Source organism: Phalacrocorax carbo, chromosome 17, assembly GCF_963921805.1.
Source record: "Phalacrocorax carbo chromosome 17, bPhaCar2.1, whole genome shotgun sequence".
NCBI classification, from domain to species: domain Eukaryota; kingdom Metazoa; phylum Chordata; class Aves; order Suliformes; family Phalacrocoracidae; genus Phalacrocorax; species Phalacrocorax carbo.
The window spans coordinates 4,268,995-4,410,855 of NC_087529.1; the positions used below are offsets into that span (position 1 = coordinate 4,268,995).

At 50.6% G+C, this 141,861-nt stretch overlaps 3 protein-coding genes and 1 long non-coding RNA gene across 12 annotated transcripts in view; 1 reads left to right on the forward strand and 3 right to left on the reverse strand.

Annotated features, from left to right (window-relative positions):
* Window positions 1-24,558: 24,558 nt before the first annotated feature.
* TBX4 (T-box transcription factor 4) lies at window positions 24,559-69,179 on the reverse strand. 5 transcript variants are annotated; one of them, XM_064467816.1, is made up of 10 exons: window positions 69,027-69,179; window positions 65,053-65,141; window positions 59,907-60,065; window positions 58,966-59,060; window positions 46,629-46,748; window positions 44,649-44,796; window positions 31,295-31,447; window positions 27,426-27,514; window positions 26,654-26,895; window positions 24,559-25,266 (listed from the first exon to the last, which is right to left on the reverse strand). In XM_064467816.1, the coding sequence occupies exons 2-10, from the start codon at window positions 65,062-65,064 to the stop codon at window positions 24,644-24,646; spliced, it is 1,641 nt and encodes a 546-aa protein (XP_064323886.1). In that variant the 5' UTR covers window positions 65,065-65,141; window positions 69,027-69,179; the 3' UTR covers window positions 24,559-24,643. The 5 variants fall into 5 exon arrangements, with proteins under 5 accessions (XP_064323886.1, XP_064323887.1, XP_064323888.1 ...); XM_064467817.1 differs by lacking the exons at window positions 65,053-65,141; window positions 69,027-69,179 and adding exons at window positions 60,441-60,578; window positions 61,343-61,610; XM_064467818.1 differs by lacking the exons at window positions 65,053-65,141; window positions 69,027-69,179 and adding an exon at window positions 62,860-62,966.
* A 20,827-nt stretch (window positions 69,180-90,006) lies between these two features.
* TBX2 (T-box transcription factor 2) lies at window positions 90,007-100,681 on the reverse strand. The gene is made up of 7 exons (XM_064468142.1): window positions 99,620-100,681; window positions 98,651-98,918; window positions 95,967-96,113; window positions 94,719-94,795; window positions 94,457-94,620; window positions 92,531-93,144; window positions 90,007-91,626 (listed from the first exon to the last, which is right to left on the reverse strand). Exons 1-7 carry the CDS (start codon window positions 99,982-99,984, stop codon window positions 91,180-91,182), a joined length of 2,082 nt encoding a protein of 693 aa, XP_064324212.1. The 5' UTR covers window positions 99,985-100,681; the 3' UTR covers window positions 90,007-91,179.
* Window positions 100,682-100,833: 152 nt separating this feature from the next.
* On the forward strand, window positions 100,834-102,668 carry LOC135316130 (uncharacterized). Its single transcript, XR_010375575.1, has 2 exons — window positions 100,834-101,351; window positions 102,440-102,668. It is a non-coding gene; the product is annotated as an uncharacterized LOC135316130 (long non-coding RNA).
* A 12,390-nt stretch (window positions 102,669-115,058) lies between these two features.
* The window catches only part of BCAS3 (BCAS3 microtubule associated cell migration factor), a 370,477-nt gene continuing 343,674 nt past the window's right edge, over window positions 115,059-141,861 (reverse strand). For 3 of the 5 annotated variants that reach the window (XM_064467925.1, XM_064467929.1, XM_064467923.1), the window contains 3 exons: window positions 139,040-139,207; window positions 131,976-132,041; window positions 115,059-115,940 (listed from right to left, as the gene is read on the reverse strand). In XM_064467925.1, coding sequence (XP_064323995.1) covers window positions 115,792-115,940; window positions 131,976-132,041; window positions 139,040-139,207 — 383 coding nt within the window. In that variant the 3' untranslated portion in view covers window positions 115,059-115,791. The remainder of the gene's footprint in view (window positions 115,941-131,975; window positions 132,042-139,039; window positions 139,208-141,861) is intronic. The other 2 variants (XM_064467926.1, XM_064467928.1) reach the window with 1 other exon arrangement.

Below are 141,861 nucleotides of genomic sequence, written 5' to 3' on the forward strand. Positions count from 1 at the left end.
AACATGGAAACATTGTAGGTACTTCCATTAAAGAGGCTGCAGGATTGAGCCAATCCTTTTTCCTTTATTTTTTTGTTGTTACGAAATATAAAATGGTATGTGTTATATTAGGTAAGACTTCTGTCAATACAAACTTTTATTTGTACTGATCTGTGTTTAAGTTGTTGCTGTGCTTTGCGCTAGAGTCAGGAACATCCGCCATGCTCTTCATTTTCCATTAATCTACGCTCCAGGTAGTCCCTCCCAGCGTGTACCCCAGGCTTCGCCTGTTCAGACAGCCCTATGTATGTGGTGCAGTAGTGTTGCACTGATATAAGAAAGTTATGTGCTGTATTTCTTAATCAGTTTCTTTTTGTATGGAAATAATTCATATATAAATATTCCTTTACTATAGTGGTTTGTACTGTATAGACTTATAGGATAATGTTGCTTGGCAAGCAAAATGATCCTTAATATGATCCAGAATTTACTTTCAGCCAATTTTTGTCTTCTAATGTCAGTTAGAAATCAAATCGTCCTGAAATCAACTAGAGATCAGGCAGGGAAGGAGCCTTGTGGAGGAAAAAATTTTGTCCCATAGGCACAATTTCAAATTCTAAAAGATGTGAAAACTTTGAATATCTTGACTTCAATTTGTAACATCTGTAACTTCAACCAGACATAAACAATAGTGAATGAATTATATTTTTTGTGTTTTCTCTAAATAACATTGTAAATATTAAAGCCACAAATTATACTTGAAAATGAGGCTGGACATTGAATATGATTACTCTGAAAGATGAAGTATTTCATACACAAAATCAAAGTGTGCTGCTTAACTGTTTCAAAGGAGGAATACTTTGTAAAAGTTAGTCAGAAACTTTGGCTTATGGATTTAAGGGCTACTTTTTGTGTAGGTGAAGAAAGAGAGCCAAGTTTTCGAGTATTTATTTTAACAATTATTCCTGGGCTTGTCATCTTTTCTGAGGAAAGGACCTCCCGTATTTTGGTTAAGCCATGTGTTCGTCGTGGGAATGTTGGGGTTTCTTCATTCAGCTGCAGTCAAGGTTTGAGCAGCTAATAACAAGTAGCTTAACAAAACCTCATTTTTTTTTTATTTGGCAGGTTGACATTGTCCGCCCAGCGAGGCTACTGCTAGGGTTAGAGTAATATTTTCAGTGAACACTCGTTCTGCAAAGCGATTTCAGTTTTGTGCAGTCTAACCACATACATGATCAAATGTACCCAGCTGACCACATCCTCTCCAGCCCTGGCAGCGAGGGACAGAACCCATCTTTTCATAGTCTAGACAGGGTGTAAGAAACAGATTTATCTTTGTCTGAGTGATTTTAGGATTTCTGCTCTTTCATCCAGATTGCCTATATACAGCACATTTGCTGACACTGGATCAGTTCTCTGCCTCTGTGGAATGCCCAGGTGAATGGGGTTTGCACAGTGGTGGAGGCTGGCCGTTGCGGGGAATGCTGACAGAGTGGACCTTCAAAATTCCCACTGCAGACCCAGAGCTGCAGCAGCTCCGTAACAGCTGCACTCCCCCTGCTTGGGGTTGTATTCGTACTCATGGCTTGCATCCCTCAATTTTCCCTGATGATTTCAAACTAGAACAAAATGGAGTTCCTGTGGCACATATTTTTTTTTAATGACCTTCCAACTTTCCACATCCTGCTCCCATGCCACAGCGGAAATATTCTAGCTTTTCTGCTGCTTGGGCTGTAGGGGTCTGAGTTGTTAAACCTTTTACATCTCAATGGCGAGAATTGTGTATCTTCTTTAAATCTAATAGTCTAATAGTTACTACTATTTAAGAAAAATCTCTTGACTTAAGTCACGTCAGAAGGAGATATGTGGACCCTCAAGGGTCTTGAGCATCACTGTACCCAAAAAGGGCTTGCGAGTTGCTATTTCTTCCAAAGAAAGTAAAACCAAGCAAACCCTTAACTCTTAACTTGGTTTTAAAATCTTACCACTCTAATTTTTCAGTCATGAGATTTCTGCCTGGAGTACTTTTCTTGGGTTATCTTTGTTTTACACCAAAACAAATATTTTTAAAAAATCCATTTTCCACTGAATTTCTTACCCAGAAAAGCAGCTAGGAGCTAATAAAAGGAGGAAGGCTGGTCCAAAGAAAGCACTGTGGCTGTTGTAGATTTGCAGAGCTGGTCTGGGGAGCAACAAGAGCTGCTGTCAATCTCCTTCCTTTTCCTGATTTGCTAGGCACAGCTGGAGAAGACCTGGGCATGTACCCATGCTGGGGCTCCATTCCAATAGCATCCAAATAGAGACATTAAACTAACATAAACATTAATTTATATTTAAAAATTAACCTAAGTAACTAACAAGAAACATATGAGACTAATCATAAAGAATAGCCTGATCTCCACAAAAAGAAAAATAAACTCTCTTGCCAAAGACTTTCCCCAGACGCATTGATACTTTCCTTCAGCTCACCAGGTTGCACCAGAACAGACTTTGTATTTTAAAAACTAATGTTAATTTTTAACTATGTATGTGCGTATGCGCTTGGCGCTCTCAAAATCTTACTGAAGTAAATAGCGCCAAGTATAATAGGTACCACTTGTTCAGAAAATACATGGAGGATCCTCTATTTCTGTGGGTGGCAGAAGTTTGTCTGCACATAACCTCCATTACTAGAATATTAAAAATATCCTCATCTCTCCCTTATCTATATACAAACATGAAAAGAGCCACTAAAATAATGAACTTAAAGGTATATAGCCTAGATATGTGGATATGCAGACTTTAGAATTGTAGGGTCATTAAGGTTGGAAAAGACCTCCAGGATCATCAACATGTGTAGGCGAAGTAGAGCAGCAACGTGCTTTGTACCATGTTTTAAAACAATATTGGCCGTAACTGATAAAAGGGGGGGAGGGGGGTGGTGTATTACCTTGTAATGATCTCCTAATCCGAGCTGAAGCCAGGGCATTTGTCTCACATACCAGCTGTATTTCCCGAATAAAACGCTAGAGCACATAACCACCACGGTGTTTCTTGTCTGTCCGGCAGACCGTAAGACAGTTTTGCGAATTCTACTGACGGGTGCAGCACGGAAAGCACAAGCTTGTATAAGCATTGACTTTCTTCTGAACCCTCAGCCCTTTGAAAACTTTTAATTACATAATTCTTGATGTATCTAGACATGTCTTTGTTAAGATTCATTCATATGCTGTCGTTCCATTGGCTTCCATCTGATCTGTGCCTTGTATTCAACTTCTTGTTTTGGTCAATAGTATTTCAGTCCTGTCTTAAATCGTTATGGCAGCTTTTTGTTTTTCAAGGAAGTTCTGTGGAGAACCACAGAGCTTTTCAAATCTGAGGCAAGCAGCCTGCTTGTGATTTGAAACAAAACAATGCCTTTTTTTTAGCTTTGATTTAATTTTCAAGCATTCTATAAATGCCTTTAGAATCTACCAAACTAAGCTAATGTGAATTTATTAATAATATCCTCAAGATGCAAGTAAAATTTGCTTATGTCTTTAAGCCGTTAGGCACTCTTAAAGACTGCAGCCAGTTAGTATGCCCCAGGCTCTGCTTCCCTCGATCCAGCATACCCTTTAGAACATTAATTTAATTGTGTTAAATTTCCTAGGGGTGTTAATGGAAGATGTTGGAAGTAAAGGTATGAATCCTGGTTCATAGTCACAAATGGTTTATTTCATCTCCAGATAGATTATTTTTAAGTAATGTGTAATTTGGTTTTCATTTCCTCTCCATTTTATTTAGAAGAAAAAGCTTTCTGCATTATTATTTGCTGTTGCAGTTCATCTGTGCATTAAGAGTAGCAAAAGTTAATATTATAGCATAGAAGGCTTGCATGCTACTTGGAAAGTTTAATACATCATCCTGTGTTTATTTGTCAGCTGTTTAGATTTCATTCACTTTGAGTCACAATCTTTTCTCTCCAACTTGTGTGTGAAGTATTAAATAAGTTCAAGATGTGTATATAAGTGAGTATGTGCATGTCTCCACTTCTATTCTGACAATCAAGGATTGACTCATTTCTTTCTTGGTTTTCCTGAAGAATGTGACTGCAAATCAAGATGCTTGGGATGGGAAAAGTAACCATATCCCCCCTAACTGGATTTGGAAATCTCAGGTTTAATACATGCAACACAGACAGATCAGATATAGAGCCACTGCATACCATTTAGATAGCTGTTTTGAACACTGTCATCTTAAATATTTCTGATGAAAAATGGCTCTGCCTTTTCACACTTCTCCCTCCTACTTTCCCTTTATATATACACACATACATGCTGTAAGACCAGTTAGAGCATTCTCGCGCAAGTAAAACTGCCCCGTCTTTTTTCAGATGAGGGTTATATCGTATCATGTTAGGTATAGTATTTATTTGTATGAGGTTTCAGCTTATGAAATTCTTTTTAGTCCCTTATCATCGTTGCCAATATTTTCTGATTATCACAATCACAGCGGGTCAATAACCTCTATGCTGATGTGAACTGACAGATTACCCTACATGTTACTCAGGGTTGCTCCTTTCTCTAGTCATGCATGGGCTGATCAGGAGCTCTGGCATCACCAAGTTTCCCAGGATGGTTTTTGATTGAGTTTCAGATTGAAAACAAGGCCCATATGCTCAGTCCCACAGTTCTTCCCGACCACAACACCTTGTCACCCCCTGGGAAGTGCCACTCGAGAGGAACGGTGTCAAAGAAAGCCTCCCATCTTTCAGCTGATGAAAGCTGCTGGCTGCCTGGAGCCAAGTCAGTGCAATAAGCTTCAGAAGACTGCAGGCTTCTGTACTTTGTGAATCACAGTTGTTGCTTTTCCCTGTAATCAGCTAGAAAAAATGTTTTGAAAGGCTCCAGAATGAACTGCAGAGTACGGCTCGGCCCATCTGCCCCCAAACCGTGTGGCTGAAACAGGATGAGATAAAGGAGGAATCCTACCGTCAAAATGGACTTGTTCAGGCAGTACAGCTGACAGGTGAGTACCACAGCTGTCAAATACTTACTTGCCACAACCAGTATATTTCTTCTCTTAATATTAGAAGTGTGTCAGAATTTCCATTATAAGCCACTTATTTTGTGGGTTTATAGCTTTGCCATAAAAATACACCTTGGGTTGAGTCTTGGCATACAGCCATTTGGCTGCTTCTAACACAATGTTAATTCAGAACATCCAGACAGTGGATTTAAACACCAGTATCTGAAAAGTCGTTGCTTCTTTTTCCCTTTTTTTTTTTCCCCCCCTCAAGCACCTTGTTTCCTGCAGGACTTGCAGAAATCAAAGGTGGCCCAGTGTAATTTCAACAAGAATCTGCAATGTCTGGAAGCCCTTTTTGGAAGGACTGAGACCTATGATAAGAAGGAAAAATCCGGGGACATTTACAATGTTCCCTGGCCAGATGGGAAGGCTGGATACAAACCTGCAGGACCCAACTGGCAAGATCACTGTCTTGTCCAGCAATCCGACTGCCATCACCCGGGTAACTTTCCAGAAGATAGTAGAAAGCAGGAGAGTTTTGGCCAGCCTGGAACTTCCTAGCACAGATGAAGATATGAACTAAAATATCAATTTTGGAAGGAAAACAAAGAACCTTAGGTCACATTTGAAGTCCGTAGCGTCACAAAATGATTGTCAGTTATATGTGGGAGGTGGGAAATTAGAAAGAAAAAATATTTGTAATTTGAAATTTACAGATACTCAGATGGGCTATTTCAGATCAGCTCAAAAAAAAAATATCAAACCCTCTACTTCTGAGCTATGGGCTTCAGGAGGAGCACATATGGTCTGTTCAAATCACAGCCCCGATGAATGACTGGAAAGATGGACAGAAACTGGGTCTCCTAGCAGCCAAATCCTGTAACTCAAGTACTGTTTATAAAATGAATGATGAAAAGGGGCAATCCTAATCTGATCCCCGGCCTTACTGTACAATTAGGAAAAGTGATAATCTTGGTTTGTAAAACAAGGAAAATTGGCAGCTGTGGAAAAATTAAAGGAAGTAGTTCAGTTAAATATTAGACTTATGAAAAAATTGGCCATAAAAACGGTTCTGAGGCTGGCCAGGACACAGCCTCAGAAATGTCTAGGGAAAGTTCTTCAATCAGTTCAGGAAATGTGAAGACATGAAGCTGAAAGTGCTGAGCTCCAAAAGAATGAGGATAAAGCTTATAGCTTTTCTCTAGATTTGGTCAGTTTACTTTTTGAATGTATATTAGGATCTGTGAAATGAATGGAATAAAGCACCCTTTCTCAAACCAAAGTTATTGGACTGGGTGGACTGAAAAAGAATAAATTGGCCTCGAGCAGGGAGAGTGACTGCTGGCAAACCTGATGCATCCAAAAGGTGGGAAAACTGATTTTGAAAATTTGTCCTGTTCTGAGCAAGAAATGTAACTAAAATGATGAGTAAGCTATGGAAGGAATGCCTCTATAAAATTCTAGCCAGTTATTACTGATTTTTATCCTTCTCAAAGTTGGAAATTCCACAGCCCTGGGATACCAGCTTGGTCCAGTTCACAAATCCCTGTTTTTACCAGTTACAGGGTCTTGGAAAGATGACTTTGGAGTGGCCATCTCCCATTCTGAGGCTGGTTCCTCTGATATCGCCGTAACCGCTCGGGTCCCAAATAGATGGAATTTTATCCTTATCTCCTGCTGCAATCCACAATCTTTCAAATTCTTTCTCAATGCCTTCCTGCCGAACGCCTGCTGTTATTGTCTCTTCCAAAGACTGCACAGTTCTGTGTAGTCTTTGAGCCTGTGCACTGGGAATCAAACCTGAGTAGTTACAGCTAGTAGCAGAGTACATGCTGAAGTATCGTCTCATAAATTAGATCTCCAGAAATTTTCTTTAATTACGTGGCCCAGGAGAAGCATCGCATTTGTAGATAACGGATTTGTAGTGAGCAGTACAGCAGTGAACTAGTTCGGCGGCTACTTGTTGCAGCATCCTTTTACCCAAGTAGAAGTAGAACAGTGGAAATCATACCTTAAGCACTTGCCGAAACCTTAGCTGCTAGATCTGAGGGAGAGGATTATTTTCTCTTGCACTAAAAAATTTAAATTCTAAATTTATCTAAATGCAGAGCTGCAGAATGTTCTCAAGTAATTTCCTCGCAGCGTGTGATGCTGCAGGTAGATATACTTGCTCTAGCTTTAACCCAGCTAGCCCAGGTAACCGTGACTTTGAAAATACAACAGCTCAGGGATCGATACAAGTCACAAAAGGTCCACTAAGTACCTCCAGGCTACACTGAGCTTGTGAGTCTCTACTGAAGTTAGTCGCCATTGCTGTTGGTGCTTGTGTTAGCAGGGATGAAGACACCACGGCTGTGCCACAATCGCAATATCAGTGTACTGTTTAGATTCCCTGAAAGTTTTTTCCACTTAAAAATCAGTTCCCTGGATCCAATAACTATACAGCCTGCACACAGTGGTCTACCACAGATTGATGCCGAGGGAAACCAACCCATTACTCCGCACCTCGCTATTTAGCAAAAGCAAAGCAGTAAGAAGTGCTACTGGGCATCAAGGAAATGAATCGGGATGGGATAAGTGAGCTTTCAACAATTTTTGGACCTCAGTCACAGTTCTGATTAAAGTCAAATGGTGGCCCGAGCAGATTCTGCAGAGCCCAGTAACAGGAAAAGGGGGAGGCAACAGCTTTCAGAGCAGGACAAGACCTGCTGCAATTTAAAAAGATGTCTTTTGGCTCAGCACCTGCTGGATTTTAGAGGATGGGGAGAAGGTATGGCACAGCATGCCTGTTTCAGATTATCTCTAGATGATATCTTGGTATGAAGTAAAGCATTGGACCAGGAACTGACGTACTTACAAATGGTCTGTAATATGGTAGAAGTCATCAACCTGAAATCAAATCCAAAGACAAGTGAATCATTGCAAGCAGAAGTAATTAATTATGAGAGCACAGCCAGCCAGGGAATGGTTTTCACAGACAAAAAGAACATGGAGGCAGGACGATCCTGACCAGCTCTCCAGACAATGGCAGCCAGGTAAAGGTTTCTGGGGTTTTTTTTTAAGGATTACTACTATTTCAGGTAGTTTATTTGTGGCTTTGTTAATATTGTAAAACCACTGTGTGAGTTCAGTGAGAAGGGCACAGTTTCAGTGGGTAGCAGAGTGTGATTTAACATTTTCAGTTTTTCAAAACAGCTCTTGTAACTGCTCCCATTTTCGCCTCCCCATGTTTCAAACACCTTTCAGGCTGGACACAGATGCTAGTGCTTATGGTCTGGGGCAGTATTGACAGAGGAAATCAAAGGATGTGAGAGGGTGGTGGCTTATTACAACAAAAAGTTTATGTTCTCAGGAGAGAAATTAATTTTCTGCTCAAAGAGCATTTGACAGTGGTTAAATCTACAGAACACCTTCACTGCCATTTCTCTGGGAAAGGATATATGGTTTGCACAAATCCTCAGCAGGCTGCAGGGACTGTGAAGGGTGCGTTGCCTCCTGATCACAGGAAGGAGGAAAGTCGTGCTTCTGTGGTGTGAAATAGGCTTGAGCACAGGTTTATCTAGAGAGCAACGCTGCAGATTTGTTACCGACGCTGCCCTATCCCAGAACACGGGAACAGGTCACCTGGGGAAACCCTGGTACAGGCCAAAGCCTAGTTGTCAAAAAGGCTCTCCTGAAAGTCTGGGTTCCATCGAGATAGGGAGTTGGAGCGGTGGGCGAAGCCATCGACTCCTGTTACGGGATTCCTGCTGTGGGCAGAATTCTTTTGTACGTTTTTTGTAAACAAAGATAATTGTATTGAAGAAACATGTGGCTCTATCATTCATTATTTTCTCCTGACATAAGTATGCTGCAATAAATTGAATTTTATTAATTTGTTAGTGTTTAAGGAGGCATGCTGCTACTAAATCCTCCATCTCTACTGTTAGATGAAGTAAAGAAAATCTGTACCATAGTGAAGGACTGATATCCTTCCTTTTATATCTATAAAATATCACCATGGTTTCTTGGGTCTATGCGTGTGAACTAAGTAACAGACTGATAATTTTCTTGCTACAATAAACCAAGTGCTATGAAATTTTGAGGGGTTTTTGCTATAGCAAACAATGATTCGGCTTTAAAGTTTTTGTGTCTAAAGCCGTGCTTTCCTGCAGATCTTGTTTTTCCATACCTGAACCGTCACGGAGCTGTCACGTTACATTTCTAGCATCTCATTGGCACATGCAGCAGCAGACCATGATACCAGGGTTACAGAAGCAAAGGCAAATAAGCGCATGGGTTTAAACAATCTATGTTACACAGATATCTCAAGTTCTAGACATTACAGGCAGCTGAAAGCTCAGAGGACAAAAGCCAGGAGAGTGCGTACTTATGAATAATCTGATTTCAGCACAGTTGTTTAATTTTAAAGCTATCTGAAACTTTCTTCAAGCAAAGGGAGGGAGCAAAGACTGGAAAATCAGTTGTGTAAAGATTTTCATCACTTTGTAAAACCTCTGTTGAATGAGCTTGCATCTAAATCAGCGGTACCGTTAGGTTACTGTGGCTTATCCAGTAATACTGACCTGTATCAGCAGGGCTACATTTCATGAAACATGAAGCAGGGGTGGTTTTTTCATGTGTCAGCTGTTGATATGTTTTTGATACAGCATGAGTGCCAGGTACATTTTAAAAACAGGAATGGGAAGGAGAGCATCAGGAAACTGGTTGTGAATGTGGGGAGCCCTCCTGCAGAAGCAAGCAGATTGCCGTTAAATAGCAGACGCAGCTGTTATTTGTGTCTGATATCGGGGCACCTGAATCGATGACCCCAGACACGTGTGTACCTGGGAGGTGCTTGGATTCTGAAGTAACTCAGGGTCTGAGCACCTAGGCAGGATTCAAAGTAATTTGTGCTTTAAAATTTGACCTGTTGGGGGCTGTAAGGAAGAAGGTTTGAGGTTGCTTGTCGTTTCTGATTTGTGTGACTTGGTCTCCGTTGCCATTTCACCTTTATTGTGCCTGCTCAGCTACTCAGTGTAACTGCTGCTCCTCAGAGGGCTCTGTCCTCCAGTGGGATCCTCGGGGCGGAATTGATAGGACCCAGGTAAGCGCGTGGAGCTCGCTCATGTACTTCCTGGGCTTGGTGCAGGGCACCCTGATGGGTGCCATGGTGAATGTCAGGTTTAGCTGAGTTCTTCTGGGTCCCTTTAAAGTCCATTAATCTTTGCAGAGCTGGGGCTTTAATGGCTAATGGTCCGTTCCAGCAAAGTGCTGAGCTCCCTCAATTCAAAACATCTTGCAGAATGAGGCCAAAGACTCTGACTTAGGAAGAGGTGTAAGGAGAGCTTTATTAGTATGGCACATATTTAACCCATAGGAAAACCCACAAATTTGGCTCATTTTAAGTGTATTTCACACTTTTTGACTATTTGAAATAACCACATTTGTAAAAACTTCTTTTAATGAATAGAGCTCTTTATGTACAAAGGCAAACTTTTTTTTCCCCTAAGTACCATACTTTTAAAATACTATTTCTTTTGTAGGTCTGGCTGCTTCCATCATCTGTTCATTATTGCTTACTGCTACAGAACCCTCAAGAACTGAAAACAGGCAATTTTGATTATACTTTATCTTGAAATATTTTTGCAGATCCATACCACAGATTCATCAGGACTAATAAGAGAGATAAGTAAAGGACTTTGTTATTTAATGCCAGTTCTGATAAAGCTGCTCTTCAGTGCAAGCAGAGAGGCAGCACAGTCTTTGTGTATGAGTGGTGGGAAAGAGCTACCTGGTTACAAATTCTGGCCCCATTGAAGTCAGTGGGGGTTCTGCCATTTGACTTCAACAAAGCAAGGGCTTCACCATATGTTTAAAAGAAATATTTCACTGGGACTGTTGTCAGAATGTTGGTAAACATTGAATTTTTAAATTTACCTCCCTTTTCACATTTGGATGTTCATTTACCTTACATGCGCTTCAGTGTAATTTGATATAAAAATTCTCAGCAATTTAATTTTATTTCAGGTTGGGTTTAAAGTGGTTCTTTTTTTTATTTCTTGTGCATTTAGGGACCTTCACATTGCAATGTCTGGGCTAAAAACATGGCAGGGGAGTGTTCGCATATTTTGTATTGCTGGGATTTAAACTCAATTAAAGAAAAACAGAAATGAAAACATTTGCATATGTTTATGTAATTAAAAAAGTCATATAAAGTTGGGCCCAAGCTAGTGAGCATATCCCTTTAATGAACACAAACCTTCACCTTTTTTTGCAAGCACACCATAAATGGAGAGGCATACATGTCATATCTACCATATCAATGTCATTTTAGAGTATGTAAAAACCCACTCTATTTGTCTTAGGAAATATCGAAAACTTTTATAGGGAATTCAGAAAATATTTTTTGGCTAGCATGAAAGGTAAAATCCTGCAGCACAAAGTACAGACATGGGCACAGAGACTGAACAGACGGGCTGCTGTAAAACAACCATTTAATAAGGCATTAAAATGCCATCGACTTGGACACATAAAAAAAAAGCTATGAAAACAAATGCCTTTCAAATAATTAGGATCTTATGCTTGAGACCAGTGTTGATCTCTACGCAGAGATTTTCCTGCTGAAATCAGACCAGTCTAAGTCTGATCGTCTAAGGAAGGAATTAGCAGCGTATAAATCGGCTGCTGCTTGAGATTTTTCTGTTTCTGCCATACATAACCATTCATATAAATGATCGCTTCAGCCTTTCTATCTCCTCCTTTCTGTTTCCTACAGTATTTTGGAATATGTTTGATTTAGTATGCCAGAATAATTTTTAATTGAACCTCAGATTTTTATCATGAGCGTGTGAAACTGTTGAATTAATAGCTTTTATCCACACCGTATGAGAGAATCTGAGCCAGGCTAACAGATGCAGCCAGAAATAGCAGCAGAACCCATTTCTGTTTTTGAAAATGTAGTGATTCTGCTTTCTCTTGAAGTAATACACTTGTATTGATTTTAAGATTTAACAATGGTTTGTAGTGGTAGCTGGTATGTGAAATGTATCAAACTGTTGTATAAATTTATCTTTTAATGTAATTAAAAAATTCTTCAAGAACATTTTTATCACCTATAACGTATACAAACACAAAAATAAGTATTATAATTGGCCATTCGTGTCTGTGTGTTTAAGCTGGGGTCACAACTGTCGTGATATTCCTCATTAGCACAGCTCAGAAAAGCTACACTATTCAAAAAGAGTGCGTTTGGAAGGGTGTGATAATGTAATTAACATGACAAAACAAAGTAATAGGGCAGTTGTCTAAGAGATGAGCATCAGATTCTCAACTTTAAGTTGGAATTTAATAGATCTGATTACAAAAGTAGTGTGAAATTAATATTGTTTTTCTTATATAATAAAATTACTGGTTTAATCTCCATTTTACTGAGTACTAACACAAATAGTCTTGGAGAAATTAACGTACGTCCCTTCTCTATTTCATCTTGTTTCCTGTTTTGTCATTAGTCAACAGTTAGCCCTTAAGGCACATACTTTTAAACTGTTAATCCAGCATGCAACTTACTTTCAGAACTGTAATTTCAGATCCTCTTCGTTTTTGTGTTTTTCACACATAGAACTGGGTCCCACGATAAGAGGCCTGTGTGTTACTTTCATAAACATCAGAATAGGAGATCTTTCTCTTGATATTGTGATTTCGTCTATTAATCAGTTTTATATGACTTTCTGCTAGCCTGGTTTTTCAAGGTGTGAAAATTTGCACGGCAGAACTATTTTATGGATTGCAACTGTAATTTCTGAATAAGATTCTAAATAACTAGTCTGGTTATAAAGCTTTGGGCAGAATTTTTAGGTTCCTGTGAATTGCCGTTAAACCTATGTTGCCATTTGGCTAGAAGTACATCCCAATTAGTGGCCCCTCTATCTAGCGGTAGCAGTATGTAAGTGATTTTTTTTTTTTTTTTTTTAAGTCAGTCGTAAATGATTAGTCCAAAAGAGTAGCATAAAACTTCGAACTAGTCCCCTGCAGGAGTCGGCTGGAGGAAATTAAAGGATCAACAACATAAGGGAAGCACTGAGGTAGGATTGTTCCAGGCTGCAGCCACAGGCTTTCACATGCACTCAGGAAATTGACTTCATCAAAAGCCGAGGATGCAGGCGAGAGGATGAGGAGGATAACGCAGGTGATGATTCTAAATCATAGCTCAGTATCACATCATTTTCTGAAGGAGAGGTTTCCTCCCCACCTTGAAAAAAGCAGGTTTTTCTATATAAAAATTAAATCTTCTCCTTATGAATTAATAAAAGTTCAGCACAAATCTGAGCTATAAATAACATATAACTTAATAAATAATGAAGACTCAGTTTGCCCAAAATAATACCAGTTGGATGGGGTTTTTGCACAAGTAAAAAAAGGACTCCCTGTACCTCTGCTGCTCATTTCAGAGTTACTGCTCTGTGCCCCGTGTGTGGATCTGTGTGTTTGTGTGAGAGCTGTAAAACCAATGGCTCAGGAGTGCTTGGGACTTACAGTCAGGCAAGGCATTTTCCTTAATGTCTTGAGGAAATTCATGCTGCAGAAATGTGGATCTTCCGGGCCTGAGATGAAGCTGAATCCTTTCTAGTGGAGCAGGAAAAAAATCACAAGAGGGGAAATGCATAAATCTACATCTGGAGCCAAGTATGCTGGGAAGGCATAAAGAGATGGGGGAGCAGGAGTGCCAGAGCAGGGCTGAGAGAGCGCAAAATTCCAAGGGGAAAAGTGGAAGAAAGAAAGAGGAATGTCCCAGGAATGAAGCTCTTATAATGGTCAAAACTTTTGTCGGAAGTAAAACACTGGAAGGCTACAATCCAAATAAGGAAATTAGAACAAAAATTAACAATATTCAGCTATTCAGATGTCAAAAGAAATAGCAGAGTTATTGGTGTTAGAGGTTATTGCCAGGAGGGAAAAACTCAGCATGTCTTGGGTAATTAAGCTTCATTGGAGAGCATGGATCCCTTCTCCAGGTAAGAAATGCTTTTATAACATGGCATCTTTTGCTATTGTAATTAAACACCACGGTCTATTCTGCATACGAAGTCTTAAACACTTTGGTCCTTTATCATGGGATTTTACTGGCCAGGCATGTGTGTTCTTATGGCAAAAAGCACTGACTGCTATAAAAAAAGAAACCCAAACATTTCTTTTTATTACTTGACTTGCTGTATTTTTATATATATTGAGCCAAATTCATCCCTTGTGTAGCTCAGTTGAAACCAATAAGGATAGATTTGGCCCATGTCTATATGAGAAAGGTGGTGACAATTAAAATATATTGTTTAATAATGAGAGCTATGGTAGTGAAGTGTCTTTGTGTCTATGAAATTATACACCACGACACCACATTGCCAGTATGGAGTGGGACTAGCAAAACATATAAGGCCAGTTTCTGATGGAAAGGCAAAAGCACTCTAACTTTTATTATGATGATTAAATATCACAAAGGCATTTGAACAAGACTAATTTAGGTAACATCTCCAGAAGTCTCATTTATAGCGTAGTATTTTACCATAGAGCAAGCCATTTAAAAATATTTCTTGAATGTTATTATATGCGACTACCAAAGACAGTATGGCTGGCTGTTATTACCAGTAAGTAAAAGAACAGTTTTTATTTCATTTATATTTTCGTGATTTTCAGTAATATTACAAAAAGAAATGTACCCTATTAAGTGGAATGTGTGGACAGACATTATTATCGCTTTATATCGGTAATTCCCAGTTGTTCCTCTGTGTGAGGCATTGTACCAACACATGAAAGACATAGTTGATGCCCTGAAGATCTGAAGGTCTTGCCTGTTTAGGCAGTAAGACACCACAGCTCGTTGCACAGCCAGCCAAGTCATCTGAGCAGCACCAGAACAAAGGCGATTTGTTGGGCTTGCTGGCATGGTGGGCCGTACGCAGCAACCCTTCTTTGCATCGCTGTTGATAAGTTATAGTGACTTTTATAAGCTGAAGCCTTACTGTACTGTCTACTGACTTTTATCCTTCTACCGGAGGGATTTGGGTAATGGCTATTCATAGCCAGTAACCATATCCCTGACTCCAAGCTCTCCATGCGTGCTGCCAAGAGGCCTGGCTCAGCTTTGCTCTGCGTCCTAATTGTCCCGAGTATTTGGTCAAACACTTTACTGGGCGCTGGGTCGCCTCCTTGCCAAGAGGGGAGGTGGGAGGGTGAGAGGAATAATGAGAATGATTCCCCTCAGGCCTGGAGGGCTAGGAAAAGTCTTTTACCCCGGGGGGCCCCTGCTCCTTCCCCTCTGCTCTGACCCTTTGCAGCTGCTGCGGGGCTACCTGTCAGTATGCTTTAGGAACTGGGGGTGGGAAAGGTCAGAGTAATAAGAGGACAGATATTTTGTTGACCCAAGAACTGAACAAGCTTTTGATGGCCCTGCCCAGGAGCATAAGGAAGACCGCAGCACCTAGCCTACTTAGCTAATGGACTCCAACAGGAAAAGTAGCTCTTATATGGGACTAAAGTTATCAAATATTACAGATGCAATGACTTGCTCAGTTCCTCTAATGCTACTGATCTTCTAAGGAGTCTGTGACCCCCCAAAAACGAGAGGGACAAAAACCACAGAAAAAAAACAAACAAAAAAGTCATTTTTGCTGTACTTATTGCTTATTCTGAACCTCTTTTATAGAAATCTGGCCTTTGGCACTGAACTCAGATAATATTTTATTAGAAGAAAGCATGATTCACTGGAATGGTGTGCTTTGGTATCTATGGAAAGGAAAACTGGGAAGGGTGCAAAAGAAGCTAGGCTGTGGAAAACCAATTCAAGGAACCACTGCCACACAAAGAATCTCAATCTGCAGCAAGAAACAACAGAAAGGAACAAAATATTTCCAAGGAAACATCTGAGCATAGTGTTGGAGCCAAGTAAGGAATTATTACTATATTAGCCTGTCAGGAAAGGGTCATACAGTATACGTGGTAGGAGAATACCGTGTCATTTTGAAATTTATAGGAATCTTTTTATTAGCATCAATGTGATGATCAGGCCTGGCCCATATACCTGTACAATTGAAACTTAACCAAAGAAGTAATAAGAGATCCCAGGAGGAAGGAGATGTTTAGTCTGTCTTAAATGGGATAAAAACTACTTTTCTCCTTTTTTGCACATTTTCAGAGTCCTATTTTTCAAACTATGAAAGGCATAGCTCTGTTATCCGTAGTTCTTCACATATTACGAGAACAGAAGTGGTTAAAACAAGTGAACTTGGAGGACAACCTAAACCTCTCTCCCTAACACTGAAATTGTTGACTTTACACTAAGTGATATCTTGCGGTACATAATCCACAGTTTCATCCAATACTGCCAAACTTGGCAATACATGAGTGCGGTAAACTCGGGTCCCCATCTCAGTTACATTGACTGTGATCCTCACCGTATGCACTGCATGTAACTGCGCTGGGGTCGCTTGCGTTAAGCACAAGCGCATGCATTCACCAGTGACAGACAGATCCTCAGCCAGCTCGTTTGCATGTTGCCAGTTGCTTTTGCCCTTTGGCAAGAAAAGGAGTTTTATATTTAATTATTTCCTTTCTCTCCTCTTTTTAGTTTTCCAGTTCACGTTTTCCTTGTATTTAGTTCCTAGCTATTGACTTCCCGCTTCCCTTTCTTTTGCTGTTTATAGGATGCAAATTGATTTTCACACCATCTATTTAACTACTTCTCGGAGGTGAGTGAGTATTATTTTCATGTTATGTATGAGAGGAGCAAAGCAAAAACTAAGTAGTTCACGAACAGCTGTAGACTGAGTCATTGCTGACTATACTGGCATTCAACAAATCCTGAATTTCACTGGAGTTCTTAGGCTGCAGTTGAAGCTGTTTTCTCCTTTGAACCACAACTAAGAGGAAGACAAGTAAATACAGATTTTTAGCTTCACATGTGCTGATTTGCATTAGTAGCTGGTCTAAATGAGGGCTTAATTGGGGCACCTTTGCATCTATAACTCAGCTTAGCATTTTCTAGGAGGAGAGTGAGCTGTGTCTATACTAGACAATAAAACACACAGTGAGCCAGCAGCAGCACAATCAGTCATACTGTGAACATGCTTTCGTGGGACGTGCAGGATCAGTCCTCATTTTCCCTAGGTTCTTAGAGCTTCAGGGTATTTCTGTTTCTAGGTTACTAACCAGTTCCTTCTACTAACTCAGGAGAGTTAATGACTCTGCTGCTCCACAGTTTCTGTATTGCACTGCGGAGGATGGTCAATGGATCCATCGAGACATCAGGATGGTCAATGGATCCATCGAGACATCAGGATGGTCAATGGATCCATCGAGACATCAGTATTCCAGCCCTCAGGTGCCTCACTCTCAATATCCTGTATATGTTGAAGTGCAAGATTTGCCCTCTTGCATTTTCAAGCACACCCCTCCAGCCTGCTTGCACTGACACCTTCCAGTCTTGAAGCGCCTGGGCAATGTTTATACAAAGAGTTAAAACCCCTTTCTCCTTACATGTTGCTGATGAAGAAATGTAGAAAAAGTGCAGGTCATCCAAACATTTATGTAACAGGCATGTGCTCAGTTCTAACGCTGAGTGTAAATCTAGTCCTTCTCTGTGATACTGGGCAGAAATCCCAGTGGAAGTTTTTCCTGCCTCTAACCTGTCTACTTGCCTTCATAATGATAAATGGTGGGAGGGAAAGGGTGAGGGAGGGGGGAAAACGATCTAAGCTTTGAACTGGTTATGTCTTAAGAAGGGTGGAAAGGAAGAGTGCAGATTCATTTAAAACAGGATGTTTACATGGCTAAAATCTTTGGTGTGTTCCTCCTCTTGGTCACCTTTTCTGTTCTCATAAGTAAGACTTAGACCAAATCCTTACCCAAAGATGTCTAATCAGGCAAGATGTTGTGGCTACTTTTATTTTTTGCTTTAAATTCAACTGATTACCTGTTCCTGCTTCCATTTTTGTCCTGCACGTAGTTGTTGGTAGCCGTCACCTTTGCTTTCAGTCTAGGTATCCATTGCATGCTGACTGTTTCATATTACTTCTGATGCACAAAGCAAGTTCATCACCTTTCCAGGATGTCTCGTGATTGATTCCTCATGTCCAGGGCAATCTGGTCTAAAGTTTCAGGCTAAAATGAGTGCTTGGATTTAGTGGGGTTAATCAATGGTTTGAGTTTTATTCTTCATATGCTTTTAGCTATCCAGTTCTGTATTACATTCAAAACTGATATTAAATACAACAGAGTGTATTAGATTCAAAATTTTATTCTTCTCTCAGCAACTGCTCGGATGCACTGGGCATGAGTAAACCGTAATTTGCAGAGTGTGGCTCTGTCATCCATCAAACTCAAATGCACTCTGCCTCATACCTAAACTGTACACTGCACAGCCAAGGCTGAAAGCTGGGCTTGCTGAAAAGATTAGAGCGCTGGTCTTGCTATACTGTAGTCTATAAAAATTTTCCTATTGATTTCAGCAGAAATAGGACTGAGCCTTATGATTTTGGCATGAAAATATGAAAATATTCTTTTCAACTCTGCTGAACGCTGAACTGCTGCACACATTGCTGTCTGCCTTACGTAAGATAGAGGCTGTGAGGGAGAAATAGTAGTTTTGCACATATTGTTCTCTGCACATGTTGTTCTCTAGTAAATACTTGTTAAAAGATGCATCCATTCCTGCTGGCAGTGCCTATGGCTTAGTACAGAAATGGCCCCGTTTCCTGCTATCCATGTAAACCTCCCAACTAGAAGCTACATTTGTCAAATTTTGTCTTTCAGAATTGTTAAAACCATTGGTGTCCAAGCAGACGGTGCTGACATTCCACACCGCTAAAAGAAAAGCTTCCTACAGTTTATAACTACAAACCCAGTGAAAATATTCGTCAAAACTGTAACAATGTATGACTTAAAGGCAAAAATTAGTATTCGCTGAAAACCAAGGAAAACAGCAACAAAAAAAACCACAACAGATGAAAGATGTTGGCATTTGCAGAATGGTCATTGAAACCTCGTACCCGTCAGTATTTTTCTGGGGAACGATATCCTTTTGACCTGTTGTAGCTATTCCTCCTGTTTTAATTCCAGGGGGTTTTGCTTTTCTTTTGTTAAACAAACAAAACTAACTAACTAACTAACTAACACAAATCAAAGTTATCCTGATTTTAGTTGAATTAGCGTTATCAGCACTTCACACTAATGAATATACTTTTTTATTTCCTTCTCTCAGGACCCCGTTCCAAAGGTAAACTCAGGCTCAGGAGGGCAATTTTCAGCCTGGAGGAGCTTTGCTGCACGAGCCGTGTAAATCCACCGTGACGTTTGAAGAGTCAGTCCCAGAAACAGGCAGGCAGGTGTCTTTGCTGGTTGTGACTGGAATAATGGTCCCTCTGACAGAAGGCAGGTACGCAGGCTTGCTTGGTAGCCGTAACCACCCAGCACCGTGGCACAAAGCTCCAAGGGTATTAACTTCCCTTGCAGTTACCCAAGGAGCTTCTCAACAGGGTTGAGCAGCCCATGCCAAGTTTAATGTTAAACTTCACTGTCGTTTAAATACAACACAGGCTGGTCTATACTGCACAGCACTGGTGCAAGGAGGGGCTGTGAATCCTAGCGTGAAGCTGCCACCTGAATACCAGTGCCTGCAGTGACAGTTTTATAGGCAGAGCCCAAGGGGCAGTTTCACTCATGACAGTGTTTTCACATTAAAGTACAGTTCACATTGGCAAGGCTTTTTGCTTTTGTTGTACCATTCCCAGTATTTTCTTCTCTTTCATGTTTAATATTGATCCTGTACTTTGTGGAAAGGAAATCAGTTCGAAACCTTATTCTCTCCACCAGCAAGTCACGGACTCACGATTTCTCTTCCAGCCTACTATCACAGCAATAAAACCCCTCAAATCGCATTGAATTTAGGCTGCCTCTTGTCACAGTCAAATGCATGACACCTCCTTGGAGCAGGTCTTTAAATTAAAATATTGTAAATTTTTTGCTGTTCAAACACTACTGCAGAAACGTGAGTGGCCAAGGAGAAAGGAGGGTTTTTTTCCTCCTGCTGGAATTTTTCACTATAACCATCCTCAGGGGAGTTCTCATCTTCAAAAGAAACGTTCTTTCTATACAAGCTGCAAAAAGAATTATTTAATGACATCATAAATTAATACAGAGAGGCAAAAATTTTCCAAAATGTGGAGAGACAGAAAAAAAAATTGGTGTTTGCCAAAAACACCCCACCTCTTCCAGACTTAGGCCTCTCTTGAGCCTGCGAGCTGCCAACGATACCAAATTGAATGGTGGGGCTTTTGGCATGACTTAAGTTTAGCTTGTTTAAATTCTGGCAAATATTCGTATTACTCACATACTCAGCAAACTGATGCAAATATTTGTTCTATTTAGAGTGAAGTCCAAACTCAGCGCTGGCATAAGTGCTGTTGGACTCGGTGGAACTAAGCTTGCTTGCGCCAATATTAAATTTGGACATCTACCTTAAAGAAAAACAGAATAAAAAAATCCCCATGCCTTTTAGGTACAGATTAGAATCCATCAATGGAAAACAGACCTCATGTGTATCCAAGTTTTCCTCGCTTGCTAATTTTTGCCTTAATCTGATTTGAAACGGACCTAGTTTTTCTGCACTTTGATTGCTGTTCCCTGTTACGATGCAACAAGCCATCTAACGAGAGCTAGAGCTGAAAAAGCCTCCGCACATGTGAAGTTCTGCACATTCTTGAGAAGTAAAAGCTGTTTAAACTGTAGTAAATCAAGCCCTGACGCAGTAAGCATACTTGATCTATTTTAATGCTGTGCAGGTTGTTGGGATTTTTTTTTAATGATGTCTGCAGTTTAGTGTTTCTGATTTGAAAAACAAATAGACCGTTAACTTCCTGCCTCCAAAATGGGCAGGTCCCAAATCCTCAAGAATACTTTGCTGTCGCTATGCTCTCTGTTTCTGAATGCCCACGGCTGGGCAGCGCGCTGCCAGGCAGGCATCACTGAGAACAACACTGCACAGCCGCGTGCTTGACGGCGGGTCACACACTCAGCAACTGCCAAACCTGCCCAGATGTGAAATGCAGAAGAAATGAAGTGGAAGCTGGGTGCCTCATCTGGCCAGCCCGGTGCCGCCCGCCTTGCCCATGAGCTCGCTTTTGGGATCAGATACATAAACCAGGTTAGAACTTTTTTGCAATGAAAAAACCCACCCCAAAACCAAAGAAGAACAGCACATTTCCATTTCCAAAGCACTTAGACAACACCCTCAGCGATGTGGTGTAAATTTGGTTGTCCTGTGCAGGGACAGGAGTTGGACTCGGTGATCCTTGTGGGTCCCTTCCAGCTCAGGACATTCTATGATTCTATGATTTCCATTCCATAAATTAACACGACCAGAACTCCCATGCTTCAGGGATGTGCTGGCTATGGATCTGTGCTCAGGTCGAAGGTGATTTGTAAGCTGATCACTATGTAATGCTATCTAAATGCTGTTGTCAATCTCATGTAGAAGGGGGTCCCACTAACTTAACTTTAGACGTTTAGAAATCAGGAATCTAGTCTAAGTGGCTGAGCTAGATTCCTCTGGAAAACGATCATCACTAGAGAATGATTCATCCCAGTTTAATCTAAATGTCTGATCTCTCTCCGTTGACTATAAAAGGAACCCAGATGACCAGGTTAGCATATATCCGAATTTTGCACTTTTATATGCAAACTCAGCCTTTTACAATCAGGTCCTGTACTTGCAAATATCACGGACTATTTTCATAACTAAAAGCTTGTTACTCGCCACAGGGGTTCGCAGGGCACTTGCTCAAGTCCAGTGGCTGGCTTGAGACCGAGCCTGGGCTGTGCCCTTTACAACAGCTGGCAGCAGTGCCTGCTGTGTGCTCCTAAGTTAAAACTCAGATTAATTACGTGTTCAGGTCTCCTCTACATCCCGTGTTAACTGAAAGCTGCTGGAACAATTCTTACAGGAGTTACTTTTAAAACTGCCTTAAATCAATAACTATTGCATTGATGAGCAGAAGTTTAATGAAAAATGGTTACGATAGAAGCAATGATTATTCATTCAAAAAGACATTGTTATTCTGTTAATCATATTTGTAAAACAGGCAAAAGATCCAGTTTGGCTTGTCACTTGGACTCTGGGCTGCTGACCCCATTAATTTTTAGGTTACAGTGGCAGCATTTGTCTCCTTTAGTGTTGATTCAGTGTCACTATGAGAAATGAACTGAGCATTTCAAAGAATGGTCAGTGACACCCTCAGACCTCTCCCCCCGCCTCCAACCTTTAATTCTTCACTCTTGCTGTTGTGATCTGTACACAGGTACAGGAACGTCATTTTGGTGCTCTTGTTGTCAGGCCAGTGGCTGCTTTTAACTTAGCCTAGTAGCGCTCGGGGTAGTCAGATCAATTCACGTGTCCCTTAAAAAAAAGAAACACACGCTACCACAAACAAACCAGAACCCCTTAGTCTTGCAGTGGGCAATTAAAGTTTGACGGTGTAGCTGTGAGATGGTAAAAAAAAGGTCAGGTGTGCGCCTTGCGAAAGCGTGAGATGGGTATACTCGGACAGTCGGAGACAGAAGAGAGACGAGGCATCCAGTAATTCACCACGGAACATTTTTATACTAATTATTGAAATGCACCCAGAGACAGCTTATAGTAGTAAAATGACTTTATGTTCTGATATGTAAAATAAAATGTCCATGCTATGTAACAAACATTTAAAAATTCCATACCACCTGTATCTAATGTGGTTTCTAATAAAGATTTCTGTAGTATATATGCTTTTTATCTAACCAATTCTTAGTTTTTACATCAAAGGTGTGTAATAAAAAAAAAAAATCTTAAATAGATGTCTTTCCAAAAAAAACCTTGCAACATTCATTTTTATTAAGTATTTCATTTGTAAAAAGCAAAGCTGAATTGGACACGTGGCCTGCATTTGTGATATATATATATTTTTTATATATATATATAAAATATATGTATATAAATAGCTATTCAGCATGCAAAATTGTAGTGATTTCCAAGATCTGATTACGCAATCCACACCAGTCACACACATAGTCTGCTGAATGGGTGTATGAGATTGTCCTGGTTGAATCATGACCTCCACTTCAGTGGCCTCAGGGTTGTCTCACTGCAAGCACCGCCCTCAGCCCCTCTTCATTGGAATGGATTCATCAGAACGCAGAAGTACCTCCCAACTTCCAAATTTGTATTTCAGCTTTTTGCCTTTGCCTGTTTGGGAAGCGGGGCAGGGGGGGAAACCCCGCTGTGCATGACTAAAGCTTAAATATTGTGCTCTTTAGTGGAACCAAACTCCTGGCACCACTTCTGTGTTGCCATCCCTTGGGACAGCTTCCCCCGGGAGCTCGGCGCGATGGACACGCTGCAGACCGGAGGAGGACGCGCCCCTGCTCACGAGCTTTTTGGGTGAAAGCAATGGGAGTTTCATTCCAGAAAGAGCACAGCTTGCTTTCCCACACGAGGCCGTCGCTGAGTGATCCCTCCTTCCCTCGTAGGGACCCTCTGGTAGGCAAAGCCAGCGCTGAAGGGGTCAGTTCAAGATACTTCCACAGTAAACAATAGTAGCAATGTATATACTGGTTACAGATTTTTACCTGTTCTACAAATATTTGTACACTGTAAAGCCTGACAGCTCATGGGAACTCATCCCACCCCACAATTAAGAAAATATTCTTCTATGCCTCTTTTATACTGAAAACAATTATTTCCGAGTTAGCTGCAAAAGAAAAAAACATAGCACAAAAGGCGCGTTTCAGCTGAATACGAAAGAAATCAAGGACCAGCAAATACAGAAATCGTTTCTGGAAAGTATTAGCGACTTTTAAGCTTAAACTTCATAAATATATTGCAATAAGCGAGTGTGATTCAATCAACGGATGGGAGTCTGAAGACACTGGGTCTGTTCCTAACACTGCAATTAATTTGCTGTTTGGCCTCGGGCATAACTCTTCACTTCTTAGTTTCCCACAGCCACGAACGATGGTATTGTGGGGGGAAGAAGAGACATTTGTGCATCGCTGCCTTCTCCTCTCCACGCCATGGCACAAACCCTGCGCTGTGCCGGGGAGGTACCGGAGCGGCACCGCAGCTCCCTGACCCCACCGCCGAGCCTCCCCGCCGGCCCCTGTGCTCCTACAGCTCCATCACTTCCAGAGGAAGAAGGAATTTCTACAGATGAAAAGAGCTAAAGAAGCGCTGCTACAGCAGTCCTTGAACTACGCAACCGAACAGATCGCTTTTTCCTTTGAGTTTTGGGATGTTGTGACTTCACGAACCAAGTACCATAGAAGTGAAGCCCATCTTTTTCCCAAATAGCCAAAATTTGCTCACGGATGTTTAATATTAGAAGCAAAAGACACTGACTAGCTACTTCACTTGTTAGTCATGAAGATGGTTCCTACTGGATCAGTAATGAAGACGCGAGAATTAATTTATTTGGGAGTCGGTAAGAGATTGATGAATCCAGCCCACCGAGACAGAAGATGTAATTCTGTGTGTCTGAAGATACAAGCTCTTCACCCACACAAATCCCTCTGGAAATGCACATTTGTCTCACCGAAGTGCAAGTTACCCACAGGTATCAACACTGATTGAACACTGTCCTGGAGCAGTAACGTTGGCTGTGGCATCGCTTGGCCGTCAGAGTCATCCGTCAGTCCAGTTCTCCACAGTCCCCATCCCTGAATGATACTGCAGCGACGACTCCCTCGACAAGGAAAAGCTTTGTGAGTACAGGAATTCGTTCGCCGCGTTTAGGTGCGGAGAGGGGGGTTTTCTCTCGCACACAGACGGGTGCACCCTTTCCCTCGGGAAAGATGAAGAAGGAACGCGCTCCCGAACCTGAGACTGGGACAGCTGGTTGTAGACACTGAAGTGGCTGTTACCTGGTGGCTGCGAGCCTTGACCCGTGATGGACGGGAGCCGCGGCATCATGGTGGTGGCAGTAAAATGCGCAGGGAAAGGCTGGTAAGGGACAGTTTCCATTGTCTGAACACTGTAGCTGGTGTAAGGTGCGACAGAAGTCCACATATTGCAGCTCAAGGGGGGAGGTGGGGGCGGCAAGTCGTCAACTGTTGAGACACCAGCAATTTCAGCCCCAGAACTAGAGTACATGCACGCTTCCCTCGGTGTCACCTCGCTGCAGTAGGAAGGGCTTAACATCTGCTGATCATACGGCGGCGGGGACCGAAAATAATGATCGTCTCCTACAGAAGAGGAGGCTTCCAGGTAGGAGCGTTTGCAGGGCAGGTCCAGGTGCCGAGCACTTTCTGCAAACAAGAAGAAATTCACGTTCAGGAGCAGCTCCCAGAGCGACGGCGTTTAACAGCAATCTGCTAAGGGCCTGGGGTGGGTTTATGGCGTCCCCCTAGAAGCCGAGCATGCAATCTGATTATTTCGCTAAACAACTGGTGCTCTTTTTCAGATTAATCCAGTCAAACCATTTTAGTTTGGAAAGACAATGTACAACATCAAAAAGACATTGTGTTGCAAATGTCAGGCTAATCCCCTCAGCCTCAAAGCCTTCTGGTGACGTTTATCAGGTTAAGTGAGTGACTTGGGCTACTATTCTCACATCAGAGATTACTTCACATTCATCCAGATAACAGAGGTCCCTGACGCTCTTGCAGTGTTACTCCTGACAAATTCAAGAAGTCTCTTAAAGGGTCTTATCGCAGCCTGCCTTCCTGTCATTACAAAAATGACTATACATTTCCCAGATATTCATGTCAAAAGCTGCAGAAATATTTCCAGATAAAGCAGCCCTTTCCCAGTCATCAGTCGTTCCCCTCAGCTTTACGCTGAGAAGCTGTAGCCCCTCTCCTATGGATTACGATGACCGTGGCTGTGTTTACCAGCAACTTTCTGCTAGTTGTTAGGAATATTCTCTGGCTGAATTAGTGAATTCTTCTGCAGATTAAACATCTGCTACAATGACACATTTGCCTTGCAGTCCTCATTATGGTGCTGTTAGAGTCCTCATTTGCCCATAATCAGAGGATTCTCACAGCTTAAATAAATTAGCGGCCAATGAGACATGCAAATAAAAGGATTTTTTTCTGTGCAAAGTTTTTCCATTTAACTTAAAACATGCCATGATATCATCTGGTGCTGGACTAAAACGAAGAGAATGTAGTTACAGCTCACTTAAACTTGAGAACTAGTGGATAAAAGGAAAGGGGTGCTCACACACAGCTACCACGGTCCCACTAATTTGCAGACATCTAGCGAATTGCTAATGGCTTCACCCTGGAAAAGTGCTGAATGTGTATATTTTCATTAATGCTAATGGAGGTGTCAGAACGTCTCAGGATAGATAAGGCCTCCTCCAAACAATTATCAGTTCAGCTGAGTCTAACAATGGATAATTTCCCAGCGTAGCTTCATGCCCTTTGAATTACGCATTCTGATTTTTTTTTTTTTGGCTCTGACTCAGAGTGTTAATTTGCCTTCTATGGGACAAAACCACTAACAATTGCCCAAAACCCCAGCTCTTGGGCCCTGACTCTCCAGAACACTTTGATCACATCAGTATCTTTGAAGATCAAGGCCTAAGAGACCGCTCCAAAATGAACTGGCATTAGTGACAAGTCTTTCAGTGCTCCTGCTCTTAGGTTTGTTTGCCATAATGTTTTTCTAGCTGTAAACTCGAGTTACCTCTTCTTTTTAGGCAATGATAGAAGAGCCCTGAATCTCTCTGTGCTGTGAAGGTGTTGAGTGGCAGATCTTGAGTATCTGAAGCTGCAAATTGCATGTGAGCACCGTTCTCATACTGATAGTGTTGAAGGGTCTGGTGATTCCCGTGAAGTGGGCTAACGTCTGGCTTTGTTGAAAGCTGGCCATGACTGGACACCAACCTCTGCCTCATGATGCTTTTGGAAATTACTGGATATTCTTTGCTAAAAGAAGGGAGAAAAATTATTACCAGTTAGACAGCAACCAGCATTAACAGAAAGACGAAATATTAGTTTTGCTTCCCATCTCTCCAATGACTCCAACGCCCTTTGACAATTACGATAAACTCATACTCATCACGTTCTGCTGGACGTGGGCGAGTATTGCGACAACACACGGAGGGGGCCACTGAATTACAGGAGGAGCTTTTCTAGGGTATAAATGGCATCAAAAGCCCTAATGCCCTCAAGCACAAGAAAATGCGATGCCCCCCACAGCATAGGCACCTTTTCACTTCTCCTCCAAAGAGGTGCAGCACGCTAGTAGCAGAATGAGGGTTAAAGCCCAGCCTAAGGCTGTATTTCCGCACAGGCCACGGGTCTGAAGTGTGCGCTGGCTGGCTGCGTGTCGGACACCGCCTGCCCAGAGATGCTGCCTGGGTTCAGCGCAGCCACGCGCACACACGCTCCCCGACCCCGACGAGCCGGGCAGGAGGCCGCCCCGCTGAGCTCCTCCTCGCGCCGCTGAGCCGTACCTTTGCAGCCGTGCCACGCGCAGGTCGCTGTCGTCGCTCCCCCTGAATCCCTTGGCAAAGGGGTTGTTTTCAATTTTCAGCTGGGTTATCTTTAAAAGAATGAAACCAAGCACACAGCGTTTGAAAATCGATCAGAGCAATAGGTGCAGCAGCAGGTCTGAGGCTGTAGGTGTCCTGTCCTATGCGACACCCCGTGAAATGCAGAGCCCATGAGAGTTTCAGCCGTCTAAGACGTGGTGACAGAGATGGCGGTGCCGCATTCAGCGCCGAGAGAGAAACTGAGCTGTGAAGGTCCGTGCTAGATCTTGCAGAAGCAGCTTTTTAAAGCTGACAGACTTGCTGATTATGAATGAGGACAGGAATGTAAATTTCCTGAAGTCTGGGTCCTGTGTTCTTATCCTGGGCTCTTGTTAGTGAGGATAGATTTGTCTGATTTAAAACGAGAGTTCCTCTGCCTCCATGTTAAAGAACCCTATTCCTTACGGAGTGGCTCTCCCTCATTTCCATAACAATTTTATATATCTTTACATTCTTCATTCAGTCATTTTTCCTCTGTGAAAAGCCTCATAGCGCGAATAGTGAATTGTCTTTGGGCAAGGGAAAGTTGCTGCCTTCTGCAAGAACTGCCTTTCCCCCCAGGACCTGCAGTGTATTAAAAGGGTCAAAACACTTTCAAACTGACTCAGACTAGATTTAATTTTGATGGAGCTCAGGTTTTGTAAGGGAAATGCGAAAGCTCTGCCATTTCATGAAAATTCTATTGAAAAAATTTGTGTGTGAAATTTCCTTCAAAAATATGCACTAGTCTGTCTTACAGCCCCAGTAAATACCGTTTTCCCTTGCCAGTCCTGCCACCTGAGCCCTTCCCTGTGTAAGGCGGGTACAAACCAAAGCCATACAATGGTCAGGAATGCCGGGAAGAGGTACTTGGTTGTCCAGTGAAAAAGGAAAATAAACCACCTCTTTAACAAAGGATTTTTTAAAAGACAAACAGGTAGTGAACAAGATCGTCTGAGAGGGCTTCAGGAGCTGGAAAATGCCAGAACAGCCCCAGAAGGTTTGTGGGGACACAGGAGCTCCTAAAAATAGCCCTTGTCCACTTCCCGAAGAGATGTACCTGTGCCCTTGCACAAACGGACGCCCAAGGCTCTTTGACAGTAAGGTTTTAGACAGGTCTAACACGTATCGAGGACAGAACTGGTCAGAAACAGGTCGTCTTAATGTCCTTCCCTACTAAGGGACACCGGTGGGTAGGACATCTCCGTGGGCACCCAGTTGTCACTGGAAAGACCTTTTCCGGGGGGAGGAGAGGTGGCAGTGTGGCAGGACGCTGGTGGGGCGGTGAGGACACGTATCTCCCTGCAGACCCACGGCCCTCGGGTCCCCTCCCCGCCTGAGGCAGCGCAGCCCTGCTCCCCCCGCCAGCCGGCCGCGGCTTGCACCAGCCTGCGTCTGATTTTAGTGGTGAGGATAACGAGCAAGTTCTGCGTTTGGATAATTTTGCAAGAGTGTGGCTATAACTAACATCTACGCATTTAGCAATGTTGAAAAATACCCCTTTACCAAAAAACTCCTGAGAAAACAGCTGGCCAGTATCTGAGACGGAGAAGGAAGGTGGTGACACGTGAATTTAACCAGCCTCAAGGGCTCAAGATTTCCTCTGCTCTCGCAGCCCACAGTGGCCCCAGGGTAGCTCCCAATCAGCTGATGAGCCACAAGAAGCATAGGGCTCTTCCTAACCCACAGCCCGACATCAGGTTTGTACATCTTAATTTAATTTTGTTATTTAGTGACCATGGTTTTCCTCTGACATGAGGAGAACCAGGGCTCCAGTCCCTCCTTGTCCCCTTCCCCTGGCTTCATCCAGCCCAGGAGGGAGTTTTGGGTAAACACCTACACCTTCCTCACTGCCCTGTGCTCAGGGGTACCCTCTAGCACCAGCTTTCCGTCTCTGGGAGCCCACACTCAGCTCTGTAACCAAGACTCTCATTTTTTTGTTTAGAAAGGCAATTATTCGCAAGGACACTTCTTGCTAACAGGATATTTCTGAGCTGAAAATAGTTCAGTGGTTTGTTTTTCCTAAAAGGTACCCAGAGCAGGTTTTTGATTGTTAACACCTAGGAGGATAAGTAAAACCACTGGGGTATTTCTCTGAGGTTGTGATTTTCCTGAGATCGCAGTGAGGCCGTGGCGAGACCTCCTGCCTCCCGCTCCTCTGCTGCAGACCGCCGTGCTCCCCCCGCACCGGGCGGCACCCGACCCCCCGAGCCCGCAGCTCGCAGAGCAAGAGCTGGGCAGCACCGGGGCGGCTCCTCACAGGGTCTTCATGGAAGAATTAGGGCTCGGCTGGGGCATTTTCCCGAAATCCGTCAGGTCCACTCTGCGCCACCACCAGCTACCAGCCTCCCCCCAGCAGTGGTTGTATGGCAATGACAGTGGAAGTATTAAGTTTATGATGCACTTTGGGAGCTTTAGTGATGAAAGGTGCTATTGACACATGAGACATTTTAAGTAGGCATTAAATAAGCTTTTTTGAGCCTTTTTGGTTAACCATGTTTGGGCAACTGGTCATTTTACACCAACAGCTACAACTTTTCAAACAGGATTCACTTTGCTGTCCAAATAGGGCCTTCTTTTTTGCTCCCCCTGTCTTACCATAACACACCCCCCCATGCTTCTGCTCTGAGCCTTTTAACTGGCTCACTAATTGCAAAACCTTGCAAGGGCTCCATGCTTCGAGCATCAAAGGGCACGCAGGCATGCTGCTTGGGAGGAAAAGGTCTGGTCAGATTATTGGGGAGGAAGAATTTCACAAATGTTCCTGTTCCTGTAGTATTTTCCTATGAATGTGTAGAAAAGGAGCTGATACAGTAACACATGGCAGCTTTCACATTTGGGGTGACGGGAGGGTGGTGCCACTTCACTCTGCACCTTTATGAATCCTGATGTATGTTAAAAACTCCAGTGAAGCCTCATTCAACCCTGCAGTCCGACTTCACCTTTCGGAGAGCTGCAGGGGAGCAGGGGCTTGGGCAAAGGCAGGCAAATCAGCAACAGGACTGAAATCGGAGCCTTGCCACCCCCGGCTGGCACCCTCTCCTCTCCCCGCCCTGGCGAGAGTGCACCCGCTGTCACAGGGAGGTGACAATTAACTGCCACTTTGCTGTCCATCCTGCTAGTAACTTGGGTTGCTAAAATCCTCAGACGGAACGCTACCCACTGCCACCACTACCAAAAAAGAAGCCAAGCCAAAGCCTACACACCCAGGTGTGGGTGACGCACACCCCCAAAGCGCAGCACCAAGCCCTTTGTACTCTGTATTCCCCCAAAACAAACCCAAACCCCCTCCTGCCTTCATGTGCTAACCACAGAGCAGGCTCATAGCTGCTTTTTTATGGTTACATTCCTCGTACTTCTCACTAAATACACATACTATAATTACTTTTCACTGTAGATTTATGAGCAAGCTTTACTAGTCATTATTAGATTTGCTTGCTGTTTTGAATGACATCCTAGCGCCGATTCATTAGTGTCTGGACTCGCAGGGTTTGCCAAGGTATTGTTACCCAATGATGTTCCTGCTGCTCCTTAGCTGCATCCTCTGGCTCGTCACTCTTGCTTAACGATGGGATGGAAATTGTCTTCTAAAGCAGATATTTTCAGCTGCACAACAGCAGCATAATAGGCTCTCCCCCGCCCCGACCCACCCCAAGCAAACAGCTCGTGCCCATCAAAACACAGCACCGCAGCGACATCGCGCCGCTGCTGCAATCTGGAAGCTCATTTCGCAGCCGTCGGCAGCAGAGGGCTGCGAGGTACAAAAGCCCGCAAACAGAAATTAAGCACGTTTAGCCAGAAAAGCAGCCTACCTTGTGATTCTGGTAGGAAGTCACCGATATAAAGGACGTCTCTGGAAAAACATGGGTGCAGAAAGCTGTGTTCTTCGATCCGAAAGCGTTGTTCTCATCCGCCTTCACAATATGCAGCCGTGGTTGGTATTTATGCATTGAATTAAGAATGATCTGAAAAACAATTGATGCTGAAGTGAGAAATCCAATTTAAAAAGAAAAAAAAAGACAAGCCATAGCTATTTGACAGACTTTACTAGCAGAGCACAAAAGCCCACTAGTGCTCAGCTTTAGCTTTGCTTTCGAATTAGAGGGGAAAATTACATTATATAAATGCACATGAACCCAGACAGAAAAGGTATCTGCAGCTCTGGCAAGCAGAAGTGAATTTAAAGCTTTCCTGGTAAACCCTCATTTTCTCATTGCTATTGGATAGAGTCCGTCTGGGTGGAAAAAAAGTAGTGATTTTTTTTCTCCCAGATCATGCTGAAGCTGTACAATATATATATAATTCACCAGCAGACTGGTCCATAAAGATTCCTAATAAATGCTTTACTGAGCTGAAAAATACACAGTTTAGCACAAGCAAAAAAAAAATCACAGAAACCACAGGGAGGGAAAAAAAGCGCTATTTTTCTTTTATCTGCTGGTAAAAGAAAACTACAAAAGAGATGATTTTTTTTTCCTCCTCCTGTTTGTGGAGCGGCTCCGTGCGGGTGGCTGGGACACGGGCACCTCTCGCAGCCGCCCCGCAGCTTCTCCCCTCTTCGCGAGTCTCCGCAAGTGAGAGGCAGGAGCCGGCCAGGCGCTTTCTTACGGCGGGGGCTCGGGGAGGCGGACCCCAGGTCCAGTGGGGAGAGCCCAGCCCGGGCGCCTCTGATGGGGCGTTAGGGGCCGAGCGGGGCTGCCCAGGCGGGGAGCGGCTGGCCCGAGCCCCGGCTGCGTCGCCCATCCCAGCCTGGCCCCGCAGCATTGTTCTTCCATGAAGAAGGCATGTGTCCAGATGTTACAGAAGAAAATGGGCATTTCTTTTAAGAAACGGAATGGTTTTAAGCAAAGCCTCTATTCCCTTTACTGGGCAAAGAAGAAATACTGCTTTCTTCTTGTTTTCTTGGCATAACCCTTCTCAATCTCTTCTCCCCTCTCCCAAACTGATTAATTGTGTCTGTCCTCCCTGAGCCCGGCTGGCCCTAGAGGCGAGGAGATCCCCAGCCAGGCTGACACCCCTTCCCCTACTGGGGTGCCCGAAGCAGCTACGAAGGATACATCCATCCCTGACGGACACAGGCAACGGGCCACGTAGGGAAGACCACAATGGGTCGTGTCTTCAGCTGGTGATAGATAAATGGGTGGGTGGGTGGATGGAGGGATGGATGGATGGTTGGATGGATGGATGGGTGGATGGACGGACGGACGGACGGACGGACACATGGATGTACACAACACAGCAGAGCAGAATCAGTTTACACTGATGAGTTTTAAATGAGAATTATCAAGAAACAGAAGACATTTGCTCCACGATCGGTGTTTGTGCTGAGGAACCCTTTCCATTTCATGCCCGTCCGTGCTGAGGAGAGCTCGCGGCGGCGGCGCTGCTCTGTGCACTCCAGCTGGGATGGGAGGTAGTGTAGGGAGCTTGTGCTCTTTAAACCCCTTCGTCTGGCTGCACGGAACTCTGCCCACAGTAGCTGGCTGCATTATATACCACTTAAATGCAATTTTTATTGTTGACATTTTCCAGACAACCCTCCCTGCTCCCCAAGAGAGAGAATGAGGAATTTTTGGCATTTTATCAGCTTTGCATCAAGTCTCTTAACCACTTTGTGGCTGTTGATGTGCAGGGTGTAGATCTGAGAGGGTCGGCTCAGGTTTGGGTTCGGAGCCTTTTCTGTGCTTTCATGTAGCAGCCACTCATAAAACAAAGCCAAGATGAATAATGCCAGAGGGCCAAGACTTTCATAAGAATAAGCATTTTAATTTTCAATAATTAAGAGTTGAGCCAAGCTGATAAATAATTGTTGTCTGGAGCAGAAGCTGGGGTGTGCTAAGCCCTCGTCACTGCCTGTTCCTGCCTGCCCAAGTCTAGCAAGGACGGGTGACTTGTCCCCAGAGTCAGAGCAAGTCAACAGCAGGACAAAGAAAACAACCTTAAAATAAGATTTCCAAAGGGAAAACTAGCAGCCCAAGTTTCGATACACTCTGGATGAACAGTCTCTGTTTCCCCTCCTAAGTAGTATCCACTGGGCTATAATGACACCCTTAAAAATCTTTTCCTTTTTTTTAATAACCTCTTTAAACCCAAGGCATCCAAACAATTTCCAAAATGAACAAGACATTACTTTTTGGAGCCTGATAGACACATTCAGGAAAGGATTTTTGACAGATGCTCAAGGTTACAGTTGTGGCTGTGAACCTGCCTGAAGGTTCATTGTGAACTGCTTAATATCTGGGGGGTGTTCGGGGGGCGGGGGGAGGGATCCCCTAAATGGCTTCGTTTAGCCCCCTGCACTTACAAGGTTGGGCATTTCTGTCCCTTGCACTGAAATGAATATTTGCCCACATGCCTCAGTGTACCTGTTGGAAAGTGCCGAATTTCTCTGAGTGCGGGGATCATGAAAGGAGACCCCCTCAAGATGTGCCAGATCAAAGCCGAACAGCCATCGCTGAGCACGACACATGACTAATAGATGTGAGCACCACAGAGCCCTGAAGTTAACTCGATCGAGTCGGTGTCCATGGACGCGGATAGGGAACAGCTTCCAGCAAAGCAAAGCCCCATAAAAATATGCTGTTATCATAGGATGAAGCAAAATCCCTTCGGCTATTTGGCAGAGAGGTCAGCACGTCAGATCGGGGACGAAAATGGGACGTCACGGTGCTGTTGCGGGTGGTCCCCTGTGCCTGCTGCACTGGTGATTTCTCACATCTTTTTTGGGGGGGGGAGCAGCGACCACCCTCCGCATACCCGCAACCAACATTTCACAGGCTTGAAAACAAGAACCTGTGTACAGAGGCCGTGTCTGCACATGCATTCTCCTTATTTGTGCTTGGTGTAAGCCTTGTGCACTCAAAAACCCTACAAATCATTCAAAAAAGCCTCCCAACCCTCAGCTGCAAAACACTGTGCCTGTGCAAAGTGAAATGCCAACAATTCAGGCTAAATAGTTTTCAAGGCTGCTGTGGAAAAACTGGTCGCTGGCTAAAAATACACAAACCAAATGTAAATTCCGCTCCGATGACGAACATCAGTGGAAAGATTAACTTAAAGAATTGTGTCAAAAATGAGAAGTATTTTAATTGATGGGACAGAGCACGGCCGCTGCTGCTGCTCGGTGCTGGGCAGGCAGGGCTTCAGCAGCAGCACTGGGCAGGACAGAGGTGATGTAGGAGCTCTCAGCCTCCAAGGTGATGCTAAAACAATAACTTCGTATTTTCCTGCACTTAACTTTTTCATTGTGAGAGCGTGGGGAGATTAAGTCAGTGTCAGATGCTGTCACTCACATTTTTAAATTGTTTTTGCTACAAAATACAGGTGGTTTGAAATAGGTTAGCTACTAAAAAAGAAACGGTGTTTGCCTTGTCTTGCCACTGAAAATAGTTACTGGTGTATTGGTTAGAGGGGAATTTTAACATGATAAATGCGAAGGATAGAAAATTAATAAAGGAAACTGGTGTCTTGAGCAGCACGGAGGCCCACTGGCTTAGTAACTGAAAGTCACTCTCTGCAACTTGGTGATCTTGTCTATTTGCCTGTGAAACAAACAGCTTAGCTTACATGAAATGGCGGCATATTTAGGAGTCTAATAAATATAATTTTTTTCTATAGTTTTAAAAAATCAAAACACACACACCCCCAAACAACAAAAGGTAAATCAAACAGATATCCTAACCAGAATCCTCAAATTAGATGGATAACACCAAATTCAGGAGGTGGATATTGGCTCGACATCCCGACATGGGTCCCCGTGGGGATGCCCTCCCCTCCCACCCCCCAGGCGCTCTCTCTGCCCAGAAAATGCACATTTTCAAGAAACAAAATGGCTGCTAAAACCCACCCAGGTGGGTAAAAGCAACCTTCTTTAGAAGCGTCGGTGAGGATGGCACCAAAAGGCTGTAATGAACCACCTGCGCTGCTGCGGGGCCCCAAGGCAGGGACCCTCCTCGGGCAGCGCTGGGCGAGACCCAAACAGCTCCTCTAGTGTTTGAGAACCATTTTTCATCTCTCGCCTTCCGAGGCGCTCACCGTGATGCACAGCCTGGAGCGCGAAGGGATGCCCCCCCCTGCCCGCGCACCCCCCCGCGCCGCTGCGTAACTCCGTTATTGCTGGCCAGAGAGGAGCCAAAGCGGATCTCGAGGGTGATGTCACTTCTACCCCCTCAACGGCGCACATGCGGACCAGATTGCGAGGGAGGAGAACTCCAAAGTCAAATGTGAGCTTACACAAACATCTTCCCCCCTCCTTGTCTCCCTCCTTTGTGCTGATCACACAGCTGGCAGCTAGAACTTAAGCTGTAATGTAGCTCAACTTCTTTATTTTTTTGGCATTCCCCAGTCAGCAACAAATGTCAAAAAAAAAAAAAGGGTGTCATTTGCTCCTTCCATTTAATTTTACTTAGGAAAACATACTCCTTTAGCGTCTAATCTCGCACACTGCTGAGTAATGTCGGCTTCAGGGCTTGAAGGCATTTGCCAGTTTGCGGGATCGGGCCCAGAGGCCAGAAGCTTAGCAGGGTAATGGTACCACATTGCTTGTCGCAATGCAAGCTTGCCTTGAAATCACCAGTAAAATGTATTTACTTTCATATGAAATTTGGGGAGTTGATTTAAGAGCGCTCCCTGTTTCGCCAAGGTATCGAATGTCATATGATGCAGTGGTTGTTATGGCAACTACCCTTTTTATACTGAATAGTAAATGGCTACGAAAAAGCCACATAATTTTATGGTTGCTCCCAGGAGATCACATAACTAATATAAAATCTCTCATTTTAATATATTTTCTGCTCCTTTCTTCCTTCCTTCTATTCTTTTTAAAGTGAAAAAGCCTTTGAGCTGAGGCTGGCCCTTGTCCCACACCGAGACGCTGAGCGGGGGCGCGAAGGACCAGAACAAAAACCTGACGATTCAGTCTCCCGCATGGAAAAAAGAGCACGTAATCAACAGGGTCCTTCCAGAATCGCAAGCACAGCTGCCGTTCACCTTGACAAATATCTAGAGCATTTGATGGTATAAGCCGTCCCAAACCTAACTTTTCTTCACGAGTAACTGGTTCAGAGATGCCTCACAGCATCAGCAGAGTCGCCCCAGCTGCGCTGCCCAGGATGAACAGGACGTCTCCAGGGACCGGTGACGCAGCGCAGTGCCACCGCCCGGGACAGCTGCCCTCGCTCATCCACCTCGGGAGCTTGCGGAGACGCATCACCCCAAAGCAAGCAGCTAAAATCATAGAATCATTTAGGTTGGGAAAATACCCTTAAGATCATTGAGTTCAACCAAATAAAACAACCCCTACAGACAACAGTTGTATTCAGACAACCCCCACAGCAGCTGAAAAGCTTGCTCTAAAATTATCTAAACCTCTTCCTATTTATTTTCAGTCATCTCCAGGAAGCCCCACCGTGCTCCGCTCACAGCCGGGCCGCCTCGCAGAGCTGCCCAGGGCAGGGCTGTGCCCACCGATGGGGGGAACGGGCTCTTCCCAGCCAGCCCCAGCCCCGAAGCTGCTCCCCACCGGGCTGCAGAGGAGGAGCCTCCCAAACCCACACGTTTGTCCTGGCAACCCACACAATGGGGAAAAAAAGAAGGGCTGGAAAATCCTGGGAAAAGATTCAATATGAGCTCAGACAAATTGTTCCTTACGAGAGGGCCAAAGCTGGGATTATGTTTTTTCTTTTCCTCGGACCTTTTTCATCTGATGTCAGCTGAAATTTATGGTAGCGTTTCCTGGCCTTGCGATACAGCTGTGGTGTGGAGAAGTCCACCTCCACGCTAACTGGTGAGCATTTATTTCTGAATGGACAGGACAGGGCGGACCCGAGGCGTGTGACCCCGGGACATCCACCCGTGTGCTATCCAAAGCACCCCCTGCACCGCCCCACGCTGCTGCGTGGCCTCGCGTCACCCGTGGACACTAAAGGTCTTTGGCAAACCATGACATCTCTGCTGCCCTTCTCCAGGCCAGCTCCCCACCCAAGACTAGAGGATGATTTCAGGATCTGATTCTAGTTAAACTTTACTAAAATCAACTGCATTTGACTCATATAAACCGGTAATGTAACAACAAAAAGATTCAGCACAAGAGATGTAAATCTTTTCAACCAAGAACTCCACCGGTCATTTCTTACCCAGCTATTTCAAATGCACACGTGGATCTATTCATCCTGCGAAACACGTGCCACCCCAGCGGCACACAGCTCCGCTCGCTCCGTGGGGGTTATTTCAGGAGCAAAGCAGACAATGTAAAACTTCACATCGGGCTTTATAATCTATTTGGACACCACGGTTTCTCAGATCAGCTGTAAGACATTTCCTAAAATGGATGGTTAAAAAAAAAAAAAAAACCAAAAGAAAATAACCTTTTCATGGATATTCTTTCAGCAGTAGATTTGGAGATGCTCCAAGAAAGCTGACTTCAAATTTAGGGCTGGACAAAAGGGTTTTTTCAACTTTTAAATGAACTGACATAAAAGCTAGTTTAGTAATGGGAGATATGCATAGACACGAAATTCTTATATAGTTCATATATATATATAAAAGAAATCATATATATATATGAAACCATCTACATATATAAATGAAATCTTTTATATACTTATATAAAAGATGTTTTTAACTGAAAATAGAGACGTGAAACTGCTCTCTTGCTACAGAGCTGCTACAGCACTGCTCTAAGTGAGGACAAGCAGGGAGCAGCCAGCGAGGCCGCGTCCCCTCCCACCAGCCAGGACTTTGCCTGGGAGCTGCCGCAGCCCCATCCCTTCGGCCACAGGCAATCCAAGGCTGTGCGGAGGCTGCCGCCAAGGCGGCACATAAACCTCATACCAGCACGCGGTGAGGAAACTGCTTGGCCACAAGTCATAAAGCAAACAAATAAGAAAAACTCTAAATAAAATTTAGGGTTTCATAAGATTACTAGGACATTAACCTAATTAAAGTGCCTGAGTGCGTCTGATGAGCAAAGACAGGAAAACGTTAAAATTGAATTAATAAAAAAATGAGAAGGAAACTCCAAGACTAGGGGAAAAATTAAGTCTTTCAGTGATAACCAAATAAAACCAAGTGTGCGAATAATAAATCTGGAGAGAAATAACAAAGTCATCGGCTTTAAAGAGTAAATCCAGTAAATAGTGGATTTGGGTCAAGAAGTCCAGGAATATTGCTTAAAATGCTATCACAAGTGACAGACCATCTACAATACCCTATAGCTTTAAACCTCAGTACGTTACATCTCAGGAACTATAATAACCCCACTCTTTAAAAGTAGATAAAGTCCATTATGACAGTGAAATGCTGCATCAGCACCCAAGGAACAAGGTAGGTACGGAGTATGTAACATAACCAAGCTCAGCAACACGACGGGGGGGGGGCGGTGTTTAAATTAAATCTCTACTGTTATTTGTCACAAACTCCACTTCTAATTCATTTATTACTTGTCTTTTTGGTTTTTTTTTTCCTGCAGGAATATCTTCCTACATTCTGTAAAAAAGAAAATAAGTTCCAATTGATCTGGTCCCAGCTGAAGCCTGCCAGAAATACTGATGTGATGTGATCGTCCTTTCCAAGCTGGCCTGGCTGCAGAAGCCATGAGAAAGGCTGATTCCTCCAGCAGAGGTTTAATTTCAGTGGAGTCATTAACAGCAACAACAACAAAAGCAGAACCCCCTGATGTGATGTGCTTGCTCCTCTGCCGTTTTCCAGCATTTCTCCACGCCTACGAGCACTGGCCTTACGTGGCTCTGCATATTCACAGCCTGCCCTAAAATCAGGGGAAGAGGGGGCCTGAGAGTAAGCTAAGGTTTTCTTCCAGGTATATTGCATCTGGTGAGGCGGGCTTCCCTCGGAGCTGCCATCCAGCTCATCATTAGCTCCTCTGGATGCTGAAAACCACTTTCAAAAGGTCCTCAGGAGAAAGATCCGAGCAAAGCTGGGCTCCTGCACTGCCAGCACATCTCTGGAGTCAGCTCAGGAGCCACCGACCCTCAGCCTGCCCCGATGCTGCAGCAAAAGCGGGCACTCTCCATGGCCAGGCCCCTGGCCGATGCCTGACAGGCATCCTCATGTCCCTCTGCCACGCACAGAGTGTAAAACCAAACTGAAGCCTGTCCTAATTAACAGCCTCTGCTTCTCTGCAGCACTTAACCCTTGCTGGGCGTTTTCTAGCCCTTGCTGCTCACCCTCGCTGCCCCTTAAGGTACGTTACGTACCTTTATGCACGTTGTTATGTACCATTGGCAGGAGGGCTGGCTGCGCCGGGAGGTTGCTGGCTGTGGGGCACGGCGTGCTGCCCGGTGCTGCGGGCGCTGTGGGGCAGGCAGCCCCCGCGCCCCACGCAATCCCATGGGACCAGGACCCTTCCTGGCACCCTCGCCAGCTCTGCGGGCTGCTCAGGGCAGCACTTGCAGGGGTTTCAGGGAGCCAGGGCTGAGGGCCTGAGCGTGCCATGGGGTTATTACAGCTACCCCCGCCATCACCGTGCCCCAGGCACTCATGCTCAGCACTGCAAGCAGAAAAGAAAAGATGATTTTTGCTTCAAAGAGCCGCCAGTCTCAGCAGCTTAAACAATACTTTGAGCCAGGAGCTGAAGAAAAGCAAAAACAGCAAAGTAACAAAAAAGCCTGATTGACTGAAATGAGTTGCACAGGAGAAAAACCTCACCACCAGTGTGAGCCGAAGCCCCTCAGCAAACCCCCCCGTGCCCCTTCGGCAGCTTCACACCCACCCTGGGCATCCTTCACCTGCTGGGGCCGGCAGCGGGAGCTGCCCACGCCGCCCCGCAGCTCGCCAGCCATACGGACCGTCTCACGGGCGCCCTCCACCCCACTGTTTACATACTTTAAACCTCTGAAGAAAGTGGAATTCCATTCATGAGCATTTATCACTACGGAGATACTCGTCAGGACGTGCTCAATATTTCCTCACGTGCCCTGAACTAACCTGCTGAAAGAGATGCGGGTATTTTGTTATCCTTTCCGATGGAGAGGTTATTTCTGTGCATCATCTACAGCTGCTATCACCCAACTGATCTGTTAGCACTGGTAATGATACAACCTGGTTCATGATGAAGGAGTCATTCCCATTTTTCACTTGGAAAGCACAGCTAGGTGCTTTCCAGGCAGAATACACTGGGAACGGGTACGTGATGTGCCACTCCTGCGCAGCTTGCTGGCACTTAAGAGGGTATCTTTGTCTCCGAGGATGGCGTACATACAGCTGCCTATTTTTCACGTGGCATTAGAGAGCAAAGCATCAGCTCTGCCAGAATCACTATCTCTGTCACTCACCAGCCCCATGTAAATCAGAGGCTCTATCAGGCTGATTATTTCGGCATGTAAAGATTTGAAAATACATAAATTAAGATTTTACTCTAGGCTTGCAATGCTTTCTTTGGGACCAGACAGACCTCACCATAGCTAAACATTACAGCGGCTGCTGATTTCTTAATCCATTCGCAACATGAGCATTTCTCAGTTGTTAAGCCTGACGTGAAAGAAGCCTTTCATGGTCAAAAAATCCCCCAAGAGTAAAATATACAGCCCACATTTTCAAGCCGTGGTGCGGGAGCTGGGCACAGGCTTACCTGCCACAAAACCTGCTCAACCAGAGGGGTTTGCAGGCAGATTACAGAGCTCTCCACTTAATTTCTTCTTACTTAAAATCTGCTTGTTTTATGTCTCCAGATTGAAAAATGCCTCCCGTGCCTCTGACTGTAACTAACAATTTGCTGCAATAGATAACTGGCCAGTGGACGAAGCAGGAGTGAGGCTTTTGAGACTGAAGAGGAACAGTTGGTGGCTGGGTTTTATGGGCTGGGTGTCAGAAAGCGAGGCTTTCCAGCGCTGCCTGTAAGGCATCCCCTCCCGCCAGCACTGTAAATAATCTTCAGTCTAATTCTGTGGATTGCAACAAGGGCTTCAGCTCTACAGCTTATTAATTAAGATGTTTAACTTATTTTAAGCCTTAAATGTATCTACACTTCTCTTTATGAACTCTGTGGGGCTGCTTGTCCCTGATGTTAAGTATTACAGCACGCTGAGCCAGGGCATAGGTTCATTTATCAATGAAATCATTGAAATAATGTGAAATTTCTGTCTATTTTTCAGGTGCCTAGGAGCCACACTCAGAGGAGCTGCGCCCCACGTCGTGATGTGTTTGCCCTTCAAAGCTGCATCCCCCCCACGGCACAGGCTGGCTGCAGACGGCGACGGAGCCCAGCAGCCTGTCGTGCTCCAGCTGCATCTGTGACCACGAGCCCATAAAATCCTCCACATCCTTCTTGTGAGACCCCCATAACCCTGCATACGCCCCAGCCTGACTCCCAGGATCAGCTCCCCATGCTTGATGTTATCTGGGGGGAGCTGGAAGAGCTCCTTTCTGTTTTCCTTCCAAATAAGCGTCTACCAAAAAAATGGTTAATCCAGAAAAGGAACACTTAGCACAAAGATATTTCGCTGTGCGCCTCTCCCCCGCCTCCTCGCCCCTCCTGCCCCCAAGCCGCAAGCGGTTTCTGCCTGAGCCCCGCGCGCATCGCAGCACGGCAGGGGCTGGAGGGGATCGCTCACACGCAGCGAAGAGCTGCAGGAAGGGCCGGGCTCTGCGGGATTTTGGGACGCTGGCAGGAGCTGGAGCCCGGGACGGTGGGAGCGAGGTAGGGAGCCCGGGGCCGCGACACCTGCGGGTGCCCGCGGTGGCCGAGGGTGCCAGGGAGGGCGAGCTGGCACGGCTCTGGCTGGGAAGCTGCCCGCACACCAAAAAAAGCACCAGCGGGAGCCTGCAGAAATCATCGCTCCGCGTGGTTTTGGGGTTTGGAGAAAATCAAAGACAAAAGGAAATGGCAAGCAAGCTTCACTGGAGCACGAGAAGGCAAACAAACCCTGTGGGTTTTCTGACTTGGTTTTCTCAGGGAGCTTTAAGAGAGCGTTTGCAATCGCTGGGAAGAAATTCCTAGAAATGAGAAGCTGTTATTATTCATAATGTAATGCCTTCGCAGGCAGGGCTGGGAGGACTGTGCCGTGCCGGGCAGAGACCTCGCAGGCACTGCCTGTCCCAGGCACGTACCTGTGCGACAGCAGAACAGTTTTCAGGATAAGCTGCTAGGAAAACCCACGCTCGCCTGGTACAGAGTCCAGGTCTCCTCCGTGTGCCCAGCAAAAAGCAGAGTACCACTTCTCTGAAGCAGGTGATTCATTTCAAAGCCTAAAAAGGAACTGTCTGAGGAAGGGCTAAATCCCATTTAGCCAGGCAGGTTGTCAGTGCCTGAACCACACAGCGACCTGGGCACTTGAAAGAGGTTGTTCCAGGCATTTTCCCAGCCGCGTGAGACAGAACGTGCCGGGCTGTGTCCGAGGCAGGACAGCTCGCATGGCACAGGGGGACTGAGCAGGGCTCGTTTGGAGGTCGCTGCACTGTGCTGCAGGTATCACCCCAAAATGCAAACTGGGGTCCCCTCTGTGTCGCTAGGGAAGTTTTGTGGGAGGACAGACAGGGTGTTTATAAAAAGCCGGAGTGGGGGGAATCTTCCCCGTTAAAATGCAGTGTTAAAAATCACAGTTAAAAAATGACAAAGTCAGGAAAAGAAAATGTTTAAAGTTGCAAAACCAACACTGCACATCCTGTTTGTTTTACGGCCACATCAAACATCCTGTATGTTTTATGGTTTACATTTTACAACATAAACAGTCATATATTATGCTACACAGTTAACCAAGAAAAAAACATGGGAGTGAAAAAATGCCACGTGCAAAGCAAGCAGGTCTGTACGGCTGCTGACACCAAAACATCGGCATTTGTGGGCTTTATGTAATTTTTACTGTGCAACCCTTAACGCAGTTGTTTTCATTTCATTTCCGTGGTACTTTCCCCCTTAAAGAAGAGTGAAGGGGCGAGATCGCCTGTGATTAATAATGTCAGCATTAAATGGTCCTGATTAGCCTTTGAAGTTCACACATGTTTCATTGGGGTCAGCAGGTTGGGGAAGAGGGTCAGTTCCCGGCGCTGCTGACGGCTTTGCGCAGGGCTGGGTTATCACCGTGTCACCCTGCCAGAGCCGGGCTCTGCCGCAGCACCGCGGCGGCGACGCGCGGGATCGGCGCGCTTGCTTTTCGGAGTTTGAAATTTGCAGCAAATTAAAAATGCGGCAAAAATTCTGAATTTTTCACAGCATTTTAAGCTAGTAGGGTCACCCTGCCTCTAGAGTCAACCCCATAAAGCTCCGTCTGATTTAGCTGTGTCAGAATTCCACTTTCTGTACGGCTTTTAGGTGGCATCAGGACAATTGACTCCACGTGAAAACCTGCTCTTTAGAGGCTTGATGCATGATCATTCCGTGCAAGACAGATACACCCCCTTCTCCCTCTGCACCCTTCTTTAGGACCTTTTCACAGACCCCCTCACCCCCTCCAAAAACTGCTGCTGCTTAAAGGACTGGCAGGTTAAAAACCATATTTGATGATACAAAATAGATTCTCTTACCTGTGGTACTAGGAGGAGCTGATGGCACTAAAACTAAAGGATTTTAAACTCTGTCTTCCCTTCCTCCAGCCAGCAAGGTTTGTTTATTTTTACGTGCCTTGCAGCTCGGGCAGTGCAAACCAGACAGGTCCGTATTTTTATATGCATTATCTAAGCACTCGTTTCCCTGGCAGGCTGGAAGGGCCGTTGTGCTGGTTATTAAATTCGCTGTGGCAGATAACTGTGTACTTCCCACTTCTGCATTAGCAATACACATGAATTAAGATTTTCCAAATAAAATACTTCATCTTTTATATGGCTGCCAAAGCCAGCTTGGAAAATAATGAGTTTATGCAACCTGTTTCTGTTGAGCTGTATGTACTGCGTACAGCAATAGCTGGGCTGAAAATCGCACAGCGCTGCCTGGAAAGTTCCTGGGCAGAAAATAAAAGGTCGGTGGCATCCGGCAGGCAACAACTGAGCAAGTCAGAGGCTGCATTTCCAAGAGCAGGGAAGCACACGGGCAGCAACTGCAGCCCCCCTCCCTCAGTATTAAACTCTCCCCCACCCAGCTGCACTGGCAGCACAAAATAAATGTTGTTCTGCATTATTAAATTAACTGCAACATCCCAACCAACATCCCAGTCCAGACACAAATTTGGCGCCACAGGCCCACCTCTGACCAAAACCCTCGCAGAACATTGCTCTTACATGTCCAAAGGGATCCAGGTGGTTGTTGGTGAGTTTTAGCTTCTGGAAGGACACCAGCTGCCGCATCCAGTGTGCTCCCGTGGCGGGTGAGTCGGGGTGCACATACAGCCGCCCCGGCATGGCCGGCTCTGCCTTCCCGGCCACCATCCTGCAAATACAGCGGTTACAGACTGCATCACCTTGGCAGCAGTCGCCAGCCCAGGCATAGGAGAGCGTTTTCGTCCTTAAACTCAACCCACCATCCCTCCCGCCAGCCCTGGAGGGACACGCTGGGAGATGGGGTCTCAGAGAGCCTCCTGCTACTCATGGGGTTTCAGAGCTCCATGTTTCAGCATCACAGGCTGGCAGAGTAAACCCATCTCTGGTCCCATGCAGCTTTCCCTTGGGGCAGCGTCTCTACATGGCAATTGTGTTGGCATTGGTCAAGGAGGAAATCTCATCTGGCTTTTTGGAGAGGATGAAGCCTTCAAAGGCCGTTCTGCAAGGGGAGATGGTTTCACATACTTCCCCAGGAAAAGGTACCTGCGAGCAGGCACGGGTACCAGCGCTGATGCACCCTCCGCAGCCATGCAGGGCTCCCGCAGCCCCGGCCGGGCAGCAGCTCCAGTGGGAAGGGGCTGCTCCCCGCTCCAGAGCTGCGTGCTGGCACATGGTGCTGCCCCTCGTACCCTTCTGCCAGCGCCCCTTGCCCCCACACCACCGGTCCTCATGGACACAAGACCCAGCCATGAGACATCATTTAATGGCAACTGCCCCGTTACTGTGCATTGTTCTCCTCTTATAAAACACCAATAAAAGCAATATTACCAAAACTAACACAGACTTTCCAGCAGCAATAAAATGAAAAGGGGAAACAGCTCTAGGGCTGGCAAAAGCTAAATTAAACAGAGTTAACAACTATCCATCATCTAGGGCTTAATGGTTAAAACACAAAGTGGCCGCCGTGCCGCGGAGGCCCTCAGTCCGCTCCTCTTACCCAGTGGCACTCCAGGACAAAAGCGAGTGGAAAAGGGATTTTTTAAAACTGGAGCAGCCCTAATGTGCAAGTAAATTACTACAGTTTTATAGGATGTCACCAGCCTCGTTCCCATTAAGATGACTACAAAGTTTTCCATTGCTCGTCTTTTCACCAGGCAGCTGTTGGTGGAAGGGTTTGGGAAAGGCACGGTGAATTGTTGCAGTGAGAGAGACTGCTGGGCATATTTGGGGTAAAAACTAAAAGAGAAAACAACATGCTTCCTCCGTCAGAAAGCAAAGATCATTGGTGCCTCCTTACTGGTGGTAAGTAACGTTACTATCAAAGGCACAGGGAAGGGAAGAATAACAGAAGGGAAAGAAATTTCAGAGGAAGAATGAATTATAAGGAAAAAAACTCTAGACTGGATCTGGCATTGGACCGTGACGGGGGGAATCGCTGCTCCCTTTGTCTGCCGGAGCAGCGTGGCTGAACCAGGGCTTTGAGTGAACCACCCCATGTTTTGCTTTATAGCTGATTGCATAAAAGCAAAGTATTACTAGAGAACAAAGGAATTTAAATCTTAACTCACGTAGATACCTAATTCTTAAGACCAAAATGGACCTTTAGATCATCTAGTCCAGCCTCTGATATAATGCAGGCTGTGGCTCTACCCTCTTACACCTGCACGTGGCCAGATAACCTGTGCTTGGCCTAAAGCATCTCCTCTGAAAAGACATCCGACCTTGAGCGCTTTGGAAATGTACAGTCCACCACCCCCATTAGCAGTTTGTTCCAGCAGTTAATCGCCCAGCCTGTTAAGACTCTTTTATTTTATATTTGTCTGGCTTTAACTTCCAGCTATTGGCTCTTGTATTACTGCTGCTCCGTGAAAGAGAGCTCTGGGATGTTGGCATCCCTCCCATGGGAAGATATTTATGTTGGTTTCTGAGTTTGCACAGCAAACGGTCAATCCAATTGCAATTTTCTTACAGAAAAGAAGGCAAACAGAAATGTTCTCTTACCATTTGTTGTCACAGAATTTATACCGGTGGTCGTCAGCTGGGACAATGTCGATCAACAAGATGTACTTGGTCTTGGGGTTCATCCCGGTCACTTTAACCTTGTAACTAGGAAACATCCTCCTTAGAAAAAGTAAAGGGTTAACACGTTAGTGAGTGACCTGGAGCAGCACTGGAACTGATGGAAACTCAGAGCAGCACCCCAAAAGGCAGATCCACCATGTGATGAATTCACTCTGGGACAAATAAGCTAGAAAACATTATTGCTGCTTAAATATCACCTGAATCAAACTCACTCTTTCCAGAGCACGGGCTGCACAAGGCTAGTGCAAAATGGGGCACAAATATGGGTGAGGGTATATAGAGGGGGGGGTTATGGGCCAGTGCGAGGAAAAGGTGGGTGCAGAGAGAGATGGAGGGGATCAACACACCCCTCCTTACGGGAGGCTCAGACAGAGAGCCCTCACTAGCCCAGGAGGCTCCACGTGGCTTATGGCAGCCTCAAAAATGCAGATTTCTCATTGCCGTGAAAGCACATGAGAAGTCATGAGTTCTGACATCACCAGAAGAAACTCAGCACGTGCAGCTTTCTCATTCACACGTCCCGATGTCCGCAACACCGAGGCCCACCACTGCTCCTAGGCAGTAGCTGAACCGGTGCTCCCTTCAACAGACTGAAAAGTGAGGATCGCTAAAGCCTTGAGGGGAGAGTAAGGGTTAAACCCTGCACTGGTGCAGACAGCCACCCCTCCTCTGGCCTTCCCAAATTTCCCAAGTTCACAGCACGATCATTAAACCTCGTTCGAGCCAGAGCACCGCAGAGCTCCCTGCTGAGAATGCACCCGTCCCACCAATTTACCATTGGCTTTAGCAGACACATAGCGACCACCACCAAACAGGGGACATCACATAAACCAGTGCACCATTAAAGAACATTTTTATATATATATATATATCTTACATATCTAAAGAATCTTTGTAATATTAAAGAATAGTTTTTTATAAAGCTATGATGGCGAAACCAGTATATACTATCACAGTCTGGTCTTGCGCTCCGCAGGAGATGGCCCTGATGGGTACAGGCACTGCCATGGGCTTCCCAAGCCCTTGCGACTGCATCAGGAGACAGGATTTGCGGGACCGGGCACTTTACATCCTCAGAGTAACTATTTTCTTGGCTCCATCTTCCCAGCCTCCTCCTCATCCAGTAAAAACAAGCCAATTGAGCAAAGCGGCCTTCAAGCAACCAGCCAGAACAGAAAATTGTCCCTTCCACGGGTATAAGGCGACAGGGGATGAGAATTGCTACATCCTGGCATCATTCTAATTACCCTAATTCAGAAAGGCCCAAACCCTGATGTCGTTTCTCCATCGAACATCAAGACTCCTTTGCCCCGCCCTCATCCCTCCTGCCCCTGCACGTTGCCCCCGCGCCCGGCCGAGCCGGCCCAGGTCTGCAGCACCATTTTGTCACTGCTTGGGAGCAGGCAACAAAATGGGTCCTGTTCAAAATCATTTGAATTGACTCTTTTAACTGCCCTGCATAAATTCCAGATGTTTACCATGTAATTAGCCGGGACTCAAAAGGGGTGGTTTACCAATGTCCGTATTTGATTTTCATTCATAAACTCTGCACTCCTCTTAACCTTGTCCTCCTACAGGTAAGCACCTGGATAAATACAGTAGGACGTTTCAAATTGTGAATACACAGCCCAATTCACACATTGAAAAAAATTGCATAAGGAATCCAATCTGAATGCCAAGATTTTTTTTTTAAATTAGGCTTTAAAAATGACATACAAAAATGAAACAAAAAAGAGGAGGAATTGATTAAAACCCAGAAATGAGATGGATACTGTTTGACAGTTACTGCCTCATACCAGGTGAACATCCTGCACCGAGTATTTTTATAACATCTAGCTTCTGAATTTCTTTTTTTTTTCTCAATCATTTCATTTACTGTAGTACATCCAAGCTGCTAAAGTAGCCGGACTGATATATTGTAAATGTTAAGTGCTTTTTTAATGGCATTTAAAATTAAGCTTCAGCATATGGACTTCATATAGCATGGACATGCCTGAGTTTATAATGTTCTTTAGTATAGCCCTCTAAAATAAATACAAAGAGCCAAAGTACTACTATAATATATACAGCTGAAATTCTTTAAGGATAACAAATGGGGACTCACATCTGATTGAAGGTGTTGCTTAACTTGCAACCCGCTTGCTATCTTGCAGTGGTAGCATTGTACTCAGCAGTCGACAGACCCAGCTACAACCAAGTTTGCCAACTCTCTGCATTCTTTTCCAGGAAAACATGGGGTAGATTTTAGTAATTTGGCTGTGCACGGATATTTCATCATTATTATTAGCTGCTGCATTTTGACCTTAAAAAAAAATATGCAACTAATGTGCTGTCCAGGGACTTGTCAGTTTAATTTTCTTAATGAAAACATATTTCTCAACCCCTTGGCAGAGATTTATTTAGTAAATATCTCTTTGGAATACAGTACAAACATGGATTGTGCGTTTCTGGTGAGAAGGCATGACAAACCAAAGAGCCGGGTCCAAGAAAATGCAGTCATAGCATTTCAATTAAAAAAAAAAAAAAAAAAAAAGGCAAGAAAGAGCACCTAATATCATGTCCTGGCCCTTATTAAATGTTCTGCTTGAAAGAGGGGGGCAGAAAACCACAGCAGAGGCACAGGGCTGCACCAGCCCTGCCCGGGAGCGGGGCTGTGCCTACAGTGGGTCTATACAGCTCCCCATCAGCCCTGGGAAGGGGCCAAAAACCTGCCTGCTTCCCCAGATTTACTCCAGGTCAATGGAGCTACTCACAGCCATAGGCTCTATGCTCAGCAGTAGCTTTGCATAACCACCCCTCTGCCAAATCTCTGCAGGCAGGAGCTCTCGGGCGGATGGGCGTCTCCGCAGAGGATGCTTCGCTTCGGCCAGCTTTCCCTGACAATAGCTTGCTTCATCATCTATTGCTTGGGGACCAGCAGTGGCAAAATAATAAGCCAGTGCTGCAGTAAAAACTTGCCAACGTCTTGCCAAGCTCTGGGAGAGCTCAGCCTGGCTTTGGTGGGAGGTCTGAAGCAAGATCCAGGCAGACCCGCGTTTTACCCACCCTCCTTCCCACCGCCGCGCATGACTCCAAACCGAGTGAGAGTTTCTCTGCGTGGAAAACGGTTACAAAAATTGTGGATTTGGGGCTTCCTGGGGACCATGTCCAAGCAAGCAGTATCTGACCCTCAGCGACACCTCCTGCACTGAAGGCGGCTGCAGCCCTGCTGTGGCTGTGCATACAGGGAAGCTCAGCGAGGTTAAGCACTGGGCACATGTGCAGCACAGGATAAACAAACTATTAGGCAAAGTTTAAGCCACCAGTAATCAGGAGATTAAGAGCAGCAATTCCTGGAATCATCCTCTTTTGTTCAGACCCAAAGCTTGGTCAGACCCAGTGTCCTGGGGCTGCAGCAAATGCCCTGAACGTGCAAACACCACCATCATCCCTAGGGTGGGGGAGTCCAGGACCGGACCAATTTCTTCCCCTCTACGCTTATATTTTTTGAACGCCACACAAGATGTGTGTCTAACCCACCAGCACACAATAGGTGCGACGGCTACTCCCAGCCAACACAGGGCAGCCAGCGGGGCTGCTCAGTGAGCAGGAGCCATGGAGCCATCACCAGCCCCACAGCTCCCCTGCCCACCCAGGGACCAGCCACGAGCCCACAGCGTGCCTGTGCAACAGCTGGCGATGCACGGGGGACGCAGCCAAGCATCAGCCCCGACTGTTCTTCTGCAAAACATCGAGTCAGTAGATTCCAATTTTGGACATGTTCAAAAACCCACCTCTGCCTCCCTCCGGCTCAAACCAGTGAAGAAGGGACGATCCAGACTCCTCAGCACCGCCCTGATGGTCTCCTACGCCCCACAAAACTCTCTGCTGGGTTTAGTGACTCCGACAGGCACGTTTCTATCTCCCTCCCTGCACTGGCAGGGGCACGGTGCTGCTGTGAGATGGGGGCAGCTCTCACTGCCTTTCAGGGGGGAAAAGTTAAAGAAGTTTTTATGTTCACACAAGAAAGCTGCCCTTAGAGAAAGCGAATGCGGGAGGAAGGCTACAGTACCTCACTCCTGTGCGAGTGGAACATCTGATATGGCATTAAAATGCCACAGTCTGGCACCCACTCACTGCGGGCTGAGGTGCAGGGTGATGCCCTGGGGAGGGCAGAGGGGCTGAGCCTGGCTCTGGGGACCACAGGCGGCAGGAGCGGGGCCGGCATCGCCAGGGGCTGGCACCGCACTGCCGCAGCTAAACCCTTCCCCACAGCTCTGTGCAGACAAAACGTAGCAAAACCAGTAAAAGCCAGGAAAATAAACAAGCAGCACAATTCTGTAGCCCTCCCAAGCTTCAAAGATGATGTGTGAGTGAATTATTTGTTCTGATAATGAAGCAGTCATTGCTTAGCTAAGTTTATGCTAGGCACATTTTATCTCTACATGATATTCACAAATTGTTTTAAAATGAACTGTTAGAATAAGCATCTCTTGTTTATTTATTTATTCTATTACTATCCAATCCCCTTAACCATGGAGCAGTTACTGACACGGAGCCAAAGCTTCTATTATGTTCAAACAAAGTTTAATTAATGTGTAATTGGTTGGTTGGATTTGGAAGCAAGCGATAAGGGGAAAGCTTTGGTTTTGTTTGGGGTAGCCGTTCCCAGCCTTTCAGGCTCCTCGGGCTTGGCCGTTTTGTGGGCATCTTACTTGTGTTTAATCCCCATGCGAGCAGGCCTGGTTGGTCCTGGAGAGATGGGTGACTGCAAGGCTCCCATGTCCAATAAATTCTTATTTTGGCGTAAGGGACAGCAAGCCAACACAGCCAGAAAAGGCAAAAGCATCAGAGCTGATCAAAGAGCTCAAAGAACTCATCTGAGCAGCAACTGTGCGGCGCCACGCTGCGTACCAGGACCTGTGTGTCCCAGGGACACTAGCTCCTGCCATGGTACTGCTGGGTGACAAGGCAGCCTCTGCAAATGCCTCAGTCCTGACCACCCGCCTGCTCACAAGGATTTGATATTCCCCTCCTTGCTTAGATGCAAACATCATTTCTGGGGCTCCTTCTGACGCATTAGCTGGGAAGGGGCTCCTCTGACCAGCATGTGGTTAGCAAGGAAGCCACAGGGAACTCAACTGTTATTTCCATAGAGAAAACTGCATGGAAATAAGATACCGGAGTCCTATTGGAGCAACCTGAGTCATGTCCTCAGCAGAGGCTGTCAGTGCCCTCTGAAGCCCATGGGAATGTGCGGACTGGTGCTCTCTGCATGTCCCTGTGGTGTGGATGGTGCTTCAGATACTACCAAGCGCTTCCTTCTGTACTTTGCGGGGTAAAAAATGTCCCCCAGCCCTTCAGCAGCTCAGCAGCTGAAGCCCTGTTTTCAAAAGGAGTTTCGATAAGACAAAGATTTTCAAAGACAGTGATTTTACAGTCCTTGATTTTGGGGTGGTCGAGTAAAGCAACAACAGGATTTTCAGAAGCTCCTGTACAGTACTGTCTGGAAAGGTGATGCTTATGGTATATCAGGTTGTGAAAGGATCAGAAAGACAAAAAAAATCACTCAAAAGCTTGGCTAACAAGCCATACCATGGCTGAAAGTCCACCTCCTCAGAAGCTGCTGAGCATGCCAAGATGCCTCCAGTGATGATTTCAAAGCAGTGAGGCAGATGACAGGTCTACATCCCTTATAATGACTAATGTGGCCCCAAATTCTTCTTGAGAATTGGCCATGGCTTCTTAAGGATGCTTCTCCTTGTCTTCATTGTTAGGAGGGAAAGGACTGGTGTAGAGGCTTCAAGGACCATGTTTCCATTCTGATGACCTTTCTGTTTTTTTTCTAATTTCCCTTCTTTTGACAAGTATTTCTTCCACTGACTTAACGCATCTTTAAAAATAATATTCTCTGGGGCAGATTAAAACAAATTTGGGGATGTCAGCTGTTTCTTTTAGCCTTTTAAATGGCATTTCCTTTTTGATAGATTTTTGCTTTCAGAAAATACTTTAAAGAGATCAAAGAGTTTTTCAACAGGGTCCCATTTTCCCAGTGTATCCTAACCCTCAGTCCCTTATTTCTCTTATCACCCACGCCACTCCGCTATGACGCTCTGTATACAAAGTAAGAGCAGTTAACTTTGAAGTGCTGGATTAGCCCATGCCAGATCCTTGCCTCAGAATAACAAACAATACAGGTTCAACAGGAGTTCTCATCAGTAGTTCATTTTTCAGCCCCAAATTCACTGTCACTAACACAAGCAACATTGAACTCTCAGTCTATGGACAGATAGGGGAGATTTATCTGGTGGCAGGACCATGACCTAGTGATGAGAAGGTCAGACAGTTAAGGGATTTTTATATTTTGGAATGGCGAGGTTGTATTTTTTTCTTCTGGCTAGCGCATCTCATTTTTAAATAAAACATTGTTTCTCACATACTTGAGAACTTGGTTAGCTGGATGGCTGCTTTCATGGTCTAGAAACATTTCCTCTCTTTGCCCCACAGTAACTTGAAACATGGGCAGGCTTCTTGCCATGGGATGCTTCTCCGGTGCTTTCGTTTTGCTGTAACTGAAGTTGAGCAGAAACGGTCCCAACGTGCCAGAGGACAGGAGAGGTCGGTGCTGGCAGCCTCCAGCAGCAGCAGAAGCACAGCACAAAGGTACCTCAGAGAGAAGCTGTGCAAGGTGATAGCCAACAAGCCAGTGCTGCAGCATTTCAGGGCAGGTTTTCTCCCTCACCATCCCAGCTCCCTTGACACTGCAGCCCCTCCAGCTGTGCAGGTTCCACGGGGCCTTTTGGAGAAGCCGTGGGCAGCCCTGGCATTGATGCCAGGCCATGCGCCGGCTCATCGGTGCAGAGCAGGAGATGATCTGCAGCCCCTGTGCCCATACGCCTTCGACGCAGAGGCAGAGCCCAAGCGATGGTGGGGATCTTCCCCGGCTGGTTTGGGCTTGACCAAATGCTCCCCTGCAAGGCTGGCCAGCGCTGCTGCAGGTCCAGTCTAAGGACGAGCTGGGAAAGCTTTGGCAACACCCTTAACCATGAGCATCCCATGTCTTTAACAAACTAAAAGCAAGGCTTGCTCTTTGAAGAGAGAAGTGTATTAAAAATTAAAATCCCATCCCTGCCCTACTCGGTGTGCACGAGCTCTGTCTTCCTTGCCAAGCTATTGACATGTTCAGCAGCACGGCCAAGAGCCATCGGAGTTTGCTCCTGCTCCTTTCTCTGAAAGCAGGAGTTTGCCCCAACAGGGTAATTCCAGGACCCCGAATTTAGGACTAAGCAGATCAAACATTCCTTAAATATCTACTTTATTTCCAAGTTTTAAATTGATGGCTCACATTCCACCGCTGATCTCGGATATTAAGGTTTGCTTTTGGATCAAAAACCTTTAGCAGAGATTCTTGTAACTGCCTCAAAAGATTCTGGACAAATATTTCCCTTTAATTATAATGAGAACTGGGCATCCATATGCCCTACAGAGCCATGGAAAATTTAACTTTTAAAGGATTTTTCACAGAGGAAAGCTGCACCAGCTTAGCCAAAGCATTTATACTTCTTCAGACCTTGATGTCCTAAAAACTAGTTTTATTTTGGTTTACTAAAGTTGATTAGGAACAGATTTTTTTTAACTGAAATAAGCCACTTTTAAAATGAAACTTGAACATCTAAAGGGGGTTTGCGTCTTTTCCACACATGCAAGCTGCTTTATTGATTTTTTTTCCTGTGCAGTATTTTCCTACATATGCTTCTTAAAACCTGCTACCATAAAGACTGGAGCTGTCTTTGTACCTGTGCACATCCTGCGTTCCGGCCAGAACTCAACTTCAATCTCTCAAGCCTCCTGTTCACATCTCTGGGATGGTTGTGCTACCATAGAGGAATGACACATTCTTTTCTCTTCAATAACTGTCCATAAAAAAGTGACCAGACACCCCATGAACTGGTACTTTTTACTGATTAACCATAAGCTTCATCAAATTGTTCCTGGCAATACCTGGACAGAAACTGCAATGCTGCAAAGATGGGCACCCTGGAAAAAATTAGTGAACAGCTACAGCTGAATACAGGCTAATAGAAAGAAAGAAATCCTGAGCCAGGAAGATTGTATGAGCAAAGATTAACTTCCTGCAGAAATAAGGTCTGGAAGATAGGTTTCACAAAGAATTATGAGAGACAAAGTAGGGTTTGCCACCGGGTTTTAAAAAAAAAAAAAACAAAACACAAAACCCAAACCAGTTGTTCAGTTAAATAGTAACACGTTAAAGCAAGAAAATGAAATTGGAAAGCAAGGGTTATAATGAAGTCTCTCGTTTACTTTCTGCTTCCCCCACCCCTCATACACCCCACTCCATCGCCGCGGAACGCCTGATCTCGGGCAGGAAAGGTGCGCGCCTTGCTAGGACGGGCTGCCGCTGCGCAAAGCCCGACCGCGCGCCCCGGGCGGCGCCCCGCACCGCAGGGCGGCCGGGAGGAAGGAATTCAGCGGTACACCTGCACCTCCACCCTCCAATACACCCGGTGTCCTCTTTATTGCCATCTAAATCGACTTTATTAAATTGATTTAACAGGACCTCACCGCCTGGAAAATGCTTTTCTTTTTGCCTTTTTTTTTTTTTTTTAATAAATTGGAGAATTAGTGAACAATTCTAGCCTTATTCATAAAAAGAGGTATGAACAGCTCGATGTAGGTGCTGGGATGATTCACCCGTCCCGGGAAGAAGCTGGGAGCGGGGACCAAGGACCGGGAGCAGCTGCTCGGAGGAGCCAGGCGGGCTCGCAGCCACCCGAAGAAGGGGGTTTCAGCTGCACACGGCGGCAGCGCCCGAGCCCCGCCGCCTTCCGAAAACAGCTGCTTTGCAAAATGCCACTCGCGATGGTCAGCGCTGAGGGAGATCACGGGTGGCCGGTCTGCTTCCCGCTCCCCCCGCCCCGGGCTGGGCAGCCCTTGGGTACCTACAGCCCCAAGCATCGGCACAGACCGGGCAGTTTTTGCACTGTGTATCACTCAGCTTTTAAAACCCAGCAACAGAAAATCCTCTGGAGTAGAAATTCGTAATTAGAACAAACCTCAAATAGGAGGAACGAGAAAAGGCTCTGATTTATGGAGCGTCCCATCCTCGGGGCGCTGCCATGGGCAGGATTTTCTGTCTGAAGGAGGCGAGCGGTTTTACGCAAAGTTCAGGGAACTTCGCTAACACAAACTTTTTATCTTTTGATGATCCTTTTCATATAAAATAATCTCTTTTTTTTTTCCTCCCTCCCACAATGAAGCAGTCGAACATTAAAAAGATAGCGAGTGCATTTTAAAGATGTTTCCACTTTATAAATCAAGCTTTCTTGGCAACAATATGATTTCTATTCCAATGCTGAGCTTGCTGTGTTCTCCTAATGTCTCCTACAGATCAGTCCTAAGAGGGAGTAATAATCCCACAAAGTAATTCTCAGCCCTAAATTCTCGATAATTTATAGTTGGCTCGTTCTGGGGAGCTCTACAAAGAAAGAAACAAATGACTCCCCCTCTCCCCCCCATTAAGTTATCAATATTTGCCTTGTTTATACAAAAAGGCTATTTTACACCATTGCCATGGAATTAACGCTTCCGCTGAGCTTTACATTTCCTCTCCATTGAGTGAACTTGTCATTAAAGTCACTTTTTTTGGTTGTTGCTGCTTGAAATTTAAAAATCAGGCTTCAATTTCTTTTCGTTTGTGCCCCTTGAGGTCAGACAGACCGACATTTAAGTGATTTCAACTAACTGCATTCAGGGGCATCTCTGTGCCTGCTGGGAGGGGGATTAGAGTCCTAATTAGTGCCTGCAATTAGCCGGTTTCCCTCTTCCCCCCCACCCCACCACCCCCCCCCCGACGCTAAATGCAAGTGCATACAAATCTCCACTAACCAGCATTTTTTTTTAATTGGGTCAAGAGGAGGTTTATTATTGCTACTCTTGATTTAAATAGCTTGGGTAAAATAAAATCTGCGCGGAGTACTAATTTTCATTTCGTTATTTGCACCGCGATTCGGGGCATATTCCTGCGTTTGGGCTGCCCCGGGCTCAGCGCGGACACGAGTGGCTCAGCCTGGCGCTCGGGATGAACGAAGAGACTTAAGCGATCACGCCATTGAAGTCCTTCCATTTTTTCTGCCGTTCTCAAGCTAATTATTTTGTGCATTTATTTTTTTTTTTTGCTCTCGGTGCTGCCGGAAAGCCCAGCCCGGGACAGAGCCGGGTCCTGGCAGAGGCGGGTCCCCGGCGGCGGCTCGGCTCAGCCCGGCCCGGCTCCCCTCCCGCTGCCAGGGCTCCGCAGCGGGGTTGTTTTTGGACTCACTGCTAACTATCTATGATAAAAATATTGCCCTTTATTTTGACACCGTTTGCAGCTGGACACAGAGAAAAGAAATGAAGCCACTAGTCTGTTTCATCAGCATTTCAGCCTTTTTTTTTTTTTAATTAAAAACTATTTATTAAAAAAAAAAGGCTGTTAGCTTGCTGGTGCTGAACTGATTTTCGCAAATAGAGAATTTGGTTTGATAACTCAAAAAACAGAGTTTTGTGCATCTTGGGGTCAATCCCTCCAGCCCCTCAGCCCCATCCACACACTCATGGAAGGTGACTACGTGTGCACTGCCAGCTCCACTGGACAAAGAATGTGGGACTGAGCCCTATACATATGGATTTGTTTAAACAATCCACGTTAAGACTTACAAAGAGATAACATGCACATTTGGGATGCTTAGAGTCTAGAATTTGGTAAAGATATTACACGTCCTGCACAGACACACACTCAGATACTATAAATTAAGGGTGAAATATTTGAGGTCTTGATCCCCTAGTCTTAGCTGACTTAGGTAGCAGACCTATCAAAATGAATCCGGCTCTTCACATCAGTAGATGCTACAGAACAAGCACAAAGATTTTATACACCAAAATGTAGTGTGATAAGGACAGAGTTACCTGCACAATCACTTCATAAATAGGCCAAATAGCAAACAAATTGAAGATCCCCGGGACATACACCCGCTCTCCAGGGGGACTAATGGGAATATCTTGGTTATTAGAGAAAAGCTCCCCCACACCAGCCAGACTCTGTACAGAGCAGCCCTGCCAGGGACAGAGGAAAGGAGAGGGAAACCGCTCATCACTCCCCAAATCCAAAGCCAGGGGTTGGGGTCTGGGGTCTCATAGTGTGAGCAGAATACAGGGGAGAAAAGACCCCCGCCCCGAGCTCCCCGGCTGCCCTGCATGAAGGGACCACAGGGGAAAAGGACTGCAGAGGTATTGATTGTGGGAATTTTTTCTGCCTGATCCCCGTTGTTTGGGTGTTCCCCTCCACAACTCTCCAACACGGTGTAAAATCAGCAATCACAGGGCATGGCAGAATCACACTGCTCTGATAGAATTAAATGGATTTAAACACCTAAGTCTGGCGATTTTTCTTTTCCAGCAGCAGCAATGCGAGCCTGCTGCCGCAAAGCCAAGGGTGGGTATTTCGGTGCTCAGAGTGGGAGCTGGCTAGTTCTGTTGGGAACCGTCTGACTGTCAGGCTGGTGATTGTCTGAGGTTTAATTCTGATGTTTAATTTTCTGACGTTAATTCTGCCATCTCCCACCTGAGCAGCCCGGGAAGGGAAGAAGCCCTGAGCAGGGGCAGGGATGGGCTCTCCAGGGAAGCAAAGCCTCTGTGAGCCACTGCCCAGGCCTGGGTGTGCACTGCATGCTGAAGGGGCTCCGATTTGGTAAAAATCGTTGTTTGTTTCCAAGGGAAGGCAGAAATTTTTTCCACACCTAACAGGATAAAAGTGGTAACTGTCTCTCTCTCAGTTTTGAGATTAAAAGCATAGCCTAAGCCTTCATGTTCCTAAAAATTTGGTGCAAAGTATCCCAGCACAGGTCTTAGTGCACCATGCAGAAAAGGGGAGTGAGGTTTGCTTTGGGGGGGGAAAATAAAAGCAGAACCACAATTATGCTAACATCTTAAAAAAAAAAAAAAAAAACCAAAACAAATAATGAAATGAAGAATTACCAAAGAGAATTGGGACTAAATGCAGCAAATGACTCTGCAACTCTTCCTTGCATCTACAATCTCATTACCACACTCGAACACATGCACAGTTTACATGGAAAAAAAATGACCTTACTAAAATCTGCAATCAAACAATAATTCTTAAAATGCCACTGATTGCAATAGCTCTGCAAAACCCAGTCTCGGCAAACAGGGACATTTCATACGGATCAGAAGCAAAACATGTTCGCGGGGAATTTTCACTAACCTGCCTGCTTTGGTTATTATCATTTCGGTGCCGGCTTCATGAAATTTCTTCCATAGCTCCTTCTCATGGAGATAGACTTTGATATTTTCTATTGTCTGGAAAAATAAAGATAATAAGAATAGCAAGAAATGACTGAGAAAACCCAGGAGAGGGGCTGGGACGGACCTTTGGAAGGGCAGCAGGGCTCGGTGGCTGCGCACCCCAGACCAGCACCGCAGCCGAAGCCACACCGGCCTCGGTCCTGCCTGTGCGGGAGGAGGTCAGAGTCCCAAAAATTCCACCACCCTTTGCCAAAAATAAGAGAAACAAACTGAGGCCGGGTTTAATTGCAGGCTTTCACATCCAGGAGGGACACGGAGACCAAAGGGAACATTTTTCTTTTTCCTTTTTATCTTTTTTTTTTTTTTTTTGTAGCGGTTTCCGCGCCCCGATGGAGCAAACGGGCCCCGCTGTCGCCCTAAGACTCCCAAAAACTGGGGCCAGGAGCATCTGCGGGGACACCCGGATCCGCTGAACAATGTGCGCATCCAGAGCCGCGGTTTTTGCGCGGACCCATTCCGTTCCGCGGGGTGCCGGGGGCAAGGCGGGGGTGCCAGCCAGGCGCGGGGGGCGAAGGCAGAGAAGTCGCGATATGTCGAGCGGCCGCGGGAGGACCCGGCGGTTTATTTTGCGGGGGGAAAAAAAAAAAAAAGCAAAAACCAAAACAAAACGAAACCCACCGCCGGGCCGGATCCTGCTCCGGAGGAGCGGCCGCGGCCCCGCCACCCGACGGGCCCCGACGGCCGCGGCTCTGCGACGCTCGGGCTCGCCCTTACCGACGGCGGGCGGGGGGCGGCCAGATTCGCACGAGAAAAAAATTAAAGAAAAAGGAAAAAAGAAAAGTGAAGAAAAATGCGATTTCCTCGCATTTCCCTCCCCGGTCGTGGCCGGGCGGTGCGTACCTGCTCGGGGTCGGGGGGCTGCGGGCTGCTGAGCGGCGTGCTGCTCCCCCCGGCTACGCCGAGGACGGGGGAGCCGGCGGAGGAGTCCGCATGGCCGGGCGCGGGGGCTGTTGGAAACCCTTCCTCGGTTTCAGACAGGCTTTTCTCCTGGAGCATTTCCTTGGGGGGAGAGAGGCGCACCGTTAGCTCACAGCACCGGGGGCCGCGTCCAGCCCCTGCCCCCCCCCACCCCGCCCCAGCCCCGGGCACGGCCACCTGCGGGGTCAGGCCCTCCCGGCCCGGCCCGCGGTCCTTCCTCAGGCGGCGGCACTCGGCGGGACTGGGACGTGACACCCCCGACCCCCGGGGAAAGCCACTGTGCCCGGGAGAGCCGGGCCGGGCCCGCCTGCCCCCGCGGGGGAGCCGCCCACGCGTGGCTGCGCTCCCGCCTGAGGCCCGGGCAGCTCATCTCAGATGTAGCAGCAGCCCCCCCCCTCACCCCCGATCCTTTCTCTTCCCCCCCCCCCCGTTTTTGCCACCGTGCGGGGCCGGTACCCGTCGGGGAGACCGGTTGCTCTGCCCCGTCCCGTCGGGGCTGCGGGGGCTTCGCGACGGCGCTCAGGGCCGGGCGGTGTAAACAGGCAGAGTGCTGGGCTCCGAGATAAAAGGGCCCCTCTTAAACTTGGACGGAGACTGGGAAAAACCAATAAAGATAAGGCCTGACAGCTCCGCCGGGGCTGCCGCCCATCAACCCCGACTTTTACAGCGCGGAGGGACGCGGCCGCCCGCCCCGCTTGACGGGCGGACGGACGGGCAGCGCCGGCGCGAAAGGGGGAACGGGACCCGGGAGCGAAACCGGCGCTCCCCACGGGGAAACACAAACGGGGCCCGCTCCCCGGCTCTCGACGGAGCGCTCCTCTCCCCCGGCCCCGCTTCCCCCCTGCCCCGCGCCGCCACGCTGAGCCCCGCAGCTCCAGACACAGCAGAGCTTCAGGGAGAACTCCAGCCAGACAGACGGACAGACAGCACGGCTCTGTGCGAGCGGGCACACACACGCGCCCGTGGACAGCTGCACTGCACGCGCCGCGGCCACCCCCTTTCTCCCCCGGTGCCCCGAGCACCGCCGGTCCCTCCGCTCCGCTCGGGGGGACGGGACGGGGCGGCCCCAGCCCGGCCGAGGCGCGGGTGTTCCCGGCGGCCACCCCGCACCGCGGGGCCGGCTGACCCGGGGGAGCACAGGAGGGAGGCGGTGGCGACCCCCGAGGGCCCGGCTCCTGCCCGCGGACGAGGCCCCCGGTGCTCCCGGGGCCGGAGCCGGGTCGCAGGCCGGGGAAGCAGTGGGGCAGGCTGGCGGCGGCCGCCCCGCCACAGACCGGGGGCTCGGCAGGCTGCAGGGCACCCCGCACCCGCGGACCGCCCGCTCCCTCCCGTCCTCCCTCCGCACCCCGGGAACTCACACGGCCGGCCGGGGGAGCAGGAGGTGCAGCGGGGGGCTCCGGGCTTGGCCGGGGGGCGGCTGCGGCATGAAGGGCATCCGCGGAGCAGCGCGGCGGCTGCGCGGGGAGCTCAGGCCGGGCGCGGCTCCGCGGCCCCCGATGGCAGCGGCGTGCGGGGCATCCCCCGCTGCGCGGATTCACTTTCCCTTGATCTTGGCGGAAAATGTTCCATAAAGATCCAGTTTGGGGCCTTTCGACACCCTCCCTCTTTGTCTCCCCCCTCCCTTTTCCCTTCCCCTCCTGTTGCTGACGTTGCCGCTGTCAATCACGTCCCCACAGACCGGCTCTGGCCCGCTCCGCCCGGCCCGGCCCGCTCGGCCGGCCCAGGCTCCGCGCCCGCCCGACGGCCCGCACGGGGGGTACCGGCCGGGTGTCAGCGACCGCCCGACCCCCGCTCACCGGGCCTGGCCGCGGCCTTCCCGGCCTGCCTCGGTGCTGCGCCGGGCCTGGCGGCGAGCGGAGCCGCTCGCTGCTCGGGGGGGAGCCCGGTGGTGGGGAAAGGGGGACACCCCCAGACCCACCGCGCCCTTCCAGTCCCGGTGGTCCCGGCGCTCCCCACTGCCCGCCGGGGAGGCGGGCCGGGGGCTGCAGCGGAGACAGAAGGGCCGCGGCGGGCACAGGCCGCGCTGGAAGGGCGCTTGGCTCGGCGGGCCCGGAGGTGTAGGGCGGCGGGACCCCGCGGCGGGAGCCGGGGCTGTCCGGGAAAGGCGACGGGGAAGGGCTGGGCCCAGGTTGGGGTCACGCTTCGGGAGGGGTCCGCAACCTCCGGCGGCTTCCCCGACCCCGCCGCACCGGCAGCCAAACCGCCCGTGTCCCGCCAGCCTGAGGCCGGTCTTCGGGTGCGGGTCTCCCTCAGAGTCCGGGGAGTGGGGACAGGGCTCCCCGTCCTCCTCCTGTCGCGACAGAGAGCCCCGAGCCTTGCCCCACGGCGGGCAGGAGCTGGGCGGCCGCAGACAAAGCGGCGGCGAGGCCGGGCCACCGGGGTCAGCCTCTGCCGGGGCCGCCCCGAGGTGAGCGCGGCGGGGGTAGAGGAGCTCCCGGCCCCGCACACCCCCGGGCAGCATCCCCCGCACCCTCCGGCCACGGGCATCGCCTGCTCGGGGCTCCCACCGCCGAGGGAAAGCCCCAAATCCAGGGGAGAACTCCCGCGGGAGGGTCCCCGAGTGCTGTCGCGACTGAACGGGCCACTTGAGCTCTGCAGTCGCGATTACCAAGACACACACACCCCTCCACCCCGCAGTGCTGCTGTTGGGGCTGCCCGCCCTGTGCTGAGCGGCCTCTCGCACCCACCCGCGGCCGAAACGCGCCCAGGCTCCCGCCCTACCCCCTGTAGCTATGCCTATCGCGACAGCCCCACTCCTGTGGACCGCCCTATATCGCGACAGCCCCGCCTGGCTCCGCTCTGTCTCGCGTCCCCCGCACCCCCTCGCCGGGCTGCGCCCCTCTCCGTGCCCGCGGGTCGGGCGGGAGCCGCTTACCCGAGCCGGGGGGTTCCCGGGCGGGCGCCGAGGAGCCACTCGCCTCCCGCAGCCCCGGGCTCACAGGGACACCGCCATGAGCCGGCGGGGCTTCACGGGGCAGGATTTTTATCAGGGTTTTCTTGAAAGTGAATTTAAACCCAAATTCACTCCCACCGTCACGTGGTGCCGAAATTGGGAACAGGAGCAGAATAAAAAGTAAACTCGGGTCAACCTCTTAATGGACCTTTCCCCCACTCCTACCAAAAAAAAAAAAAAAAAAAAAAAAAGAAAGAAAAAAAGGCCCGGTTGGGCCGGGGGATGCGAGCGAGGGAGCGGCAGCAATTCCCACAGGAGCCGGGGCCGGCGGCAGGTGAGACCGGGCCGGTGGCGGGCCCCGACGTGCGTCTGCGGGGCCGGGACGAGCAGGGACCCGCGCCCCTCCTGCCCCCATAGAGACGGGGCAGGGGCTGCGGAGGGCCTAAGGGTGAGGAGCCGTCCCGGCGGGGCCGCAGGGGGAGCGGGGAGGCCCGGTTCGGCCCGGGGGTGGTTGGGGGGGGGTGTCACAGAGCGCCGCTCCCAGCCGCTGACCTGCTGCGCTCCCTCCCGTGTGCGGCCGCGGTAGTTTCCTCGGGTTTGGAGCTGCCTCTGAGCCACGGGCCGGAGCCGTGCTCCAGCCCCACCGCCGCGGGAGGGGAGAACCCGCGCAGAGCCGCGGAGTATGCGCGCAGCCGGCCACCGCAGCTGCCCTTCGCTCGGCCCGCTCCGTCCCGCCGGCCGTTCCCACCTGTGGGCCGGGCTCTCCCCGCAGGCTGCGGGGCCTGGGGCGGCTGCCGGGGGCTCCACGGCAAGGTGAATTTTTGTATTTACTCTGCGGCTGGTGCCAGTGGCTCGGCTTTGTTCTGCGCCTTCCTCCCGCAGCCGCGGAGAGGGACCGCGACAATCATGGTCACTGCCTGTGCTTCCTCTACCTTAAATGCTTTTTTCCCCCCCTTCGAAAAAAAAAAAAAATAAAAAGGCGGAGGGGGCGATGACCAGGTGGGGAGGATTTAATTAAAGCAAAGCCAAAGCCTCCCCCTGCTCCTGCCAGCCCCCGGCCCTCCGCATTCCGTACGGCCCCAGCTGAGCCTCTCCGCGTTTGGCGGCCTCGGGCCGGCTCCGCCGTGCCGTAAGCCCAGGCAATCCAGACCCGGGGGTCGGGGTCGGTGGGGCTTGGCCCTGGGGGAAGCTGCGGCCGGTTTCATCCACCCCCGGCCGAGGGGAACGGGACCGAGGGGCGAAACATCCCCGCCGGACGGACACCCCCCCACACCCCGCCCCAGCCCCGGCTTGGGCAGCGCCGTGCGTTTCCCGGAGGCTCCGGCAATTCACGGCGAGGCTCGAAACCAGCATGACTGTCATCACCAGGCAGAGAAACGGCCGGATCCCCGACGGCAGGGTGGCTCCTATTCACGGCTCGTCACCGCCGAGCCAAAGGAGCAGGCAGGGGGAGGATAAATCCCGCTTTCAGGGACCGGCGCTCCAAACCACTCATCACTGTCGCCGAGCTCGCTCATGCCTTGGCCCTAAACACCGGCGATTAATAAAAGTTTACTGTCGCTTTTCTCCAATAATTACACTCAGTCTGCGGGCCGGGAAACACCGAGCGGGCTCAGATCTGCGCGTTACCTGCGGGGATGCTCCAGCGCTCTTCCAGCTCCCTTTGGCTCGCTTCTCTTCCCCCCCCCCCCGCCCCCCAAGAAAACCTGTTTCTCTTCCCCTCCCCACCCCAAGAAAACCTGCCAACCACGACGGAGACGAAGGGAGAAGCGACCCCCGAGCCCGCAGCCACCGGTCCCCTCCGGCCGGGCGGCCCCGACGGCGGCGGCGGCGGGGGGAAGCCCCGCGGGGTCCAGTCCCGGCCCCGCTCCCGCCCTGGCCCCGGCTGCCGTGAAGTCAGGACCGAGCCTCGGCCGCGTGGGTTGGCATAGATTTATTGGCTTGAGCGGAAACTCACCGGTTTACGCTGCCGAGGAGGGTTTGAATGGATGAGGACTGAGAAAAAGTTGCCGAATTTTGCCAATAATAAGGCTGGAAGAATGGAGTGCTAATACTGAATTATGCATGTACTCGGGAGGAATTACACAGCACCAGACTCGGGCTTCTAAACAGGGAGTGCCAATTTTCTAATAACTGTGTAATATGCTTATTTATACCATACAAGGACTTACAAACCTCATTGTGCATAGCAGCTGGGTCATATTTCTTTACCCTTCCATTCCTCGGGCTCTTTTGCCAAAAGACTGGTACCAAACACTTCTAGGCTGAAAGGAAAACACAAAATTAAATTGCAAAGAAACGATGACGGGAAGCATGGGTAAGATAGGGGCTGACATGCGGCCCTTTAATCTTAAGCATCTGCTTAAAATAGATGCAGTAAGCGGGTATTGAAAATATGCACGGTTTTAAATGCAAGTGATTCTCTGCTGCTAAATCGTTCAGTCGAATTATCCGCATGGATTTGCCTGACCTGGGCAAGTTTGTAGGCTCTAAGGCATTGTTTTACACCATTAAGTAAATATTTTAACGAATGTTTTAAAACGTTGTAAACTAACGTGTTATTCAGCCTTGCACTAAGCGCCACTGAACCTGGGTAAATCAAACGAATAACCATATTCCGATTTGTTTTTAAATATTTGGGGATATGCGATAATTTTTTCCCAGAGTACCAAGTGTACTTACCCCTCGTAATTTCAATCGAAGCTATGTAGGATGCAACCAGGCAATAGTCACCATATAACCAGTAATAATTAAACTATGAACAAATATTCTTGTATCTAGACTTTTTAAAAATGCTTATGTATTTTACAAATAAAAGCAAACACTTGTGGAATTGTTTTAATTTTTAAAACTAATATTAATTTTGTCTAAATGCTCTGGATTTTTATTTTTGAATATGCTCTCTTACTACTTTCAAAAGCAGCATCTGGGATAATAACATTTCAAGTCCATTGTACATTTTGTATAGAACAGAATTTGCTGTGAGCTCAGCAACACTCTGTGTAAGAATGAATAGTCCAGAGATCACTGCCCTGGTGAACGTCAGACTGAGCTAGTTCCCAATGGTCTTTCCTAGCCAAAGGTCTGGTTTAACTTCAAAATATATAGTTAAAAAAAAAAAAGCTCCATCTGCTTTGCAATTACCTTGTTGATTTTTAATGAAAAGAGCACTAAAGCTACAGCATGCAGGAGCATGGAAGCAGGCAAACAGGGCCACGCTGAAATGGGAAAAATGGGTTAAAAAATAAAAGCAGAACAATGCCCAGCGCTCAGCACGCTGTGATTTTTATGCAGCCTGGCTGCAAGCACCACGGCGGCCGCAGCTCCGCTCTGCTGCCTGCACCAAGCCAAAATGGTGCTGCCGGGTCGGGGTCTGAGCAGGCCCTGCCATCACCGCTCCACACGCGGCAGCCGCCGCCATTTACAGCGGGTCAGCACCTCTGGTCCCACAAGCCCCCTGGTTAGATGGGCCGTGGTCACCGGCACCACCGGGTAACCTTGGCTGAGGCTCAGAGGACAGCCTGGGAGAGAAGGGACTTGGGCAGCAGTGTGGGTCGCGGTGGCAGCCGGACCTGTGTGCTGAGAAGGGAGAGCAGCCCCAGGGCAGCTCAGCGTCCTGCGGGGACCTCGGTGGAGTGGGAGGAGGACACACAGAACCTCCTGGGTAAGCTGCTCTGGAGCACACGGGCTACGAGCAAAAACGAGACGCACATAAATCCACTAAGTGACAACACTGCAAGTCACTTCTCACCAGGCAGGAAGAAAAGAGGAGAGGCTTGTCTCAGAAGCCTTGCATCAGAGCAAGAAACTGCCTTAAGGTATTGCAAAACCAGACCAGTGCAGTCTTAGAACAGCACATCGTGGCTCTGCACGGCATACTTGGCCTCATCCACCCATCACTGTGCAGGGGATGAGGGGCTCAGGGCAAGTGCTGCCCAAAGTGATTATTTCATTTGTGCTGGGCGTGAGGAGGAGGTTACTGCTATGGGAAATCACTGTCCTCCGGGGTGAGGAGGAAAATGGTAGTTTGTGTGAGAAGTTCCCAGTGGGAGGGATGAAGGCAGCCAGCTGCCAGCACTGTCTCTGCCCTGGAGCCGGGTGCAGACCCCGTCCAAGCCCTGGGCGTGGCACAGCACGCTGCTCCGCTGCCGCAACCGGGGCCAGTGGGGTCAAACAGCCACACTTAAACGTTACACCCCAACATGGACTCTCACCTCTGGGACAGGCCTTACTGAACAACAGCCTGAGCAAGGCAGCACGGCAACACACAAGCATGTGCCAATAATGCCTGGTGAGCACCGCTGTGCTTTGGGACGGAGGCTGCAGCCCACGTTCCTGCTGTTTACCTTAGTGTCCCAGTTGCTATTTAGGCAAAAGCATCATCTCAGCCATCAGCAGAGCCACCACTTCCCAGGCCGGCACATGCAAGTCCTTGCTCCCTGCCAGAGCCCATGACTCTTCTTGGCCAGTCCCTTTCCACCATGGTGCTGCCCAGGGGAAAAACCTCCTCCTTCTCCCTGGGCTGGGGCCAGACCCCGCAGCACGGCAGCCGGTCAAAGCAGGGCTCAGCACTGTACCTACGGGCAGGGGGACTCCCCATCTTTCGGGCTCACAGGAAACACTAATCCAGGTGCAAACATGGACCCTGGGGATTTAAACACTTGGCAGATGCCTACAACAGCCGTGTATCATGCTCCGGGGGGCCAGTCCTGTCCTGGGTCCTTGCTAAATCATCAAAAGGGCAGATTTAAGGGGCGTGAGGCTTTCAGGGTACAGGAAGGCTGGTGTGATTTAAAAGGGTGGAGGGGAGCGGCGAGCAGCGCAGGTGGCTGGCCTCCGAGCACAGAGGCTCACAGGCCGGAGCGGAGAGACACAAACACACGTCCGGATGTGGAGTTGCCGGCAAGGAGGTGGCCAGACGGGAGGAAGGCGAGGTGAGAGGCAGATGAGAGTGGGGAGGAAGGGAGCTGCTCAGGGGTCTGGGGAGCAGGAGCCTGCGGCGGGAAGGGGCCGCCTCTGGGAGGGGTTTTGCCTCCCAGGGCAGCTCCATGGCCTCGGGTTTCTGCCCCCCAGATGAGGGGGGAGCAGCTGCGGGGCCAGCCCCAGCCCTGGGAGGCTGCAGAGGCGCTGGGGAGCTGGTGGTGTGGACGGAAGGAGGAAAGGGGGAATAAAAGGTCCTTCCTAGGACGCAGGTTGGCAAAGTCTGTCAAAATTCACCACCGCATCCCTCTACCATCAGGACACGCTGGGATGGGATTTCCCCAAAGCATCTCCCATAAAGAGGCAAACCCTTGGGCCAGGTTTGGTTACCAGTAACTCTGCTCAACCAGGAAGCCACCCGGCACTGCCAGCCAACCTCTGGGATGTGGCGACCCGCTCCCTGCTCAGGCACATCCCTCCCACGCCTCCATCCCACTCCTGGGACACTGCGATGAAACACATTCCTTGGGCTGCAGCGGGGCAGGGTCAGGCCTGGGACAAATGCCGTTCTCCATTTTGGGCATTTTCCTCCTCGCCCAGAAAGTGGGATTGCTCTGAAAGCAGGGCTCAGCCTTTGGGTTAGCTTTGCCCCTGTAGTAAGGAGGGGAAGAGCTGCAAAAACGCATCACGCTCCCGTTCCTTGGCAGGGGTTCTCAATAGGAACAAATGGGAAGGGAAACGATAGCCAGCTGGGATGGGGCCCAGAAGCTGGGAATTTCTCCCTTGTGGGACATGACTTGCTGCAGAACCCCAAATGCTGCAGGTAGAAGGAGGGAAACTGGAGAGAGGGAAGAGATGAAGTGCTGAAGCAGAGTGCGCTCCCTCTCCTGCATCTGCCCCTGGCTCCAGCGAGGAGAGAAAGGATGGCTGATATTCATTAAATAAAGAGACAGGAAAACCTTGCTTAAAGAGCTGTCTGGGAAAGGGGCCATTTCAGGCCTGCTGTATGCAAGTGCCAGTGATTTGGGGCCAGAATAGACAATATTCCTCCGGACTCCGCTGTGCAGGGAGCTGCTTTCAAATGTACCAGTTACAGAAAGTTGTGAGGAGCTTAATAGTGCTTTTCTGCCTGGGATGGGAGACCAAGCTGGCTCCATCAGGAGAATGGAAGGAAAAAGGTCCCCAAAATTCACAGTTTTTCTTCTCACACAGTAGCTCAGGGCACTGACCTGGCAGTGTAGCGAGTCCGGGGCAGCTCCAGCTGGAGGGAGAGCATCGCATATCCACAGCCATGTGTTGAATGATGTGGGCACACGTCTCACCGTGCAGTGGGAACAGCAAGAGGGATGGAAAAGGGGCTTCTTGGTCCTCTTGGTCAATCTGCACCTGTCATAAACCAGAAGATGAAATCTGGGGAGAGGCAGAAGCCATGGGGACAGCAGGAGATGCTGCTCTTGCCCATGGAGCCCTGTAGCTCAGTGCATTGGGATGGAGAAGGTTTATACCACCAAGCTTCAGCACAACTGCTACGGAGGGAGACTGGGGCCTTCTGCCCCTGCCATTTCCCACACTTAGCTGGGAGCCAGCTCTGGGAGGGGATGAAGGGGGCCCTGCCCCAGATCCCCAACCACCACTCCACCACCATGAGCATGTGCCCAGGCTGGCAGAGGGGACAACTCTCCGATTCTGACACAGAGAAACCAGGAGCTGGGGGTCCCATCCGTCCTCTCCCCTGCTTTGCCATGATCCTCGCTGCTCTGGACTGATCCTTCAGCCCTAGAAAGTATAAAAAAACATGGCTAAGAAATGTTGGTCAGTGGTCTATGTACAAACATCCTTCTCTGCGTACCACACATACTTAGCACTTCCAGTGAAGGAGGATGCTGCAGTTTTACCTTTGTGCTGGTAGCACCAATGCAGCACAGAAAAGCCACGGAGCTCTAGATAAATGCCCTGAAACAGATGAAATCAGCCAGGAACACCCGATACTCATTCCCATAAGGTTACGGTAAAGGTTGGGAAGCGAAGGAAGTGCTGCACTGGCATGCTGGCAGCAAATCAAAGCACATGACATTAATTAAAGCATATGTTAGGAATAGGAAATTAAGCTAAAGCAACATTTCATCTATGGCGTCTTCTCTAGGCACTTTAGAAAGGGTATAAGTTTACGGTAGAGAAAGAGAAATGAGGAGGCTGGTGCAGAGGATAGATGTGCGGGAAGTTAAAAGAATTAGAGGAGAGTTTTAAAAGCTTTAGACTACACACTCAAGGTCATGTTCACTCCCTGTATTTATTTTGAATTGTGAGTGAACGGGAGGACTTAGAGCACTGGCTGGCACTGTGGGAGCTTTGGGCTAACGCAGACCCCGGTGTCCTCAGTGAGGGGGCTCAGCCCCAAAATCACCACCCTCCTCACTCTTCCCTGCACGGCTGTGCCAGGCGCAGATGGAACTTGGCACCCATTTGCCCAATTTTGCAAAAAAAATACTCATTCTCTTCCAGTTTTGCTTTTCTCCAGCTCAGTCAGCCCCAGAACTTATCAAAGCTCAGTGGACTGCCCTGGGCACCTGGGGACAGGGGCACCGCTGTCCCCTGCGCAGTGGGGAAACTGAGGCATGATATGACTAACAGTTTTGAGCTGAACTCCAGCAACTTCTCTGAAAGAAAAGAAAGCAGCAGGTGCAGGGCTGGGGGCACCAGCCGGGGCTGCACCCCAACCCTGCAGGGAAGTGCAAGCAGCCCCCCCAGGGCCTCCCACGCCAGGTCTGTGTCAGCCACAGGCCCTTCCCCCTGCTCCCACACTCGCAGCTGGCAGCGATGCTGCAGTCCCGACCCATCGGGCGCGTTTCTGGGGCCGTACTGACTCACCAGACGCCCGTGTCATCCCAGGTCACCCAGCTTTTTTTAATCAGCCGTTTCAGGGCTGCCTGCCTGCCTGCCTTGCTGTGTCGGGGCTGCAGACGGGGCCAGCCCATGGCCATTTTGCTGCTCCACGTGGCCTCCAACCTGGCTCTTTGCAAGCACCCATGCATGGAGGAGCCTGACGTCAAAGGGCATCAGAGACCCAGATGTCCCCACTGAGGGGGCAGTGACATTCCCACTGCCCAAGCTGTACCAGGAGCTGTGATGTGTAGTGGGACTGGAGCATGGCAGGCTTGCATGAGTGTTCCTTCCTTCTGTGCAGCCAGGGTGGCTGCGGTGTACGTAGGGGAGTGACAGGCAGAGTCAATGCTTGAATAATGAACTCTGAGTGAAAGAAGCTGGGCAGCAGTCTGACCCCGGTTGTGCTCCTCCTGCGTGCTGCTCTGCTCCCAAACCAGCTGCTATTTTTCCCCTGGAGCCATAAATTGCACAGTGGGGCCAGCGGCCCTCACGCGGTTGCCCGCTGCCTCCCCACCGCAGGTGTCCCTGGGATGAGTTACGAGGAGTGAGTGCTGCAGCCAGGGCTTCACTCCAGAACCCCAACATGAGCGAGGCGGCACGGCTCCCTCTGTGCATGCACGCGCCAGAGCCTTTTCCCTCCCATTCCCACCCAGGACCACACTGCTGCCCTGGTGGGGTTCACCGCACAGGACCCCTCTGCTTCAGGGCTTTGCAAGGAGGGCTGGCCATGGTGGCTGCGGCGCAGTGTTTACCTATGGTGAGCGGGCAGATGGCTTGCTGACAGCTTCAGGAACACCTTGTAGCAGTTGCGGTGATTCCCAAGATCAGTTGCTTCCCATTTCAATTCACACATCATGATTTCTAAACCTCAGCTTGTACCTTCCCAGCAGAGCTCCCCACCTCCACCCCGGCCGCATGCGCTCACTGCCAGCTTGGGAGCAACTGAGAAGGGGGAACCACGACAGCAGCAGCCTTCATGTCTCTGACACCGCCTCCTTCAACGGTTCAGGGCAAGTCCCTTAACCTGCCAAAGAAAGGGCACAAGCAGTACAGGAGCAGCACGGGAGCTGGAAAGCACTTTGAGGATGTAAAGGGCTATCAAGTGCTTCTTAGGGTGAATAATTCTCTTCCCTTCACTTTCCCCAGCTGAATGATGGTTGCAATTGTATGGACTAAAAATGGCAGGCAGCCCTGCCTGAGGCGGGCCTGTGTGGGTGTCTCCTGCTCTCTGTGTACAGCATCTCTTCTTGGGATGACCCTCTGCCACCAGCTGCTGGGGACCAGCACTGGGCTGTCCCTGCTGGGCTGTGGGAGCCTGGCCCCTGCCAAAGGCAACTGGGATGAGCTCACAGCAGCAAAAGTGGAACTGGCACCAAGCTTGGCCATGACAGCTCCTAAACCCAGCGCAGGTTTGTTCAGCAGGATGCTTATACCCAACCTCCCTGCCCAGGAGAGCTGCTAGTCCCCACCATCCCCCGGGGAATTGCCTGGCGGGACCCCAGAGCCAGCTGCGGTTGGGGGGGCCCTCTGTGTTCCCACCAAATCCCCCAAGCAGGCATGAACCAGAGCATCTTGCACTTGTACACGTTTCCCTGCTCTCTGTGTGCTGCGCGGTGCTGCTGTGGTAGAGCCTTGGCCTCAGGGTGATAAAAGGAGTATGGTTTTCCAATTAAAAGACCCAAATGCATTTTCCTGCCAGTATTTAGTCCAGGCTAACATGCAACGTCTACTTTTTAACCTTGAAGAAGCCTCTAGAGACACTGCAAAATAAATCAATACTAGTCCACGTGCTGCAAAACAGAACCAATAAATAACTTCAGAACAGCTTTTCTGTTTACCGTATGAAATTCCCATTCTTGGCCATGCTCTTCAAAACAGCATCTCAAAATAAAATAGAAAAGAAAAACAACCCCCCGAACCCTTCAATTAGCAGCACAGCGTGAGGCTCGCCAGCCAGGCAGAGCTGGTTTCAGGTTGCAGGTGCAGGGCCAATTCTCCACTGACCTTTGGGCTGGGATTTGGGATAGAGATTGCCTGTGCAACGGTTTAAAAATATTAAAATAAAAACATTTTTTAAAAAAATATCCTTCATGGCTTCCTATGGCATGGAACGTGCTGGAGCGAAACCAGTGCCCAGGTGCTTAGACACGTGCATCTCCAGCCTGGTCCCTGAGCCCTGACACGCAGCTGCATGTGCTGCACCCAGGGCCCCTCAGCATCTCGAGCCCATCCTGGGAATGGGGGACTGTGCTCCACAAGTAGCCAGAGGTTTTCAACCAGTGTCACTCATGTGCCCCTAAATGTGCTAGATGGTGAGGGATAACCATGGCCCTCGACCTGCTGCCTCTGCTCTTCCCGAGTCACCCAGTCCAGGGCCAGCTGGGGACTCACCAGTTCTTCCTCCTTTATGACAATAATAAATGTGTCTTTAGCTTTAACATAAAATAAGATTTACAGGAGCTATTAAAAGCAAACTTAAAGGCATTTTTTCCTGCATCCTGTTGCAGAGAGGTCTCATGTGGGAGGCAGGTGGGTCTGCAGGACGCTGGTGGGGAGGTGCTGCCCTGGACAAGGCATGTGTGGGCAGGGGCACGCTGTGATGCATGGGCAGCAGGCCGGCAGCGGGTGGGCAGCAGGGACCTGCCTGTGCCTGCAGAGGCTTGCAAACCCCTCCTCAGCACACACTCAGCATGCGGCAGTGGGATAAACTACCGACAGCCAGCATTGCCATTAACAGCCTGTACTGGTGACACTGGAGCCAAAGCGAACACATGGTGGGGGTCAGGATGCACAGGGGCATCCCGTGATGGGATGATGAGCTGATGGCATCCCCTGCACAGGGACAGATCACGGCACAGAGTGCCAGTGCGCTGCGTCGAATGGCCTGGGATTGACAGATGGACATGCAGAGCCCCAGGCAGCTCCAATGGGAAGGGTGGCAGAAGGCAACTCAGCTCCCCAGCCTCCCACCCCAACACAGCAGGGATGTAACACCTACAGGGAAAGCACATCTACTGGCCAGGGAATAAATTTAAGTAATTTTCTTCATATCCCTCTATTTCTATTCCCCTCCCTTGAGGTTCCCTGTTGTCAGCGTGCATTATGCAGCCAGGACAGCTCTATTAGTCATACATTTAATGACTGGAAAAACACACGCAGCCGTTATTAGCAGGGCTGAGCCGCACACGCACAGTCCACTCTGGGAGGACAAGCCCTTGCAATGCAGGGTAACCTGATGGAAAAGCATCCGGGGCAAGCAGTGCCCCATGGGCTCCCTTGGGACTGGCTCCAGAAGGAAGCAGGAGGGATTTTTACATGGCTATTCAAGAGCAAACCCTCCACTATCCCATCCCCACTCAGAGTTCCTCCTCCTGGAGTGGGAAATGTGTTTCCTCAGGGGCAGAAGTGGCTGACATCTCTCTGGGCTGGGCTCTGCCTCTAAAGCATCAAGCACATCCCAGGAAAGCCAGACCTTCTTCCCTGAGAACTCCTACCAGGGAGGAGCAGGAGTTAATCATGTTAGAAAAATCAGTGCAACCAGTACAGCATCAGGGTTCAGACCAGTTTGACACCCACCCTTGTGGTGAGTTTTTCAGAGCAGCTCAGTTTTCACCAAGGCACTGAAAGTCACTGAGCTCTTGGAGAGCTGTAGACTTGATGGTGAGCTCTTCCACAACTGTCCTGCCAAAGCCACACAGGAGAAGGTGCCAAGCACCTGAAACCCCAGCCCTACACCCACCTGCACAGCTTTTATCCCCAAAGCCAATGTCAGCAGGACACCAAACCCCTCCAGCTGCAGCCCCATGACTCCCTGTCGCCCCATGCCTGGAGGAGCAGAAACCACTGTGGGTGCAAAGGCGGAGCAGCTCCAGATTGCTCACAGCCAGGAGGGTCCACGTCCCCGCAAGTGTGGAGGATAGGTGCATGGAGGTGGGGGGGTACATGTGAGCCCCAAGTGCAGCTGCTGGCTTTGCAGATGGATGTCTCTTTGCCAGTCTGTGACCAGTGGGAAACAGGATGGTGGCAATGCTGGCTTTTTTTAATGTGAAATAGCCCTTATCCGGACACCAGGGGAGAAGCACAGATCCCCAGAGTGAGGGCACCAGGGATATGGGGAAAGGGATGCACAAACCTGCAGCTCATACGTGACGCACCGTGAACGCCTCCCAGGCTGCGTTGCACCACTCACACATGTGCATTGCTGTCCTGCCTTGGTGCCGCGGCTGGAGCCTGAGGTTCCGGCGGCACCGCTGCCGCCGACCCGCTCCTATCCCTGCCCTGGACAGTGGGGAGAGGGCACAACCTCACAGTGCCATTAGCCCAGCCGCAGGCATGGTGTATGTCACACTCATCACATACCTGCAAAAACACGCCGTGGATATAAACTGGACAGATTTAGCGGCTGTGGGGCCTTCTGTTCTTCCTTACATCTCTGGACCATTTCCCCACCCCTTAAATGCTTTACATTATTTATTATGTTTCATTTAACCCCAGCCACGTCCTCCAAATAAAATTTATTTTGCAGCTGTCATTCAGGTTTACTCCGGCCTTAACCTCGTAATCCTATTGATTCCCTCATTATTCTCGGAGCACAGGATTGATTTCATACCTTCTGTGTTATGGAGAAGCCTTTGCTCATTAATCTCATGCACATTTACAGTCGATCCTGGTAATTCATTATTTTCTCATTCCCTACACAGTCAGGCTCGCAGACGCTCCCAGCTTGTCTGCTTTGCCCTCCTTATTTTGGGGTACGGGTGAAAATAGTACATGATCCCTCTCCTAAAGGGCACCCACCCTGTGCCCTTGCAGCCTGGGGCTCCGTGCCCCGAGGCAGAGGGCGCTGGGCTCCCATGCAGAGGCAGGGTACCAGAACAGCGTCCAGGCTCACGCACTGCATCAGCTTTGGGAGATGCCCCGGGACTGCATCCTGCTCAGAAAGGTCGCTGCAACCGAGTGGGCTGGGAAAAAACAGACAACCAGGAGAAATCTGGGTTGGGAAGGACCTTGGGGGTCTCCAGACCAACCTTCTGCACACACCATTGAGCACTTCAGAGTCAGACCACGACGCTCAGAACCCTACACAACGGCCTTGTGCACGGGGCAGCAGTACCTGTTGCTGGAGGCGGCGCTCCAGCTGGGCGGTATAGAGGTACCGCTGACGTACACACGCGTGCAGGCCTCCAAACACAACAGAAGTGTGTTATTTATACAGTGTGATTAATCATCCTGAGTATTTAATATAGCCCCATCGGAGTGCACAGTGCTGTACAGTATATGGAGGAAGACATGACCCCTGTCATAGAGGCTTAGAATAAAAAATAGGCAGACACTATAGTTCAGACACGTCATAAATCCTGCCGAAGGGCCAATCTCAAATATTTCAGCTGTTTCCCCCTCCCCTCCATAATATATAATTGTCTTTGTTGGATCAATACAGAGGGGCTTTGTGGAGGGAGCAGGTTTTAAGGGAAGATTAATGTAGCGAATTATATATGCAGCTAGGAAGAATTCTAATATTTGACTTCCAGAAGGAGAAGGAAGGTTTGTGTGATTGAATCCTCCTTCCCGGGTGGGAACGCAGCACCCAGTGGGTGCAGGTGGGCAGGGGAGGTGTACACACCCTTGGCTCCCAAGGTCCTGCTCCTTCGGGATGGTTGCAAGAGCCTTCCTGAAGGTACGGACGTGTCTGCCCAGGACAGGTGGATTCAATTAGCAGTGGAGCTGAAAGCATCCCATGCCGTGCCAGGGCAGGGGCACGGTTGGCATGGAGCAGGGGGCTCTGCTGGGGCCCGCCAGCCACACGCTGGCATAGGGAGGGCAGCAGCATGTGCTGCAGTATCTATTGCCAGGATATTGGCACAACATAAACCGGCGTGCCTGCACTGCATCCCTCAGCCCTGCTCTGACCCCACCTGGGGTTTTTGGTAGGTTTTGCCCCATCACCCCTGCCTGCAAGGCTATGCCGGACGGTGCCGGCACGTGCCGGGCGGCTGTTCAGCACAAGGCCAGCGTGCTGTTCGGCAGCAGCGCATCTCGCCCTCTAGATGCAGCCAGCAGCAAGCAAACAGGGCAGTGCAGAGGGAGCAGGAATTGTATTGGTTACTAAAGACGTATTATTTATCTGCAGTAAAGCCCCTGTGATCATTGCCTGAGGTACGTATACACACACACCCCCCCCCCATCCATTGCTCGGAGCATCGCACTCAAATTAATACCCCTGATCTTATTAATGGCTAATGACACAGGGGTTGAGCCCTCCCTCCGATGAGCGGTGCAGAGCTTGCTGAGCCGCACCAGCAACCTCAGCTAGGTGTGCACCACGCGAAGTGCACAGCTATCATATGGAATAAATTTAACGGAATCAAGTTTTGATTAAACGCAATAAATATGATTGATTTGGTTACATACCCTCTGTATGACATTTTGTTTAATTTATTTTTTCATTCTGAGAAGGGATGTTGCATTCATCCAAAACATTACCTTTGACTACCTCCGTAAATTCCCATTTTAGGGCGAGCCGCGGCAGCCTTATTACTATTTTTACACTTACCCAGCAGTTGCTGGGGTTAACCCTTCAACAATGTGCCCAAATTGTGCTGTGCCACAGGGGCAGGAGGGATGACCTGTCCCAGCACCAGGGGCTGCAGCTAGCGGGGAAAGTCATGTACTTTACTGCCACCACTGCAAAGCCACCAGCCCTCCAGCAGCTCCTAAACCTGCTCCCAGGACCTCTTAGGGCCAGGAGAGTCAGCGTTAACACTGAGTCAGCATCTGCATCGGGCTGGGCTCCCTCCACAAGCCCTTCGGCAGATGGGAACGTGCCCCAGGCACTGCCGTAGCGTGTCCGGAGCAGGCTGTTTGCTATCTGAAAGCCCACAAAACCCAGCTTGCTGCTCGCCCTCCGCACCACACCAGCATTTGGACCAACACTACTACAGATTTCCTTACAACAGCTTCTATATCTTTCTTTTTAACAAGGGGGGAAAAAATGCCCAAATATTTTTTATTACTAATAAATTGAAAAAATGCTTTATGTTTTCAATATATTTTCGATTTACTGCCATGGTCAGTATCTTGATTGCTATGTGTATTTTATAAGCAACGTGAATGATAACCAGATTTAGCTGTTGGTTTCTCCATAAATACTGTGTTATCCACCAAAAGTGATCTCTGGTAACAGTGTCATTAAAAATAAGGATGAAAAGTGTCAGGGAAACACCAAAACCAAAAAGAATAAAGTGCTTCCAAGCACATCCTGGAGATACTGGAATTTCTAAGAGTTTATTTGGAAGATAAGCTGATTTTTAACACATATTTTAGACAGATCCCACAATTCCAGTATCCACAAAGCCCTGAAGAAACACATGAACCCACTGCAGGCTCGCCCTGCTCGCAGGACAAAGGGTTTCTATGCATTTACACCACAGACAGTGACAGAAGTCACTGTGAGCCTGCCCAAGCTGCAGCACTGGCTGGGGGCCGCAGGGTCCCACCCTCTCCCCAGTAGACAGGGTCTTACCCAACTCATGGCTTATAAGTACTACAGCCAGGACCTGCTTTGTATCTCTTCTATCGCCTATGTCGTTCTATATCGCTTCCCTCTCCTGCCTCATTTTACATTGCTTCTCTCTCCTGCCGGCCGTTGTGCCTCACATGCATTGCTTTGCCACTACCATTAATACTCTGAACAGGAGCACACATCTCACTGTATCAGGTTATCTGTCACCTGCCAGAGCAGACTATGGGAAACCACCTAAATAACCCCCAAAAATTGTTTTGGAAACATTTACCTACTGGCAGTAGAAACCGCTATGGAGCCAAAGGTATCCCAGCTGGGGTGGGGTGTGTGTGCGTGCTGGCTCTCAGGTGCCAGGGGAGCAGAGGGTCTGATTTTGGGGTGGGTGTTCCCTTGATGATATCAGGTCTCCAAAGGAGCCACAGCAGCCACAGTGGCTGACTGATCCACAAACAGCCCCATGCAGCTTGCTAGATTAATACTGTGGCATCCCTAAAGAAGCCAAATTTAGTCTATATATTAACAGATAATTTAACTCATGATGAAATCATAGCTTAGCAGGATCTTGATAAGGATCTGAACAGGGCATGTGCTGTGAGGGCATCTCTAAATACTGAATTATTCAGCAGAAATGTTTCTGCTGTCCTCCCTCCAATCCAGTTAAGCTATATGCTTAATTGCAAAGCACACTCCCCTTATTTTCATATAAGAGTGGGACCTGGTTCAGTAATGTCTTAGTTAGGGAGAAGTCAGCTGCAGCAGGGACTTCGCTTAAGATTTTTTTCCTACAAAAAGGAGTCTAAGAATCCAGCCCAAGGAGGAGTTGGGGCACTGGAATGATCTGCCCTCAAAAAGCAAAGCTGGAAGGGAGCCGGTTCCTCCAGGCTGGTGTTTTCTGCGGTAACAGATCCGACTTACTCACCCCTTCCTGCTTTCTGGAGGCAAACAGCACAAATTCACCCAAACTCACTCAAACCCTACATGTTCCCTATCAGGCAAACATCAGTCTCCTCACAGGCAGAAGATATCTGACTCACCACAGCTATCTTTTATGAGTCGGACAGTTTGTTCTCACTGAAGTCATGTCCATCTTTTCCTGTGCTCTGCAATTAGGGTGATCAAGGGAAAGCATCCAAATCACTCGGCAAACGACCCAGCACAGCCCAAAACACCTCAGTGCTTCAAATCACAGAGTTCTCAGCTCTCCCAGACCAGTGCCTGGAGTGGAGCTGGGCTGCAGCACTTTAATTAATGAATTAATGCTCTACCATTAATTGACAAATTAATGAGACTCCCGGGCTTCACAGGATCCCACAAACGTGACACAGGAGGAGGTAAGCCATCACATCACCAACCGCTGACTACGCAGGGGTGTGCATGGATGGGTGCCGGCACCCAGCAAGCCCTGCCGAGCCTCGCACTACAGCCCTGGAAATAAAAAAAACCCAACACAAAACCACAGCAACATGAGAGGCTGCCTTTCTCCCTTCACCTTCAACAGGAGCTGGGAGAGCCCCAGCTCTAAAACAGCAAAGTCTTTTCCCATGGCATGCTGGCTTTCTTGCTTTAAAAAAAAAATTATTTAAAGCTTTCATAGCCCCTTTTCATCTAATATTTAACGTGCGAGAGTTTCTGCATGCCCAGGTTAGGTAAACACTAGAGAAGATTGTTTATAGAAATTATATACAGAGTGGTGCTGGTTTAATTTATCAAAAAAGGTTTTGTTGAAATAAATTCATTTTACAGTGAAACCCACTTAAACCTGTTAAAGGGGTGACCTTGTTTAAACGGACCTGTTTGTGCTTCAGCTCAAAGGACAGCTTGAGCAGCACCGCGATACCATCTTCCAGAGTAAATATTCCCCGCTCTCCCGGAGTGCGGGACCTTGCCGGTGGAAACTCTGCCAAGGAGAGGGGTGCCTGTGGCCGTGGTCCGCACAGGGGGTGGGAAGGACGTGGCCGTGGGCCCTGCGCAAGCCAGGAAGGTTCGGCCACCAGTGCAATGGTTTCATGCCACGCGCGCCCCGCTCACCCACCGACGGAGGTGAGGAGCAGGTGGTGGCAGCAAGGGTTCAGGGGCCACGGTTGGGATGGCACCGGGTGTTGCAGGAGAGACACAGCTCTCAGCAGCCCTGTGGCTGGCTGAACTGGGGGGGACGAGGGATGGGGAAACCCTCCAGCCTCTGTCTTACTTCCCTGACACTGCTGGCTTGCTATTGACATCACTGTTATTATCAGCTTGACCGGATCGCTCTTATTTTGGGAAATAATAATAAAAATAAGCCGGTAGCCATTTTTTCCCTCTCCTGAAATTTATTGCTAAGTGGGGAAAGGCAGAATCTCTGCTCTCGCCTCCCCTCTGCTGGCTCCGGCCAGATGCAGCACTTCACTCACGGCCGGTTTCGCTCGTCTGCTTTAGAAGAGTTAAGCACAGCGAGGCCAAACTGGGACTACACAAAATACAGGGGGGCAAAAACCCATCGGCATTTCTCCCTCATGACACAGGTCCGATTAACAGGGTGAAATCAATACTAGCATGTTTAATGGAGATTACATGCTTTATGAATGAGCAGATGCATTAATTTGAAGCATGTCACTGTAAGAGTTAATCTTAGTATGGAACGATACCAGGAAGCACATTCATTCATTCATCCATCCATTCAGGAGGCATCAGCCAGGTACTGAGCTTTGTGCAGTTCCCAGAGTCTGGCCTGAAGGTATTTATAGCCTAGAGCTGGGGTGGGGGGAAAAAACCAACCAAAAAAAAAAAAAAAAAAAACAACCAGAAAAAAAGGACAGGATAAGGGAAACTGTGCTTTGGAAGTGATCTATGCAAAATCCACCAAGGCAGAATTAATATTGTCTCGTTAACAGAGGGAGCAATTTGAAATTATATGGGAAAGGTGGATAAAGCCTGGAAAGCATAAGAGCCAGCTCTGATTTCAAAGTCCATGGGAGCATTCCAAGGCAGAACTTTAAAATTAGAAACAGCACGCAAAGTTACTTTTCCATTGAAATGTCATGTTTTCCTTGAAAAGAGCTTTTTCCATCTCAAGAACGCATTTTGTCACCGAGCAGTAAGTGCACTTCTCCTGACAGATTTGCTGAAGCAAGAGCTCTTGGAAAAACTGGAGAATTGCATCCGGGTGCCCAGCAAACAAATAAAGGCCAAGAGAAGAGTCTGGGCAGCACGTTTCCATCCAGGGAGGTTTGCTGCTTATCCTCTAAGCATTAGAGGAAGAAAAAAAAGGTGCATCCATCCTTAGACAGCCTGAATTTCCAGCCTGGCCCCTCCACTCCCCTGTGCGTCCCCTGGCACTGCCCATGCTGCTCCTTTCAGGGCAGTGAAGACACCCCATGATGCCCAGAAGGATGTTTGGGAGCTTAATACCAGAGGGCAGGCACTGCTTGTTCCATAATGTGCTGCATATCTGGTATTTCTCACTTGAGGAAGAGCCAAAAAGGAAGAGCAAATACAACTGCTGACTCCAACAGTCTTCCCAGTAAATCCATGGAAATCACCCTCAGCTGAATTCAGGTCTTGCCTCCAGCCTAATACATGGGGTTCAGATCCTCAGGCTCCTGCCCAAAGCAGCACTGTTGGTGTGAAATCACTTGTGCATGAGCCAGGATGGAGCAGACCCCATCCCCAGCTTTTGCTCAGACTGTGGGAGAGCTCAGCACTTTGGGCAACGGTCCTTCTGTAATAGTAGGGATGCACCAGCATCGCCCGAGCTGTGATGGGCAAACACGGTCACAGCTCTGCCAGGCACTGTGTTACTCTGTCCTCTTGTTTCCAGATGGTCTAAATGCCTAACACCACAAGCATGCTCTGTAGCGCTGTGGGATCCCCAATGTTGCCCCAGAATTGGGTATGCGACAGCAGGTGTCACCAGGTGCCACAGGGGAGAAGAAGAAATTATAATTTAGGTAAGTGGGAATGTAAAAAGGGGATGCAAAACTCCAAGACGTGACCGGACCCTGGCTTAGAGGTAACCACACTCGCCGCTGCAAGGCTGAGCTTTGTGCTAGTGGGGCAAAAAAGATGTGGAGAAAGAGCATCCCCGTCAGTGTCTGCAGTCAGTCTCCAGAGTGAAGGACAATGGGACGAGTGGCATGCTTTAAGCGTGTCCCCACGGGCAGCACTGTACCACCATGCTTTCCTGAGAAGCCACAGACTCACTGTGGGGCACGGTCCCGGTGCAAAGGGGTTGCAGGAGGCCAGACCCTCCCAGTGCCGGGGGAAGCAGCTCCCATGGGGCAGGCAGGTGCTGCTGGAACACAGCCCTCCCTCTCCTGCCTGTGCCTCTCCCTCTGGGCCACCCTGAGACAGCCCCACTTTGAAGCTGTGCCGGGGCTGGCGGCAGCATCAGTGCTGGAATAAGATGGCTTTTAAACTCAGAGTGAGATGAAAAGCAGCCGGAAATGCATCTAACGGGTGACTGGAGGGCTAAGCCTGCTTTTCTCATGCTCGCTTATCCTGGGCTGCTCTTCCAGAGCCCAGGTCCCCAGGGAACAACTTTCTCAAGCTCTGCTGCCTGCCCCAGTCCTTTGCTGCTCGCGTCCCTCCTCTGCCGAGAGGTGAAGCAGCAACAGACTTTCAGCAGAGATGTAAAAAAAATTTTTGTCATTAAAGCTCCCATGGTGTTTCCTGCTGCAACTCCCAGGAGCCCAACCCAGGCCCTGAAATGCCAGCCGAGGTGCTTCACCCCAGGAGCTGCTGAGGCTGTAGAACAAGGGAGACTTCTGCATCGCTTCTGAGAGCAATTTGGGTGGAGAAACAGGAGACACAGAGGCCTGTTTCTGCCCGGGAGCCGGCAGCGTTCAGCAGGCATGCACAGCACACCACTAACAGGAGAAAAACCATTCCCTTCCCAAAGCGCTCCAGGCTAAACCTGCGGTTCCCATGTTTTCTGGGCACCGACCACCTCTGCTGCTAAACACTTAACTGAACATGCTATAAAACCCTGCCGAGACAGCCCTGTTCCTCACAGCAGCAGGCCACTGCCCAGCCAAGCGCCAGAGCCAACGGAGAGCAGAGCTGCCAGGGATGAGCACCACAGCCCCACAGGCCTGGTGCTGAGCCGGAGCACATCGCCATGCACCCACTGCTTAACACGGGGAGATGTGAGGAACACCCATGGGCAACATTAGCTGAATCACTGAGCTCACAGAGTGACCAAAGCTTTAAATCAGGTTTAAAATAGCCAAAGACCTTGAATGGCTTTTTACCTATTAGATTTCTGCTCTCCTGCCCATTAAGCTTAATGGAAATGGTTCAGAGAAAAGCAAACCCAAAATGCCATGGCTCTGCAAGGATGCAGCCACAAGGGCTGAGCACCCACAGCAGCAGCTCAGAGCTCATTGGAAAGAGTTTCTTTGCCTAGAGACCGCATGGGACCCCTGCAAGGGGCTGCTCCTGGCATTAGGAACACAGGAAGCCAGGAGAAGCACGGGTCTAATAAGATTTGTGCTAATTCACATGATTGTTTATAAGAACAACGCCACCTAAGCTTGTTAAGCCATTCTGGCTGACCAGGGCTATCCGCAGCACCAGGCTGGCCTGGCAAAGCTGCTGCTCATCTGCACACCCTCCAAAGCCTGATGTTCTCTCAAAGCAGCTAGGCACACATTTTGCCTAGGAGAACACAGCATACAGAGAGAAATCTTTGCCATTTCTCCTAACCAGAACCTTCAGAGCACCCTCAGGAAAACCCAGGCCTCAAAGTGGGGTCTTAAAGCAGCTGGACCTTGCAGAGCGGAGCAGTGGAGACACACCCCCATCCTAAAATAGGGTCGCAGCAAAGCACCCCAGGTCACAGACTGAGCATGAGAGTGGCAAAAGCCACTTTCTTTGCCATGAGGATCCACACTGGAATATCCCAGGGCCAGGGTCCCTCCGACCATTCCCATCCAAGGGACCTGGCCAAACAATGAAGCTCTTTCCAGTGCTCCCCATCATTGCTGCCCATGGTGGGAGGGCATGCTTGGCCCCTCTTTTGCAGCCAGGACAGCCTCATGCCCTGGCCCATGCTTGACAAGCACCAGTCACAACACTCACTGGTCACCCATCCCAGAAAGCGAGGCTTCTTCGCCTCTTCAGTGAATGGGCCAAAAGGAGGAAAACATCCTCCCATTCCCACAGTGGGGCACAGGCACAGGACCCCACCACCCACCCCGGGAAAGTGCAGGATTTCCCCTTGTATCACCAAAGTGCAGCACATGGTGGTATGACAGCATGATAATTTGATGAGGAAAGCTGAGACTTCTGCCCAGTTCTCTCCCCACCCCAGAAAAATGAGCATTTCATGCAGGCAAAGGGCTCTGTCTGCCTGGTCTGTTGGCCTGAGGCTGGTCCCGACCTGGACTGATGCATCTCTGCTTGAAAACAACAACCAGGGCGGGGGAAAAAAAAAAAACCAAACCAAAACCAAACCACAGTCCAGCTAGGATAAAAATCCCTACAAACACTCCCTCTCGTGGAGGCTGGCTCTTCCACTGCCTGGGAGACCAGAAGTCTTGCCCCAAAAGCTGTCCCAAAGCCAAGGGGCTCTGCAGGAATGAGGGGTCCATGGGAGCTGGTGACACCTCCCCTCGCAGCACTGAGCAGCGGTGGGCGCTGGTGGGGACCTCCAGTGTGAGCAGGGGAGAACGGGTGCAGGATGGGGTGAGCTCGGGGCTGGCTGCATGGCTGTACCCATCACTTGGGGGTCTCAGACACTTCTGACACTTCAACATCCAAACCACCTTCCCTTCACACTGACATGGGGAGAAAGCACACATATTTGCACTTGAGGGAGTTGAGGGAAAGCTGGGGATACCTGTTGGTATTTACCTTGGCTGACCCCTTTGCATGCGATTTATCTGTTTTAAAGCCACTTTGAGGGTGCCCCCAAGCCCTGACACGGCCTGGGCAGAAAGGAGAGCTCTCAGGCTGTAACAGAGCAGGGACAACAGCATCGCAATGTCTCCTCCAGCTCATTATTTCCCAGCCTGAGGAATTATTTCCCGAAAGTCTTTAACCAATTCCCCCCAGCTGCACAGGATTTTGCACTGACAACACCTTTCTGCTGGGAACCGAGCCAAGCCCTCCACAAGGTCATTTTGCAAAGACAATTAGGTAGTCCCTCGACAGCGCTGTCTCATTTTAATTAGATCTTATTTCCAAAGAATTACCGAGCATGCCAGGCCCAAGGCTGAAGGCAAGGACCATTTACAGAAGTCAATTGGAGGCGAAGGACAGATGCACCTGTGCTTATGTCACTAGTTACAGCGATGCCAACTTGACAAGGGAAAGAAACAGCCTTTCTTTCATTATTTCATCTGTTAATACTTCAGGCAATATAAAACCCAGTGTGCAGAAGACAGACCATCACCACTTCTGGCTGCTTGTTTGTGCTTAGATGCCTTGGAGCAAGTGTTTGCTGCTTTCTGAGGGGGTCTATAGGTGTAACGTGTACATCTTTGGTGGAACCCAGAAAGCTGGAGGACCACAACAGGCCCTTGTCAAACCGTGGGATGGCTGCACACATGTACACGTGCGTGCACACAGGATACATGAGTAGAAAAAAAGAATATATACCCACACAACGGCCCATAGCAAGGTGCACCACAGCGGTGCAGCTGGCAGGGACTGGCTGCTACAGCAGGAAACAGACAGACTGGGAGCTGAGCACAGTGAGGGGGTGCAAGGTAGGGTTACTGCCACAGACACCCCCCACCTCCGTAGTCTGTGGGAAGCCAAACCCCCAGGATCAGCAGTGGTACTGCTGGTACGGGCTGCTGAGTAGCCACCCCTCCCGGGGTACCCCCCGAGGAGCCCCGCCACCGGCCGCCCGCTGCCGAGGAACCCCCCGAGGAGCCCCGCCACCGCCGCCCCCTCGGGGCCGCCCCCCCGGCGCGGCGCGTCGGCGCCACCTGGCGGCCGAGCCTGGGGCAGCGGCGGGCACGGCTGGGACGGGGCGGGACGGGCCGTTTCGAAGCCGAAGCTCATCCCGCGGTGCTGCGCGGCCCGGTCTTGTGCCGCTCCCCTTCGGCGCGGGGCTGGGAGCGTTTTGCCCCCCTGCCCCGCCCCCCAGGGGAGCGGCGGAGGGGGCAGCCGGGCCCCTCCCGGGAGCCTCCGGCCCGGCCCGTCGGATGTCCCGAGCACAGACTCGCCGGGGCGCGGCCGCGCCTCCTCCCTTCCCGGAGCGGCTCCGGGGAAGGTCTGGGAAAGGGCCCGGGCGGGCGCCGCGGGGCGACGGGCCCGGCTCTCCCTCGCCATCACCCGCCGCTGTAAACAACAGGAATAAACCGAGAGACTCCCCTTTCCCCTTTCCCACCCTGCCTTAGAGCAAAGACAGAGCCAACGGTGCCTGCGGCTAAGAACCAGCTTTGCATCAAAACAAACATCTGCCTTTTTCCTGATAACGTTTTTACCACACACACCCCCAGACACCCCGGCAGATCAAAGCGGCGCTGGGATCCCTGGGGCAGGGAACAGCCTGGACGGCTGTTTCGGCCTTCCTGTACCCCCGGACCGTGTCGGGCCCGGGCCAAGGGCTGCGCCCCCTCGGGGTTAACGGGATAGAACCGACTGAGGGGGGCAGCGAGGCTTGGGGACGCCGGTGCCCGGAGTAAGGGCGCGGGGAGAGGCTCCAAAGCCCTGGAGCAGGCGGGGGTGGGAGAGGGGACGGGGCTCACCCGAACAGGCTGCTGCAGAGACAAGCGCTTACTCCACATCGGGGCTCAGCCCGCCCCCCCCCAAATCCCCGCTAACGGGGCGGGAGGAAAGAGCGGGCTACAGCAGCCCCGCAGCGACCCGCACTAGCGGCAGCAGCACAAACCAAGCCCCATAAATCAAGTGCGGCCGCAGGTGCGGAGCTGCCACCGCGGCAGCGCATCCCGCCCCGAGCGCGCAGGTGCGGTGAGGTGCGCAGGTGCCCTGCGCGGCCGGGGCCGCGGGTGCGCAGCGCCGAGGGGTGCCTAGCCAGGGGCGGGGGGAGGCAGGGCTTTGCGGACACCCCCAGCGCTGCCCTTTGTCTATTTACCTGCGACCGGGGGCGGCAGAGAGAGCGGCCCTGCGGGAAATTGGGGCTCCGAAGCCGTGACCGTGTCCCCTCCCCGCTCCCCGCCGGGCCGGGGCTCCTCTTCCCTGACGGCCGCACCCCGTGCCTGCACAGCCGGGGCTGGTAAATGCTCTTTGAAGTGTTCAAATAGGGGATTTGAACCTGCCTGTGGCACCGACAGGCCCCGGGAGCCCCCTGGGGCTGGGGGAGCTCCCAGTGCAGGACAGAACCATAGCATGTCCTTCACACCATCGTTCTCGGGTGCAGCTCCACCTGCGTTTCCCCTGGGGTGTGCAGTGGTCAACTCCTATAAACCCCACACTGTGGTGACAAAAAGTAGTATTTCCCCAGCCTCCCCAGCAGCTGGGGACTGAGCACACCTAGCCAGGTGCCACCACCTCCCTCGGCCCTTCTGCCACGCACCGGTGACCTGGCATGCCTAGCGAGCGTGCGGTGGCACCGGGATAGCACAGAGGCACAGGCGAGGGCCAGCTTGTCCTGCGAAGCCACGGCGGGGCCAGCGCAGGGATGATGGGAGCTGTGGCAGCATTTCCCTTCCGTGGGGCTGCGAGGTGCTCTGGCGTGAGCCCATGTTCCTGTTTACAAACACCCACCCGTGGAGCTGTTCCAGCAGCTCTGTTGTGCCACACAACGGCTCGGCGGCCAAGTTAGCTGGGGTTTGTCCACCAGGCCCCACAAAACCCTCAGGGCAGGAATGCTATTTTTAGCATCTACAGCCAAGCACTATGTGCGTTTAGCTGAAGAAACTTTAAAAAGCCACCACAAGTCCTAGTGAAGTCCTGGGTGTTTGGTGATCTCACAGCCTCAGTGAGACAGCGTCAGTGTTACCTGCAGGTTAAACACCAGCACCTTCCCCCAGATGGAGGCCACGAGAGCACCCAGCACTTTATTTTCATGACAGTGACCACAGAACATGGTGCAGCTGAGCCAGGTTTTGCTGGGTGCGTTGTGGGGTGCAGCGTGGCAGGGCCATGGTGGGGCTGTGCCAGGTGTGCCCACACAGGGCCTCCCCAGTGAGTGACTAATCAGTAGGTGCTTGTTGAGCTGTTTGAACATGTTTTCTCAGAGCCTGGGTTTGGCCACAGCAGGCCTGGAGTAGCTTGGCTTCTGCTGAAATGTCCCGCTGCCCACACCCCCTGGCTAGAGGGGGCCAGGCCCTGCTCCCTCCCTTCGAGCACCGTCTTGAAGTCACCATCATGAACCAACCCTCTGCAGGGAACATTTTTCCCTCCCCAGTGAAGCACTGCTTCGTGCTCAATGGGCAGGCAGGTTGGGATGCCCTGCCAGCACCAGTGCTCAGCCCCGAGGAGGGCGTAACATTGAAACCTTCTCTGTCCCCAAGCCCAGGCGGACAGCATGGTGGTCCCCGACCCAGCAGCATGACAGTCCCCCGGTGCTAGCTGTGTCAGCAGCACTGTCACCATCTCCCTGCTCTGCTCACCCCCACCACCTTAGCCTAAACAGTTGGAAGGGTAGCAGAAAGGGCCAGGGGTGCCCCTCCACCAGCACACACCATACTCCCCCTCCCTAAAAATAGAGCCCAATAAATTGTTACTCATTCCAAGTAATGTTTATTTGGAAATAATCCTGCAAGCCTAAGTTTAGTAACTATATTTGCCTCCTCCTATTTAAGCGGTTCCCACCCTGCCGGTCCCCCCTGCCAGCGGAAACGGCCCCGCTCCTCTCGGTGAGGCACAGCGGCTCCTCTCCCCGCCGTCAGGGAACGCAGCCGCAGCATCTCCCCTCAGACGGGGCGGGGGGGCGGGGGGAGGAGTGTAGTCCCCATCCCCTTCCCTGCCTGCAGCCCCCCGGAGCTCTGGGGCGGGGGGCGGGGGGAGCCGGGGAGGAGCCGCCGCCGCGCACGACCCGCCCCGTCGGGGCCGGGAGGCGGCGGGTGCGCGGCGGCACCAGCAGAGGGCGCCCTTCGCCCGGCGCTGCGACTCCGTCCCCGAGGGGGCCGCGCCCCCCGCCCCCGCCCCGCAAGCGGGTTCATAAATCTTCCCCGGAACGGGAGAAGGGTAATTGGTGAGGAAAAGGGTTGTTTGCGTCCTCCTCGGCCGCACCCCGCAACGCCCCGAGCGGCTCCGAGCGCGGGGGGCACCCACAGCCCCCGCCCCGGGGCAGCCCCAGCCCCGACGGTACCGGCGCCCCAGGCTCACCCCAATCCCGGCCGGTGCTGGGGTGACCAGAGCACCCCAATCCCCGCCGGTACCGGTCTACCTGAGCGTCTCCCGTCCCCGCCGGTACCGGTGCGTGTCCCCGCGGCGTGGCGGGACGGTACCGGCGTGCGTGGGCCCTGCCCTCCCGGGGCGGCGCCGCCGGGCACCCCCGGGCCGCCGAGGCACCGAGGGGGCTGCGGGCAGTTCCGCGCACGCGAAGCATCCAGGCGCTGCGTCCTCCCCGCGCCGCACCCGCGCAACCCTCCGCGCCCCAGCCCGCGCACCTGCGCGGGTGCGCCGACCGCCCCCCCCCCCCCCACCCGCGGCGGGGCGGCTGGCCGTGCACCTCGGGGGATTTGCACTGTTCCCCATCAAACGCGGGGCCCGGCAGCCCCGCGCTGGTGCCGCGGAAGCCACCGGGGATGCGCAGCCCCGGGGGATCCGCCGTCACGGGGAACCGAGTCCCCGCGTGGCCGGGCCGGCCGCGCAGCGCTGCGCACCTGCGGAGGAGCGGCGGCCCCGACGGGGCGGGGCGGCCGCGGGGAGGCGGAGGGAATTAAACAGGCGGGAGCCGGCAGGACTTCTCCGAGTAGTTTTTTTATTGAAAGATGTGAGAATTCATCAAAACTGAACAGACAGATACCCGAGTAACCAGCACGTTGCAAATCATGTATCTTTTTATTTTAAAACAAATATAGAGCACAGTCCTGTGATATTTAAATTTATTATACTTTTTTTTTTTTGTTCTGGAGTGAAAAATAAAAACCTGAGGTTTATTCCTGCATTCTCTATACCCCGCACTGTAGCGATATTTTTGTTACGATTTAGATTCTTTTTTTCCTTGCAAAAGTCCGTTAGAGAATTGAACTCTTAGTTTCAATGACTCCAAAAATTGTTTTACCAGTGGCACATGATTGTCCTAGAGAACAGGCGGGATAAACAATATTTTAAAACACAGTTAAAGAAACCGTATCTCCTTCAATCACAAAGAGCTAAATAGTTTTCATTTACAATATATATGTTCATGTAAAATGGGAAAAAAAAAACAAACAAACAAAAAAAAAACCTTAAATGCGATGAGTTAAACTCTAAATATTATGTACACACCAATGTACAACTCTGAATAAATTAATACCAATTTGCATATTCTGGGATCCTTATAGCTTATTTACACAAATTTCCATTTATTTCATAAATATCTGCCCGGGTACCCACGGGGCTCCCCCCGCCATACCAGCTCTGCGCGGCGGTGGCTGCTGAGGCGGTTCGTTTCCCATGTTTCATTTTTTATTTCTTTTTGTCGTTGTTGTTAATTATTTTTTCCTCCCCCCCCACCCTTGCACAGATGAGGCCTTGGCCCTGCTCATCTCCCTGGGGCCGGGGCCAGGGCCAGGGGTCGGGGCCGCCCTGTCCATCGGGTGCCTCCACGCCGGCTTGTTGCCTCCCCGGAGGTGCCCAGTGCCCAGAGCAGGGGAGCAGAGGGGCCGGGGGGGCTCCGCAGCCACGCTGAAGCCAAGGGAGCCGCTCTCAGCCCCACAGCCGGGGGGGGCCGGCAAGCCCTGCACTCCCACCTCTTGTTCCTGACTCTGGGGGGGGGTGGGTCCGCTTGGCCGGCAGGGCTCCATCCCTCTGCTCCAGCCCCCCGTTCCCTGTCCGCTCCCACCCCTCACTCTGCAATAAATATTTATACTGTGCTGTACAAAATACCAGTGCTTCTCCGCCCCGCCGGGAGGGCTCGCTGCCCACTCCGTCGGTCACTTGGGGGACTCTCTGCCGGGTGACAGCTCCCGCTGGCTCTCCAGACCGCTCACCAGTCTCTGGATGTTCTGCAGTTCATTGAGGGACTCCTTCAGGGAGCCCTTGGGGGAGGCGGCGGGGCGCTGGCTGCCCCCCTTGTGCAGCGGCACCTCGGGGAGGGGGCTGGATTCCCGGCTGCTGCCGGCCTTGGAGCCCTCGGAGCCGGGGTTGAGGCTGGTGGGCAGGCCAGTGGTCAGCAGGTTGGTGCTGGGAGGGATGGTGACTGGGAGCTGGTAGGGGCTGAAGCGCAGGCGGGGACGGCTGCTGCCCAGGAAGGGGTTGCGGGAGAGCGGCCCAGCAGCCGCTGCACTGGTGGCCGGCATGGCCGAGGCGGCCGCTGCAGCTGCCGCCATGTAGGTGTAGGGGTAGGGGAAGAGTCCGCCGAAGGTGGGCATCGGGATTCCCTGTGGGGAGAGAGAGAGAGGGGTGAGAGCCATGCTGATGCTCCGCTGCATCCCCGCTCCTGCCTGCCCCTGAGCTATGTTCCCCCAAGAAAGCCAAAGCAAAGATGGACACCTTGGTGTAGTCCTAAAACACACAGCGTGGGGATACCCCTGTGGGATGGGCTGAGGGAGGGGGTGCAGCTGGGGAGCCCCATCTGCCCTGCACCGACCTGGGCTGGTGCCACTAGGCACAAACCCCTCCCAGGACATGCCCCTTCCCTGTCCCTGCACGTCCCCGCACACTGCATGTCCCTGTCTGTGCAGCATCACAGACCTTTAACCACATTAAAACACATTGTTAAGTAGGATCGATAAATTAGGGGAGTTCAAAGACATCCTTATGCATTTCATCATAGGGGCTGGCAGAGGCAACACAAGTGCAGGCATTGTAGGAGCTGTTTCAGGGCTGGCAGGGAAATGGGGTGCTGGTGGATGGAGACAGCCAGGTCACGCAGGGCCATGACTCCTGACTCTGCCCCTGTCTACGGGGGAACCATATCAGCTGCAAAAAAAAAAAAATCAAGATTCCTCTGCAAATCAGCCCTGAGGCCAGCCTTCAAAATGCCCCCCACGCCTTCCCTGTGCCACACCAGGCAGCACATTGGGGGTCCAGGAGAGTGTCATCCCCTTGTCCCCACGCGTTGCAGGGTGCATGGGGGAGGCTGTGAGTGCCAACAGCTCCTGACCTGCACGGGGCCACCCTGCAGTCCCCACACTGGGGGTAACCCCGGCTGGGCCTGAGCCATGCCCCCAAAGTGCTCTGATCATTCACGGAGCTTTGGGGAAGGACATGGAGAGGAAGGACCAGGGCCTGACCCGACAGTGAGGATGGAGACATGGATGCAGGGTGGGCACAGGGGCTTACCTGAGAGGCCAGCATGTGCTGGGAGAGGTGGAAAGGGAAGGGGGTGGCCGTCCCTGCGGTGCCTGGGGCAGATGAGAGGGCTCCATTCTCCAGGCTGCCCCCACCAGTCACCGAGGCCAGCAAGTGTCCCATGCCCATGGCGGAGAAGGCGCCGGGGGCCATAGCAAACTGTCCCGGGTGGATGAAGAGGGGCTGCCCGGCACCCAGGGGGCTGAAGAATTGCTGCCCGTGGAGGCCAGAGAGCGCGAGGCTCTGCAGGTGCCCAGCGCTCAGGTGCGGGGGGCTGTCCGTGTGCACCATCAGTGGGGCGAAGGCCTCCTTGCCCAGCCCACCGCCCTCCGCATCCTTCTTGCTCGGGTCCAGCTCTTTCCTCCGTCCTTCCACCTTGTCCTTCTCCAGGCCCCGTGCACCGAACAGGCTCTCGCCAGGACCCTCCCGGGAGGATGCACCATCCTTGACCTTCTCCGGGCTGCGCCTCTCCTTGCTCCGCTCCTCCGGGCAGCGGGGGCTGCCACGGGGCGTCGCATCCTCCACGCCGGGGCTGGCCGCTGCCACAGGCCGCTCCTCAGGTGCCTTCTCCACCTCCGTGTCGCTGTCAGGCCCCGGCTTCTCCTCTGCGAGGGGATGGAGGGACAGAGGGTCAGAGCAAGAAGCACCCGGGGAAGGCAAGGAGCGGGTCACTCGCAAGAGCCCTGGCGTCGGGGAGAGACTGCAGCGCCAAAGTCCGCGTCATTATTAATGGGAGAAACTCATTTCGGGGGCAGAAACGGGCCCTCATGCAGCGGTCGCTTTGGGGAAAGGGGATTAACAACAGCAGTCCTGTTGCTCTGCCAAACAGGAAAAACATGTTTGATGGAAGACCAAAATCTATTACAGCATCGCTCTCTCGTTAGCTGCAAACTCAAAGCGGGGGATGAAGAGAGCGCGGGCGGGTGGACAGCGCTGGAGGAAATGGTCCTGTATATATTTAATTACATGGAGCTGATCAACAGCGCTGTGGATTTATTCCAAATGTGCAGGTTGAGGCAGGTTAAAGAGGCAGTTTTAAGGCAAGAGGTATGGTACAGCCTCTCCTAAAAGGGGCTTTAATTTAAAAAAACCCATCAAGCTCTCAGAGGAGAAAGGGGGATGAGAGGCGAGGGGAGGTTGAGGGTGAGGGGAGCAGAGCCCCTGCCCGGCCAGCTCCCGCTAAACGAAAAAAACATTTTGGTGCGGGTTAGGTGAAGCTCTGCAGGCTGGGGCGAATATTCGGGGAAGCCTTTGAAAGAGGAGAGGAGTGTAATAAACCGTTCCACCAGCTCGGGGCCGGGGGGTGGGTGAAGTTTTGATGAAGGTTTGCAGGGAATCGGGCTGGTGGAAAGTCTGAAGAGCAGATTGATAGTGCGGCAAGACAAAACCCAGCGTCTAAAAACTGCGACGTGGGAACTGCTAGTTTTTATTTTCGTTTACAACTCGAAGCCCTGGAGTTACAACATTTTTTCCTCTTTCATATGTATTAATTTTTCTTTTTTTTTTTTTCTTTTTCCTTCCAGAGGAGAGCGAGCTAGCCGTGAGAGCCAGGGCACGCACCAGCGAGGAGCCGGCTGAACGCATATAGCACACGGGCTGCCTTGCCATTTCTTCTTGTTTACACTAACGTATAAACAGGAAAACGTTGCAAACCGTGAATGCCATTCGCGTTTGCTCTCTTCTTGTCCTTTCAACCCTTGGGCTCCTTCGTGCCCATCCCCATGTTTTTTTTCTCTGCTGGTTTGATTCTCTGCCCCAAAGAAACTGGCACCCACCGGCTCCGAGGGGGCAGAAATACGACGTTTGGGGGAAAGTGGGGCACCGCGCCTCCCTCCAGTCCCCCCAACCCCCCGACGCCGGGGTGCGGGAAGGAGAAGGGGGTCCGAGCCGCAGGGGGGGGCGGTGTCACCCCTTTACCTCTACCCTTGAGGCGCAGGGGGCTGGGGAGAGCGCCCACGGGGGAGTGGAGGGCGTCGCGCACGGCCGAGGGCTCGCAGGAGGAGGCGTCCGACTCGCCGCCGTCGCGGTCGGGTTTGCAGGGCTCCTCGTACATCCGCAGGGACGGCAGCGAGAGCTGCTTCCTACGGGGCGAGAGGCAGCGTCGGGCACCGCCCGGGCCTCCGCGGGTGCGGAGCGACTGCTGCGCGGGGGCGGAGCGGGGCCGGGGGACACCCCTTACCTCTTCTCCCGCCGGCCATTGCCCGTGTCCCGAAAGCCTTTGGCGAAGGGGTTGTTATCGATTTTCAGCTGGGTGATCTGCAGGGGTTGGGGGGAGATGGAGGGAGGAAGCGGAGTGAAGCCCTGCCCGCGCCGCCCCCCCCCCCCCGCCGCCGTCGGGGAGTCCGGGGTGCGCTGCGCAGGCTGCGAAACGCGCCGCGGCCCCGCTTTAACACACCGCATGCTTTATTAAAAATGATGCTGAGGTTTAGGCTTGAATTATTAATAGAGTCTTAATGATAGGAAGTTATTTTTCACGGCCCCCCGGAGGGAAGATGGCGACTGAGCCGCCCGGCGCTGGTTAAAAGCTATTCTTATCCCTCCCCGCCACGGGCTTCTGGGGCCGGCGACATTAGGGCGCTCAATAATGCATGGCTCTGAAATACGGCCCCGAGAGGGGCGCTGGAAAAAGGCCCGCCTGCCCGGCCCTGCCGCACCCCCGGCCCGCGGCACCCCCCGCCCGCTGCCGCCCGACGGAGCCCACCAGCCGGCGGCCGCCCCGCACAGCTTGCGGCGGGCGAGCAAAGTGCTCTTTAATCGATTGTGACTCTTCACCATAAACTTTACGAGGGAAACAAGCCCACCAGGACCCTCAGACAGAGCTGTCAATTAGCATCAGCAGCTAGGGGTGGAGGTGGGGGTCAGCTTTTGGGTTAAAACACACACGCACACAACCCTTGGAGGGGGCCAGCGGAGGCTCTCCACTCCCCACCCAGCTTGCCTGGCTCTGCTGCTCACAGGGTGACACTTGCTAAATCACGAAAGCAACTAAAATTAGCTTATCTGGCGCTATTTTTTTGGCTCCTCCCAAGCCCAGGGCACCTTCTCCATGAGGCTGCCCAGGCCGCAGTGCTGCTCTCTGCAGCCTGGGCCTGCAGCGAAGGCCCCCGTGGCCCAGAAAAGGTGCAACAAAGTGCAGGAGGAAATTAATAATAGTAATAATAGAAATAGTAATAATAGCATTAGCAATAGCAATAAGTAGTAGTAGTATGAAGGGTGCTTCATGCTCTGAGGGCTTGGGGTTTAACCTTTCTCCTGTTGCTGCCTTTTGGCCGCTCTCCCCCCAAATTTCCTCATGCACACGCACATGCACAAACACCCCCTAATAAGGGGTAAGGGATGGGATGGGGTGAGAGGAGGGGCAGGGGTAGGGGCCAGGGAGGGGCAGGGGCAGAGGCCAGGGCAGGAGGGGAGAGGGCAGGGGCCGTACCTTGTCGTTCTGGTAGGCAGTGACGGCGATGAAGTCGGTCTCGGGGAACACGTAGGTGCGGAAGGTGCTGTAGGGCAGCTTGAGGATGTCGTTGGCCCGGACTATGTGGAACCTGGGCTGGTACTTGTGCATGGAGTTAAGGATGGTCTGGGTGGAATAAAGAGCACAGCCCGCGGCTGCCATCAGCCTCACGCTCTGCATTACATGCGCCTCCAGCTACCTCCCCAAAGAAATCCCTTTTCTCCCGAAAACAACAACAACAAAAAAATACAAATTCACCGTGAGGAAGGAATGCCTAAGAGGGAGATTTCTTCTTCTTTTTTTTTTTTTTTGTCTATGCCGTTGCACAATCTGGCCCCAAGTAAGGAGGTCAGGGGAAGACAGGCACAGCAGCATCTTTGCTGGTGTTAAGCACAGCAATAAAGCAACAAAAAGGATCTCCCCGTTTTATTACAACCCTGCAAACGCGAGGCGAGTTTTCGACACGTTTCTCGCCGCTTTTCATATTTCCGCCCTTTAAAAAAAAAACAAAACCCTACCTCACCACCACAAAAAATAATGTTAAAAAGCCTCTCGATTTGTGTCAGTGGCGGCAGAAAACCGTGCCAGCCCCAGCCAGCGCCTGCGACGTGAAAGGAGCGTTTCACCATGAGCCATGTTAAATTTATGTCTCGGAGCAACGCTGCAGAAGGAACAGACATTTTTTTTTTCCCAACCAGGTGTCTGAAAGCCTCGCCAACACTCAAAGCTATTCTCTACCCTCTCAGTTCTGGGGTTGTTTGTTTCGTTAGGTGTTTTTTTTTCCCCCTCCTTTTAAACCCGAATTCACCGCCATTTGGCTAAGGATTTTCGGAAGCGGCGGAAAACCCCCCCCCGCCGCGCCCCGGGGGCCGCTCCGACCCCCTGCCCCTCGCTGCCCGCACCGGCAACGTTTTCCTGCCCGATAGCGCTTAAATAATTCCCCAACCTGCTGTGGTCGGGCTGAAATACAGTATTCACCGCCCAGAATTGATAGGGGAACAGCGAAAACTTGAGTAATTATTGTCAAATAACGTCGGCCAAATGGCTAAATAATTATCACTTCATTTCGTTTTAGAAGGCAATAAAAAAAAATCCTCTCTTTTTTTGACCCCAGCAATAATCACCTGCTGATGGACTGTCGGATCGCTATTCTATTGATATCATCTAGACCGGTTTTATCATGAAAATGGTGCAAAAAGTCTCATTCAGGCGTGCAAAGCTACATTCCTTTAAAAAAAAAAAAAAATCATCCCTCTCTGACCAGATGGGCACTGGCTAAACCCTCATCTGCCAGATTTAACACAGTCCGGATTTTGGACAACGACAGATACCAGAAATCTTTAATTGGAGGAGGCGAACCGTTAAAAACACCGAATCAAACTCGGTTTCCTCCCGTATCAAAAAACACTGTCTTTTAGACTCCTCCCTATCGATTTACCTTGCTCTCTATAAATAACCTTGCAATGTATTATTTAACAAAGATGCTGTTTTCTGCCTCAAAATAAAAAAAAAAAAAAAGAGAGCGAGAGAGAGAAAAGTTACGCGGGTTGGTGCTGGGCTACTCGCCCCACCTGAGCGCCGCGTCCCGCAGCCCCCGCAGCGCGGCTGCCCCGCCGGCCTGGGGTCCCCGCTAATTGCCCTATCATCGTCCCCGGACGATGAACTTTCCCTTTATCGCCCTAAATGCTTGTCCGGAGGCTAAAGACAGCCGGTTTGCGCGCTGTGATCCCCCCCCCCCCCCGCCTCCCGTGCATTCACGCAGGATCACGCTCCCTCGCGTTTTGACCCTGCTTTCTGCGGCTCTCTGCAAATTGCCAACACGCTTCGGCTTCTTCCTTTATTCCGCTCTCTCTCTCTTTCTCTCTTTGTTTCTGTTTGGTTTAGGGTTTTTTTGTCTTTATTTTTGGTTTTGGGGGTTGCTGTTTTTTGTTTGGTTGTTTTTTTTTTACCTCCGGAAAGTGATGCACATATAATCAATAGGGAAATAAATAGTGGCGTTTGGGAGCCTTTCAGAAGCAGCTGGTGCGGAGCAGGGGCTGCCAACGGCTCCGGCCCTGCTCCCGGCCGCGGAAACCCAGCGCAGGTGATGCCGCCTCCAGCACCGCTTCCCCGGTCCGCCCTGGCCCCGGTCCCGGTCCGCCCCAGCCCGGGATGCACCTGCCCGGCCGCAGCCCCGCCGCCCCGTCGGGACTGCCCTCGCTCCACACCCCGGCAAGGCCTGGGACCCGCACACTCACCCCCCCAAACCCCGCTCCCCGCAGAGCCCCGAGGGCCGGGGAAAGGCGGCAGGACAGGCCGGGAGGCTCGGGGATGTGGGAGCCAAGGGGAACCCGAGGCTGCCCACAGCCCGACTCTCCCGTTCCCCCTCCCCGGGGGAGCCGTCCGCGGGACAGCGGCGAGCTGCCTCTCGGTGCCGGGCAGGAGCAGGGGCCGGGGGGGAGCTGCGGGACAGCCAGGCCGCCGCAGAGCACGGCAAGGCCCCGCCGCCCAGCCGGGCCCCGAGCGTGCTGCTGCCGGTGTGTGGTGGGGGAGAAGCCGTTAAAGCCCAACGGCCGCCCTCTGGCAGCCCCGGCACCAGGCGAACCCCACTCTGGGCGTCCCCGCTGTGTGTGGGGGGTGTCCCTGCTCGGGGGGGCTCCGCTCTGCCCCGCAGCCGCACTTACAAAGCCGTGCTTGTCCGAGATGTTGTTGGTGAGCTTGAGTTTGTGAAAGGCAACAGGTTTGGCCATCCACTGCTCCCCCGTGGCCGGGCTGTCGGGGTGGATGTACATGCGCTTGGGCATCTCCGGGTCGGCCTTGCCGGCGACCATCCAGCGGGAGTTGTGGAACTTGTACCGGCAATCGTCGGCCGCCACTATATCCATCAGCAAAATGTACTTGGCCTTCTTGTCCAGGCCGCTCACCCGCACCTTGAACGGGGGGAACATCCTCCTGCGGAGAGACCCAGAGCGGTACAGGGCTGCACCCGCCCGCCCGCCGCCGACCCCCGACGGCCGAGGCCCCGCCGAGCCGCCCCAAACCGCCCGGCCCCGGCTGCCGCTCCGAAACCACCATCTTTTACATCTTCACTGAGGATTTCCAGCCTTTCTCACGTCCTGCTGCTTCTCACCCCTCTTCCGCTGCACCCGCCAGGGGCAGAAAGCAGGGGGAAAACTTATAAAAAATAAAATCCCAGTCCGGGAAATAAGGGGCGAAAAACGCATCCCGGATTTCACCCCATTTTCCTGCCCTCCGACGAGCCGTTCGCCCAGCACCCAGGCAGCCCCTGGTGCCGGGGACGCGGGGAGGGCCGGGGGCGACCCCGGCCGCGGGGAAAGTTTGGCAGGAGGGAGGGAAGCGGCGAGAAGCGGCGTAAACAAACGCAGCGCGGAATTGCGGGCGCTCCATCGGCGCGCAAAAATTTCATTTGGATCGCGCTCGGAAAAGTAATAATTGGGGGGTGTGGGGGGAAGCTCGCTTGGGGGGAGGGAAACACCTTCGAAAACGTCCAGGGATGGAAACTTCCCGCGGGAAGGGTTCGGCGAACACCGGGGGAAGCGGGCTGAAACGGAGGGGCGAGGGCGCTGCGCGGCCGCGCAGGTGCGGGGCGGGCTCCGTGGGGCTGCGCGGGGCCGCGCGGGGCCGGCTCTTACCTCCCGGATTTGGTGATCACCATCTCGGTGCCCAGCTTGTGAAACTGGTCCCAAAGCTCTTTGGCTTCCAGCGTTACTTTGGGGTCGTCTTCGACCTCTTCCTCGGGCTCCAGGCTCTTGAGCGAGCGCAGATGGGCGGCCTGGTGGTGGTGTCCCAGGGCCGAGACGTGCAGCCCGGCCTCGGCCGCCCCGGCCAGCCCGGGGTCCGGCATGGGCTTTGCCAGCGCCGCCGGAGGCAGAGCCAGAGCGGGGAAAAAGGACGGCTGGGCGGCTGCGAGGAAAGCGGACATGGGGAAGTCGGCCGGCCGGGGTGCGTGGAAGGGGTGGTAAGCCATGGCAGTCCCTGGGAAGGCTGGATCTCTCATCGGTGCATCCACAAATCCAGGAGAAAAAGAGGGATTCCCTTTACAAAAATGTGTATGCGCGGGGTTTTTTTGGGTGTTGTTGTTTGGGTTTTTTTTCTCTCTCCTGCCCAGCGAACTCGCTCGAGTCTCTGGAAGAGGAAGGAAAATCAACAACGCGCGCACACACACACAAAAAAAAAAAAAAAAAAGCACGCAAAAAAGCCGAAAAACAGCGGAACTAGATCTGGGAAAAATATTTAAAAAAAAAAAAAAAGAAGAAGAAATTAAAAAAAAAAAAGAGAGAGAGGCAGTTCCCGGCTCCTGGGACTCCCGGTCTGCGGAGGGGAGAGAGTAGGTCCTTATTTTTTGTTGTTGTTGTTGCAGCGAGTGCGAGCGAGCGAGCGAGCCCTCCCGGTAAAGTCCTTCCCAACACTAAAATAGAAACAAAAGCCGGCGCGGTGCTGCGCGGAGCCGCGCGGGGCGCGGCGGGGCAGGGGCGGCCGCGCTGCCCCTCACACCCCCGCGGGCCCTGCCTGCGCCCCGGCCCGGCTGCGCGCTCCGCGGACGGCGCTGGGGCGAGGGCTGCTCATGGCTAAAGGAGCCGGAGTGGAAACGGTTAGATCTTGTCCTGATCTCTGTAAAACTGTGACTATCTCACATGTCCTTCCTGCTCTGATCCGCCCGCTAATGAGCCAAGCCCCCTTGATTGCTGATTTTACGCGTTTCAGACCAATTGTGGATCTGCATAGGCGTGGTTTTGACAGCTCCGGCCAAGCTCCGGGGCGCGGGGGGGCGGGAGGGTCGCGGAGGGAGGGAGGAAGGGAAGAAGGGGAAAAAAAAAAAAAGGGAAAAAAAAAAAAAAGAAGAAGGTGTCGGAAGCATCGGCAGTAAGAAAACATGTCAACAGAATAAAATATTAACCAATGACAGAGAAAAGTGCTTGAAATCCCACCCCCGGCTCCTTTCCGCATACCGGGTCAGCCCTGGCTGCGCCGCGGCCGGGGAGCGGCCGCCGCCGGTGCGGGGACAGCGCGGAGCCACCTCGGCGGAGCGGGGAGCGGCGCCCGGGCCCGCCCGGCCCGGAGCCCCCGGGGGGGCGGGGGGCGGCAAAGGGCCCCCGCCGGTCTGTGCGGGGGCGGCGGGCCGGGGAGCGGGGTGGGGGGGGGGAGGTGGAGCGGCCGGGGGAGCTCGGCGGCTGCCGTCTTACGACAGATCCTGGAGAGCGGATCGAGGTGGGTCTCGCCCCGCCCGCCGCTCCGTGCAGAGCCGCGCAATGCCGCGCAGCGCCGCGCAACGCCGCGCAGCGCCGACGGGGCGGCCGCCAGGAGCGCGGCCCGGCCGAGAGCTGCGGGCGGCGGCGAGGCCCCGAGCGGCCACTTCCAGCGCGGGTGAGTCGCTCCCTGCCGTCGCCTCCCCCCCTCCCTCGCCCCGAACGGGGGTGCGGGGGGGGTCCCACCCGCATCCCCGCGCCCAGGGCGGAGGCGCAGGCCCCGCCGTCGGGGCGCGTCGGGTGCGCGGCCGGGGGCCGGCGCGGCTGTGCCCGGCCAGAGGGGCTGTTTACCCGGGCGGGGGGGAGGCAGATAAGGCGGAGGGGGACACGCCGGGGCTGTTTGCAGAGGGATTAGGGCCGGTCCCGCCGCGCCGGGGCCCGAGGGGGGGGAGTGGGGGGGCGGCGGGCGCGGTGGGTGTCCCCGCGGAGAGGTCGGTTTGGAGATCTGCGCTGATTAACTGAGGGCCGCGGTGGCTGAAGAGGGCCCTGGCGCCAGGCGGCTGAGCCCTCACAATAAAGACCCGTCTCTTGTCACTTCATATTTACCCCCAGATCTTCAAAAAGCGCCCTGCCATCCTTCCAAGGCTCCTGCCCCCGCCGCCTGCGCCGCGGCCAGGCGGGACGGGGAGGTGGGGGCCGGCCCCCTCCTCTGCCCCCCCCGGCCCGGCTCCCGGCCCTGCCGCTCCGCGGGTGCGCAGCGAGGCGCGGCCGCAGCAGCTCCGAGCCCTCGGGGCGGCGTGTTGCTGCTCCCCGCGAACAGTGGGACGCGGGGAACACCGGGTGCGCCCTCCCCACGCCGACTCCCCCCCCACACCCCGGTTCATCCTGCGATCCCCTCCCGCTGCCCCCGGTGTGCCACGCAGACCCCAAACCCAAAGTCCCGGGTTCTTCTTGGGGGCGTTCACAACCTGCCCGTGTCCCGCGGCAGGTTCACCGCTACCTGCGCTGCCCGGCCCCGCCGCCGCCCCCGACGGGGCGGGCACAGCGCGTCCCCCCGGGGCTGCCCTGGACGGCGGGGCGGAGGGGTGGAGGCGGGGGGTCCCGCTGACCATTGAACGGGGATCGGGGACTGAAATTTAGACCTGATTTGGACTTTGCTTCTTTGCCGCTGCAGAAAACTGCTGACGGCAGCTTTGAAAAAAAAAAAAAAATGGGGCTTGCTTGTATTTTATTTTTTTATTTTTTGTTTAATTCCCCCTCACGAAGAAAAACCGGAGCCCCTCATGGCCCCAGGGCCGCATCGCCCCACGCCGGGGGCGGCTTGCCCGCCGCTCCGCCGGGAGATGCGGGACCCGGCCCGTCGGGGCCTGGAGGCAGCCGGGTCCCCGCGAGGAAATGTCGTCTCTCCTCGGGCCCGGGACCCCCGCCCGCGCCCCCCCGCACCGCTGTAACGTCGCAAACGCCCTTGCCTGCAGAATAAAACCGACCCGGAGCAGTCTCGTCTCCCCGACCCTCTGTAGCGGTGCTCGCCGATGGGACGGCCGGGGGTGGGGGCTAACAGGGACCGGGACACCCACCGCCCTGGGCACGACGGGCGCGGACCCGACCCAGGAGCCTGCGCCCGTGGACGGGGCGGGCGAAACCCCGCGTCGCCCCGTCCATGCCCGGACACCGCGCAGGGAGAGATGAGCCAGCGGCCCCGGTGCGGGGCTTCTCCTCCCGCTCCTGGGGTCGGGGACGAGAGGTGTCCCCGCACCGTCCCCTTCCCAGGGAGGGTTTCCCAGTGCGCTGCAGCGCTCGGGACCACCGTGCCCGGTTCCCTGGAGCCTCCCTGGCCGCCTGCGGGCCCGGCGCTCCGCTGGCGAGCGGTCCCCGGGCCTGGGACGGCGGCGGCCGGGCCGCCCTGGGGATCCGGCCCGGGCCAGGCCGGGGGAACCGGCCCGGCCGCCCCCGCGCCCCACCCGCCCCGCAGCGCGGCCCCGCTCCGTCGTCCCCTTTCATCTCTGCCCATCTCCACTCATCATCCCTTTTCTATTTTTAGCCGATAGACTTAGGCCTTGGCGCCAGGCCGTTTGAGACCTGTCAAAGTCCTTCATATTTCCCTCATGTCACATGGACCTTTCGCTCCCTTCCCCGCGCCATGCGAGGGCCGTAATTTGGATCTGTGAGCTGGTGAGCAAATGCAATTTGCTCTTCTCCATCGCTGTGTTGTCTCCGTGACCCCAGCCAGCAGGACGGCTGGTGTCCTGTCCGGGGCACTTACACAAATTGCCGGTGATTGATGAAAAATAACAATTCTCACAAGCAGCCGGGCCTCCGCCTTCCCCTCCTCCCGGCTCCACCGGGCTGCGGCGGCCCCGCGCCCCGGGGAGCGGTCTCCCCCCCTCCGACGGGGCTGCGTGGGGCGCACCGCCCGCGGGCGCTCCGGCTCCAGGTGAAAGGGATTTTCCTGTGCCGAGGGCGAGCCGTCGAGCCGCCCCTTCCCAGCCCTGATGCCACGGTAGGGGACCCCCCCGGGTGCTTGGGGAGGGCGGCCCGGCGGGGCCGGGCAGGAGAAGCCGCTCGCACCTTCCCGAGCCGGGGACACACACACGCACACCCCAGCGGGGGTGGGAAAGGGCCGTGCCTTGGCTGGGCTCCTCGCTGCTACCCCAGGAGCAGCTGGACGGACGGACCTGGGGACGTCTGAGAGCTTCGGCCGCGGCAGGAGCCCTTCGCCACGCAGGAGAGGCCCGACGGGTGCCAGACCCCCTCGGCCCCCTCCAGCGCCGGGGTTCCCCTGCCACTCGCACGCCCATATTTCCTCTCCACACACCTCGGCTCGCCCCAGCCACTCCACCGCAGCTGGGCTGTGGGGCAGGCGGGGAGGGGTCCAGAGGCGGCCCCGACCGCTTCCCTGACCCCGCTTCTCCCCCTCTACCTGGAGAGGAAAATAAACCCACGTGTAATAAAACTGCCCTCGTTTGCTCTCACCCACCCGCGGCAGGGACAGCTCTTCCGCGCCTCCCTTCCCCGGGGCGCCGCGTCTCCCCTCACACCCTTCGACGGGCTGGGAATCCCCTTACCCCCGGGAGATCCCGGGAAAACGCCCCCCCGCCCGCCCCCCCGGTGCTCCGGTGCCTGGCAGGGAGGCGGGGAGGGGCCGCGCTGCGCGGCGGCAGCTGCCCGGGGTGCTCCGGGCACCGGGGCGAGCCTGATATACTTTTAGCGACAGCCACCGAGAGAGATGCTCCGACCCGATCCCGGCCCCGGTGCCCCCGTCCTCCCTCCTCCCGCTGCGCGGCCGCGGAGCTGCGCGCCCCGTCCGAGCGCGGCGCGGCGAGGGGGAAACCCGAGGAGCCCCGCCAGCGCGGCAGCCCCCGGGCCGCCCCCCCGAGCTCCCCCTGCCCTCAGACTGTTTAGATTTCTCTCCAGCTTTAAAGAAAATATTTCCAGTAATCCAGATTTCTGGAAAATAACAACAGGCGGGGAGACGCAGACACAAACGCCGCTGAAGTTTATCCAGAGTTTGAACAACTTATAAACACATTTTCCAGCCTGTTTGTCAGGGCGGGCGGCGAGTGACCCCGGCCCGGCCGCGCGGCCCCTGCGAGCCCCGCGCTGGGGGGGGCGCATCCTCCGCGCCCCGCCCGCACCCGCCCTCGTTACCTCCGCGCCGCTTTGATCCGGGAGCCCGCTCAGCCCCGCCGCTTGATTGACTTTTTTTTTTTTTTAATTTTTAATTACGGAGCCCCCTCCCTGCGCAGGGTGTGTGTGTGGGGGGGAACGACCCCCCCACACACACCCCGGGCCCCGCCCGGCCCCGCACCCCCGGGGCTCCCCACGTCGGGGCCCGGCGCCTCGCACGCACCGAACCCGCTGCCTTAAAAGGAGACGGGAGCCCCGGCGGGGGCCGTGCCAGCGCGGGGGGGACCGCGGCCTGAAACCCGAGCTGGCACCGCGGGGGGCGGGCGGGGACGGGGATGGTGCCGGGGGGGGACGGGGGGGGGGCGGCGGGATGGATCATGCAAATCCCTCTGTTTAAAAAACTTCCATTTGAGAAAGTGTGTCACATCCCGGCGCGGACGCGTAATCCCCGGGCTAATGGTATTACCGTCGCCTCATCGCCATCATGGGATGGGGCCGGGGGGCGAGCAACACCCCCATCCCCACCCCACCCCCGCGCCCGCCGCCACGCGTGGCCGCGGCTCGGCTCCCGCGGGGAAACGGAGTCCCCGCTCCGTCGGGGCGTCCCACGCCGGGACCCCGGAGGTCGGTGTAGGGCCCCCCCCGGGCCCCTCCGGCCCCCCCGCCCCGGCCTCGGGGGCTGTATCGGCGTCTATCGGTAATCGGGGGTCCTGTTTTCCGCCCGGGTTCCCCGAGCGAGGCTGGTCTCGGGAGGGGAGAGCCGGGGCTGAGCTTCGTGGCCGGTTCATCTCTTAAATACAAGAGCTTAGCAAACGGCGTTATTTGATAAAATAATACTGTTAGGGCCCCCCGCCCGCTTCCTCCGAGGGATTAAAAGTGAGGATTTAGGACTATCCCGCGGGCTGAGCTGCACCGTGCCCGGAGCGGCCGGGACGGGGCCGGCCCGACCCCCGGCACCCCCCGGCTCCCGGCGAAATGGGGTGAAAAGCGGCAAAACAGCCAGTTCTGGGGGAAGGGGCGGCGGGGCCGGGAGCGGGGGGGGTGGGGTGGGGGGGTGGTTCGCAGCGCTTTGGCGAAAGGGAAAAAAAAATCACGAGGGGCTCCGCGCCCGGCGCAACCTCCGCGGGGGCGGGCGGGGCCGTCGCCCCCTCCAAAAATCCCCCTCCAGGCGGGGTTTTGCTGTGCCCGGGCAGCAAAACCCCGGAGACCCCGAGGGCAGGGGATGTCCGGGGCTGGGTCCTGTTCCCCACACCCGCTGCCCCGGCTTCTCTCCCTCCTTCCTTTTAAAACCGTGCCTGGTGGGTGCAAACCCCCCTGGTTGCCCTTGGAAGGGGGAAGGTGCAGCACAGCCCCAGCCCCATGGGGGTCACCCAGCCCACCCAGCCCTGTCCCCTCAGCAGGACAGGGGCCCTGTGCCTCCAGAACCCCCTGTCTCTCTGTCTGGGGCCAGGAGTTTGGCAGAAGTTACAGCATCAAAGGAGGGGCGAGTGAGACGCCCCTGGGTGCACAGGGCTGATGGGAGCTCGCATCTTGGCCTGGCTGCTTTGGATGGGATCTAGGAACATGCCTAAAGCAGGATCTGACGCCACTGTTCCCACGTCACGTGAGTTGTGGCTTTGGTCTAGGTTTGACTTTTAGCATTGCAGAAAATCACCGTCTTGTGTTTATAAGAGAGTGTATTTCACTCCTGAGAAAATAAAAACAGCCAGAATAAATCATGAGCTCACCATGGGCAGGAATAACGCTTTCTTATTGCACCTGTCCATTTCGTGGACATCATGAACAATTTGACGTATACCCAGCACTGCACGGAACGGCCAGCTCTCATCGTTTTTATTCACGTTTCCACAAAACCCCAGCGCTCCTCTGAGCCACTCTCTGCCAGAGGCACGGAAAGGTGGAGCAGGGCTCTGCAGATAGGACAGACTCTTCCCAGGTTTTAAAACAAGTCTGCAAACTCAAACTGCTGCAGGGCAATGCCCCCACCACAGCCTGGGCTCCAGCACTGTGCCTCCTGAGGTTCCCCGGGCACCATTGCGCTGCATTTTTCTCGCTGCTCAGCTTTTTCCTCACTTCTCTGTAAGGTGACGGCCTCTTGCGCCGACCACCCCGGGGAATTTGGGGTCTCGGTATGGGCAGGCAGTGTGTACGCCCAAAGCCAGCACCCTGAAGTGCCTCCTCACCTGTGCGCGCTCTGCGGCACTGCCAGGTTCCTCTTCAGGCATGTTTTCCATGGATACTTACATGAAGGCAGCACCAAATAACAAGTAAATAACAGCCCCGATGCCCGGCTGCCGGCACAAAGCAAGTCGTTGCCTTTCACGCAGGTCACTAATCTCTTGACACATGGTTTTTGAGACCTGGGCCATGGGGAGGGAGGCTGAAAGGGAGGAAAAGATAGTGGGGACAATAGCAGGGCCACAGGCCGGCTAATAACCCCTCTCCCGGCTTTGTCTGGGTACACTCAGCACTACACTGGGATCAATTCATCTCAGCAGAAAAAAAACCCACACTCCTGCATCGCAAAGGGGCTGGTGTCTGCCCCCGCCATGGGTGTCCTGTGAGGATCCCGGCTCGCCGGGCTAAGTGCAGAGACACTGCAGGTATTAATAGCCCCCATTTTGTAGCCAGCAGTAATTCCCTCCTGTGTTTTCCCCTCCATGCTGAAAACAAACCCTTCACTTGATCTGTTTGTCCTCTCCAGTTGCCATCTGTCTTCCATCCTTCAAATCTCACCTTAAAAACAGTGCCTCTTGAGCAAATCCTCCCCGCCGTCCCCGCGCGCCGTCTCGCCCGGCGCAGGCCTGACACTACAAGCGCTCATTGAAGTGAAGGGGATTTGAGAGCGCGCAGGACACGGCGGGATTAAGGCCACAGATTGCACTCGCTGGGCCACGCTGTGCCTGCAGAGCAAAGCCCCGGCCCTGCGGCTCTGCCTGCCTGGTGCTGCCAGCCCCAAGCCCAGGGCTCTCTGCTCCCTCTGCTCGGCCGCTTCTCCTTCTCAGCGGGGAGGGGGGCTCTGCCGCGCTGGCTGGTGCACGGGCATCATCATCCCTCTGCCCTTTGTGTGTTGGTGGGATGGAGGGAAGCACCTGAGCCGACCTCCCTGGGTGCCTCAGGGAACCTTCCTCTGCAGATGGAAGCAGGAGAGGTCACCTCCCGAGCCCTGGCGAGGAGGCACAGGGTGTTTCAAGCGGGGGCTGCTGTTTGTACAGATGCGGTGGGTGCTGTCCCACCTCACGGCGTGCCGTCCCGCACCACCCAGAGGCAGCATCTGCGGGGCGGCCCCGGCCAAGCCCGTGAATCACACGCACATCAAAGCACCGGCAGTGCAAGCACTAACAACCCGGGCAGCCGGCTCAGAGCGGACAGTGTCTGCGCAGATGTTCAGCAGCAGCTTTTCTCAATTATAAAGCATAGCAGAATTTACCAGAAAACCCAGGAAGGGAAGGAGTCCTGGCCAGCGGAGGGGCTGCAGCGAGGAGCCTACGCATCCCTTGTAGCTTCATGGGCTGGGTCAGACCAGCACATCACCACCTCCTGCCATTTTAGCACCATTATTCCAGTATCCCATGTTTCCCTGCAGCCCTCGCTGTGGTCACCTGCTCCCATCAAAATCTTGGTCTTCTTTAGAAAACCCCACCTTGCAGGACTTCACGGGCATAGGGGGGAGCTCAAACATGACCACATCTGATCCAAACCTTTGGAGCTGATGAGATTCCTCCTAGAAACTAAACCCACGATTTCAAAGCCAATCCCATGACCTACATTAGAGTGACATATAGTGTTTTTTGGCTGAGCCTGGCAAGGGCAGACCTGATGCTGCCCAGCTCCCACAGACACTGTGAACTACCAGGAGCAGGAATCTTGTGGTCTGGCCAGCCGCCCGGGTGGGACAATGGCATCAGTCCCACACAACAACTGGACTTTCCCCTTTTGATAGCAAAAGGAGCAAAATTCAATGTACCTCCAGAGGTGGCTGCAATGTGGACACCTCTTGCGTGGGAGAAGCAGCAGCGGAATGTGCCTGGTCCCCCCGCCTGTGTGCTGGGAGAGGGTGTGAGGTGGGATGGGGAGGAAGGGCACGGGGCAGGGTCCTCACCCTGGGCTGCAGGTGCTGCCTCTGGTTTTCTGCTTCAATGAAGCCGCTGGTCTGAACGTGGCTCACAACCTTCAGCCCTCAGCAAAACCTTGCCAAAGTCCTTTCCCCAGGTTGTTCAAAAACGAAGGCAGTCACCCATCATTTCCCCCCAGGACTGTCAGGTACGGCACATCGCAGTGGCCAGTGAAGCACCATGCTGCTGGGCTGGCACGCTCTCCTCGCCGGGGGATGCAGAGACACTTGTGCTCCCTCCAAAACGCATCAGGGGGGCCTTGTCCTCCTAACCTCGAGGTGTATTTAAGTGAAAATATGATCAGTTCTTCCCCCATCCTGCTTCCCATGGCACTGTGCAGGAGCAGAGCCCACGGGCTGGCACTTCTCACCTCCCCAGAGAAGGGGCTGGAGGGAGAGGGGCCAGGGTGGGGGTGGGATTAGCGCCCAGCTGGCACCGGGCCGCCACGTGGGCACGGCTGGCACCGGCCTTTTATTACTGTCCTATAATAATATTGTAAATACTCACTGGGAAGTAATTACATCCTATAAAAGAAGCAGCAGTCTGTGGTTTGAGCCAGGACAGGTTCATGACACTTGTTTTAAAGAGACGTTTCATGTCTTGTTTATAGATTAGATTTTAACCTGACAACCTTTTAACATTGTATTAAATTAGAAATTAACTTCATATGACTGCTCACCGTATAATTGACCTACTGATAGGCTGAGCGCTAGAGAATATTTAAGATACCTTTCAGATAGCAAAGTTCCCAAGAAAATTCAGAGCCTCCTCCTTGATCTAGACCAGGGCTTTGCTATTAATTAGTATTTATGGTGAGGTGGCAGGAGTGCTTCCTGGGGAGGGAGGGCTGCCAGGGAGCAGCATCCCTGCTGCGCCGTGCCCATCCCCGGGGATGTGGTGAAACCCACTGGGATGGGGAGAAGGAGGCAGAGGGGACGTGGAAGGCTGCAAGCCCCCGACCCTGCCTGCTACGGTGACCACCCAGTGAGGCCAGCGGCCTCCCTCCTGCAGTTGCCCCAGCCAGAGCTGCTGGGAAGCCAGTGGGGATGGAGCCACCACCTTCAAGAGAGCCGGACCCTGCAAGGCGCTGAGTGCACGCTAGGAACTGCTGAGCACCTGCCGTTCCCAGCAATAGCCAGGAGCCCAGCAGGACTTGGTTGATGGGCCTTTGCCACAGGCGCAGGCACGGGATGCTCCCCGGTGCAGAGCAGGGCAGGGAGGCAGCTCTGCAGCCGGAGGAACAGTCCTGGTCCACAGCACACGTGGGCCATACACAGACAGCTTACCTTGGCCTGCTCAGATGGTACCCATGCCTGCAACCTGCATGGGGCCACCAGTGTTTTAGTGTAATTTCCTGCAGCAGAAATTCCCAAGAAAGGCAAAACTTCAGCTTGGGAACTCATCGACAGATGCACAGCTTCAAATTACATCCAAGCCCAGCAAGGGATGGGGTGGCAATTGGTGAGACAATATCAATGCCCAGGCACAGCCAGGAATGGCCACGTGTCCTGAAAGCTGGGGGGACATGCAGCACATCCCCCAGACCGTATCCTGCAGTGGGAAACAGCAGCTTCAGCGCTGACCCCGCTCGTGGACAGTGTTGAGGAATGAGGGTGCCGCTGGGCACAGCATGGGATGAGGGAGGCACTGACCCTGCCGCACCCACCATCCAGCTCCGGAGTTGGTGGCTTGTATCCCCGCTGCAACCTGCCTTTTGCTTTCACCAGGGTAAAGGTGTTCTCTGCTCTAAGTGAAACCTGCTCCCAACATGTGCAGGAGGTGGGAACACTGAGCAGGAACAAACCCAGCAACATCAGCCAAAGGAGGCTTTATACTCTTGGGCTGGGAGGACTCTTCAGTACCACCCTCGGTTTAGACTTGCGTTCAATTAATGTTAAGGAACAGCATGGGGTTAAATGGCCCCTATGCTGTTATATGAAGTGCTTATAGCTTGTTTACAAACAGCTTTGCATAACACGGGGCCATCAGCAGAGACCCCACACACTCACCAGGTGCTTTGCCCCTCGCTTTGGCTGCAAAGCTGCTTGGGGATGAGGCCGCTACCTCTGCCAGCACGGCAGGGCCCTGCCTGCATCCCACGAGGCTCAGGCAGCACGGCGCGGCACGGGGAGTCAGGCAGCCCTCCTCTCCAGAGGCATCAGCCCAACCTTTGTCTTCAGCTCCTTCATTTGTCCCCACAGCCGGACTCACCAGCACTGTGCCATTTTGCCCAGTTCATGGCTTCCTCCGGCTGAGCCGTGCAGACATCCCCCCTCCCAGCACCGCCAGCGCTGCAGGAACGCAGCGCCTTCATCTCCCAGTGCCTCCTGCCCGCAGCCAAGGCTGAAGGCACCGAGGGAGGCAAGGCCCAGGGGTAAAGGTCCCAGCCAGCACTGGGGCAGCCAAATGGTTTATACCAGAATGAGAGCGGGGCGACGGTGGGGTGGGAAGCACTGCCCTGCCGAGCTGCAGCTCCCAGGCAGGGGCAGGTGAGGGGTACATCTGAAGCCTCTTGTCTCTGGCTAGTTCTGTTCTCACCAGCTCTGCTCCTACTAACGGAGAGCAGGGAGCTCCGAGAGGGGGTTCGTGCAGTTACCAGGACAGAGGCGCTGCCGCCGCAGACACATGCTTGTCCTGGTGCCTTTTCCATCTGTGAAACAGGCCAAGCAGTGGATTCAATTATTTTTTCCTAGCACATAAGCCACTAGTCATTTACTACATTAAAAAACCCCTCATCTCCACAACTTTTGTTGCCATTTTAGTCAATTAAAACTTGGGGGGGAAAAAGTTTCATTTTCTCTTTTTGCAATCACAAAGACCCGATCTCAGCTCCATTGACTCGCTAATTGTAAGCACTCAAATGGTTGGGTTTAAAGTTACACTTAGCAGCTGTGAAACATTAGGGTGAAGTGATTACAACCTACTGGAGGATACCGAACATTTTTACAATATCTCAGGAGCATAAGGGAAAGACAACAGGAAATGGCGCAAACTTTCCTACCCTGCACAGCAACAAGCCAGAGCAAAAGAAGAGAGAAAATAAATGTAGAGACACAGCACGGACGCAGTTTGGATCCTCAAAAGGTTTCTAAGGAAGCCCCAGTGAAAGCACCCTGTGTTTACCCCTGTGCTTGGAGGGTCAGAGAGGAGGGGGAGCAGCGTTCAGGATTTCACAGCTGCACTTTGCAGCAAAATCCTCCTCCAGGCTCTCTGCTGAGGAAAGAGGACGGCGATCTTGGTGGTATTTTGCCCTCGGTTGGCTCCCCTCGCTGGCTTGCCTTCTTCCAGCCTCGTTGCCAGCAAACTTCGTTCTCGGGCTGGCCACTGCTGCTCGGAGCAGGACAACCACCAGCTGTCCCCGCACAGGGACGGGCAAAAGGATGGGGTTCATCAGCTTTGCTTGGGCAGAGCACCCTGCTCCATGGGGGCTCACTGGGGCTGAGCTTTGCCAGCGAAGCGAACGAAGCCCAAGCCCCATGTGCTCTGCAAAGCACTGGGGAACACCAGCCCCCCCGGTTATGCCCAGACCCTGGCCTGGTTCTGAGATTTTATTTCATTTGAACTTCAAGCTGTCACATTTGGAGAACCTTTGACTTTCCGCTTCTTTTCAAACAGCAAAACATTCCCCTCCCATGATTTAAGCACGCTACATGCGTGTGTTTATTACAGAAACCAGGATAGGATAAGAAAGCAGTATTTCATGTTAATTCATGAAATCTGAACTCAACTTTTAATAGAAGAGCTCTACTTTATGCCCAGAGTGATATACAGTCCGCCCCGCTTTAAATGAGACGTTTTGCCTTTTGAACTCAGCAGGAGGCCGCTGCTTACTACTACTGGAAACAGTTTAAAAACCTGCAAGTCCGACATGTCTTTTGGGCTCTTTTCGAGCCAGTGGTTTATATCATGGCACAACATTCCTGCTGGCCCGCTGCGACTGCCTGCCAGCCGCTGCGTTTGAAAATCTGGCGTTTCAGAAACTCACCTGGATTATTTCCACAACAACGGGAGACACTCGTCCGAAATCCTGCGAGGACTGTGAGCCTCTGGCTGGTTTTTTGCTTTAAGTGGGGTTTGGATCAGGTCCCTAGATTGAAAACCTGGTTGAATTAAAGTCAGAGGCAAACCTCCCTTAGGAATAGCTTCTAAACATCATCAAGGAGGAGCAATTTTCTCTCCTGGTGCCTGAAAAGAGTATCACTGATGAGGTTAAGGTGGAAGAAAGGTGGTGTTGCAGGAAAGCACATGGCACTCAGTTGAAGCGGGGGGCTTTTGTGAGTACGCTACAGGCAGGGGCCATCGGTGGGAGCAGGCGTGCAGCGCGAGCGAGGCACGCACCGCGGGGACACGTCGAATCAGACCCTAGAGAGTTATCGCTGCAACACACTCGGTTTTCACTGGCTCACTGTAGAGCTGGAACTTGGTGGTTATTCTGCTGGGTCAGCTGTGAAAGTATCAAATTAAAGTTAAATTAGCCACCTCATTGCAGTGCTGTTTATTTTTTTTTTTAAACTCTAGGCTTTCTTAACAGTTTGGCTACGGGGCTATCAACAGCGGGGAATTTAGGACATTCTTTTCAATGAACCAGACTGAAAATATTTTGGTACAGCCCTAGTTTGTAGGGTTCTCCCCCCCGCCCCCCGCCTTTAAACAAAACATCCTGATTCAAAGGAGCTTCTTGCAGACTGGGAATTTCCACATGGCCGTATTGCAGCACTTATAAAAAGTGATTTAATGCCTGCCAACAACAAATACATTTCCAATGACACCACTCTGCATTATGCGCTATCCTACTTCGTGTGTTCAGAAGGAACGAGCAACCAAGCTGTCCGAGGCAGGAGGGAGAAGAGCGCTCTTCCTTCCTCTGCAAGAATTTTGCCCCTTACGGCCGCTCCTTGGAAAGCCTGAAAGGAAACAAGCATCACGGTGACAACACAATCCCTTCTGTATGTGTTAATCTGGATTTTGTCTGAACTTTTGGAGCTGACCTTGGCTTGAACTGCGTTAAAAATCCTGACTGGTGTGGACTGACTTGACCCTGCGGTCCCATTCGTCCGCAGTGCCAGCCCTACCCTCAGCCCCTTACTTCAAGCCATTATTTTACAGACATAAAAGAAACATAGCATTACGGCAGATATAGCCAGCGGGACGGAGCTGTGAGTACTTACTTACAGGCGAACTCTCCTCTGATTTCATCCCAAGGAAGTTTTTTTTTGCTTGAGAAAGAACTGACTGAAAACCAAGCAAGAAACTGAAATTATTGCTGCAGACTCTCAGTTTTTATTAGTGGTTTCCAAGCCTGAAGACAGAGGGGAAAAAAAGCTTCTGACATCTGAGTCGTGGTGTTACAGTCAAAACCAAAAAAAATCAAGCCCAAGACTGGATTTGGTATTTGGGGATGGAGTAGGAAGAGGGTGGTCGGTTCTGCATCACTCAGTGTGGCTGGTTTAAGCTCTAAGAGTGCGAAAAGATTTGTGGGTTTAGATAGTTTCCTCTCATTGCCATGACTCAAACGGCTTCTATTAAAAACAAGTAGTGGGGAGGAAATTTCATAAGCTGACAGTCCCATCTCACTCTCTGCTTCTCGACACAAGTTGGCTGAGATATAGGAATTCATGTGGTTACTATGTGTGAGCCCATGACTATTTTATCAGCAGAGTTATGTGGTGCTAGTTTTGACTGTGCACGTTCAGTATGGTGTATAGGCTCAGGCTGTTGTACGGGTTCTGCAAAGCCTCTTATACGTGATCCTGTGACACAAGAGATGGAGGTGGGTGCCTCTGCTTCCAGCGTGCCCGGTCCTTGTCCCACTGAAATCAGTGGGAGGAAGAAGCGGGGCCCCAACTGACGCCAGGAGCTGGAGCTGGGGTCAGACACCCAAACAGAGATGGGTGATGATTTTCAGAGGCGCTAAGCGAGTACAAGGAACAACATCTAAGTCTCCCATTTTAAAAAATCCTGCCCTTGCATATGGGGATGAGAAAGCAGGGATGCAAAAACAAGCTAGACTGGTTACATTAACATCCACTGCTGGCTTTAATTAAAGCCCTCAAGTTAGTAAATATGCACACAGTCTGGTTCAGGAAGATCTACGAAGTCCACAGCCGGCCCAGTAACACTCATGAACATTGCCACTTAAGCAGTTTCTTGTTTAACTTAGATTTATTCAATGACACATGCATTTCTGGACAGATATCTGAGTTCCAATGAACAAGTTTTATAACCAAATATGAGAAATTTGTGACTGCAGTTAGTCAATTAAGTACATTTCTAAAATACATGACTAGAAGAAAAATGGAGCAATAGAGATAATTCTTCCAAAGAACAAAAAGAAACATTTCCATTCATAATACTCCTGGCATTGATGAGCATCAGTGGGGAAGGAGGGCAGCAAGGAGACGCAATAGGGAAGGAATAACGTTATCAACCCTGTCCACAGAAAGTCCTCCAGTTTCCACTCTCTCCAGTTCATTCATTAATGCTCGGCACTTTTGCAAACGGCAAGAGCTCCTCTGAGGTATGGAGATCCCCTTCATCTCGCAACACAAAAAAGCAGAGAGCGGTTGTGAAACCATGTGCTTGACCAAAAATGGCTTAGAAATATTTCTCCTCAACCAACCTCTTCCTCAACACAGTGAAAAAAGAAGCCGCAGAGCTATCGGGATTGAAGACGAGTCTCTTCATATTGCACAGGAACACAAAGTCAAGATTTTGTGAGTATGTTTCAGGAAGGTTTAAGAGTTGTCAATATTTATCAGGGTAACGAGACCCATCCAGCCCAGCGATGAACTGGCAGGTGACAGACACATCGGGATTGTTTAGGCAGAGAGGTGGCTCGTTACCCTGTCCGGATCTCTTCTTGGATGTTCAGCTAATTTAAGGGAATCCCGTGGGGAAAAGGCTGAGGGGCTGGTTTTCGTTAGTCGGGAGGGGCGATCTGTAGCCATCGAAGTTGCGTGGGATACTGCCGCTGGTGGAACCCGAGCTGTTACTGAGCGTCTCTATGCTTCCCTCTCGCTGAAGCTCTGCAACGGGAAGAGAGAGCAGGTTCTCATTAGCGTTTCAGATAAACCCGGAGCGCTGTTAGACGGCTGCTTTATTGACAAATCTGTTTATTGTATCATTGCTCTAACGCTGCATTTGTTCATCATCCATCTTTTCTGGGATAATTTGATGAATCACTCCAGAGGCATCCGACCTCCTGGTTCTACTTCTCTGCCGGGCTCACAGCTCAGCTGAGTCAAAGGGGAGCTGGACGGAGACATTAAATGCTGCCCGTCAGAGCAGCCCCTCTCCTGGGAGGAGGCCGCTGGCTCGTGACGTGTCAGGATTTGATAGTGGGGATGCTCACGGCTGACCTGAGAAGGGTGCAAAGGGTATGGTGGCAGATGACAAAACATCTTTCCTCTGCAGCAGTGCTGTTGAGATGGCGGGGAAGGGGGAGCGGCAGCAGCACCGGTTACCGATGGTGTGTACCAGCGATGCACAACCACTGTGATTCTCTACCTTGGGAACACCAGGGACTTTCCACAACCTTTTATCCTGCATAAATGGACAGAAATAACTCTGCTTTTTTGAGCCAAAAAGAAAATATCCCCTTTCCTACATGCCTGAGCTGTGCCTCATAGCAAAAGAGAAAGCGGGCCTGACCATGGCTCTCCCTCTCCTGGTCACGCACGTCCAGACATCTCCCCTTGCTGACCTCCCAAAGCCTTTATTGCTCCCTAATCTCAAAACACGAGGATTTCTGTATGTGCAGAGCATCGTTTCTAACAGTGGCCTCTCTGCGAGCCACTTGAACCCAACAGTTGACTCAGTGGCAGCGTGCAGCAGTGCCGCTGGGCAGCATCACCCTGGCCAGCACTCAGCGGCGGCATGCAGCGGTGAGATTAGGCAGAGCCCCACGTACACGGCAGGAATCCTCTCCCGGACACGCGGTGACAGGCTACAAGAAATATTCTGGCGAGTTGCAACGCGCAGCCCTGAGTGTGACTTCTGTCGGCTGCTTCCGCACGGCCTGCGCTGGAGGGGACCGGACGGGGATAGGAGCTTCAGGCAAATTCCTCTGCTGCCAGAGGGGAAAGAGGAAAAACCCCCTTGTTTGCTGCACGCCGTGGTGTCATGCATGTATGGCACAGGGGGAAAACACCCAGAGGAGACGGGCAGCTTTCCCTGACCCTGCAGCAGGGGTTTTGCTTGGATGGGGATGGAACCAAACCGGAGGAGTGGTGCCCGCTTTGCTCTCTGCTAAATATTACTGCACTCCGGCCGTTGGCACACCTCTGTCTCACACCAGGATATTCAAGCTTTTGCAAACACCACGACAGTCCTTTCGCTGCAATGGGACTCCACGATAAGGACATATCTATACACAAAGCGCACAGCAAAAGCAGAAAGTCAGTTTTTTGCTAAAACAAAATGCATCCCACCCCAGCATCCTTGGACACTGCACAGCTCCGCTTTGCTACCTGGGCATCGCAGGGATAACAGCCAGACGAGCGTACACCTAGCAAAGGAGGGCTTGGGGATTTAATCCTTGATCGCGGAGGTAACTTGCAATGGAGATAATCTGCCCAGGATACATGAAAAACAAATCAGCAGGAAACCGGTCACCGTATAAGCAGCAACGATAATGACCTCAGCTGTATTAATCACAATTTCTTGCCAGTATTTGGTGAAGGAATGTCCATGTCTAAACCTCTTCATTTTCCTCACATCCTTACTCTCCCATGAGTTCAGGAAGTAAAAACAGTAATTTAAATCAGAAATGAGTGGCGTATCCCACACTAATACTGTGCTTATCCTGTCTGATTTGGGGCTTTTATCTCCCTCTGCACACAGCTGGCTTCGGTTAAACGTCCCATGTCAGAGCTCTCAGGCGCTGGGCAGCCATCGCCCGCGCTGGGCAGGCTGGGGCTCCCCCAAATAGCGTTCGGGCTGCTGAACTCCTCACAGGGTTACTTCTCTCTCTCTCTAAGCTATAATTGATTTGCAGGCAAATGTTGTGTTTTCAGTAACCGTAGCAAAAGAAGGGAGAGGGAAAGAGCGAGGGAGCACTTGTTTCCCCGCAGCCCCGCGGCTCCTGCGTGTCTGTTTCTGTCCCTTGGGGCTGAGCGCTGGCTCCTGCCAGCTCCTGCCTGTCCTTGGCCACGCCGCGTCCTGCCTGCCCTGTCCTTCGGTGACTCGTGTGGGACCGCATGCCCTGCCAGGATGGGAATTTGGGGAATTCGGGCTCGCAGAGTGGCTTTCTGGGGGCTGTGGGATTTCTGCAGCCGGCAGCGCTTATCACCTCTGCGGGGGACTGCCAGGGGGTGGCACTGCAGAGGCTGATGCCAGCCAGGAAAAAAGCATGGACACAAAACCGGGGAGGCAGAGCGGTGGGCGCAGGGCCTGGCTGGGGAGCCTGGGGTCCCATCCTGGCTGTGCCACATGGCCCTGGCTGGGCACCGCCGCTGCTCCCACGCTGCCGCCCCTCCGAGCGAGCGCAGCGGCCGTGAGCTCCCCTTGCTGCTCTCAGGCATGTAAACCCTTCAATTAGCAACAGGGAGGGACAAAAGAGAGGGTGAAAGAGATGCAAAGGCTCAAGAGGAACTGGAGGGGGAAGTTTTCCAGTCCTCGAGGCTGCACAGGGCCCTGCTTTGGGTTCAGAGCGGGTCAGGGGAAAAACCGGGGGAGCTCCCGCGTCCGAGCTGCTATCCCAAGCACCGCAGATGGCAAACCCACGCGTTCCCCTGGGCAAATGAGTCTGGGCGCTCTCAAAGAGCCCCGCATTGCGAACCCGCTTGCTCTGGAACTAATTACATGGCGAGGCAGACGAGCAATGTATTTTGATACCTAAGAAAGCATTGTAAAACTCCTGACCGCTGCAGCAGAAAGCACCGCTGTGCTCAGGAAATTGGGCTCTTGCCCTCGTCCAGCCCGGCTCTTGTGCATGGCTGGGTCACGCGAGATGTGCAATTAGCCATTACACGGTCACCAGGGACTACCTGTGCTGCACATATGACCCCTAGGGCCGGAGCCAGCATGTTTTCCTACGTTCCCCCAAATTAGTCCATTTTTCTCCAGCTGTTTAATTAATAAAAAATATAATAATAACAGTAGTAAAAAAAAGTCTAGTGCAAACTGTCATCTTTCCTCCCAGCCCTTCCAGCAGACCAGGCCATGGCAGAGGCACATGCACAGGAACACTGATGCCATTCCTGTGGGAAGCTCAGACAAGACCGGGAATGGCTCCACAACATGGGGACACCCTTCCTGTTACGGAGTGAAAAACCGGGGGTCAATTTCTGATAGACCCAATGCCTGGATAGACCCAACAAGTGCAGGAGCCTCAATGATGCGGTGGGGCTGTTGGGTATCAGAAGAGGCAGGTCCCTACAGACAGGCAGTGCAGGCAGCGCTGCCCTCCCACTGCCCTGGGATGGAGCAGCCGAGCCCTGCGGCACAGCTCAGAGGAGGTGAAATACTTCCCAGACCTAAATAAGATGTGTCACATAACCGGTCAGGCCACTGATGTCCTCTGTGCTGGGAACACGCTTGCTGAAAAACACCAAATACAAGGAAAAAAACAGGATCCCCCTGCAAAAAGATGGGGTGAGTGGTGGGAGAGCCTGGAGCAGTGGTGGCCGCTCGGGATCAAGGCTCAGCACCGCCGGCAGAGCAGGACACGGCTGCCCGGCGAGTGATTTCGTTTACTTCGGTGGAGTTACGCCAGGAATGGACTTGGCCCCAGCATGTCTGAGGGTTATTGTATCTGCATTCCCCCATGCATATACTGTCGAGATGTATTAACTTCCTTAAATGTACCAGTAAAACAACCTCTTATGATACACTTTAATGAACTTGTACAGTAGCCAACAAATTGTGCATCATATAAAACCCATTCGGCCTTATAGACTCTCTGGCTATTTTGTAATAACTGCAATTTGCTTTTGCTGAAGCAAGATAACCAGGGTTGAGAAGTCAGGCTTTGCAGAAACCTAAATATTTGATTTGGGGGGGAGTGGGTGGGAGAAGGAAGAAAGGGGCCTCTGGGAGCTATTTATGGGGTCAAAATAACATGAGACCTGCTCTTCTCGTAGCATTTCCACCATCAAGGAAATGAAATACTGTGAGAAGACCAGCACTTGCATTATTTTGGCCCCATAAATGGCTCCCTGAGGCTTTCAAAAGCCCGTGAAAAACAAACACAAATACAAATAAATGCTAATACTGGAAACGTAAATACTAAAACCTGCCCATGTCCCCAGAGGAAACGACTCACAAAGTCCTCGCTGCCCTAAAAAAAAAGAGGAGACAGGAAAAAATGCAAAGGAGCAGGAACATCTGCTGAAGCCATGAGGAGAAAGTCACTTCAGGGGAGCCGGGAACAGTCCTGCCTGTGCTTTTGATGGTAACAGTAATAGGCACCGCTGGCATCACTCAGGGTCCCAGAATAATAGGGATTTTCAGGGCACACACGCTTTCCGCTGCGGTGAAGGCGGCGGCAGTAAGAATCCTTGCTGCTGCCGGTGTGGGGAGGAGCGGCCGTCGAGAGCGCGGGGGATGGCGGCATGGCGAGCGAGCGGCCGGGGTCCCCAGCCCACCCGGGGGGCAGCCGCCCCCCTCCCATGGCCCTGCAGCACCCGGCACACTTGGGGGCTGTGGAAACACCGATGCTGCTCGTAGCGCAGCGGGACATTAACGGTGTTGCAAAGCAAATGCTGGCTGCTCTCTGCTTGGCATTACTTCCCACGGACCTGCCCGCAGGCTGCCTCCGGAGCAGCCTTCCTGCAGCACTGCATGAGAAACTGAAAACGAAACCTCCTGTGAAACATTTTTCTGCTAATATTCCCAAACACCGCGCTGCAGCCTGACGGTCCTGTCTCCTGTTCTGCCACACAAGCCACTCTCCACTGTCCCCGAGCTGGCTGCCAAGGTGGAGAGGAGGAGGAGGAGGAGCTGCTCTGGGCCAGCCCGGGGTCCTCGGGAGTGTTGCTGTTCCCTGCCCAGCGAGGTGGCTGCACCTTCAATTCCAGAAAGCTTCAGAAACTGTCAAAGGACCCCATCAAATCTAGAAAGGTATAAAGCCCTGCCAAGCTTAAATGTGAAACCATTTTATAGGGCACATTAATTCAATGCCTGAAGAAAATCTATATAGCCCTCTTTTGCCCGGAACACTCATAAATTATGCTGCCTTTCTTATTCGTGCTCTCTCTGTAGTGGTCCACTTGAAGCTCTGGTATCTCCTTTATGTCTACTCAAAATTCTCATCTCCAGTGCATTATTTCTTCTAATGGTTTTTCCTTTCTCTCTGTTTGCTTTCCCCTGTTAAGCACAGTTTCAAAATATCCCCCAAAATCATTTGCTGGAAGAGCTGACCCTTTCCTCTTACCTACCGAGGGCTGCCCAGGCTCCCGCACAGCCCGGCGGAGCCGCAGCCGGGATAAATGATACAATGACAGCAGCCTGATGTGTCAGGGCAGCGGGGAAGCGGCAGCAACTCTGAATACAAGAATTATTCTTCATCATCTCAAACTGTCACAACACATTACCCTCAAAGCCGCAGCTCGCTGAAGGAGTGACCCTGGACTGAATGGGAGAGTGCTCGGGGAAAGAACTAATTGTAGCCTCTTTTCACACGTCAGTCACTTTTCACAGCACCGAGCCTTTCAAGCTCAACTAATGTCAAGTTCCCTTTTCCTTTTGCTGGGCTGAGTATTTCTGATTTTTAAGGATGGCATTTTTAAAGGAACAAGGTCTCTGGTGAGGGATGAGGCTGGGGACGGGAGGAAGCATCGGAGTGAGCACGCATCAGAAAGTCCATCAGACGCCTGAAGACTCGTTAGGAATTAGACAATTAACAAGTAGGAATGCAGGAAGTGGGGTAATGGCCAGCAGGGCTTGAATCTCCTCGATTTCATTTCTGTCATTCAAGGCAATTGTTCTGGGGAACTTTTTGAGCTCCACCGTGCGCCAAGGGGGCCGCGAGTGCGGGAACTTGCTCTGCCCCTTCCCCGAAATCAGGATGCAAGATGGGCATTTTCCAGCGGTGGGGAAGAGAAACAAGGTGCTGCGCACCAAAACCACCCCTCCCCTGCCGCGAGCAGTTTTTGAATGAACAGCTAAAAGGCCAAAATTAGAGCTTCATTTTAAAATCAGAGATCATTTCCTTCGTTCGTTCGGAGAAGAGAGAAGACTCCCTGCAGACAGAGCTCTCAAAATGACAGCCCGCTCTGTGCTCCTGGGCGGGAGGGCCCTTCGTACCCTCTCATCTTTAACCAAAATCTTACAATATTCTGCAGCAAGGACTATTTTTTCACCCTTAGATTTGCACAACGCCTACCACGGGGGACTTGCGGAGCTGACTGGGGCTTCCGAGTGTTACTTATTAACTGTAATGAATAATAATTATGTAGCTTCTGCCATCTGGATTCTCATTCAAAAAGACCCTACATAAAGCGAACACTAAAAGGCAATTTGTATTAACACAATGGAAGTCTTGAGGATCTCTTAAACTGTTTGTAATTTACACAACGCTCCCCAGTGAATGGATTAGTTAAACATTTTTATTTTACTGATTGCCGCCGAAGGGAGCGGGACATGCTCCCATGGAGGAGCTCGCACCGGCCCCCGACACGCGGCTTCCGCTCCCCTGTACGCCGACAAGCACTTTTACACGTAAGCTCTCCATCTTTCAATGTTTAGACAACATCCCAAACTCAGCTGGACACTTTTGGCTCTATTTCTGCATGAACATTTACTACGAACATCATAACTGGTCCCCACGGGAGCCGGTGCCGCTGCCTGGGACGGGCATGGTGCAGCCCAGAGCAGAGAGGGCTCAAAAGCTGATGCAAAGCCGTGACAGAACCGGGATGCAGAAATACTGCGCCTAACACAAAGGCTTGGAAATTGCATTACTGCTACTGCAGTTGTAGGCTTTTCTTGGGTATTCCCTTTTTCTTTACGAAATGCAATTATGCTAACGAGAGAGCTCTCATTATAATTCATCTCCATCACCCTCGGCGGCTGCTCCGAGGCGAGGACCTGCGGAGCTGGCTCCAGCCCCGCTGGTGGCCACGGCCCCGCGCAGGGACCCGCCGGCGGCGAGGGCAGAGAGGGGCACCCCACCCCCGGGGGAAACCTGTGCTTTTGGGTATTTGGATAAGCAAAAATCGCTAATATTAGATTGTAGTGCAATGAAAGCACTCATTAAAGCTCCTAATTTCCCAAGCTCCTTTTAATTTGAGATGGCTGAAATTTCTGGGCAAATATATTTTTACATTGCTCCTTTCCAAAGGGAGCACAGACAGAAAGTCAGTTCCCAGCTTTATATGTTACTATAATGTTTGCAAGTTCGTATGATTACGATAACATTTAAAAGTCAATGAAACCTGCTCTCTGCCCCAAGCCCCGCGCCCTGCTCCTGCAGAAGCCATTAACCTGTGCCAGTTCCCCCCCGTGCTCCAGCAACCAGCGCAGGCAGCTGTGGGCACTGATTTCCTGCGATGATTTGGCTGGCCGTGAAAGACCTGCTCCTAAGAAATGTTTCCTTTTCCTTTTTTTTTTTTTTTAAACCAGCAGTTTGAAAACAGAGATATTAAACTCCATTCAAAAGAGGAAATGTAACACTATGGCATTTGAACACTGAAAATCAATGCCCGTATTCAAACCATTTCATCCTGCTGCAACCTGAAAGATGTTGAGACACCACAAAAGCACCTACATTAAATTTGCAAAGTAAAAAAGACTGGCAAACACTGCCTGAACAACTTCTCTGAAATCAGAATTCAGTGGCCTATGTAAAGTATTAGTTACTGTCAAACTGTCTTACAATAACTCTAATGCTGAATCCACATAGAGTTCATTAATGCCATGCACTTGGAGATGAAACCTGGCAAGTTGGAAAAAAGGTGGCAGGATCTAGCAAGGAGATGAGGAGGTACAGGAGGCAAAGGATAACCAGGGGAATGAAGACTGAGCCTTCTGAACATCAGAGCCCTGTCGAGACCGCAAATTTCATTTCTAGTGCCTCATTTCAGTGCGAAGATGCCAAACAACTAACACTTACGAAATGGGGAGGACATCTCAACTTACATAAATGTCTGGGTTTACTTCAGGCACGAAGAGATTGTTGAGATACGGACAAAACATTTTCATGCAAGAACTTCTAAAGAATTTTGACTACCAAAAAAAAAAAAAAAGGCAAGCAACTTGTTTTTTCCTTTAAAAAGAGATCCCAAAAAGCTCCATACGACTCGAGTCCACAGAGTAGGAGACCCAAGATGTTGGCATCTTGCCAGACTTGACTCTGAGCATTTTATGGAAGGTTAAAAGTGCACTAGATAAAGGACTAGCATTTAGAGAGAGAATATTCTTCATGATAGGCACTTTCACAATGGCTGCAGTGCTTTTAAAAAATAATCTCAGGTTTCCTAGAGCTGTATATTTTTGTAAAGAGGTTTAGGACGTTTTCCTATATAAATGGCATGTTGGAAGGATGAATTACCGATTTTAGCCAGTATGTGAAATGTCAAAATCTAGAGGAGTCAAATGCGTATAGAAAACAATTTCTGCAGCCCATCCGCATCGTGGAAGCCTATGACTCCTTATGCAAGATTTCTCAAAGAGTTTTAAAAATGAATATGCAGATACAGTTGTTTGGGCTTAAAGTAATTCCCTCCTACCCCATCTTGAAAGTTTCAGTGTGTTGCTACTATAAATCCTGTAACGTACCTTATATGTAATACACGCTTTCCTGTGCAAGCCAGTCTGTATACAAGTTTTTTTAATGTATTTAGGCAGAATTATCTTGTATCTTCAGTTACGCAAGCAGCACATCTGTGTATATCAGACCAAAAGCATTTGCAGAGAAAACACTGTATTAAAATTCTTGGGTTTGGTCTCTCATTCCCAGGGTTATGGGAGTGCCTCGGATTGCTCAACAGTGACCCCTCTGTCAGCCTCCGACTCCACAAAGGAAAACACAAATTCAGTGCAATCTGCATCTTCATGACACCTACCAGCTCTGTCCCTTACACCCTCCGGACTCTGGATCTTGCTCCGAAGTTTTGGAGGCGATGCTTGTATTGCCGTAACAACCACGCTTCTATGCAGGGCAGGTCTGGACCCAGCGCGTGGATCTAAGCATCCCCCTTTGCACCAGAGCTGGAGCCACTCAGGATCTCGGGGTGGGGGGGTTCTGTCTTAAAGGTGGCTGCAGCAAAGCCGCTGCGCAGGACGGTGATGACCCAGAGCACTCAGAGAGTGCTGGGGGTCCCTCCTCCTGCCCCAGGCTCGGCCAAACGGTCCCAGCAAAAAAACTGGGTAAGGAAAAGTTGCCCGAAGGTTAAAAATACAAATTCAGCCATTACTTCGGGGTCTGCTGATACACTGAACGGGGGATTTCAGACACGCCTGACCCTCCAAACCTCAGCAGTTTCTTTCACGTCCAAGACCCATTTTTATCCCTCTTGTGATGCTACCTCAGCTATTGGGCCTCCTTAATAACCCTCAGTTAGGAAGACAAAGCAACTCTGGAGGAAGACAACTTCTGTGCTCAGAGTGTGCCTCTGTGTGCATCTTGCATATGTGCATTATGTGCTTCTGACACAAACGTATTCCCGAGTTCATTTTAGAAGTATAATATTACAAAGCAAAGTAATTCTGGCACAACTTCTAGTACTTCTGACACAAAGTGGCCTTTCGGGCCAGTGAGGAAAGCTACTGAGAGGCTCTGGGCTGTCTTCCTGGTGCAGATTGATGCTGAGGAGGAAGCTAGACTGGACTGGAATTTGGGCTTGATTCAAAGGAAAAGTTAAAAGTTTGGGGCGAGCAGATGCTCAGCTGGTCCAAATCAGAAGAGTTTTGTGGAAGCTCACGAAATGATGTCACTGCAGACTCAGCCTTGTCTGCTCATCTAAACAGTTCAAGGCTCTCAGATCTGAAAGGCTAAGGTGGAAATCTAAGGAGCAGAGGTCTCCTCCTTTCATTTCCCTAGCGCTGGTTTTAGTGCTGCTGAGAAAATCCAAACCCGTCCAAATAATCGTAGCTCCAAATGCAACTTATTTGGCCTATTTAGTCAATTATTTTAAAGATTATGTTGACGTCGCTGCTTCAAGCAGACCAATTTTCTAAACACAGACCTAATTTTACGAAGCACTCAAAGCTCGCAGTAGTACTCTTAAAATCACGTCTCTACCTAGATTGTGTATTAACCGAGCCTGGAAAAACAACAGGCCAACCTTGTGGGCTCGCTCTCTTGCAGGATTGCTTGAGGCTCTTAATACACTCTGTCTTATTTATATAGCTCCAAATTCTGATGTTAGACATAAATATGAAAGAGCCTTGATAAAAATGACATCTGAAGCTTAATTCGGCCCTTTGTTAATGGAGTTGTTCAGCACAGCAGTTTACATTCGTTCTCATGAAACCAGAAGGCAGCTGAAAAACATCAACTGGATTTTTTCACTTGTTAAAAATCATATCTAAAAACTATTCCAAGTAATGATTCTAATATACCTTGCCCTTTTAGTTACACTCTCACAAGCACTGTCAACCGTGTGAACGAGTTGCAGCCTGTGGACGAGCGCGTGGTGGAGGATAACTCTTGTGTGAAATCTAAAAGACCTAATGGCAAACCAAGGCATTCCTCTGGCCACATCCCACATAAAAGGCGATTTAAATCATCTCAAGCTGTGCAGATTCTGCCTTGTACTTGGGCATCTGGCAGTGAAGCTAATATAACTACCTGCCCTTCGTGCCGTGTTCTTTTGCAGACTTTTCACTCACATTTTGATGGGTGACCAGCCACATTTCCAAAAGATAAACCGAAGAGACAACGCAATACTGGCACAATATAATCTAAAGGTTTTCCTTTAAAGGGTGTGGACAAAAGTAGCCCTGAGTGAAGGCAAAAAAGCATGCCCAGGTTTCAGGTTAGGGATCCACCCCTGTACAATTCACCTGCCCACTGCTGCCTCTGTGGCTGCAGATGAGGGAGGAAGGCTGCTAGGTTAATTTGTTATTTGATTAATGCCTCAAACATAATTTCCACCTGCCAACCTGACCTCAGCGATGGAGTGCCCAACGGGAATGGCTGCTCAGTGTGGCACGTGGCGATAGATGGGGGATGCCATCCACGGGAACGCTGTGCTCTGCCTTAGGAGCATCCCTCTGCGGCACACCACGTGGCACTGCTTCTGGGTCCCCCGGCATGGTGCTACCTGCACCTGGTTAGGGAATCGCCACCATTTCCATCCCGCTGCCTCCCCCGAGGTTCTGCATGTGCTCGCCATCCCCAGCCACCCGTGGCTCCTCGCTCCCATGCCGTGCCACCGAGCCGGAGTGGAGGCTACGGGGCAGGTCCTGCCTCCTGACCCTGCCGGCACCTTCCTGCCTGCGGCCTTCCCAGAAAAACATCTTTGGAAACAGTAGAGAAGTGATACTGACCCTTTGTCTTTCACAACACCATCAGCTTTTGATGTAAACACAGAGTTCATGTGTTGGACAGATACTGAGAAAGTCACTGACCAAGGAACCAACAAATGAATACAAAAATTAAATAAATAAAAAAGATGATATTTTGGTTGCAGGGGTCTTCCTGGAAAACGGGATAAAACGCCTCTTATAGAAAAAGGCAGTAAACAGTTTATGTCCTGGAACAGCCATTTTACAGGGTGGATGGCTTCCTGAAGTGTCAGGAGGCGACACGCCACCAGCCAGCATCAGGCATTCCCAAATTCTGTATCTTCTCACAACAGCAAATGGTTGCTTAAAAAATTCATCCCCTTACCACTTATTTCTGTCTCCATGGAAAACTAAGTCCTTCCTCCCTGGGATGCGGGACAGACTGTGGGGAAGCTGCTCAGAGAAATCTCAGAGGCTCCCGCTAATGTCTGAGGAACATGGACCAAAGACTAAAAGCCAGCCAGCAACAAAAGCACTGCCGCCTTGTCTGAAGCGACAGGAATGAAACGCAGAATATAAACAAGAGAAGTGGGGAAAAAGCTATTTACATTTTTTAGAAGTCTTACTCTTTTTCTAAACTAGCTCGCGCATTACCAAGCATGTAATTACCAATGATGTAATTTAAGAGGGCACCACCAGAAACAAAGAAAAAAGCAGACAGTTCATTATCTTTCTGTCTTTACATATTGCTTCAACGTCTTTTTCATTCTTTGTGAACGCACAACTTTTACACAGCACCATTTTCACAGAAGGAATATGCCTTTGGAGGTTTCAACCACTTGCATGAAGCTCTGCAGGGGTCCTGAACACCCTCCACTTCTGCTGGGGCAGCAGCATAGATGGTTTCTCCATTTGCAAAACGCTTCCAACTGCTTTGTCATTTTTCTTACTCTTAAGTTTTTTTGTCAGCCGATTGTGCACACAATATTGAGCAATAATAAACAGAGGAGGATGAAAACTGCTGCAGCTTGAGAAGTGAGCTCAGGATATGATTCCTCCTCACCGGATGCCTGGAAGATGTCACTGAAATTCTCTCTCCCTTAGTGCAACCCGTGTGGAGCCAATATGAACTCCCAGCAAAGTGCTTAAAAACCCATTATTTATAATAACTGTTAAATGATGAGACATTGTTTACCCAGATCGCAAGATAAATTCTCACTTACAGAATGCTTGCCTGACTGTCCTGAACGTCATCTGGTTTTTATTTAAATGCAAAATGTAATTAGGCTCCCAATAACACAGCAGAAGAATTCAATAAGATAGGGCTTTTCACTTACAGTTTAATATTAACATTCTCCCATAAATGTTAATGAATAAAAGTCTACTGTTTTATACATTATCCATGGTGGGGAGACAGCAGGCTAGGAATGGAAGGAAAGCTAATCTTTTCATACCACAAATTACGATATATACCTCAAGAAGAACTAACCGTTCCCAGCATTGCTGGGGACCCGGCCACAACGCTGCTTCCTCCTGGGGCAGCCACCAGACCTGGTCTCATGGGACGCGCTCCAGGAGTCTCCCTCCCCATCGATCACGGAGATCCTCCCCCAGCCAAAACCCCCTTTGGGTTTCTTCTCCTTTTCCTTTGCCCTCTCTCCCCCTTTCTGCCTGACCATCTCCAACAGACACACTACGAGCATCAGGTACCTAACAACATCGCTGTTACACACGGATACAGCCCCAAGCCCTGATATTCTTAGACTCCACTGTGGATAGCAAGGCTAGATTATCGGAAAATTCAGCTTACTATTGGTCTGATATTCTGTTAGGGAAACGCACGGGGGTGATGAGAGATGATGGCTGGGCTGCAGACTACAGTATGATGATAGGAGATGATACGGCACCCAAACGGGTGGGAGAAGACCCTTGGAGCTGGCGGAGGCGGCACTTTGGGAGTCCATCAAAGGACTTGTGCCTCCTGATGCCAAAGTGTGAGGAGCAGCTCCTGCGGTGGAAGAGGAGCCTCTGCGGCCGAGAGGACTGAAAGCTGCAGGGCCGGAGGGTTGGCTCACACTGGAACATTCTAATTGTTTCAGCTTTTGACCTTCCATTTATTGCTGGCGGTTTTGCTGTGTTAATGCCTATTTTGCTGTTTGGTGACTCATATTTCATTGTATCTCTCTAAAAAGAAGTGTTCATTTAACAGTTTGACTGCTTAACAATTTATTGCATAAATGGATTTCCATTCTACAGCCTCCTCTCCCATCTCCCCTGGTGAAGGCAATGCATAGTTTATGAGAGCTTTGCAACAACTTGGGCCATCATCCTTTCACAATCCAGGGAACAGTAGATGCCCTTGGCATCAGCATGATGTTAATGCTCTGCACGGGCAGGAAGGGGAGCCGGCAAATTGGCCGCACGTTGTTCTAAGATAATGAAAGGCTCAAACTTTCAAACAGTTAATGCAAGATGCGTAGATCTGCACCACAGGGCAAGCAGAGATGGGAGCAACGTGTCCGCCTAACAAACCCCAACAGCGGGACCCTGGCGTGGCAGCGGGGTGGTGGCAGGTGGTCCAGCTGGCCACACACCTTCTGCCAGCGAGCACACGGCGTGCCCTGCGCCGTGACCCGAGCTGCAGCTTGTCCTTAACGTGAGGGTCACAGGAGTCACGAAAGGCTGCAGGGGGATTTCAGGGCATGCTGGCCTCCCCGGTGCTCAGATGGCAAAGCTGGAGCAGAGACCGACGGCCACAAAGGCAGCAGCAGAGCTGAGCGGACACTCCCGCCTTCCCCCAGCCAAGCCAGGCTTCAGAAGCAAACGCCAGCCAATGCTGCACACACCTAAAATGGCTCCTGTAAAAATCAGCAAAACACTGAAAGGCTCTCGGGGGCTGCTGGACTTGGGAGGAGGGAAAGGAACTCTTTCGTCTTTATTCCGCCACCACCTCAGCAGTTGCAACAAGTTTTGGCTCACAAAACATCTGTAAAAATACCAGTCCTGGTCCAAATGCTGGGAGACGAGGGCTCTTATACTTAGTAGAGAGATACACCTGCCATAAGTTGTATGCTACATAAAAATACCATGCAAAGGCTCCTAAAAAGTAATAACAAGGTAATCACAGAAACTAGAGATGGAAAAATCCTGTAGTCTCCTAGTCTCCTGCTCAGTGCAGGACCACTCAGCGTGGGGCAGGCTTCAGAACTTGGACTTTTAAAGGGAAGATTTAATAAACACTGAGAAATATTTCTAAATATTTAGAAAACTCAAAATAACAGATTTCCAAGCCAAGTTGTACAAACAGAAAATTAACTGAGAAAACTGTTAAAAGTCAACAGCTTTTGCGTGCACCAAAACATATTTCTTTCAACAGCAAGCGTCACCTCATGGGCATGATACTGCAAACAGAGCTAGAAGGATGCTCAGCCCTTTGCAGAATCAGGCCTAAATGAATACCTACCGCGCCTTTCCTCTTGCTCCCCATGAAATCAATAGCAGAAGCCTCAGTGATGCAAAGAGCTTAATGCTTTAGGAGGTACTCAGCAAAACAGTCAAATGTGAGCAAAGCCAAGCTGGCAGAACAGAGCTTTACATTTTCCTGTGGAATGCTGGAGTATTGCAGTAGGAAAATTAATTTGCTTAATCATTAGGAAAAAAAACCACAAACCAAAGCAAACTAAACCAAAACCCAACGCAATAACAAATCTCTAAGGAGAAAGAGAATTGTTTCTCTGTTAACTACTTTGAGACAAAGCACTGGAAGAAAAATGTCCAGTTCCAATAATGTCATAACCCAATTACAGCCTGCACAGAAGAGCTAGAACACTTGCAGAACAATGAGTAAGAAATTAAGTTTTAAATTGAGTGCTGGCCCTATCTTGTGTCACTTCTTTATATTCTAGTAGAAAGGACACCGCTGAGCTCATTTCATATACAGCAGCGTGAGATGCCTGGATGCAGACATCATTTAGTCATCTCATACATGTTTCTCCCCATTTCTTTCTCCGGGAGGAATGACAAATCTAGAAATGTGACTGCACTTTGTTTTATTATGATATTGATTTTTCTGCAAAGGGAAAGTGCATTTATCCCCCAGGTCTGTGTGCTGGCAAGAAAGGGTTAACAAAATGTTTATCACAAAGCTGGCTTCAGAGTTGAAAGTAATGTGATCAGTAATGAATTTTGTGTTACATTAGGTTGTATAAATGGACAGACAAGCGCAGACAACAAGTGGCCAGGAGTCGGGGCTAATCTAATGATGTAAAAATAGAGACAGCACCAATTATACTTGGGGCCAGCTCAGAGCTCCTGCAGGGACTGCAAATGAATAGGTACAAATCAAATTACTGACTAATAGACGCACTACAAGAGAGGGCAGTCAATGCTAAATACATTAGGGCCTTGTGACCTCTCTGCTCTGAACAGCAGAATCCTAAATTTGACTTAAAAAAAAAATCAAAGAAACTCTTGTTCGTTTAAGGAGAGAAACAGAACAATGTTATTTGTGAAATGATTTGAGACACTTAGATATTTTTTGTTTTGTTCCCCTACGACCGCGTTATGTATGTAACCCTTTGAAAGCTGACAGAGGGTTTGCTTTTAGAACAAGGAGAAATAGTCTTTGTGCAAAAGTTAAGACCTGATAACAATACAGTTATGTTACATACCAAAACATTTCAAAGCCATGTGCCTCTTTGTGGTGATGTTTTTTACTGCTACTTCACCGGCTGTGTCTGTATCAAAAATAAAATATTTCTTAAAAAATGCCTTGATTTAATAATAAGAGAAAGAAAAGGAATCTCCCCACACCACAATTGATAATAAGTAAATGCAGTTGATCAACTTGTTATCAAAAAGCAGAAAGCCAGAGTTGTCTCGTGGTATCGGTGCTCTTTTTAGAAACGTCAGTGGACTTTTTCTACAAACAGCAGCGAACCTAAATTCACACCAGAACCCTTTGTGGTGCCAGCACCCCCCGTGCCCCCCACCCCCCGCTGCCCCCTTAAATAATGTGCAACCTGGAAGAAATTCCACTAAAAACTCCCGGGGCTGGTGGCAAGCAGATTTGGAGACCTGAAAAATAGCTGGGAAGTAAAAAATGCCCTTGTTGGCCCTGGCAGGGCTGCACGACGGCGCTGCTCCAGGGACACCGGCTTGGGTGGGAGAGAACGAGAAGCCCACGCTGAAGTGCTTCATGTCCTGCGCTGGGCAGCTGCGCTGCTGCTGCACGTTGCACATAAGGAATAACTCATAAACTCACCTTAAAGCGTGTGCAATGCAAATGCTGCTCTGGTCATCCAGCACTTCAAAAACGGTGGCTCCTAGAGAGCCCTGAATTTTCATGTCTTTTAAAAGAGTCTCATCCAAATAAACCTTTTGTAGGAAGAACTGCACTGAATTGTTAGACTTAGCTGACGGGGGTAATTTAATCTCTGACCCTGGGATGAATATTCTGAAAGTTCAAAGGCTGCTTTTAGCATCAATGATATTTGATATGCCAGGGTGTTTGCTGCCCAAGCTGATTTTGCATTGAATCTATGCAGAAATCTCTTTGCAGAAACTCTCTTCAGAGGGAAAATCAGTTGTTGTGTGTTCCTACGTCCCGTGCCCAAGTTAGGATTAAGACCAACTGAGGAGAGGGAAGGGAAAAACTGTCTTGGAAAAATTAAGAGGAAGGAAAGAAAGAAGGGAGGAAGGAAGGGATGGAAAGGCACCAATCGAAGCTCTGACTATCCAGGGCTAATCCTATTCCTGAAACTAAATGTACAGGGACGCCTATGTACAGGTGACTGCTCATCTCTGAACACACCTTGTGACCACAGACTTTTCTCTTTTGGAATAAACCCAGGAAGGGTGCTCCATGCACGGATCAGGGGGCAGCAGCTCACTCTCCTCGCTCTGGCAGAGGAGCACGCTTCCCACCTCAGCCAGGCACGCCAGAAATCGTGGGACTTCACTCTTCCAAACTGCAAATGCCACATAAAGATTTCAAAAACGTTCCTCTGCAAAGCTCAAGGGTGTCAAGACCCAAGTTAGGCTCAGGCTGGTGTAACCACATGGCTTCGGCTGAGGACCAGGATCCCAACTGCCCTGAGCGCGGATCCTGGGTTTCGTACGGGCTATTCCCTAACAGCACATCTAATTAGCTCCACTTACTTACATCCCATTAATCAGGTTAAAGAGTTTGCTTCAACATATGAGCTTCCTTCATCGCATTATGAGTTTGTTCATGAACTTTGGAAGGAATCCAGGCGGTTTCTTCCAAGGGCCAGGCGCAGGGCGCTCTGCGGCGTCTGCATCTCACCGCTGTGCCGCTGCCTTTCCGCAGGTGGCAGCTCACAGACTGGGAGTTTTGCAGGAGTTTTGGAAGAAAATGAGCCATACCTTTTTTTTTTTTAAAATTATTACTATTATTTTTAACCGAAACTTTATAATGGGCTTTAAACATCTTGCTTTAAATTCTTCAGACCTTGCGGGTTGTATTGACCATGATGGTGCCATACTCACATGCTTCCCTGTTTGGACCTGTAGCACTGGTTCTGAGATGCACAAATATTGGGGGGGGTGCTGCATTTTTTAATATAAGCTGTTACTGCAAGTATGTATGTATTCCTGAGACAGGATAGATAGTGAAAAAAGTTATTTTGCTCCACAAACTGCAGCGTAAACTGAGCCATCACAGGATACTGGATTTCAGGATGAATTTAAAAAAAGCAAAGGATTATGCCCACAAAAAGCAATTCTACTCTTGTACGTCCACAGAACAGTTTCGCCACTTGTAAAACGCCGCAGCAATGTGGATTTGGGTATGCTTTGTCAAAATAAATTAGATACAAGTACAAGTACAACATTCAGACAGCCAAACAAACTAACAGGGAAGACACAGCAGACAGGCATGGACTGGGATCGCGCACTGCAAACACAGTAAGCCCCATCCTGCATCTCCACAGCTGCCTGGACGCCAGGGGCTCTTTCTGGCAGAAAAAACCAGGGGGCTCACAGTGGCAGCAGCACATTTATCACTAAAGGAAGTTTGCAGTATTGCCTACCCTGACGAAATAACCTGAGCAGTGATGAATACTTATTTATTTTATATATTGACAATTCTCCCTTGGAGAGCTGTCTGTTGTGTTAGTCTCCTGAAGAATGAATCTACCCTTCTGTCACCAGGCTATGTGCTTTATAGTAATAAACCTGAGAGAATGTACAGAATGGGTTTTGATTTGGTAAATCCCGTGAAAGTTGAGCCTGAAGCTGGGCCTTGATTTAACATCCAGCTAAACCTTTCACCCAGGTCAAAGGAGGGAGAAGAGGCTGGGATGGACTCCCCAGAGTTGAGAATACCTTTCCTCCTGATGCTGCCGATGCAGAGCTGCACTGTTTCATGCTCACTGCTGCTGTCCACGAGTTAGTAACTCTTTCCTGGGACTGACTGACAGATCCACTGGTTTTCCTTTAGGCCAGCCTAAACCTTAAGCGGACGTGACTGGGGGTTTGGGTCCCTGGGATGTACACAGACCATGCTATACCTCCATAGGAAGAGCTCAGAGATCAGCATCACGGCTGTGGATGCCACCCTCAGCCTGGAGGGGATGGGCAGAGCCCAAGGGGAATCTGCCTCCTGGGCTTCAGCACACTGAACTCCCATGGCACAGACACAGGGGATGGCCACAGAAATCGTCTTCCACCCACACATTTCAGAAAACATCCCATCGCTCAGACTGTAAAGGCTTGGTCCCCTATTATAGCCTAGTTTTCAATATTATGCCTAGAAATGACCAAAATGCATTTGAGAGCTTAAGAAACGTACTTGTTGAAAGAATACATAAATCAAGAGGATTTACTGATTACAGTATTTTTGGAGGGAAAGATTTCTAGCCTGGGCTGGCCATTTCTGCATGTCCAGTTTGAGTGGGATATTGTCAGAGATATTTGTCTGCTGGAAACCCAGTTCCATAAATCACAATACTAGCTTTTCTTTCTTGAGAATGCAATGTGAAGCTCCAGCACATACTCAGAAACTATACTGGAAATGTAAATACTGTAGCTGCTTGAAAACAAAGCTTTGCAAGCAAAAGAGGTCACTGACCACTAACATTTTGTGAGTAGACCTTCTTTTTTTTTTTTTTCAGTGAGAGTTTGACAGAAACTGAAACAGCAAAAACATCTTTTTGCATCTTTGCCAATTTACGCCTTCTTTGGAATTAAATGTGTATCTAGGCTGACAGCTTATGTACAGCAGACTCCACTTAAGATAGACATGGGTCGTCTGGATAATTGGATGACAAGGGAAAAAGCTGGTTTCCCAATCAAGTCAACTAGCTGGATGACTGGAGCTACCATTTAGGTCACAAGGAAAGTAGATTTTTGGGGGGTCATTTTCCAGACCTGCTTCTTCTCCCATCCACTGTCCGACAGCCCTTGGCAAATAGTCGGAGTCAGAGGTGGAAAAGACCCATCAGACCATTTAATTCCCCTTCCTTGCAAATGCCAAATTATTCCTCATGTTTTTAGCATCCTCCAGTTTGATGTTTCCTGTATAACCAATCTTTGGGTTCTTTCTGCCTCTGCCAATATCCAGGACCACCGAACCAGCGAGGCACTGCCAACCCTGCTTTGCAACGCAACGGGGTGGGTAAGAAACAAAGACGCTGCGAATATCTACTCCCCAAAGGGGTCTGTGTACCATGAACACGTGTTTCCTCTGCACTACCGCCGCGTATCAGCCCTGATTACTATATAAATCTATGTGTCAGCTATGTCCTAACAGTTAAGGCATTAAAAGAATCTATTTATCTCTTGCCATTAAGTGCACGTCAGGACCAGTTGAGCACTTGATAAAGTCTTACTGTCCACCCTATTGCCCATTTTGTCTTTGTCCAAGCAGGGGACCCGAGCACTGCACATGTATCTATCTCCACATTTGGAGTTAGGAATTTTCATTAATTCATGTTTCATTTTGAAAAAGAGTTTGCAAGTTTCATTAAATCTCTGTAAAATGCATTTAAGGACTAAAGAGAATCCAAGGAGCACAAAGAGGGGCTAAAGGCACACATAACATAAAGGCATGCATAGTTAAAACAAGTCAATTTAGGATTATTAGGAGGTGGTTTATAACTTCCATAATTTTGCGTCCAATGCAGAAATATAAACACTGTCTTTGGAACCAGTACCGATACATAAATCAACCACCATCAAGCAAATTTACGGTGTCCTTCTCTGCTGAACTCTTTGCTATCATTTCATTAAGGGGAGTGGGCAGAAGAGAATTCAAGCAAGGAAGAGCCGGGCTAGAAAACTGAACGTTTTTCAAAGATAATTCAGTTCAGCCTAGTTTTGTTAAGATGTAAGTGGTTTTGGGGGAAGTGAAAACTATCCTACTTGTTATAAGCCAACAAAGACACCTCTTCTCTGAAGCAAGGGTAATGTACCTCTGAACTTATCTTCCCCCATTTATTAACCAGCGGACAGATGCTAGCACTTTACCGTGCTCCACAGCTTGACAAATGGCTGGCTGGCAGCCTGCCGCGAGCGCAGCCACGCATGCTGTAGCGGGCGCTAGTCGACTCCCTAGGCAAGTGCAGTTTTCTAGGTATCATCTGAGCAGGAGAGGACTTTTTATGGCCATCTGCTAAGAAGAACAGCTCAAGAGCCGTTAGGGGATGGAAGTGGAAAGGGCACGGGAGTTCACAGCCTTATCACCAGGTTTTGTCTGCTGCACTGAGTCACCACATGCCCAAATCCTGAGAATAAAGTATGTTAGTGATAGAGAGAATCCCACGACAGGCAGGAAAGCACAGAGCGTAATGAGAGCGAGAGGAGGGTAGTAGGATGGGGTGAGTTGGGTCAATGCTCGTGTTACTCAGTATTGCCGCTTACATTTGCAGCTTTGAGATGGCATCTATCTTACACTCATTATGAAGATTTATGTGTCTGGAGTAAAAGCTGGGAGAAATCTCTCTGAATTAATTTTAGCTCAGTGATGGCATCTTTATAAACAGTTCCTTTCTGTCTTTACACCTGCAGTACTGTAAGCCTAATCTTATGCCAAAGAAGTTGGCACTCACTGCTATCAGCTGGGTTTGGTGAAAATGGAAGGAAAACACAGACCACTGCCTCTGACAAAGCTCTCGGTTTACAATATAATATGTCAAGTCTCTGGGGCAGTCAGTCACCTTAACTTGGCACATCTAGATGCCTTCAGCTCCCAGAGGAGGTATTCCCCTCACCTTTCCCCTAACGTACACAGCCTAAGGGGAGCTGACTTGCTATCGGGAGTGGATACCATCCCAAAGTTCACTCTGATCACAGTATGGGTCAATAAGTGATGAAATATGTGCCTGTGTCCATTTTCACAGCCCTTTGCAGACATGAGCTGATTAAACTTCACACCAGCAACATGAGGCACCTCTATCCTCAGTGATAGAGCACTGGAGTCATGGGCACGTTAAGTGTCTCATCCGAGGCAACAAGCTGGTGAGAATTTGCACCAGATCTGTAACTAAGACCCATACTTGGTGTTCAATGAACTCTTTCTGTTAATACCAAATCTTAACCCATCCCTCCACTCCATCTTTTTCAAGATGGAAATCAGAGGAAAGAAAGTTTGAAAGGTGACAAGCTGGGCTCTGAAGAGTGCTTCTGCACCACTCAGCAGCTCGGTTATTGCTATTGGTACCTACATACAAGGGCTTAAAATCTGCTTCTTTGCAGCCTCCTCCTCCAGAAGGTGGGAGGCAGCAGTAGTTTGGTGACCTGCCGTGGGGTACATGCTCAGTAGCGACCCACCGGCAAAGCAGGGGGACCAGCCCTGATGGGAGGGCCCCCAAGCCTTCTCCGGCTGGGGCAGGGCAGAGCTCAGAGCAGCACGAGGCCCTCGGCAATACGTGAGGGCAACAGCAAAAGGAAGAGGCAGCTTCTGCTCCGTGCAGCCTTCCTGTAATGTCCACAGGTTGGAACACCCACACGCTTCTGCTAGGGCTTGTCCTCTTTATTCCTTCCCAGGCAAGTTGCCAGAAGAGTGACAAGCGAGCTGGCAGCTGATGTTAGAAGCCACCATTACTATTAGCTGCTGGTCACAACACAAATGGCGCATGGATCAAAGATGGGCCTGCTCCTTTTACTAGAGGGCGTTTTTTAAAACAAGTCAAAATTAATGGAGACAATAAAACCGCAGTAACTACGCTTGAACATTTCTGAGCGTCTCCTACCACCGGGCCCCTTCTGAGCAGCATAATCTCTGACGTGCTATTCCATTTACTTAAACAGATGATATAATTTATCAATATAATGGACGCTGATGAAGATGGATTAATTTGGATTACAGAACCAGCGCTTTGCAGTGGCTCTATTCAGGACACAAAATGAGGATGTGTGTGATTATGACATTGTTTGGAGCAGGGTGGGCAAGGGCAGCAATCTGCACAGAGACTCGGATGCTCCTGAGCTGGCGGGGGAGGGAGGGCAGCCCTTGTCACAGGTATAAGGTAAGGAAGCTTCAAGCACCAGTATTTTTCTTCAAGTTACTTTAGGCTTGTCAGACTATGTTTACGTGATCTACCAGCATTTTCTTTTTATAAATGACTTATCTCACCCTCAGTGAGATCCCCATAGAAGGTAATTAATCAGAGAGGTAGTGTACAGAGAAAAGGAAAAGCAAAACTTAAAAAAAAAATAAAAATCACCATTGGGTGAGATGTACGTGATCTCTGATCACACCTCTTCTTTGTACCTGTTCCTGATCCCACTATGTCCCTGCTGGGAGACTCGCACATTGCATCGGCCAGGCGCTCCCGAAGGCCCTCTTCAGTGTGCTCCATGGAAGACATGTGACGGAGACTGAAGTTCTCAGGCCAGCTCCCACACACCTCCAGCAAGGTCACGCTCCGGTCGAAGGCACCTTCAACAAACAAACGGGAGATGTTTGGGAGACCCTGGGACCAAACTACTTCCGTACATATTATTTACTGCATTGGAAAGAAAGAAGCCCTAGCATGTTGAGTTCCTGAAAAGCTAATTTTAGCACATTAGTTAAAATGTTGGTGTTAATAGCACAGCAGGAGTGAACAGAGCCCTAAGGTCTGAACAGCTTTGACCAAGCAGCTGTAAGCAAAAAGGTTAAATTGAAAATACAGACCCAGTTCTGGTCTCATATTAGAGAGAGTTGGGAAATCAGCATAACGACACTGATGGAAATGACCACAGAACCAGGAACTGTAACGTTGAAACACTGTATATACGTTATGAAGTACATGCTAGACAACTAGAAATTATTTCTGAAGTTGATTTGCCTTTCCCTGGGCTGCTGGTGAGCACTCTTCCCCCTGCTCATCTTCGACAATGGAAACAGTCATTTTGTCCTTGCTAATAGGCACAAATTTTAGCCAATATCCCTTTCTTGCTCTTGAGCAGGAAAGCGCAACAGTACGGCAGACTGATGCGGAAAGGACGGCTTGCTTTCTGCCTCATATTTGAAGTATGTCTACTGAAGGTAAAAAGCAAGCCCTTCTTTCCATCTGGGGTATCTGTGGTATTCTCTGTTTGTGCACTGTGAAACTTTAGGTCAAACGTGAGCTAACAGAGACTCCTTTATGAGCAGTGCTTTACCAAAGATGCTGGCTACTGTAACGGAGATCACGTACCTGCAAAAGACACTTAAAATAATTCCTTAACTTGCAGTTATTACCACATTCACAACAGGGTTTGATGCTCTGCTGAATGCAAAGATTAGATTCTGAATTCAAGATCAATTCGAAGTACAAATTAAAATTATTCTACTTTATTATACAGCACGTCTTCTGCGAAGGCTTACTGAAATCATTCCCACTTGGAACAAGATTACAGTTATGCTTTGTTGCTTCAAGCACACACTATTTTCTCAACTATTAGGTAACTGAATATGCAGCGTTTATTGTGCCTGGTTTCTGCAAGCCTACAGAGGGGAAAAAATGCAAATGCCAATGTTTCTCAAAGTTAAAAGTACATGAAACACGTCCTTGTTATCAGGCCTTTGGTTTTCCCCTTTGATCAGCCGTCAGAAACTATCTACACTTGTAGTCTGTGACTGTACAGCTTCACAGCACACTCCCTGCCACTGACAGGTGGTAATAGAAAGGGTGAGAGACCAAGCCCCGCGGCAGGCGTCCCTTCCTCTGATAACGTCCAAAGTACCGGGTGATAACCGTTAGTAAACACTCGGGCAGCCGGTTAATCCATACATCAGCAAAGAGGGGCAGATAATTTTGAACTCTAATGGCATGGACAAAAGCACCAGGGCTGGCATTCAGGGATTTATATGGGCTGCAATGGTGACTTCTGGCTCCTGAATTTCATCGGCGCGCACAACTTTGATTTATCTCTTTGCCTGGCTGCAGAGTAGATTCCTGGCACTAGAAAACCATCAACACTAAAATGGACCTCTACAAAATGGGACTGTGGCTCTTATGTGATACATGCACTTGAACTCTGGATGAATCCCAGTTTAAACCGAGAGGAGGAATGACCAAATATTTCAACTTTTAATGGGTCTTTGGATTTATAAGGTTACTCCAGTCTACTAATTTGTTTTAAAGCAAGGGTTCTTGAAGCTTGTTTGAGAAAATGCAGTGAGGAGGCGAAGTAATTTCAATGATGTTTAAGTCTCTGCAACATTTCCATATTGTCAGCTATCCTAACTGCAGGAGGAAAAGCAAAATTTGGTCTTTTTTCAAAGCTTCTTTTTTTCAAGTCATCTTTCTGTTGTTTCATGCGACCCCGAGACCCCCGCTCTGCATATACTCCAAGACCCCACTAATTTCAGGTATTCTTGATAGGGCTGGTCCCATACCTGGAGAGCTACCGGGGGGCTTTTAGATCTGTATCGCAAAACCCCAGGGTGGCAGCTGGGAGATGGCGAGCTCCTGGGGGTTTGCAGGGTTGTGCCAGAGATGCCAATGAGAAAATCTCTTCTTACTGGTGCTTGCCCTTATTCCAAAAGTGAGAAATGGGAGCATTTCTGCTCCTACAAGCAGACATGAATAATAAGGCAAATGGCTTTTGAAGCTCTGCCAAGATGCTTGCATACGTGTACAGGGAGAAACTTCATAGAGTGCCTGTCTCTGGCTCCTGAGATACTTGAGTGAGAGCAGAGGAGACAAGTGCAGCGTTACCCCTGCAATCAGGGCCAAGAGCTGCCAAAACTTCTTAGCAGCAACGTGTGAGGTTGCAAGTGTTAATGCAAATACAGGTTAGAGGGATTAACTGCACAGAAAGTTTTCTTGTAAAAAGCTGTGAGGCTGGTGAAGCTCTAGTTTTATCTTTCCTCGCTTTTTGCTCCTTCATGTTAGGAGCACACATCTGGCAATGCCATTCATATCCAGGCACCCAGCTATGAGTCACCGGCCACCACTGCACCCCACGGGTGATCGCCCTGCCTGTGAGTAACGGGCGGCGGGGGCAGAGGAGGTCTGTGCACCGTCATCAGCTCTGTCATGCAGTGGAATCCACAAAATCCTCCTTATTTCAATATACACATTGATAAAATGGGTTCCATGTAAAGCTGAACATGCAGATGTA

What these genes read in the sequence shown, in the direction of transcription:
- TBX4 (XM_064467816.1), bottom strand. An exon ending in AAATTCTGTGACAACAAATG is followed by an intron (nt 44,797 to 46,628) that starts GTAAGAGAACAT and finishes CTGTATTTGCAG; the next exon opens with GATGGTGGCCGGGAAGGCAG. An exon ending in TCATTGCCTAAAAAGAAGAG is followed by an intron (nt 25,267 to 26,653) that starts GTAACTCGAGTT and finishes TCTTGTTTGCAG; the next exon opens with AAAGTGCTCGGCACCTGGAC.
- TBX2 (XM_064468142.1), bottom strand. Translation starts at nt 99,984, where the DNA reads ATGAGAGATCCAGCCTTCCCAGGGACTGCCATGGCTTACCACCCCTTC. An exon ending in CTGCCTACCAGAACGACAAG is followed by an intron (nt 94,796 to 95,966) that starts GTACGGCCCCTG and finishes CAACCCCTGCAG; the next exon opens with ATCACCCAGCTGAAAATCGA. An exon ending in AATGGCCGGCGGGAGAAGAG is followed by an intron (nt 94,621 to 94,718) that starts GTAAGGGGTGTC and finishes CTCGCCCCGTAG; the next exon opens with GAAGCAGCTCTCGCTGCCGT.